Source organism: Pelobates fuscus, chromosome 5 (genome assembly GCF_036172605.1).
Source record: "Pelobates fuscus isolate aPelFus1 chromosome 5, aPelFus1.pri, whole genome shotgun sequence".
NCBI lineage: Eukaryota > Metazoa > Chordata > Amphibia > Anura > Pelobatidae > Pelobates > Pelobates fuscus.
The window spans coordinates 228,861,391-228,979,263 of NC_086321.1; the positions used below are offsets into that span (position 1 = coordinate 228,861,391).

At 39.9% G+C, this 117,873-nt stretch overlaps 1 protein-coding gene across 2 annotated transcripts; it reads left to right on the forward strand.

Annotated features, from left to right (window-relative positions):
• Window positions 1-3,152: 3,152 nt before the first annotated feature.
• Window positions 3,153-79,118, forward strand: SLC1A1 (solute carrier family 1 member 1). 2 transcript variants are annotated; one of them, XM_063455090.1, is made up of 13 exons: window positions 3,153-3,245; window positions 3,514-3,695; window positions 47,206-47,346; window positions 51,584-51,676; window positions 52,946-53,060; window positions 62,551-62,593; window positions 63,356-63,457; window positions 66,343-66,527; window positions 67,678-67,785; window positions 70,115-70,237; window positions 71,229-71,423; window positions 73,078-73,212; window positions 77,525-79,118. In XM_063455090.1, exons 2-13 carry the CDS (start codon window positions 3,605-3,607, stop codon window positions 77,766-77,768), a joined length of 1,575 nt encoding a protein of 524 aa, XP_063311160.1. In that variant the 5' UTR covers window positions 3,153-3,245; window positions 3,514-3,604; the 3' UTR covers window positions 77,769-79,118. The 2 variants fall into 2 exon arrangements, with proteins under 2 accessions (XP_063311160.1, XP_063311161.1); XM_063455091.1 differs by having other exon boundaries at window positions 3,156-3,241; window positions 3,506-3,695.
• Window positions 79,119-117,873: the final 38,755 nt, after the last annotated feature.

Here is a 117,873-nt window from a genome sequence, read left to right on the forward strand (position 1 = left end):
AAAAATCCTTGCACCGGCTCTGATCCTGGGCAGGTGCACCAGTCTACTGGTGACCCACAGGAGGGGAGTGCACTGATTGCACTGCACTCTCCTCCTGCCCAGACCTGTCTTGACCGCAGTGCAAGTGCCCTCTGCCCCTAATTTACAGTGGCTCACACTCACAACAAGCAGTGCCTGGAGCCCTTTGCAGAGACGGAAACAAAGAGGTTCTGCAGCAGCTGGCCGTCCTGCAAGCATTACATTAAACAGCTGTTCCCCATGCAGCCACAGGTGGCGTTGTGCTGGGAGACTGTGATTACTCTTCACTTCCTCCCAGCCTACAGAGCAGCGCATGGGGGAGAGAGGAGGAGGCATGATTTAATCTTGAATAAATCCTCTAAGCAAACCTTTATAAATTTGGGGGGGATCAGCTCTGTTTCCACAGTTTATTGGTGTTTACTCTCATCTCTGTATTAATATTGAGGGATGTCTAAGTAGTAACATCAGTGTGTGTCAGCAGGGCCAGCCGTTGGGGTGGGCAAGCTGTGCGGTCACGCAGGGTGCCATGACAACAGAGGCGCCCTGCGGCCAACACAGCTCACAAGTTGGGTACACCAGCATATTTAATTTAAACGATTCGCTGGTGGTCCACTGGTGCGCACCAGCAGTAGGTGCAGTCAGATCATATCCTCTCCCTCGTGGTTCCGGCGCTCAGTTAGTGAGTCAGAGCACAGGCTCAGAGATTCTCAGCCTGTGCTCTGACAACATTGAAAGTCAGAGCCGTGAAGGAGCGGGTATGGCAAAGAGCTACTGATTAGCATAACATCAATATCCGTTATAAAACCAGAAAAAGGTGGGCATGGATGGTGAACTGATTTGGTGGCGCAATGGGCCACTTGACTGGTTTTGCCCCCCAGGCCTAAGGCTGCCAGCCCTCCCCTGCATGGAGAGAACAATGGATGGCGGCCATTTAACTCACAGACACTGTTTGGACTTTTCTACACAGTGCCATCTCGCCGGTATTTGGTGCACAAAGACATTGTGCAGTAGTTTTATGGGGGTATTGCATGTTTTGGGTTCCCTGTGATATGTTTTATAATACTGTATTTCTCTGCCTGTGATAATTATATTAACCATTGTGTTCAGTAATCATATCACAGGCAGAGGGGAGGATTTTGTGTGGGAGTGTCTGTGTGTATTGTACAGATTGATTGGTTGTATTTCAAAACCCTGTGGGCAGTACTATGTTTGTGGATTGTGAATAAAAGAGGCTGTATGTGCCAGTACAGTCAGTTCTGCTTTGACCTCAAAACGAAGTGTCATCTCGTTATTGGGGTAATTGGATTGCATGCTGATTGCCAGGAGTGTAAGCTGATTGAATGCTTTTCCTGTTCAGCTGTTTACAGCATTCATATGCTTGAGAGAATTCGTATGCGTCTCCGGTTCGGTGGTTGTGGTGTCTGCTGCAGTGCTTGGAGTCCTCAGGAAGCGCTAGGAGCATCCTTCAATGGAGGTACCCAGTCGGGGTGCCCGTCGATCCGTTACACTATCTATTTAAAATAGACATTAACTTCCCTTTAGATGTGGACTTACTACAGGTATGCAGTACCTTGTTGCGGCAGGGAAGTGTGGTCATTTGGCTTTAATATCAATATGTCTGTGAGGAATAAAGGTAACCGAACTGAACTGAAGAAACTGAACGGAATACAAAAAATTACGGTTACATTAAATTGTCAAATAAAATACAGGAGTGCTACGGCGGTTCCCATTAGTATACATGTTGCGGCCCCTGAGCCCCACCAGGGGATCAGGTGGTAGTGGTGAGGAATGAGTCCGATGTAGACTGTTGTGGTAAAAACGGGGTGATCCTTGCTAGGTCCCAAGCATGTGATGGTTTAAGTGCCTTATTTGGCCCACTCTGGGTAAGAGAATCCCGTTGGAGACCCAATTCCTGCAGAAGTGCAGCCGAACCTTAAAGGTCTTGAATTAGGTGCTTAGTGTTTCTATGAAAGACCATGGGCCCAAGATGGATGCACTATTTGGAGACACGCCAAAGAGTGTGGCCATCTTGTGCCCACTTTGGCCATGTGCCTATCTCCACAGGTCACCTGTATTCATCCCAAAGTTGCGTTTGCTTATTTATTTATTTTTTTATATTTTGCCCCATGTTGTCTTGGTCCCCCAAGTCTAGCCAGTGAGATTAAGAGCTCTACAAATGGGTATTTCTGCTGCATAAAGCCTGGAGCTCCAGAATTGTGTGACCGTATGCTTTGGCATTCATGCTCCGCACCTTGAGTGAGCTTTTTTTAATATAATTCTATAGCATTGTTTCACTTTAGCACACAAAAATAATTTTGTAAACATTTTCATTGATATTTACTAAACTGCAAATTGTCAGCAATTCAATGTGTATTTACCTTTTTTGGGCCAAATTAAAAATTGAATTACTGACAAACTGCTTTGTTTGTTGTTGAATAACCCTGAGTATGTAACAATTTTGATTTTATTTGATATAAATGAATCACATCAGTGCAATACTGGTTAAATGTGTTTGGCAATATGGCATCCCACCAGTATTATAGTTGTCGCCGTCCCCCCCTTCGTCCCCCCGCCCATCAGTTAGTTATTCCCTTAGCTAATTACAGAGATTTTAGAAAAGTTTCTGACAAAACAAAAAACATTCAGACAGGTAGATCTTTGTTAGACTGGATCTCACATAATTACAATAATATATTTCATATAATTACTGATATATTATGTATCATAAGGGGGAGGGATACCTCCCACATGAACATTTTATGGAGCTAGCAACGCCAGGGAGCACTATTTAACTCCCATGACTCTAAGCCAGGCATATTCCTGTCTGATAATGATGCTTAATTTTTGGATAGTTCTCTGATTCAATAAAAGGAATGTTTGGCTCTAATATATATGATCACAGTGACCAACAAACTCATTCAGGCTAACCTGATTTGTAAAAAAAAAATAAAAAAAATGGGGACTGGATTAAATAGTGACAGATCCTCTGTAAATGAGATACCAGAATGAGGAACCTAAATGAGAGATGAGTGAGATAATGAATGCCAGGGTGAGTCCCAGCACTGTCAGAGTAAACAGTGAGGCGGGACAGGGCATAGTCCCTTGTTATCAGGAGTATGAATGATGGGGAGGGCTGGCACAGCAGCCAGGGAGGCGGCAGAGAGGCAGGAGACAGGCTGACAGCAGTGCCTTACAGGGAAAGCAAGGGATACCAGCAGCAGAGGTGAGTCAGGTACATACCGGCCATGGCAGGGGGATTGTAATGGGGTAACATCGCCAGCAACCAGTGAGAAGGGAGGAGGCAGTCACCATCCATCCCTACACACTGCATCACAGACAGACAGATCAGTGCTGGCTGCCGCATTGGAAGAGACAGGCAGACACACTGACAGGGAATGCATTAGACTGCCCACTGTCTCCTGTCTGCAGCCGGGCACACGTTGCTCCCACCGCCCTCACTCCAGCATTGTCTTCCTATTGTCTCCAGTAACACAGGGCCAGCCGCCTGCCAGATCTGCCTCTCCGGGAGCCATCCTCAGCCACCCGCCCACACCGCAGCCACAGCCCGCACCGTCAGCCCTGCAATATGGGGAAGAAAATGAAGAAAGGATGCGACTGCAAACGGGTATTAAAAGAAAACTGGCTGCTGATCGCCACCGTGGTGTCTGTGGTTCTAGGTTAGTGTTTCTTCCATTCACTGGCCGAGGGTTTAATGATGGGTGTGAATGTAAATATGTGTATGGGGAAATGTGTACAGCCAGGGTTCTGCTAGTGTGATCATCAATCTACATCCCCTGCTAGGAGCTCCATAGAATCATTGGGAGTTATGGAATCTTGCTGTCTGTGCTAACATTCTATTATATCAACATACAGCAAATTATCTGCAGCATGCACCAAGAGCATGGAAGCCACAGCTCTCTAACAAGAATTACAAAATATATATATATTAATTTTAACCTTTTAAATTCAAGCAATGGTTGTTATATATGTGTGTGTGTGTTCTATTACATCATTACACCCATATATAAATATATGTATATTTGTTAAGAGGCAAGTGATATTAATAAAGGTGCCATTGTACAATACACACGTGCAACAAATTATTTGGTTATATGTAAGAGTGTTCTCAGTATAGTCATCCCATGAAATCAATGTATAAATAAATATATAAAGAAACCGATCATTGAAATGCAAGGCACATATTTTTTTTTTTTTAAATCTCCCACCTTCCAGCCTGAGAAATTTGCCAGGTAACTAGATCAAGCAGGTACCTCTCCTGTTTGAATAGATAACTCAGACAGCTAGTTATGTGGTTTAATGCTAACATCCTGGTGAGTCCTAACCTTTCGTATTAGGGTTAATCATTAAGGTGTTAATTATATGGACTTCAAAGTGAATTTGAATTGATTTTCACATTTTAGGCCAATATAGCAAAATTGAAACAAAATCTCAAAGTCAGCTATTTAAATTGGAAATTCACTTTGAAATCCCGTCAACTTACCCATTGGTGTATAACCATGATAGGTCTAAGGTCTTCCTTAAAAGTCAAAATGGCAAAACCCATATTGAGAAGACAACTAATGGAACAGATTGCAGAAACGTACATAATCCTGTATTGGGTTACTTGTTGATAAAGCCCGTGCTAGAATATTTGCAGCTTTATGTTGACTTACGTAACTGTTCATTTTGCTTTTTTTTCTTTTTCTTATCTTTTTTTTGGCCCCTTTTCTTCATCAAGCAAAGCATTTTAATAGATTTGAATAATAGTGATTGCTGTCTTGCAGTTCCCACTAGCCAACTATTACCTCCAATTCACATCAGCCTTTTTAATTCTCCATATGTTTTCCATTAATAGATTTCTCCATACCAACTTTCAGGTTTTATTTTTTCCATGCTAAATACTTTTTTGAAAATATAAGGTCAATTTCACATTTTAAAACATTCCAGCCCATCTATTTTGGCCTAAAATTTTTAATTTATTTTGAATTCTCAATGCTGAGAATCCTCACTTGAGAAGAAAAAACAGGAACTCTGAATAAATACAAAAGTCAGAATAACAGATAAACAAGCCTAGATCAGGGTAGGAGAATGCAACAGCATTAGAACACTGTACCAGCAGCAGGCAGGAACGAATTTCCGATTTTGAAAAATATTCCAAATCAGCTTTAGTTACAAACAGTAAATTGTAAATAGAAATAATAAAAAATAAATGCACACAAGCAAAGTTTTTTCACTAAATTCTAAATATTCAGGTGATATCTGGACACGCTAAATCCTTGAATTGTTCTATTTTGTTTGAAAAACAATAAAATATGATACATACATTTTTTTTTTTTTTATTTTTTTTAAACAGCCAAGCTATAGCCGAGTTTGATAATTTCTCCAAATCAGCTCTGACTGTTCCCTGTTCAGATTTCAGTTTGCTATTATCCATTCTGGTGAATAATCCTGATGATGTTATCCCAATAATTGATATATATTGATTTTCTTCATGTTTTTTCTCTTACATAATTATCATCATATTGTTTTATATTCACTCTGAGGATTTCTTTGGTTTGTTGAACACAAGAAGAAGGATGAGTTGTGCATATTGTTATACATTTATTCGTGCATATATCCAGGGTCATTTCGGGATTAAGTGGCTTCTTAGTGGCAATGATTTACCTGGCGTGTATCTGTAGGTCTGGTTATTAATATATAGCACTAGGTCTGTTCACTGTGGTTCAGCTGTAGGTCTCTCTAAGATCTCTCATTAAGATGGGCCAGTGGACCTGTTAAGTAGTAGGTCTTTTTTAGTTTGTATAAAGATGCTTATCTACAATGTTTGCTACTAATGCCCTGGATCTGCAGAAGTTGAAAAATTGCTTGTTTTTATCAAGGTCACTTCAGCTCATTGAAGTGGTCTGAGTGCATATTCCCAGGTCCCTTAACCCTGCAATAGTAATTATTGTAGTTATTGAGAAACTGCAATAATTACTATCCGAGGTAAACTAAACCTCTAGTGGCTGTCTACCAGAAAGCCACTAGAGGGACTTCCGGGTCGTTATGCTGGACATTCTCTTGCTATGCATCACCTGAAACCCTATAAGAAAGCATTGTATAATGCTTTCCTATGGGGCTGTTCTAATGTGAACTCAGCCATTGGCGTGCATGCGCATTAGTTCTCCACGCCAGCTGATGTTGGTGAGAAAGGAGCAGAGGCTGAGTCCGAGCCAGCGGCGAGGGACATTGATGCTGTGCTCAGGTAAGTGACAGAGAGGGATTTTAACCCATTCTGCACCACGGTGGGGGAGGGGATATAGGAAGCTATAGTGCCAGGAAAACAACTTTGTTTTCCGGGCACTGTAGTTTCCCTTTAAGTGTTAGGAAAACAAAGATGTATCCGTTGCAACAATCCCCCCCTCCCCCCTGCCCTTCCCCCCCAGAAGAAAGTAAATAGTTAAATATTCCTTTTTCATTTACATGATTTCAGCACCAATGTCTCTTAACATTAGTTTGACTCCTACTTCATCAAAGTCCGCCTATGGGGAGTACTTAATGTGCATGCACGGCAAGCGCTGCACACACATTAGGCCTTCCCCATAGGAAAGCATTGACTCAATGCTTTCCTGTGGAGTTTAAAAGACACTGGACGTCATCATGCAAAGCGTGAGAACGTCCAGCGTCATTTTACTTATTCAAACTCCGTGAAAGGCCAGGAAGCACCTCTAGGTCTATTCAATAATATTCAGCTCTAGATTTGTTTATTAAGGTTTATCTCTAGGGGGTTATTCACTAAATTTTAAATTGCTGAGACTTGATACAAGAATGACCTATTTTAGGCCAAAGCTGTTTAGTTAGAATCGGAGCAGAGTTGAAGTTTATTTTGCAGTTCCTTTGTTAATTCTGCTTTGTTTTCTCTGTATTCTAAAAGAAGCACCAAGCCGTCTAGATCAGCACGTCCTACCCAGTGAGTCAGGATGCAGAATTGGTCCCTATGCAAAATAGGTCCTTATGCTGTTTTAGTTTGTCCACAATAGTTTACATTGTCACAAATAGGTTGCATTGGTTACTGTAGTCAGTTTGTTTTACCTATTGAATTGTAATTTACTATTAAAGAATAAATTGCCAAGCTAGGCCTTGTAAGTGTTTTGTGTCCCTGTTAAATAAAGGTTTGAAACCTCTGCTCTACATCTGACTGTCCTGTTATCCAGTGTTATGAAGAATTAAATCCATAGTTTGCTGCACCTGCACATTGGCTAATTGTCCCTGGTAATTTCTAATTATAATAGGATGCACACGCTTGTAATATTGTCACATGCCAGACAGAAATCTGGAGCACAGAATGGTCACTATACAAACTAGTGGATGAGGAGGCAGTTTAAATATTGGGAGATTTGTTCAATAACCTGGGTTGTTCGGACGTAAAGGGAATAGAACATTTAGGCTGAAAAATAGACTTGGCAAATAGTTTTCCTTAAATTTTCATTTCCTTACATTAATTCCAGGCTGACAAATACATATTAAATACATAAAGGAAATTCTAGGAAACATCTTGCTTCAGGATGAATGAAGAATACGGCAGATTTTGGAAAGTGAAGTGTTCACTCTTACTCTGGGAACACGTGTTGAATATCCAGTTTAATTATGGGAGCTCGCACGGGGAGCTAGCAAGTTTATTTTGGTGACAGGAAAAGAAAGAAATGTTACCAAGGAGGGAAGAACAATTAAATTAAAAACAATCAGATTAGACAAGCTGAATAATGAATAAAAGTTGGATATTACGTAAACAAACTAAATGGTGTTAAACAAGTGTTTTGTTTACTTGTTTTATATTCCTTCTAATGAGTCACTGCTGCTAAAAAATAGTGTGTTGTATTAAAGTGCAAGACCCTGAAGGTATGGATTTCGTAACTTTATTTTGCACTCTTATATTCCATTAAGAGTGCGCATGTTTGTTAAGAGAATTCCACATGCTTTAAAAGTGGTCCTTAACTCAAGATATCTCCATGGCACTTAACACTCAAGCATGTTGCTGTTATTCGTGTGCTGTAGACACTTTTATATGTGTTTTTATATTTGTTTTAAGAGACTCCTGTATTTACCCTTATCATTAGCAATATTATTAACAGACATGGGGGAAAACACAGGGCTGCTTGTCATGGGAACAATGTGTACAACACCAATAATTACTTATAAGTGAAAGGAAACTAAAAGGAGTGATGTTGGGGATAAGCTTTGTCAGCATGGTAAAGGGACATTTGGGGCTAATAAATAAGTTTTCAGCTGCAAAGTCAGTAAATGTTAGTCATTGTTGATAATGTTTCTGTGCACAGTGACTGAGATGGCAGATAAGATGTGGTAAAGCCCTTTACAGGTGCAGAAGCAGACCCAAGAGAATACCAATTTGGAAAGAGAAATTTCGAGAGACCTTCAGTGGAATAGTCAGTACAGATGAGGGAAGATTGCACACTGATATGAAATAGGGTGGGGCGGATGCTTTTCTACTCATGTGGCAGAGAGATGTCATAAGAGACAATGTGGAATTAGGAACTGATATAGTGAGGGACAAGGGGAAGGATGTGGGAGGAATAAAGGGGACAGTGAAAATGGAACTGATATAGAGGATAGATGTGAAAAAGGCAAAGGGTAGGTGAAACTAAAAATAGAGAAGGAAAATTCGTATATAACGGTAGTTATGATATGGGGGAGTAGAGGTGAGAAAAGAGCTGTATATGGAGATGTCCACTCGCTGACAGGAGACTGGTATGCTGGAAGGAAAGAAGGGTGAAATATCTCAAGAGAAGGTTGGAATAAAAAAATAGAAGTGTGGACAATACAGTTATAAAAAAGAAGAAAGTGATGTAATATGATAAAAAGGGACTTGATCTTCACCAAATTGTCATATGGCCTCAGCATTGTTCACCGTCTCGGTAGTAGATCGTCATGGAAAAAAAAAAAAAAATCTTAATCTTGGTGACATCACCACTCTGATGTATGACCATGGCAGTTATAAACAACATTTTCTCTCTCGGTAGTATCCCTTTAAGACAACTTAGGCTCCTTGCGGTATTGAAAGCTTGCTTTCTAAATCTATTTTATTAACCATTACAGGTACCATCATTACTCTCCTTATCTTATGGAACCAATACCATTGTAGCATCCCGTAGTGGTTATAGTACTTAGAGTGCACCTTTCAAATATGCAAATGCACTTGTGTTTCTGTTGTGTTTGATGTCACATTTTACAGCTTGTGCTATATTTTTAAAAAATAACAGTATGAATGAATTATTCTCTTTGAAACTTTTATTTTAGTACATCAAATTTATAACACCAATTGCAATGAATGTCATTTACTTTATTTTCTGCTGTGACACTGCAATTTATTGGTCTTATTTTAAACATAAAGCACAGAGAGTGTCACAGCTCCTTCATATTTTTCAGGCACTTATGTAAGCTAGCATACCACTGCAAACAAAACAACTTATAAATATATATATATATAATGATCAGCCACAATATTAAATAGGAGAAGTAAATAACATTGATTATAAAATTACAATGGCACCTGTCAAGGGGTAGGATATATTAGGCAGTAAGTGAACAGTCAGTTCTTGAATTTAATGTGCTCAAAACATAAAAGCTGGGCAAGAGAAAATATCTGAGTGACAAGGGCCAAATAGTGATGGCTACACAACTGGGTCAGAGCATTTTCAAAACAGGAAGTCTTGGGGCGTGTTGCCAGTATGCAAGGATTAGTATGATTAGTACCTACTAAAAGTGATGCAAGGAAGGACAACCAGTGAACCAACGTAAGAGTCATGGGCCGCTAAAGCTCATTGACATATGTGGGCAGCAAAGGCAAGCATATCAGATCACACAGAAGAGCTACTGTAGCTCAAATTGCTGAAAATCTTAATGCTTTTCATGATAGAAAGGTGTCAGAACACACAGTGCATTACAGTTGGCTGTGAGCCACAGACATGTGAGAGTTCCCATGATGACCCCTGTTCACTGCCGAAAGCGCCTTAAATGGGGGACGTGAGCATCAGAACAAGACCACAAAGCAATTGAAGTAGGTTTCCTAGTCAGATGAATCTTGTTTTCTTTTAGATCAGTTAAATGGCCAGGTGCATGTGTGCCACTTTCCTGGGGAGGAGATGGCAGCAGAATGCACTATCGATAGAAAGCAGACCAGTGTTACCCTCTGGGCAATGTTCTTTTAGGTTACTTTTACACCAACTTAGAGATTGTTGCAGCCCATGTACACCCCTGAGGGCAATGGCCTCTTTCAGTAGGATAATGCACCCTGCCAACCTGCAAAAACTGTTCAGGAATGGTTTGAGGAACATGATAAGAGTTCAAGGTGTTGCCTTGGACTCCAAATTCTCCAGATCTCAATCCAATAGAGTATCTGTTGGATGTTCTGGAACAAAATATCTAAATGATAGAGGTCACACCTCACAACTTGTAGAACTCAAAGTATCTGCTGCTAATGTTTTGGTGCCTGATACCACAGAACATGTTCAGAGTTCTTGTGGAGTCCATGTCTTGACGCATCAGAGCTGTTTTGGCAGCACAAAGGGGACTTAAACAATGTTAGGCAGGTCGTTTTCATGTTCTGGCTGATACGTGTGTGGATAATATATATTATTTTTAAACTTATTGAGAATTACATCCAATTGTAACATTCAAATATTGTCAAATATTGTTATCTTTCTATGGTATGAGTTTTGAGAATTATTGTACTGTGAAATAAACAGTGCTATGACAACAATTAAGCTGATATGTGACTTTCTGTTTGGTACATATTGTCTATAGATTAAAAAGGAGTCAATGAGTTTTGTTTAAGCACTAAATGTGTATTCATGGAGTCTTGGAAACTAAGGCGAGGTTATGATACAATGTAACAAGTTATTTACAAATTGCAACATGATGCTTTCAGTGAAACAGACTGTACAGTTTTTGTGCAATGTACCAAGAATATAATATTTCACAATTTATTGGGATGCCATTTACTAAAGCTTCTAAATTGCTCCTGATCTGGTAAGTGCTGAGATACATAATAAGATCTCCAGCGGTTATCAACTCTGGTATTGACTAAATGCAGAAAAGAAGATGACTTTTAAATACACAAATAGGACTTTGCAAATAGTCTGCTTTATAACTAGACCTTTGTAGATGTTTGGGGTGAACTGAAAATCAATTTTTCAAATAATTTTAAAAATAAAAATGATTTAAAAAGCCACTGAATCTGCATTGGACAGAAGATTGTAGACCTCCATATCCTTTGTTTAACTGCCCCTATCTTACAACTCTGGAGTTGGGGATGCAATCCATCGCTGCCCAAGCCCCATCAGCTAACCTGCATGCATGTGAGGTAGTACCATTCAATAGAATAGGGCCCAGGGATAGGCAACCTTTGGCACTCCAGATGTTGTGAACTACATCCCCCATAATGCTCTTACACCCATAATGCTGGCAAAGCATCATGGGAGGTGTAGTCCAAAACATCTGGAGTGACGAAGGTTGCCTATGCCTGGAATAGGCCTCTTATTAATAAGAGGTCCAGTGGGATCTCCACATTTAATACTATCCCACATGTAAAGGGTCATTGATGGGTTAGCTGCCTCTAGATTATTACAGTATGGGTGGGATGTATTAAGTGGGCCTTTTAATTTTTACATTTATTTTTTTTCAGCTTTTACACCACTGTCTGTGGGGCAAGAGTTTTGCAGTAGTTTCCAAGTTCAGTTTTCAAAGTAATCTATTTATGTACAAATATATGCTTGTGGCTGCTAGCTTGCAATTGAATGATGTTCAGGTCTGGCCATCAGGAGATTTTAACCTGGTATCCAAAACTTGGTCAGCCAGATAGGCTCAGTTGAACATATAAGGAAGTCACCAGTTTATTAATTTTCTTTGGCAATTGGTGACTTTGCAACTAAATTTCCTGTAGTAAATAGGTAATTTGGAGAATTTGTTGAAGATGGCTATTTCACCTAGCATTGTGTAAATTAACTGCAAAGGTTGTGCAACTCAACATTTAGTGGATGGACCCCCATGAGAGATCTGATGTATTATAACCTAGTCAATTACATTTAGTGTTTCATAGTTTTATGAAACTAGCCAACATTTTCTTAATTGAGGCCGATGAAAGAAATGGTTTTAGAGGTAGTTGATTCACTTAGAAGCAATTTCAATATTCTAAAACCAACTGCTCTACCTTAGTGTAGGGTAAAATTCTGTACTGATTAAGCTTAACTGTTACACATGGAGTGTGTCAGCTTCTCTGTAAATGGTGAAGTCTGTATTCACTACCTACTCAGTGATGTGGAACTCTGAATGTCAAGGGGTATTGGACAACATAAATATCCCAAAACGTCTCCCATCATTTACATAGACATTAACAGGGCTTATAAATATGGAAACTGCATTCATAGTGCATATACAATTCATTTAATCAACTGCATCTTGTCAGTCTTGCTTGTTGGTTTGTCATTCACACAGACTCCTTACACATTTCACCAACTTACATTGTCAGCATTTGTACAAAAATGTTTTTGCATGGATCATGAAAAAAAAAACACTAATTTGGAAATAAAATAAAGTCTTAGGGGGAATCTACAATGAAAAAGTCAAATAGACATTGCTTTTTTTATTTGAACATGAAATAACCAACTAGAATGTGCCATAAAATATATAATCCTTATGGCCTATCCCATGCTGTTTATATAGAACTAGAATAATCTATACTCTAGACTCAAAGGAAAATGCTTCATTTACTACTAAGTCAAATAATATGTGGATTATCAAATATTTCAAGGGAGATCAAATAAGAGTTGAATGGACACATTGCAAACTATGTCTGTTTCCCAAGAGTGTGTAAGTATTGGGCAAATAATCTCTGTATTTGTTTTAATGTCTGATTAAATCTGATCTTAGGGGAAATTGCAAACTATTGAATACATACATACACCAGATGTGACAGATAAAGCACCTTCATTGCTGTGCTTGTATAATACCTTGCCTGCATAAGCAAATAAAAGGTTGGACAATTCATTGTTTATGGTTCTGACCGAGAGTTTGAGTCTAAATTGAGTACTTAGCAAAATAAATGACTAGAGCTGATTTACCGTGTTACACTTTAAATGGACATTCTGTAATTAGGCTCCAATACATCACATTTTCTGGTATGGAAAGTGGTTACAAAAGACTAATATGATAATTAGCCGGGTTTGTATTTATAAAATTGTATTTATTAAATCCACTTCCGTATTTTATTTATTATGATTATATTTTATTTTATTGTTCTTGTTAACTTATTGACAGCCAATGGACTTTCAAGATATCATTTTATAATCCACCATATTGACATAAATATTGCATATACTTTTGTACTATGCACCAAATATTCAGTAAAAGAAGTTATATCCAAATTATGTATTTTAGTCCGTAATATACCGCTATTGGCAGAAATAACAAGAGTATTCTATTGAGCATAAATTGTATCCTCGACACATCTGCAAATTGAATAATATCTAGAGATTTGTGGACAGTCATACATCTCTCATACTCAGGGGCTGTCCAGAACCACCATGTTTTCTGGAACACACATCATGTATACATATGATGGGCAGCACATGAAAAGGTGTATTAGATAAAGCAACTAAGCAATGAAGTATCCTGCAGAATATGCATTATACATACTGCGGGCAACTGTTTTCATGTGTTTTCATAATTATGACAAACATATATTTTGTCCATGGAATCATGGTGGATCTGGTCACCCTGCTCATACTATTAAAGTTGGATTTGTGCCATCCTTACCAAACTCTTATCAGATAGTATTGGGGTTTTATTTATTATGTCACAAATACAACACATACATAATAAAATATCTGATGATACCAAGCTGAGATAAAAGGGAGGGTGACTGTGCCAAGTATGCCTGTACTATATGCTTTTTAATAGAACACTTTGTGATCTCTCCAATTTATTAAAACCTACAGGTTTCCACTTTATTTGTACTTTTTGCAGTTATAGAGTAATAAAATTATAGACACACATTACAGACTTTCTTTAAAGTGACACTATAGTGTTAGGAATGCAAATCTGTATTCATAACAGTATTGTCTTTATCTTCCTAGTAAGTTTTTTTCCACCTCCTTGCAACGCCGCCATAAAAAAATTTGTGACCCCTAACTCAGCTCATGGTCAGGGCCCCCAGGGGCCCGCCTCCAAGCCCGCCCATGGGGACCGCCTCCATATCCCACCCACAGGAATACACACACAGACACAAACACACGCACTGATACAAAAGGACACAGATACACACACAAAGATACACATACATACTAACAGACACATACTGAAACAGACATAAACACATATAGGCATACATACTGACACACACCTACTGAGATATACACACTTATACAGACACACAGACATACATAGTGACACACAGACACATACTAACATACATACAGACACACACACACACACACAGATAAGGACATACATACATACAGACACAGACATACACACACAGACATACACTCATAAAGACAGACAGACATACACACACATTGACATACACATTGACATACATGAATACTGACAAATATACTGAGAAACATACACACTGACACACACCGCTCACATTTCAGCCACCCTCCTGGAGTGAGGAGTGAGCTGGGATGAAGTGACCGGCCATCACTTCCTCCCAGCAGCACTTGCATTGCAGATGCAATTTTTTTAAAGGGGTCCGGTCGCATTATTATACAGTCACAGCGCTGACCGGGCCTCTGAAGATATAGGGCCCATCGGCGTGAGGGCCCCAGGGCAGCTGCACTGGTGGCAGTTCCGCCACTACATGTGGGGGCCATCATGGTTGTCACCCCCTGATGGTGGCCCTGCCCCCTTGTGTGCACTGTAAATAAAAAATAAAATAAAAATTTAAAAGTACTTTTCTCCAGGGCTGAGTCTCCTTCTGCTCTTCCTCGCAAGATGCCTCCAGGATGACTGACCACTCCAACTGACCACTCCAATGTTCCTCATTGAGAAGCACTGGGGACTGTAGGCGCATGCACAGTGATATGAGAGCTGGGAATTAACTGTACAGGGAAGTAACTATTCATAGGTCAGGGAGCGTGGCTTGAAACCATCCTCCCATTCCTTCTTATTAGTAAAATAAAAAATTTGGGGGGATAATTCAAGGGGGAACTACTGTAGGCACTATAACAACTTTAGTAAGATGAATGTGTTATAGTGAGTACAGTGTTCATTTAATGCCATAAACCTTTCTTAAATAGATATTTGTCTTTGCTGTTAGAATTACCTTATTAGGTGACACCTCCCGTAGGGCAGGTGTGCACATCATGACTTTTGGCATTAGTTCAAATAGGACTTTGTTGTGCTTAGGTGACTTAAGCCTCAATCAGGATTTTCCACTTACTCGATGAATTTAGTTTCTGGCATTACACATGCAATGTGTCATGTGATTAATTTCTCACGCGATTACAACAGATTACTTTTATTATATGTCAGAACTGGTCTTATAAAAGAAAACCAACAAGTTAATGTATTATCTTTCTCAATGTTACACACCAATGATGTCTCCATATAAACTTTTGCAACTGTTGAGAAACAAAATATAATTAGTTTGAACTTACTGTAAAACTCACCACTGCGGCTGTCACCATAAGAGCTGCCATCTTGTTTCCATGATCCCATCAGCTTTGAGTCACCAGTTGTCTAATGTATAATTTTGCATGGAAAATCATGCATAATGTGTAGATGTAAATGGAACCTTTTGGAATGCACAGGTGAATGTGTTTGTGATCTGTAACTGCTTAACTGACTTGGTATGAATTTCCTTGCTTTCATGCATGCCACAACTTTGGCACACCTTAAATTCAATGCACATTATGTTCTGTTAGTGCCAGTAGGTCTACATTTCTGATCTCAATGGGGGAGAGCAGGGCGACTGGTATTAGAGCTCAATAACAACAGTCTATTGAAATTTTTGCAGATAAATAATTTGGAACGTTTTTCTAACAGTATTTAATCATTTGGCAATCTTATTAAACTGCTGTTAATATAAAATCCTAGACAGATGAGGTATTTGGAAAATCATGACTATAGTGAAATCTATTTTGTGGGTGGGATTTAAAAAAAATTTTTTTTCAAAAGTAATTGTATAAAAATCATAGTGAAAAGGGTACCGGTAATAGCTGAAATTTGTTTCACCATTTTTACAATATTCATAATATGTGATGAGTTATATACATCTAAAGCATAAAAAGTTCCACCTGTCCTTTAAAAACATTTTGTGTGGATGCATGTAAGTGTAAGAGGGAGTGTAAAGTCCAGTACATTTGTGGAAGAAAGCCAAAATTGCTCTGGTTCTTAACACACAGCAAGACTAAAAGATCCTGGCAGTTAAGTTTACTATACGTTTTACTTTCACATGTGAGCTGGAGCTGTCTGAGTAGGTGAAGAGTTTATTTTATTAAAGGGTTAATCTAAGTACCATAACCCAGTGGCATTGTTATGGTACTTTTTAGCAGTAAACCAAAATGTTTAAATGTCTATCTGTTCCTGTCCAAATCAATAAAATAAATTGCGTATATACGCTGAAGTAATTAAGTCTGACACACAAGGTTCAGGTTAAAATAACTTCGAGAAAATTTATTGGCAAGTGATTAAAAAGCGGACACGCAGGTCCTTTTAAGAGACATTTTACGTCATCATTGCTTATTAGAATATCAGTAAATAAACATCATTAATTGGATTAATTGTCAAGTGTCTGGATTAGTGTCCACCTATCAATATTATTAATTGGCTCAAAAGACTAAGTGGTTAATCCCGTGTCCACCCACCAAGAGGTGGGATTGTTCTGGACACGGGTGGGGGACAAGGGGTCTTGAGCGTCATTTTACACGGTCGGTGATCTCAGGCCTCGTGGCCAGGTGCAAGGTCTCTTATGAATAGAACATTTCATTACTACTGTGTTCGCATGGCCTTCAAATTATACTTTGTTGCAAATCTAAGGAAAAGTCAGCAATTCCTGTGTTAATCATATCTTTATAGAAAATACAGTCTTTGTTCTATTGTATTAGATGTGCTGGGAAATTCTGTCATGTAAGGTGATTTTAAAATGAACAAGTTAGGTTATGAGGACAAAATGGAGGATTGAAGAAGTCAGGTTAGGGGGACAAAATGGAGGATTGTCACAGTATAAACTCCAAATGGAGTTAGTGCAATAATTGAATACAAATACAATAAGGTTTTTTAAATAATCCCACATCAGTCCCCCCTATGAAATGTTAGATTCTAAGAGATAAAACTTTATTAAGTTAGTACCAGGAAGACGTGTTAACCCAAAGGCACAGAAACCCCGTGGCCGCTAGCTAGGTGTTAATGCAAAGTGCAAGGCTGTCCCTAGATCTGACCCTAATAGGCTAACTCATCCGTCAGTATGGCTCTCGAACACTTCACACCCAAGGGTATCCCATGGCAGCTAACCCACCACTTCTCCACATGGGGCCTTTACCATTCACTGACAGATGCTGTCCCTGAGCTAGTCCCTTCCTAGAATTCCTGCACTTTATCAACAAAAGGGATTGTTTGCAGCGGCAGACAGGGTGAGTTGATGTCTTGGAAATCTTGGTCATCAACTTCAAGATGGGCGAAAGTGGGTGCCGCTTGGTCAACAGTCTTCAGGAGGGATTTTCTCAGACATGGGAGAATACAACAAAAGAGAAGAGCAAAGAGAAAAAGAAAAATTAGTATAGCCATACCAATATGCATTAAAGCCTTTTGCCATCCCGTCATCCAGCCAAACCATCTTTCCCAGGGATCTTGTATCCCAGAATTCCTTTTCAACTCTATAGACAGGTCATTTAATTTCTCTATGGCTAATGTAACTTTACCATTAGGGCCTGTGTTTTCTGGGATATAGGTACAACATGTCAAGGTGTCGGGCAAAATTTTACAAACTCCTCCTTTTTCGGCTAAGATCATATCTAGGGCCATTCTATTCTGGAAAGCCATTTGGGATGTGGCCTGCAATTGTTCGGCCAATCCCTGGAGGGCGTCTCTGGTATAATTAACAAAACGCTGTTGATTATAATAAATGTAATTTATCCAATTTAAATTCTTGTTTGTGGCAACTATGGCAAAAAGTGATTCAAATCCTGCAGCAACTTCATCTCTTGCTTTAAATTCATTGGGCACCCCCCTAGGCACCCCAATGGCATCAATATAGACATGAGGATCAAAACTTCCTTTTACTGGGGCATCACGCTTAACCTTAGTGTGTCTGGACTCATGGGTGTTGAGGTGTGTGTCAGAGATGATATGTATAGGCATAATAGCTTTAGCCAAAGTACACTCCCCCCACCACTCCTTGTCCATTCTGGATCTTAACTGTAAATCCCCACACAACCAGTAGATATCCCCTAATGACCTGGTGTGAAACTGCAACAAGTTCATAGAGACACTCCTGTAGGTAGCACAATACCCCTTAGAGAAGTTACCCAAGAATTTACCAATTCCATCATAATTAGCATAACAAGTGTAATTACCTTTATACACGGTAATACCATCTGGGGGTTTGACATCCTTGGTTAGGAGAGGATACTCCTTTGTCCATGCACTACATATGGACCTGTTAAAATCATAGTGATAGGCAAAAAGGCTTAAAACACATTCCTCTATATCTACTGGCAGGATTAGAGGTACGGTACCCAGGTGAGGCCGGGCACCACCACACACATAACATGCAGTCTTATTATGCTTATTAGCATTATATTTCATCCATTCTAACCATAAATTTACATCATTAAAACCTGTTTCAGCGGCCATGGTATCTTCAAAGGTGGGGTTAGCAATGGCCATCATGTCTTGAAAGGTCTGGATATGAGGTTTTAATGGGTTAGGGACCATATGGGTGGCCCCTTGCCACTCGGAAGAGTTGCACATATCTTTTAGGAAGAAATGCCCTAATTTACGGTAGGAACCCTTTTTCCAATACATTCCCATCACATACTGGTCGGCATCCGTTGGGCTTGGATGCTCAATGTTAAGGATTAATTTCATTGGTGTACCTCCCCCAGGCTTTCTCAAAGTCATTCTCTGGAGAAGGGATCTACCTTGTTCATCTACTTTAGATAAGGCACTTTTTGGTTTGTAACCCCAGGCAGGCCCGGCATTCCATCCCGCTGCCCCCCAATGATTACAATTGTGCCCCCATTGTTTGTCAACTACACAAACATATGGGTCTTTTGAATGTGGGATATCTCTGTAAATACTCTGGATTTGTGATGTGGGGAACGGGCATTCTACAATATCACAATAGTCAAAGGTGTAAGTAGCCACATGGGTGCATGATGAATTGTACCAGAAGGTATACCCACTAATATCTTTGGTGATGGCTACTTGTTGGGCCTTTATGAGGCTGATTAAGGAGAAGATGTGCCAGAGGTACATGCTTGTGCGGTATCTGCTTCCTCTGGGGCAGGAGATTTCTTGCAGTGGGAAGCGTGGATCCAATTTGGCCTACCGGCCAGTTTGACGGAAGTTGCGGTAATCAGGAGAACTTGGAATGGACCGTCAAATCTTGGTTCCAGGGTATTTTTCCGCACAAACTTCTTGACCAGAACCCAATCTCCGGGGAGCAGGTTATGGGCACCTGTATCCAATTCGGGATCTGGAATTGAAGAGAAAACTTGGGCATGTATTTTGTTCAAGGCACTTGCAAGTTCAGTTACATAATCTACTAAAACATCTGATTGGAGCTGTAACTGCTGCGGATAATAACAACCTAGTCTGGGTGCTGTCCCAAATAGAATTTCATATGGGGACAGTGAATGCTTCCCTCTAGGTGTGTGCCTAACACTAAATAAAGCTATTGACAGGCTTTCTGGCCAGGGCATCTTTGTTTCTTGCGACATTTTTAACATTCTGGCTTTTAGAGTGCCATTCATGCGCTCTACTTTACCACTACTTTGTGGGTGGTAAGGGGTGTGGAAGGCTAGGGTCACCCCTAGAGCAGTCCAAATTTCTTTAGTCACTGTTGCTGTGAAGGCTGGGCCTTGATCACTTTCAATGACTTCTGGGAGTCCAAACCTACATACTATCTCTGTAAGTAGGCGTCTTGCGGTTGTTTTCGCAGTGATATTGGCCACTGGGTAGGCCTCTGGCCATCCTGAGAACATGTCTACTATGACTAGTGCATATTCATGGGGCCCACTCTTGGGCATTTGGATGTGGTCAATTTGAATTCGTTGGAAGGGGTACATGGGCTTTGCCAGGTGTTTTGCAGGCACCTTGATTGGTCTTCCTGGATTGCATTTTGCACAAATAACACAGGCCTTACAGAAGCTGCTGATCAATGTTGTGATTCCGGGTGCTTCATAATACTTCTGTATGAGGGCGGCCATCAATTCCTTTGACAGGTGTGCAGGCCCATGTGCCCATTGGACAACTGCTGGATATAAATTTTTTGGAAGGCAAAATTTGAAGTTGTTGTAATATACTCCGTCCTTTTGGACAGCTCCTTTATTTTTCCATTTTTGGGTTTCTTCAGGAGTGACTGCAGCTTGCTGTTCCCGCAAAATTCGCAAATCAGTAGGAAGAGTTTGCAGAGCAAAAATAGGGACTTCTTCTTCTTCTTCTTCTTGTCCGGACACTTCTTCATCCACTTCCTGCAGATCCCTGGCTGCTAGCTTAGCAGCCTGATCAGCCAAATGGTTGCCCTTTGCTTCATTTGTATCCAGTTTCCCATGGGCCTTTACCTTCAAAACGGCCACTTCTTCAGGGAGTAGGAGGGCGTCCATTAGCTCCTTAATTGCAGTACTATGTTTGACTGGTGTACCGGCGGTGGTAAGAAATCCTCTTGTCTTCCAAATTAGGCCGAAGTCATGTGCCACACCCAGAGCATATCTTGAATCTGTATAGATGTTGGCACGTTTTCCTTCGGAAATTTTGCATGCTGAAGTCAGAGCCTGTAATTCAGCTTCTTGCGCAGACATTGCTGGCGGTAAGGATGATGATTTGATAACTTCGTCTGTTGTGGTTACGGCATATCCTGTATGATATCTTCCTTCTTCATCAGCATATCTTGAGCCGTCCACAAACAGGGTAAAATCTGGATCTTGTAATGGATTCTCATGCACAGTTGGTAGGTGTACTGTCTCCATTTTCATCTGTTCAAAACAGTCATGAGGTGTTTCGGGGTCATAATCATTCACTATGACCAGATCTTGGAATTCCTTTTCTAGGAAGTGGCGCGGCCATGCTTTCAGAAGGTCAGTTGTTGGGTATTTGACAATACCATTTTCCTGTAGCTGTTCTTCATCCATGGTGGCCCATAGCTTTGCCATGGGCCCAAGGTCATTCCATGACCTTGTCTTCAATTTGGTAACAGGAATATGTGGGATAGCAGTATCCCAATGGCGGTAGAGGTAGTTAAGTTGTTGAGGTAGTTGGATTAAGACCATGCTATTGCCTTCAGAGTCACAATAGAAATCTTGAGCAGTGAGCTTAACATCAGTCCAATGGTAGAGCTCATCTTCATAGCAAGGCTCGGGAGTAATGTCTGGTTTGTACCACATGGTACAGAAGGCGTGATCTGGGCCTTCACAGAGAGGCTTTTCACCTTCATAAAATGTCAAATGTGGATGCATGACTTTCTTGATACATCCACAAAGCAGGTAAATGTAGGTTTCATCTGTGATAAATCCATAATAGATACCCCCCTCAGGGAGTGGAAGAAGAGTGGATGGGTTAAGAACTTGACATCTTTGGATGGAAATGTTGTCAGGTAGAAGAAGATGGCACTGGAGGCGTAGGTGTCTGGCTGGAGACACGTGCTTGAGCTGGACTTGGTTGATGATGGCAGAAATGTCATGAGGGGCCAAAACAACCAGGGGGTGGCCTAGGACCAGGTCTGAGGTTCTTTCTATGAGCTCTCTTGCAGCAAAAACAGCCCTGAGACAGGAAGGAGTCCCTCTGGCCACAATGTCCAGTTGACATGAGAAATATCCAATAGGCCTCTGGCGGCCTCTTAAGTCATTAGTTTGGGTGAGAACTCCTGTTGCGTGGCCTTGTCTTTCAGAGACAAATAATTTGAAAGGTTTGGAGTAATCAGGTAGGCCCAAGGCAGGAGCAGAAGCAATGGCACGTTTGAGAGCATTGAAATTGTCCAGAGCTTCATTAGTTAAACAGAAAGGGTCAGACTTAAGTGCGTCATAGAGGGGTTGCATGAGCAGGGAGGCTTCAGGGATCCATGCTCTGCAGTAGGAAATGAGGCCTAGGAAGGCATGGAGAGATTTTGAAGTCCTTGGAGTTGGAATATCCAGTACGGCTCTTACCCGGTCCCGAGTAAGATGTCTGGTACCCTGGGACAGGCAATGTCCAAGGAAAATTACTGAAGGTTGGCAGAACTGTAGCTTGATGAGTGAAGCTTTGCATCCTTGTTCTGCCAAATAACAAAGCAGACTAATTGAGCAATTTTCAGTAGTGGGTATATCATCTCCACAGAGCAGCAAATCATCCACATACTGAAGCAGAACAACTTCTGGGTGCTCGGCTTGCCATGGGTCAAGGATGGTGGCCATGGCCTTTGCAAACTGACTTGGTGAATTTTGTGCCCCTTGGGGCATGACAGTCCAGGTATACTGTTGCATCTCATGGGTGAAAGCAAACAGGTATTGGCAGGATGGGTCCAGTGGAACACTGAAAAAGGCATTTGCTAGGTCAATGACTGTGAAAAATTTTGCAGATGGTGGGACTCCAGAGAGCAGAGTATGGGGATTTGGTACAAGAGGGGTGTCCAGGACGGTAGCTTCATTAACAGCACGGAGATCCTGAACCATCCTGTACTTCTCTGGCTCACCTTTTGGAGTTTTCTTTTTCACAGGGAATAATGGGGTGTTGCATTCAGATTTGCATTTCACTAGGGCACCCTTCTCCAAGAGTGCCTTGATGTGGGTAGAAATGGCAGCAGCCTGTGCTGGTTTTAATGGATATTGTGGTTTTCTTGGTAATTTAGCCCCTGGAATAAGCTTTACCACCACAGGGGGAACATTTAGGTGACCTATGTCCTCTGGGCCTGAGGACCATAACTTGGCGGGCACCTGTGTTTTTAATGCCTCTGGGAAATTGGACCTTAATTCTGCTGCTTTCTCACGGGGCTTTTCTAAATGCAGCATTAGAGGCAAGGAGCACAAGGCTGAGGTGTCTGATTCAGATAGAGGTGTGGACATTTCTACCTGCCCATCCGGGGTAAAGGTGATGGATGCTTGCAGGCGTGAAAGAACATCAGCACCTAATAGGTTAATTGGGCATGTGGAGGATACCACAAAGCGAGCAAGCAGGCTAGAGCCAACTCGTAATGGAGTTGTTAGAGGGCTATGTCTTGGCTGGCCATCCACTCCAACACAAGAGACGTCAATATTTGACAGAAAGGATGGGTCTGGCAGGTCTTGTTCTCGCAGAACACTACGGGCTGCACCTGTGTCAACTAGAAATGTGGTAGGGTGGCCTTCAATGGGCAAAGTCACTGTGGCAAGTGGCCCCCCCTTATCCCCTGTAGACACTGCCATAACAGGGGTTGCAGACACAGGCTTGCCATTTTCCTAATCATCTGGTTCCTCAATTATCGGAACCTGTTTGGTGGCTTTGGGAGCTGGGGCAGGTTTGGAGGGCTTTCTGGGCTCCCTTGGCTCCTTTTTAGGTTCTGGGCAGTCACTTCTAAAGTGCCCCTTGGCTCCACAATTAAAACAATGTCCCCCCTCCTCCGGTCTAGTACCTTTTGGGACTGGGGTGGAGCGGGATACCATGAGAGGCGCTGAAGTGGATCTTCTTGGGGTCTGAGCGGATTCCAAACCTCTAGCAACTAAAAGTAGGGTGTCCAGGGGAACAACCTTATATTCAGGGCGTGCAGCAATGATTCCCTTGCGTATAGAGTCCTTAACACCTTGGACAAACGCACCTGACAACATTTGTGAATGAATCTTGTCAGTAAGATCAAACCCCAAATCTGTAAACATTTGATACAGTCTTGCATGAAACCTTTCCACTGATTCTCCTTTATCTTGAATAACATCAGTAAGGCCAGCAGCCTGATCTGCAAGTTTGTCCTTAGCCCATTCTTTTAATTGGGTGCAAAAAGTTACTCCAGAGGGGTAATCAACATCACTGTTGAGCTGATCTGTACTGAGGTGTCGGGCCATACTTGGCCAATACGCATCCCCTGCTTTAATAGCACAAATGCTCAATAAATCACGCCATGCGGCTGAATAAGTCTTTTGAATTTGAACTATCCCTCGATAGAAGGGCATAGGCTGCTTTTCTGGGTCCGGGAGTGATTTCATCAGAGCACTAGCTTGAGTGGGGTTAAAAGCTACATATTTAGGAGGGGCCTGTTCTCCCCGACCCTTGTGGCCGAAGGGATCATCGATAGAACGATGAGATGGGGCTCCCGCAGCAAGTTCCGATGAGACATGGGACACCCTGTCCATCTCGTCATCATCGAATTCTATGATATTGACTCTTCTACGCGGTGCAGGTCCCGCGTGAGGTGAAAGGGTCGGTGGCTGGGAATGAGCCCCAGATGCAGGGGTGGCTAGCGAGTCGTAACCTGGGGACAGGTAGTCGCCGGGAATTACTGGCATCAGGGCTGAACTGGGAGCCGCCGTATTGGAGGCGGGGAAAGGAGTTGCTTCAGGATTAAGGGAAGAAGCGGCGGCCATATTTGATATGGGCACTTCCGGGGCAGATTGGGCCGGACTGGGCATGACCGGAACCTGGGGAGCGGCTTGGGGAAAGGGAGGGTAACCGGGGTAGGGCAGGGCCATGGGATATGGGAAGGGGTAGGGCCAGGCAGGGGAGGGCAAAAGAGTAGGGTGGGTAGGTACGGTTAAGGAGGTAGGATATTGGACTGGGGCGGAGCTGGTTATCGGAGGAGACAGGACAGGATTAGTAGGGATGGATGCAGAAAGAGGAGTCGTAGCATGGGAGGGAGGGGTAGTTAGCTGGATGGGTGCTGATGGAAGGGGATTAACCATAGAGAGGGATTGCAGGGAGGAGGCGGCAGATGAGATGTTAGGATTAGGCATGGAAGGAAGCGTGGGGATGGCTGAGGATGATGGGACCGTTAGAGAAAGGGAAGGGGTAAAGAAAGATCCATCAGAATTCAGGACCGGGCAGACAGGGGAGGTGATGGGATGGGATTCGGGAGGATCGGGAGTGGGGAACATAGTCAGCTGGCTATCACCTATGGCTGACTGAACCTTGGGGACGGACATCCCCTGGGCGCCATTTTGGGGCGCTGGCTGAGGGTAAACCCCAGCAACACAATTTTTATGATACACAAACAATTTTACACCTTTGTGATTTACTTCTTCCTCAACCCAACCTTCTAACTGAATAGCCTTCGCTACTCTGTACCATGCTTCAGCAGTCTTTAATAAACCATTATCTGTAAGCTTGCCTTTCATTTCTGCTAGTAACTTGCGCCAACTTTCTGGTTGCAATCTCCCACATGTCGGTACAGCAATTTTACATACTTTTGCAATCTTTTCAACACCTTTAACCATCTCTTCACCCTCTCTGTTCTCTACCAAATCACATGCTAACCAGCCCTTGCTGGGCTTATCTAAATCCTGTCCCATAATCCCTTTACCCCTATACCAGCGTCCTAGATATAGAGGGAGAGAAGGAAAATTGAACAAGAACGTCTACAATGCTCGACTGCCACCCGAGAATCGTGGGACTTTCTCAGGTGCGTCTTCCCAAAACGTAGACTAGTCACTGAATCCGCCTACCCGGGGTGGTAGACACGGATTGGAGCGAGGTGAGAAGTGTGTGACCAATCACTTCTCTTTTAAGAGGAATGGGAGTGGATAGTATAATAATATAGAAAGTGTAGAAAAGATGAAAGGCAAGGAAAAATCCTTAGAGACAGACACAGGAGTACATGAGACTCCTCATTAAACAAACAAGACAACAATACAGTTGAAATACAGTGTATGCATCACAGTTCAAATGAAATCAACAGTAATTCCTTTCCTTTACTCATGTGCTTATCCCAAAGTCACCTCCCTCAACCCCTGTAGTGCCCCTATAAAACCCACTTATAAGTCTCACTACCACAAATAAACAGAAAAACTGGAATTCCACCAGCCCCCAGCGCTCAGGGCGGCGGTTACCAAGAGAAAACTGGAATCCCCCCAGCCGAAGCTGAGGTTTACCAAAACTGGAATCCCCCCAGCCTCGGTACTCGGGACAGTGGTTACCAAAATTGGAATTCCACTAGCCCCAGTACTCGAAACTGTGGGTTACCACGTGCACAATGAGGCTAGCTAAGCTCTCAGAGTGTCACGAGAAGGATCACAGGAAATTATGAGTCTACACAAAATCCACAGTTCCAACAATCCCCTTTTTCCTTACAGCCACAGCCACGAGGCTCCTAAAAGAGGTAAACAGGCAAAGAAGACCCCCAGGAACGCATCCACAGGTCAACCCCCCTTTTTCCCTACAACCACGGCACCGTGGTTCCTAAAAGGAGTAAAACAGGCAACAGAAGACCCAGGCAAATCCCCTCGGGTCCACCCCCCTTTATCCCAAAAGGGGCAAAATACAAACAGATAAACAGACAAAACAGAAGACCCAGGCAAATCCCCTCAGGTCCACCCCCCTTTATCCCAAAAAGGGGAAAACAAGCAAGACAGAACCCCAGGCAAATCCCCTGCAGGTCCACCCCCCCTTTATCTCAAAATGGGGAAACAGGCAAACAATTCAAACACAATTCAAACACACCCAGGCAACAGATAGACTAAAATGCAGGTAAACAAATGAGTAACGAGACACCGGGCAAGATATTACCTGTCTTTGATGTCCTCCCGGGAAGCAGTCACAGACACGTGGACGGGTCAATCAAAGGGGCCGGAACGTACCGGTGGCTCTGCAGAAGTCTCTACCGTGTATCTGGAGGTGATCAATCTCCCTTCCTTCCCCCTGGATTCCTCCGTCCACCCTTGTCTTCCTTAGGACGGCTCACCGGCCGGACATAGCCCGATGCCCCACGTACTAGGATTGGTGTAATCCAGTGTGGTAACTCATGGTGTCACCCCAACACCCCTAGTAATATGTTTTGTTATGTTCACTGATGTGGAGAGTACATGCATGTATTACAGACTTCCACTGTGTTTTTAGTGTAATATAAGATGTGTGTGCTTGGCTGGGTGTGTGGGGTTTGATGAGTGTGATGTGTGTGGAGTGTACGTGTGGTTGGCTGAGTGTAAGTGTGGGTGTGGGTGTGGGTGTTTGTGATGATATTTATCATTTAGTCTATATTACCTGCGATGATATTTTAACCCCCCCCCCCCCTCCCCCACACACAATTTTCCCAATCTGGAACGCTTACATTGTAATGTGATCAAAATACAGGCAAGATACAGTGCCACTGTGATGGTTTTACCGCTATGTTGAATCGTATAGGTAAGTCTGAATGCAGGAGCCAGCATTAGCAGTCCGGAGTTCCACTTAAATCTCTGTGGTGCCTGAGTCTCTATATATTGCTCTGTGCTCCAACTAATTTTGTCCACTTTAACCAGGATTTCTTAAGATAGGCCCCGGCGGGATTAATCAACATATTTATCGTATCTTATATAATAGGAACAGCATCTTATAAGTCTTCTATTACCCAACAATATAGGGAATCGGTTCCTTCAAAGCTATTGCATATTCAATTAAAGACATGATCATCACAACAATGTTCTGATTGAAATATTCCATGTTGATCATGCACAGATATACAATTATTAAGAAAACATGCATGACATTAAAAATAATGAATAAAGAGATCAGTGTAAGTCAGGGTCGGTGCAAGGATTTTTGCCGCCCTTGTGTGCGCGTAGTGTGAAAGAGCTCCCTGTCCTGCCCCCTCTCCTATAGAGCTCTCCCTTCAGTCCCTTAAAGCTCGCTCCTGCCCCTTAGCGGTCTCTCCTTTTCTACCTGATTTTCCATTAGTGGTCTCTCGTCACCCCCTTAGTGGTCTCTGCTCTCCTCTATCCCCCTTTCCATTATTGGTCTCTCCTCCCTCCCCCTCACCCTTAGTGGTCTCTCCTCTCCCCCCACCCTCCCCTAGTGGTCTCCTCTCATCCCCCCATTCCATTAGTGGTCTCTCCTCCCTCCCCCCACCCTTAGTTGTCTCTCCTCTCCCCCCACCCTCCCCTTGGAGCTTCTGTTTCCTGTACCCGGCAGGACTGACAAAAAGTGCACACTGAGTGAGGGGGTGAGGAGAAAGGGGGGAGAGAGGCAGTGCTACAGCCACCTGAGGCTCTCTATGAGGGCGCAGTGCGCCCCCTCTTATGTGGCGCCCTAGGCGGCTGCGTAGGACACCTTATAGGAAGTGCCGGCCCTGGTGTAAGTGATAGTGTAGGCAAAAAAATTACAGATCAAATACAATAAGGATGTGTGTAAAAATTGTAAATTAAGAAAAATATAAAGAGTTTATTAATATAAAACAAAATAGAGTTTAAAATATATATATATATATATATATATGCATTTATTATAATATGTTAAATCAAATAATCTAGAATTCTGAATGGAGATACATGTACAAATATCAATTTAACCATAAATGTTGCAGAACCAGTGTTTTTAAATTATGAATCCGAAACATTTCTTGATAATAAGTTTTTATAGCTAATTCTCCCCCACTCCACTGCATACTAAATTATAGTTTTTTTTGTTTTGTTTTTTTAAATAGCTGGATTTCCTCCATAAAGTTCTGTAAAATGATTAGAGCATGTTTATTAAAATATATTTGAAGTCATTGGTCATCCAAACAGCATTAGCCAAACTGTTACTGAACTTCTCAATATATTAGTAGACTAGGGAGGTGGGAAGTTTAACTGAGTAGCTGTCCAATTAGGAAAATACATAATCAGCTATTATACATGTGATATTTTGTTCCCTCATATTAAAGAAAGATATGGGGAATAGTGAATACTAGTTTATATACCCATGATGTTTGTAACTTATGCCTTACAGCTGTAGCTGACAAAACTTTCTCTATTATTTAAAAGGTGTGATTAGGACATTGCCTTTAAGATTATTCTGTGGTCCAAGGTTAACACATTAAGATCAATATATTAACATGGATATTTGCATCTAAATATAATCTAGCACATGTATGGCAAACATTAACAACAATATTGTATTTTTTCACAACCGCTGAGATAAATTTTAACATGGCTAAAACTAGGTTGTTTATTTTCAAAAGCCTTTCCAGTTTACAAATAACAGCACATGTGCAACAGTTTTATTAATCATGAACTTAACTGAGGTTTGGGTAACATTAAGGCAAGCTAATCTCATCTTTAATTATTCAACCCCCATTGAAAATCTGTGTAGATCCTCTGGCACTGGAAACCTGCAGCATGTGAAAGGCAAGGTGGATTCATTTAAGTGTCAGGAAATGCTAGGAGCAAACGTCATGCCATCTGTGAGGAAGCTGAAATTTGGGAGTCATTGGAGCTTACAACAAGACAATGATCCCAAGCGTACCTCAACTTCCACCAAGGCTTGATTGCAGAAGAAGTCCTGGGAAATTCTATAGTAACTATCACAGTCACTTAACTTTAACCCCATAAAATATCTCTGGTGGGATTTGAAGAAGCAGCACGCAAACCCAAGAACATTACTGAACTCATGAGTGATGGGCTAAGATTCCTCGGGAACACCACAACCAGAAGCTTGTGTCTGGCTATGCATCTTGTTTGCAGCAGGTCATAACAGCAAAAAAGTGCTCTACTAATTCCAAAAATGGGTGCCGTGAAGGGGTTGAATAATTTTGACACTGGAAAAGTCATTATACGTTGCATTTTCAGTTGAGTTTGTGGAAACCACATGAAGCATTTGTGGTGTTGAGCTGAAAGTCTATACGTTTTGGAAATAAACCTGGTTTTTAATAGGGGTTGAATAATTTTCATTACAACTGTATTTAATATCATTTACATCTACAATTTCTCTGCAAAAGCTGTATAAAACACTTGGAACAAAATGATATGTACAAAATCCCAGTAGTGTAGCACACTCTAACACCTGTGTGGTATTCTAAACTCACACCAAATAATAAAACAAAAATGACATACAGTAGGTTGGAGCGTGCAAGTTCAATATAATGTAAACGTTTTGATGCACTGGACCAAGACCAACGTATCCGTCACTGAAATACAAAAGTAACCATATCCTAGCGCAATACAGTAGTTTTAAGTGTGAAATAATAAGTAGATCTTCTATCAATGTACTCACAAGTAAAGAGACAATAAGATTATGTTCTATTTGCAGGCGTGTTGGGATATTGACAGGGATCCCATCCCCTTCTCTGTATGTTGGTGGTTTTTCCTTCACCTCCCTGTATAGATCCACCGGATGCCAGTTATGGTTATATAAAACACCACTGCTGAATTATTGGTCTTATACTCTCCGTAGTATATGATTCCAGAGTGTTGCTAGGATCAAATAATCTAGGGCTACAGCCTACAGGAGAAATAAACAGAACTGTAATGACATCCGCCTGTGTGTGCTAACACTATAAAATATATAAAATTGCCTGCCCATAAAATTCCATCCCTGGCAGTACAGACTCTCCATAAAGCCATCTTTCACCATTAGCTGTCCAGAATGTAACCTGCTCGTGCTATGAAGGTCAGCCTCGTTCGTTTGCAGGAGCTGTGCTTTTATTGTGCCCGGAGCATGGCAAATATATTAAAGACAACAACATACATACATGACTACATGCTGCTGGATAACCTCTATAGGGTCACGGGATGTACCTTATAGCTAACTGTGCACAAGTGGTCTTTCTTCACTGATGTACAGTGCTCTGAGCCTTGTTCCATACTCCCACTTTTTTAAATAGATTTTAAGAGTGCAAAAGTGATGATACAGAACAATATAATACATTTGATCAGCTTTAAAATATATGGTTTGCGAATTTCATTTATTTGTGGTTTCTTATTAGATTTGAGGAGGTTTAGGCCACATTGTGTTTCATTAGGCCATGTGAGTTGTGAGCATTAGATCATGGGATCTCCAGACATGTGGGCTTTATGGATGATGCTGTGTTGGGTGCCATCTGTAGATAAGGGATTCCAATAAACTAAGGAGGATGATAACTGGAAGAATTGTATGATAAGACATGTTGCAACCATATTGATGCGTTGCTTTTGTTTACAGAAACCCCAGTATGAATGAGATCACTGGGATGACTTTGTTCTGTTTACTTTTGTGATTTTATTTGTAGAGCATTGACACTGTAAAGGTTTGCTTATTCATTTTTTTTCTGCCTAGTGTATCGTTATACAATCCATTGGATTTTATCTATAATTGAATAAAAAGCAAATCACATAAGACAAATAATGTGGAAATTAATTTTATATAAACACTTAGGGAAACCAATTTTATTTCTATATATTGTACATAGTTTTTAAGTTGACATAGCTTTTTGTTCCAAAATGGCCCCATATATATTTTAATACTCAATAAAGACCATTGCAAAGCTTATTAACTCTGCATTAGTTAGGAGTGGGGGAATGTTGCACCAAGGGACAAACATGTCTGATTTTTGTTTTTGTTTTTTTAAGTATTATATGGTTTAATTGTGCATTATGATGAATTTACACCTAACTATGCTAAACTGGTTAACAAAGCCAAGTAGGAATTGTACTCTTTCAATTCTTTAAGATCCTTTATTTAGTAAATTAGGGACCAATGATGGAATTATTTCATCGTGGCAGTTCATGCCAAGAGAACCCATGACAGAATAATCCCATTATATACTAGGATTAACTCCAGATCGACACGATTGCATAACAGAGACACTTATTAATAGGGAACACGTGGGGTAGGTGGCAGCACTGTAACATGGCTGTGTAATACAAATGCAAACATACAAAATGAAGCCCTGCGCTATCCCTATCCCAAATCCCTATGTATATATATATATAGAGAGAGAGAGAGGAAGAGAGAGGGAGAGAGAGGGAGAGGGAGAGGGAGAGAGAGGGAGAGAGAGAGAGAGAGGGGGAGGGAGAGGGAGAGGGGGACAGAGGGAGAGGGGGACAGAGGGAGAGGGAGAGAGAGAGAGGGGGACAGAGGGAGAGAGGGAGAGAGAGAGGGAGAGAGATATTTTTTAGGATCACTCCAATGACTATATAAAGGAATACTATACAGTCAGGAACACAAACATGCATTCCTGACCCTATAGTGTTAAAACCACCATTTAGGTGGCTTGCCCCCCTTAGAATGGGTTAAAACGTATTTCCAGCGCCGCGGGGGTCTGCCAGCACTAGCCCCACCCTGATACGCCTCCTTAGTGACATTTTTAACCAATCCAAGCTTGGCTGAAATTGGCAAGGAGGCGAGATGGAGCGGTGCCAAGAATCAATGTATCTCTACGAGGAAAATTCAGTGATTCAGTGTCTCTGTGCAACGTGTGGAGACGCTAAACAGCAGTGCTGCACACCGTACAACACTGCCCCAGGAAACAGCTCAAGTGCCCATCTGAGGTGTGGCCCCTGGATGGGGTATTGCTGTACTCAAAAGACATTAAAAAAAAATGGGACCCATGATAAGCATCACATTTTGCCATTTAAGATTCCCTGAGGTGTCTTCTTTAAGTGATGTTAGGCTTTTGTGAAGTAATTTGAACTATCTAGAATTCTACAAAATGGGACATATAGTAATGTGAAAAAAAAGTACACCCTCATTGAATTCCATGGTTTTACATATCAGAACATAATAACAATCATCTCTTCCTTAGATAATCTTAAAATTAGGTAAATACAGCCTCATGAACATATGACATATGTATTTAACCAAAATAAAGCCAAAACGGAGAAGCCATGTATGAAAAACTAAGTACACTTTATGATTTAATAGCTTGTAGAACCACCTTTAGCAGCAGTAACTTGAAGTAATCGTTTTCTAGGACTTTGTCAGTCGCTCATACACAAATGGTGTGGTGTTTGATTTTGTGACCTGTAAATATCAAGTGAAATCCTTGACATATTATGTACTTACTGTGTATCAGGACTAATACCTTATTTTATCTGAATTACTGTTAGTAAGCTGCACTAATTATGCACACATTATTATTGCAAAACCCGGGAAAATAATGATTGCATTTTGCAGTTCCCGTTTCTACTAGCACCTGTCTGGCAGACTTTTGACACAAATAGACTCAGTTTTTGAATCTATTGGACTGTAGCGTCATTATGTAAAGTATGCTGACGCAGGACATTGTGTACATTTAGTGCTTCTCTACAAGACGTATTGGATTAGTGGATAGCGGTAATTGCCACACATGTGCTGTGCTTCCTGAATGCATCTAATTGGACAAAAGTCATCAGAATCAATAACTTGAAGTCATTTTCCAGCTGTATGGAGTTTGCCTTGGCACTGGATTACATATAGGTTTAAAGGGACACTTAAGTCATCCTGACCACTTAATCTCAATGAAGTGGTCTTGGTGCAGTGGCCCAGTCATTTTAACACTGCAATGTAAAAGGAAAGGGGGGGGGGGGGAGGATTGCATTTTACTAGGGACAGGGGCACTATAACATTAGGAACATTAACATTAATAATACAGGTTTGTATTGTTAACGCAATAGTGTTCCTTTAAGCGCTTTCTAAATCATATTTTAGATAACCAAGAGGAACACAGTAATCTAAAATAAAGAAAGGAACACATCTAATTTTTTTTTTTAATATTTTTTTCTATTTAATTAAGCTGTTTCTTTGGCATTGTAATAATAACTTTGTTGCACTTACACTATATTTATTTAAGGACTATTCTAAAAATGAAGTTATACCTTAATACTCTCTCTGTCGACCTCAACACTAGTTGCAAATCAAGTTAAAGAATCGTCAGACAATCAGGAAGAAGATATTTGCATAATGTACAAATGGGACTTATGCTTTCTCCAACAGTAAATGGTTTAAGCATTTATTATGATAGTTTGAGATATTTTGCGTTCAATTGGCTTCATACTTGAGTGGTTATAGGGCTTTGTATTCCATCAACAATGCCATAAAACTTTGGAGGATTTAGTAAATGAAATCTGTTGCTAAGGCAGTGACTTCCATTCTGTAAAAACAGGATTAAAGTTTAAGCCATGACCTCATCAATCTCATTGTGTAATGAAAATAGGCATACATAATACGTGGATTTACATTTTAATTTAAAATATTAATTATTGTGAATATAGATTCGTAGTTTGTGAATTCTTATCTTCTAGCAAGTAGTACATTACATTATGCCACTTAGGATGTGATAATGACTAGCAACCAGTGAGTGTTTTTGGAATCTGTTTCGATCCAAACATTATCTCCTATCACAAGGAATAGACAACCATACTTTAGAGAAGTAAACAGACTCATTATTTGCTATCAGATTTCACGTGATACATTAATCACATTTACAATCAACACATTCTTTAAACGGACTCTTATAGACACCCACCCACACCAACGTATATGTCAAAAAAACACATTAAAAGCACTAATAACAACTAAAATTGATTGTTATTATTATTATGCAGCAAGTGAACAGTCAGCTCTTTAATTTCATGTGTTGGAAGCAGGAACTATGAGATAACAAAAAGATCTGAAAGACTTTGACAAGGGCTAAATAGTTCTGTGTGGGCGACTGCTCAGAGGATCAACAAAACTGCAAATCATGTGGGGTGTCCCCAGTATCAAGTCGTTTTAACCTACCAAACATGGTGCAAAGGAAGGACAACCGTTGATCTGGCATCAGGGTCATGGGCACCCAATGCTCATAGATGCACATGGGAAGCAAAGGCTAGCCCATCTGGTCCCATCACACAGAAGAGCTACTGTAGCTCAAATTGCTGAAAACCCGAATGTTGGCCATGGTAGAAAGGTGTAACAACACATAGTGCATCACAGTTTGCTGCGTAGCCGCAAACCGAGCAGAGTGCCCATGATGACCCCTGTCCACTGTCAAAAGCATTATGTATACATATAGGGTGTCAAAAATATATATACTACTCTTTAAAAAAATTATATATAATATGTATGGATGCACTAAAACAAAAAAGTGAGAAATTGTGGTGGAATCAAGGTATTTAAAAAATGCCAAAAAGGCCTTGGTCACAAAGGCGTTGCATCTAAAAAAAAACAAAAAAGCATTGGTCCTTCAGGGGTTAAAATATCAAAAACATATAGTACATAAAGCAATATATCAATGTTTTGAAAATATCACAATGTTACAACATTTAAATATTTTAAAGATCATTTTATAAGTTTATCCAAAAATATTAAATCGTTTGAAATCAGCCTTTGTCAGGTAAAAAACAATCCTTACCAAATTTAAAGAGGACCCACAACTTCTTGAAATTAAACCTTTCAATAAAATGAAACCTTTGAGGTGTGCAAATCACCTTTAACCACTTGAGGACGCTAAACGGTTCAGGACCGTCATCGGCATTTTTCCCTTGCCGACCGACGACGGTCCTGAACCGTCCTAAATTTAAAATGTACTTCGTTCCCCCGGCGGCGATCGGCGGTGCTCCCGTTGTGGGGAGACTGCCTGCAGCCCAGACAGTCTCCCCATGGCGGTTTAGGACCCCTGGGGCCATGTGATCGCCCAACAGGGCGACCACATGGTCACAATAGGTGTCCTAGTCTCTGCCTGCAGGGGGACTGTCTGTGCTGACAGGCAGTCTCCCTGCAACTGTAAAATCAAAGAAAAATTTTAAGTAAAAGTTAATATAAAAAAAATATATTATTATATATGTGTATATATATGATATATAGACATATATTATACCTATATAATATATGTCTATATATCATATATATAATGTCATGCTAAGTGTATTTTTATATTAATATGTACATATATTAATATAAAAACACACTTATAATTAATTTACACACGTATATATATAATATATATAATAACTATATATATTGTATATATATTATTATAAAATATGAATAATAAATAATTTAAATTAAATTAAAAAAATTAAAAATAATAATAAAAATTAAAAAAAATTATATATCTATACGAAATTTTATTCTAACTGTATTTTGATATTAATATATATATATATTTATATCAAAATACACTTAGAATGAAATTGTATATATATATCTATGTATATATAAATAAATAAAAAGAATGCGAACTATTCATATGTCCATATACAAAATTACATAAATAATTATATAAATATACACGTAGACTTCAAATATATAAATATGCATATATATTTAAATTCTACGTGCGTATTTATGTAATATTTTTACATAATTAAGTTATTTTATTGATTGCAATTTAAGGGACCTGCCTGCCAACCCAGGCCGAAAGTCCAGAGAATTTAATTTGCTATCACTGTATTTTACCCTGTAACGTTCTACGACACCCTAAAACCTGTACATGGGGGGTACTGTTTTACTCGGGAGACTTCGCTGAACACAAATATTAGTGATTCAAAACAGTAAAACATATCACAGCGATGATATTGTCAGTGAAAGTGACTTTTTTTGCATTTTTCACACACAAACAGCACTTTTACTGATGATATAATTGTTGTGATACATTTTCCAGTTTTGAAACACTAATATTTGTGTTCAGCAAAGTCTCCTGAGTAGAACAGGACCCCCCATGTACAGGTTTTATAGTGTTTTTGAAAGTTACAGGGTCAAATATATGGGTCAAATATTTTTACATTGAAAATGGCCAGGTTGGTTACGTTGCCTTTGAGAGCGTATGGTAGCCCAAGAATGAGAATTACCCCCATGATGGCATACCATTTGCAAAAGAAGACACCCCATTTGCAATACCTTGGGTTATGTCCAGTCTTTTTTAGTAACCACTTAGTCACAAACACTGGTCAAAATTAGCGTTCAATTTAGTTTTTTACTTTTTTCACACACAAACAAATATGAACGCTAACTTTGGCCAGTGTTTGCGACTAAGTGGCTACTAAAAAAGTCTGGACATACCCCATATTGAATACCCTGGGTTGTCTACTTTTAAAAAAAATATGTACATGTGGGGTGTTATTTAGCAATTTATGACAGATAATAGTGTTACAATGTCACTATTGATACATTTTAAAAATGTATGTTTTGAAACCGCAATATCCTACTTGTACTTATAGCCCGATAACATGCAAAAAAATAGCAAAAAGCATGTAAACACTGGGTATTTTTGAACTCAGGACAACATTTTGAATCTATTTAGCAGTTTTTTTCATTCGCTTTTGTAGATGAGTAAAAGATTTTTCACATAAAATTCAAAAAAAGTTGTATTTTTTTCAATTTTTCATCATATTTTTTCATTTTTTTTTAAATTAAATTACATGAGATTATATAAATAATGGTATGTAAAGAAAGCCCCTTTTGTCCTGAAAAAAAACAATATATAATTTGTATGGGAACAGTAAATGAGAGAGCGGAAAATTACAGCTAAACACAAACACCACAAAAGTGTCAAAAAGATGCCTGGTCGCAAATGTACAACATCGCAAAAAAAGTCCGGTCCTTAAGGGGTTAACTTGTATTAAGATTTTACATGTAATGCTGCTTTTTGTTTACAATGTATAACAAAGATTTAGCAAATTACATCACAGTCAAAGTTCAGTTGTTATACAGCCAGGAAACACATGAAATCAGTGAGGAGAAACAGAAACTAGGGGGGAGAATTAGCAAAGTACGGTATTCTGTTCTAAATACAGAAACAAGTTCTGTATAGTTAAAGGGACTCTCCAGGCAGCCGAATTTACTTACCTGGTTCCAGCCCCAGGAGCCTCGTGAAGCCTCGCCCCCTATCTCGTCAAAATGACGAAATAGGCGGGCGCGAGCAGGGAGCAATCAGATGCTTCCATTTGGAAGCGTCATTGCTCCCTTGTGTGCATGCGTGGCTTCGCCGCACATGCGCACATACTTCAGAGGGCGGCATTCACGCCGCCCTCTGAAGTGCTGAGCGCACTACCGCGCCTGACAGCTCAGCTCGCGGTCTTTGCCCGCCCCCTCTCCTCTCTGACAGGCCACTGGAGGTATTCCTATCAATCAATGTAAACACTGTATTTTCTCTGAATATACAGTGTTTACATTAAATTGCCTGCAGGGAGCTATAGATCTCACCTGAACAAATACATTAAACTGTAGTTGTTCAGGTGACTATAGTGTCCCTTTAAAAAATAAACACAGTGTAGTGCGCCACTTTCACAAATGTGTGATTACAATTACCACTCAGATGGTAGAGGATAACATGAAAAGAGATAAAATAAGATAACATAGTGTAGCATTTAATGATAACAAGGTTAAAAAGAAAAACAATTAAAAATACGCTCACAAAATAAGTGACAGAATAAGAAATATTCCTTAATGTGTAAATAAGCATTTCAGCCACAAAAGGGCTTAGCCCCCATGAAGTGTACAGCTGCCAATTGTACCTCAGGATACCAGTAGTTCTGAGCAATCTATGAAGAGAATGATAGATACTGGATATAGTCTGGTAACAATCCTGTGCCCTCAGTCGCTTTGGTTGTCTACAAGCTAAGGGACAATTACCTCATGGATAAGCTAACAACATAGGTCTGAAACACCAGCACCGCCTTTCAAAAGGTATGGGACCTTTGGGAGCAAAAAGACACATGGACCCTCCCCCCCCCCCCCCCCCAGAGGGATGGGGCAGCCCTTGGGAGCCTCCAATCCAGTGGATGGGGGCGGGCCCTCTCTCCCCGGTATTGGAGGGAAAACTCCATTCTCTTTCTTTTGTCTTATGTTCCTGTGGTTACACTGCTTTTTGGTGCTAAAATACCACTCCAAACATATAATTAATGTTTCTGTAAGATTAAAAACAAAAAATAAATAAAAAGTAGACCAGTGAAACCTGGTAAACAACAATGGTACGGGAACAATGACCCAACCACTAAGCCTTATGAATCTGAAAACCATCCTCAGACGTCACATATATATCACATTGTAATAAATGCAAACAAACACGAAACGATTATCCTATCAATACCTGTACTCTGATGACTGCACAATGTCTATTATGCTAAGTTTTAAGGTTATTTCCTATTTTACTGATTGTTTGTATAAAAACGTAAAAACCTTGACAGATGAATCAATGCATCTCTATGAGGAAAGTTAAGTGTCTCCATGCAGTGTGCAGCACTACCCCCTGAAGCACCTCTAGTAGCCATCTGATGAGTGGCCAGTGGCGTTATCACTAGGCTGTAATGTAAACAATGCATTTTCTTTGAAAACACAGTGTTTACAGCAAAAAGCCTGAAGGGAATGATTCTACTCATATATATATATAATCATTACACTCACCAGAGAAAATACAATATATAGGGTCCCTTTAATTCAAGCGGTTAAACAAAAATATCATATGAAACGTTTAGGAATTGTAACCATTTTCATACACAGTCCCCTTATTTCAGGGGCTCAAATGTAACTGGACAAATTAACACAATCATAAATAAAATGTTAATTTTTATACTTTGTGGAGAATCCTTTGCAGGCAATGACTGCTTGAAGTCTGGAACACATTGACATTACCAAACGCTAGGTTTTCTCCTTCAGCTGTCTTCTGTTGTTTGTTTGTGGGTCTTTTTACCTTTTGTTTTGTCTTCAGCAAGTAAAATACCTGCTTGATAGGCTTGTGGTCAAGTGATTGACTCGGCCATTACAGAATATTCAACTTCGTTGCCTTAAAAAACTCATGGCTTGCTTTCGCAGTATGTTATTGGTCATTATCCATCTGTAAACTGAAGCTCTGTCCAATCAAATTTGCTGAATTTGGTTAAATCTGAGCAGACAATATATTCCTATACACTTCAGAATTTATCTGGCTGCTTCTGTATTCTGTCACATTAGTAATAAACACTAAACACTATTGACCCAGTGCTGTTGGAAGCCATGCATGGCCTGTTTCCCTTACATTGAGAGCTCATTTGACCACATGTTGTGGGTTCACAGCAACAGCTTCCAAATCTGAATGCTACACCTGGATTTAACTCCAGACGTTTAACCTGATTAATTGATGAAAAGATAATGAAGAAAAAGCCCACACCCATTCATGAAACAACGTTTGAGTCAATTGTAAAATTACTTCTGGTCCCATGAAAAGGAGGGGTCTACATATTAAAGCCGTAATCCCTAAACCCTTCCTCCAATTTGGATGCAAATACCCTAAAATTGAAGCTGAGAGACTGCACTTTAAAGGACCACTCTAGGCACCCAGACCACTTCAGCTTAATGAAGTGGTATGGGTGCCAGGTCCAGCTAGGGTTAACTAATTTTTTTATAAACATAGCAGTTTCAGAGAAACTGCTATGTTTATCAATTAGTTAAGCCTTCCCCTTTTTCCTCTAGTGGCTGTCTCACTGACAGCCGCTAGAGGCGCTTGCGTGATTCTCACTGTGAAAATCACAGTGAGAGCACGCAAGCGTCCATAGGAAAGCATTATGAATGCTTTCCTATGCGACCGGCTGAATGCGCGCGCAGCTCTTGCCGCGCGTGCGCATTTAGCCGACGGGGAGGAACGGAGGCGGAGAGGAGGAGGAGAGCTCCCCGCCCAGCGCTGGAAAAAGGTAAGTTTTAACCCTTTTCCCCTTTCCAGAGCCGGGCGGGAGGGGGTCCCTGAGGGTGGGGGCACCCTCAGGGCACTCTAGTGCCAGGAAAACGAGTATGCTTTCCTGGCACTAGAGTGGTCCTTTAAGCCCATCTTCATTATTTACCTGTAATTTTAATTTATTTTGGTAAACAGACAAAATCACAAAACTTGTGTCAATGCCCAGATATTTCTGGACCTAACTGTATATTTGACTCTGCTTAAAGCAACATGGTGCAAGATTAGCAGCACAGAGTTGATAGGTTATTTCATTTAGATTTTTGGGTACTGCAATAACCCTTCCTCTATCTCTATGTGATCTGTTCTAAAGGTGGTCTAAAATACTAAGCCAGTGGAACCAGTAGGCACATTCCATTGGTGACACCTCCCGTTTTACATTTTTACACCACGTTTCAGAACAGAACACTGATAATTCTTTAAAAAAAAATTCTGTTTCTTCACTCCATGTAATCTGATCAGTTACAGAAAAGGGCAAAGCTCGTAACAATGATTGATAGAGAGCCATGATGAATGCATTGAATTGCAGAATAATACCAGGAGCTAATACAGCAGTGTAGTTCTACATTTCATTTTGGTTCTCAGATCTCACAAGCTTTTATTTATTTATTAAATGTAAAGGATAATCAAATATAATATTAAAATCATGGAAAGTTCCTCTTTGTCTAGCTTGATAGATATTACATAGTTTAGGGTTCTCTTGCACAGTATTTACAATCTAAGCCAGCCCAGTCATTCATAGCCCTCTACAGATATCCTTGATATACCACCCATGGCAGGCAGGAGTATATATCCCAGAATTACCAAGCGTCTTGATCATATTTCTAATATAATTATTACATTGGGGACCAGCTTACTTTGTATATATATATTTTAGATGACTTACTAATAACAATTTATGCAACTAAAATGAAATTTAAAACAAGAATATCTTGTTATCTTGTAGTCTAAAGACACATTATTGGGAGTATTATTATTGTGGAGCTGTGGCATACACTACAACACACCAACGTGTGGAGCTCCTAGAAAATAGGGACATTGGGATAGGAAAGAGGTAGAGGCGCTAACTGAATTTTCACAGAATTTAACAATGTTGGACGTCCACACATTATGAGAGGACGTCCAACATCTTCAAAATCCCCATAGGAAAGCATTGATCAACGTGGCTGGAGGAGGAGATGGAGCCAGCGCAGTGAAAGTTGGTAAGTGAAAGAAAGGGCTTTAAACCCTTTCAACACAAGGGGGATGATATGGAGGCAGAGGGACACCATAGTGTTAGGGATACAAACAACAAAGGACAACCATACTGTGTATACTATTTGTTTGATGCCATGGTGCATATATATAATGTTTTTTTTTTAATTTGTTACTATACTGTTGTACTATCTAATCCATCCATGTTACTGAATTGATGTCTAAACCCATTATATTGTATTATTTCACTCAAAAAAATTAATAAAAAATCAACAAGAAAGAAAACCAAAATTGACACAACCATGTGATATCTAACAAATATCCATCTCTAAAATAAATCAGTACATCAGATCATCAGTTTCTGCCATTGAGTGTGTCTCGTGAAGATCAATGGCTTTAACAATCTGCATTAGAGCTACTGCTGTCCATGATAGTCTTTTAGAAATTAACACATTTAGCGTTATAAATAGATAAATTAATTCATTAACAGATTGTTTGCAAAATATTGTATAAAACTGAAAGCAATGGTGACTACTCATTACTTTGCACAAATCATTACGACTAGCATAACCTTGCAAGGAATACAGCTAAAACAGATTAATAATGCTCATAATAGGATTATAAAATGTCATGTTTTTCATTAAAGCAACACCGGCTTAAAAAGGTTTCTTTACAAACGGAAAAGCTTCATCTCTTCCACCCATAATTAATAGATGGTTTACTAACTATATCCCAAAGGTTTGAGGGTCACAGTTTAATTCCATAGAATAAATAATAAATGATTCTACAGAGGACTGGGGTTTATTGCAGGCAATATATGTTGAGGTTTTAGAACTCCGAGTTTTGTCTCCCTTGTTTTCAGTCATGCATATTCATTCTTTGTGTATTTTGCACATTCTTTAGCTTTATCCATCCTCCCTCAGCTACTGCTTACAGCAGCAGCGGTCATACTGTGATAGAAGCATGCATGTCAAAATGATCACCTTATTTTTTTTAAATGTATAGATTGCTGATGTAGGATGTTATTATATGTAAATTGTACAGATTAGGGAACTGCGCACACAGAATTTTTTGTATTAATTTTATAAGGCTTCTTAAAATCTCTGCAAACCAATATGAAGATTCAGTTCCACCATATAGTCATATTGTTCTAAGCCCACAAATACGTCACAGTACTCCAATATCGGTGGGTCCTACACTAATTCCAACATTGGAGACAAATTAAATAATGCTAAATAATGCTAAAGCGTGTTTTCATAATTTGTTTTAAAGGCATTGTAAATATATATTATGTAAAATTAATGTGGTAAAAAATGCAATACAAAAGAATGCAGTATCAAAACTAAAAATGACATTTATTTAATGCATATACTCCCATTACATATCATAAATCTGATCTAATTCAAGTGACATTACTATCCACAACCTCCTCAAATGTATACTTTCCTGTGAACACCTCTAAAGAGGCATCTAAAGCTGGAGGCGGGATGAGGTGCTCAACCCAAAAGGAGTCTGATCTGGACTCCAAACTCACATAGTAAAGACAGAAAGGGAATTAAGGGCACACCCGGAACATGCATTTCTCAGGAATGGTGCAGCTGTAGAGCCCAAAATAAATACAAAAATATAGATTAAAGAACAGCGCACACACAAAAATACAGGCTATGAATTTTGGTCTCTATGGCAGCACCATTTCTGAGATATGCATGTTCCAGGTGTGCACCCAATTCCCTTTTTTTTCTATCACCCATATTTAGATCATTTACAATAAAATGGAAAACAGGGACGGTAATATATAAAAAGTTTTCTTTGTGAATAATGTAATGTAATTGTGACACAATTAGTAAGCACATATATAGAAAAAAAATTCCATCAGAAATATATCAATGTACACCTGCTGCAGCTAAATAGAAAAAAAATATTATCTAAATCTTATCTAGTTATTTTGTTGCAAATTATGTATAAAAAGGCACAAATGCACTGTTTTAAAATCAGTTTACTGGGCCGGTCTACCGGTGACCATCAATTCCTTACAGCTGCAATGTTAGAAAGGTTGTGAATACGACAATGAAAAGTCATAACATTTTCTCTATTTTGTTATTGTGTAAAATATAAATGTCCAACACATACCGGGCTATTTACTTAAGTGAGAATTGCTGGGAATTCAAATTAACTTTCACATTTAAGGCCAGAATAGACAAACTGGCATTTCTAATGCAGCTATTTTGGTCTAAATTTTGAAACTCACTTGGATTTCACTTTGAATTTATTTGAATCCTCTCCTTTGTAAATAGCCTGGTAAGGTCATGTTTAGTGTTAGACATTGTCCTCGCAAGAACAAATTCTGCAAAGACGATAATGGTGGTGATACACAAATAGAGAGATTACAGTGAAATCAGAGGTAATGTAAATATAAATGGACAGAAATATTCAAGGATAACACAAGAGTTAGAGGTATGGTTAAAGTAAAGTGAAGTTAGACATTTTTACTATACATTGGATATATGACTTGTTACTGAGTAATGCAGCTTATCACTCTTGCCATTGCATACCTCCCAAGTGCCCCTAATTAGGAGGGACAGTCACTATTTTGGGCACCAATTCCTCTGCCCTCTTTTTCTATCCTAAGGTCCTTATTTAGTAGCTCCATATTGTTAGTGTGTCTGAGTGTATAACAGAGCTCCACAGCAATAATACTCACAGTAGTGTGTCTTTAAACTACCATAAATGTGTTTCGAAATTACTCTATGTAAATAAGATACATTGTTTTTGTTGTAAATTAAATTTTAGTTGCGTAAGTTATTAGTAAGTCACCCACAATTTCTCAGAACGGTCCCACCCCTAGACACCCCGCCACCTCCCCCCCCCCCCCCCCCAACTCCTAAAATTAAACTGTCTCACTTTGTCCCTGGGAAAAACTGAAAGGTGTGGGACTGCTGGGTCTATTTTCAGCATCCATTTGCTGCATTTATTAATATATAAACTCTAGAACAGTTGATAAATCTTGGCTCACGATGACAAAACAAAGATTACCATGGCCATGGTTTTGCAATACGTAGACTGAGCAATAATCATTTGCACTTCTATCTTTATCTACTAACTGATGTTGTTATAGAGATAAGTAAATCTCTTGTATTTTTATGGTTCTCATAAGCTTATCATGATTCAGCCATATTAAATGCGCAGGTTGCTTTTGCAACCTACTAAGTTGTTAATTTCCATGCATATGTAGTCTTAATGGTAATTACTTAGCGTGGCGTTTGATACGTTTTAGCAGTCCATCACAGCTGGGTGTGTTCTCTTACACGGTTTTGGTGATTTGGTATTTTCTAAATTTTGCACACCTCAAGGTCATTGCCATTGAATAATTGTCAATATTAATTATGTTTATTACAATAGTGTGTGTCATGGGTGGCTACAAATAAAATGTTCTTTATACCAGGTACTTTGGTGAAGACAGTAGTTACAGTAACTTTACAACAGGCCTGCAGGCAGATGGAAAGGGCTGAGAATGCTTTGTTATATAACTACACACCTACCAAGTGTCCCTATATAGGAACGACAGTCAAGCATCTCTGTTCCTTTTTTACATCCATTGTCCCTTTTTCTAGGAGCTCCATATTGTTAATGTGTCTGAGTGTATAACAGTGATGCCCTAGAACAAATTTAAAGAGCAACACAAAGGAGTATAGCAGCACAATGGATCTTCCTTTGTGTGCAGCAAGGTCAGGGTTAATAGACCAAAATGGGCTTATGGCTGGGCTAACAGAAAGCATTATTAGATTTAATCTTTCTGCTCATCCAGTAAATAAACATCTTAGTATGGAAAATTTTAATGGAGCCTAAAATAGAGACATAATAATATTATTCTCATATTATTCAGCATGATTTACTAAACAAATAGGACGTTCTATCATTTTGGTTTGAGAAATTCCAATCTTCTATTTAGATGAATACATTTTCTTTTCTTTGATATAATGTATCCTGTTAAAAAATGATGTCAAATGATATTGCATATATTTTATCACAATTTATCGGTAAATCACTTGAAGAATGTTATCTGAACCGCATGATCAACTGGACAAAATAAGCGAGCTGTAAACACTGTTGCGTTCCAAAGGGCACAGAGATATATGTTTATGAACATATGTCTGCTGTAAAATGCTGTTCTCTGAATAGGAGTTCATTGAGTGTATTTATTATAGCACACATTTGCAGTTGCCATTTTGGCCAGTATTTATAAAATTTTCTATAAACTAAAGCAAGCTGGAACTCCAGTTAAATTGAATTAGCACAGAACTGAAAGTGGCTCTGTCACCCCAAACTTACCTTCCTCCAAGTGTTTCCTCTTCTCTTGTTCTTTCAGAATCGGTTCTTTTTCTCTGATCTATTTCTCTTTAAAAAATTGACTACTTTGTCTAATGTATGTGTCCTACTCTTGACAAATCTTGCTAGCAGGGTGGTGCTTAAGGAAGCTCTACTTCTTTTGTCAAGAATAATTTCCCCACAATGCTCACCTTTATAATTAGACAATTATCTTTCGTTTTGCGAGCTTCCCTCTCTTTATTCCCATGATGTACGTCACTGCCAGTAACTTAGAGATAGCAGCACCTTTAGAAGGGATCGGGTGCTGCAAACAATCATTAAGATAAAGAAGAATTAGGTTGACAATCTTATTAATAAACATATTGGGGGGGACATTATAGGCAGGTAGAGTGAGGGAAGACTTAAAGACATGTGGTCATGCCATGACAGAGCCTATGAAGTCTCTAAATTAATTAAAATATTAGTCCGGAAGTGGATCCAGATGAACTGAATTAGTAAACATTGTAGACAATGGGCGATATATAACTTATTTACGTGACGAAGTACTCTGGACTTTTTTCTCAGTGCAGCGTGAGCGCATTAAAACATGCGATTACGCTACACTTTTCTCTGGTCTCCTCAACACCACATGAGCTAAAGCCCTGCTGGCACAGGGTCCCACAATTAGGACAACCACGAAATTGGGGATTGATAATAGTCATATCATATAAGATTAATGGTTCAAACTATATTCACCACAAATACACATGTTTATATATGAATAGAAATGTAAACCTGGTGATATGACGACATGACATCTCCCTCTTCTCTTCGCCATCTTTTAAATATTTTTACCCGAATGCTAGTTAGTATGAAATGAAGTTTTGGATGTCGGTATGTAAAGCAGAATCGCTTTCTTACATCACATAATGGTTGAGCATTTTTATATTTTAAAGATATACATTTTTGCATGGCTCCGATGACAAATTTTATTTTTGTTGCAGGTATCGGCCTTGGACTTCTGGTTAGGGAATATGCCAAGCTTTCTAACCTGGATAAGACATATTTTGCCTTCCCTGGAGACATTCTAATGAGAATGCTGAAACTCATAATTTTGCCATTAATTGTGTCAAGCATGATCACAGGTAAGAGGGAGCATCTAACTATTATCTGTGTTTTCCATTAATTGTGCTCAAATGTTACAGAATTACATTGCCAAGTGATGCTTTGGTATCTCTTTAAACTCTTTGCAAAATTAATATAGGATAAATGTTTAGTAAAAGGTAAATTCACTAAACTGAGAATTGACCGGGGAAATAAAAATGTATCCCAAAATGTATTTTAAGGCTTTTAATTGTACATAAATTACGCAGCAACGTAAAAAGGAGGGAAAATAAATTGACTAAAATGACTAAGCCATTTGCAGTCAAATCTGCTTTGGGCCAATCAGAATAAAGCTACGATTCAAACCGTGATCAATTACCAGATATGCAGCAGATTAAAATAAAATATATGACAGCTCGAAGTTTGCTGCACATTGCAGAGTTCCTTGCATATGTGCTAACTTTTACATGTGTTTTGAATGTTGAGTGACAACCCATCAATAAACAAAGTTCAGAAAACAAATACAAGTGGGGAAACACTCTTGAAAGGGGGTAATCAGGACAATTAGAACGTACAAAGAATTCTAGGCGCAAGGAACAAAAATAATAAAATATGTAGTTTGCTGGGAGAGAAGATGAACAAACACCCACTTAAAAATAGAAGGCATTGATTATTGTAACATTTCAGTCGGCATTATGTGTATATTCCTTTAAAGGGGGATTATAATAGTACCTGGAAAACAATAACATATTCGTTTTCCTGGCACTATAGAATCCTACAGTCTCCACTTCCCTCGCACCCCCTCTCCAGCGGCGCTGATGGGATTCAAACCCCTTCCGTCACTTACCTGAATCCAGCGCCGATGTCCCTCGGCACTGGGTCAGGCTCCGCCCATGCTCCTAATGCGCAAGCGTGGCAATGGGCGTGCTAGCATTTGGATTTCCCCATAGAGAGCATTAATCAATGTGTTCTATAGGCATTCCGGTGATGCTGGAAGTCCTCATGTAGAGTGTGAGGACATCCAACGTCATTTAGAGGACCAAAAGTTGTCTAAGCACCCGGAAGGAGTTAACCCTGAGAGGTAATTATTGCAGTTTCTCAGAAACTGCAATAATTAGTAGAGATGTCCCGAACAGTTCGCCGGGAACTATTTGCTGGCGAACATAGCTTGTTCACGGTCGCCATGGCGGGCGAACATATGCGATGTTCGGTCCACCCCCTATTCGTCATCATTGAGTAAACTTTGACCCTGTACCTCACAGTCAGCAGGCACATTCCAGCCAATCAGCAGCAGACCCTCCCACCTCCATGACGAATAGGGGGCGGACCGAACATCGCATATGATAGATATTTTGTAACTGATCACTCTATGCTTTTACAAATTGTCACATGGTGCTATAAAATTGTAAGTAAATAATAAAGTAAATTATAAAATACCCACACAATAGAATAAATACAGACAGTGATTTTTAAAGAACCTGTTAATAAGAATTGTGAAGGATGGAATGTGGGCTTGTTTTCTATCATGACACTCATTAGTGCTGGATTAGGTTAGTAAAATGTAAGACTGCTGTTATTAAATCTGAGTGACAGGACAGGATGTGTCAGTAAGTCACATATATATATGGTGGGTGCATGTAGGTTTCTGGATTTTGAGACTGTCAATTAAGTACAGATATTGGAGTTCAGATTCAGAACAGGTACTAGTAGAAGAAGATATTTTTAAAATTAGATATAGATATTAAATCACTTTACCATGCATTATGGATTCAATCCAGCGGTGGGTTCATGGGGGAGGCACCAGAGCAACTGTCCCTCTGAGATAGCCCCAGCGGGTATGCAGACAGTATGTAAATGTATTTATATTCCCACCCCCCCCCCTTCTCCTTCTCTTTATTAGCGTCCTGAGAGTGATCATGGTGTCTCAGTATGCTTCACAGAAGCACTGGCAGCAGTGTGAAGGGGCAGAATATGATATCATATCATGGGTCCTAAATCCGCCCCGATTGAACCCTCCTTTTGTTGTTCCAAATCCCGTGTTTGCATCTCTTACCTCCTTTTGGGGTCTTTGGCCCTTTCATTTGTCTTTTAAACCCCTTTTGAATGTCTGACCCTGCTTTAGTGCAACTTGCCACTCCTTATCAGGACTATTTACTAAAGTGGAAATTTACTTTATTTAAAGTGAGTGAAAGAAACAGCTGAACTAAAAGCATAGCTGTTTTTTTACAGTTTGGCTATTTTGACCTTTCCCTTTTGCCACTCTTGTGGCTCTCCACCCCTTTTGTGTTTTCTACTCCCTTCTGCACATGCTGCTCCCCCCTTTTACATCGCTTCCTCATCACCCCTTTTATGTCTCTTGATTTTCACCTCATTTTATATCTCTTGCTCTCCTTTCTCTTTCCTCTTTCCCCTTCTCCTTTTGTGACACTTACCCTCTTGTGTAGCATGGCCTTTCTGACCACGGTAGTGGATCTCTTTTATCCTCTACACAATCTGACAGAGCTGAATCCTACGCTTTCCCTGCACTGCAAGTAGATTACTGCCAAGCTGTGATCTGCAATCACATTACAACAAGGGTGACTACTGGAAGAGGAGTGTTTGAACACGGCGTGTGCCTTCTTGTCATAGCACTGGCCCTTTTTCCATGTACCATTTGCCTCTGATTAATAATAACATTCTGTATTTTCTCCACTACATATGTCCAAAAATATTTATTATAAGGACATTATTGGCACCATGAGCACTTCTGCTCATGCTGTGCATTTGGGACAAAAAGTGTTTGGGTCAAATTCAAATGGGTGTAAAATTTTTTAAAAATTGTTTTACGGTTTGTGAACTTTGTTATTGGCTATCCACCTGTGGTTGGCAATGATAGACTTAGAAGGCTAGCCCAATCTCAGCCTATCTTTGCTATATAAAGTTTGTCAGGCTAATGCCAAAGTCTACCTCTGCCAGGTTGAGATGACAGGATGAAATATTATTGACCCTTCCCAGATATACAAGTCCTACAGATAGTGCCGAGATTTAACTTTAACTAATGAACTATGTCATTAACCTGTATTACAATATGGCACAGATAATATCCACGAAAAACCACATTGTGTGGATCGAATGTTCCATAAAACCTCAAACGCCTCCTTTTTATAATACATTTATAGATCAGTGACTTGGCAAAATATGAGACCATATTTACTTTTCGTTTAGAAATACAGAATCCATGAATTGAACACAGGCCACCTATCACGTACATATGTTGTGGTACTTTAGAATATTTGAACTTTGGTCAAACGAGTCTTCCGATTCAGGTTGAGAGACAGCCTCTTCTTTCACTAGTCAACAGTCTCTAGCCTGAATCAAACTAGTAGAAGCTTATTTTTATGAATTAACAAACACTTGCGAAGATGCCGTCTTACAATTTCAATAGTGAGCCATAATAGTTATACTATAAAATATTATCCTTTTATCATTTTTATACTATCATTTTCAGGTGCTCATATGAAATCTAGTTTGATCATGGGGTCTCAATAAAAGCCCGTACATTTATTTATTTTTTCTTATTTTTTTTTTTTTTACATTTTCAGTTCCACCAAAGAGAGCAACACACTCTGGTGTTCATATCTAGTCAGGCTACTTTAGATGTTAGATGTTTAATGTTAGATAACAATTAAATTAATTATGGGATACATTAGAAAGTGATGGGTAAATCATGTTGCTTGTGTAAAATCTTGTTTAATGTCGATCTAACCACATTCATGCAAATAGAATATTAGACAAATGGGCATTTCCAGTAATACTGACTCTTGATTTACCATTTTTCTAATAATAGCAATATTTAACTTTTTTATTTTTAAATTACATTTTCCCAACACCCAAAATCAAATATCATTGTCATTTTGCATTTCCAAAGATTGTACTTCATACATGGCCTGCCTGAGATTACTAGGGGTAACTATATGCAGCTGCTATCATTAATTCAGTGCATTTTCGGTCTCACCAGCTCCTTTCCAGATATCTCATTATCAGGAGTGGGATTCTGTAAATCACACCTTCACACGATGTTTCCAGAATATTACAAGTTTCCTACTTCTAGCCCTAATTTCAAAAATATTGTGTCATATATGTGGTTCTGGAGACATTTATAAACCGTTTGACCTTTGACTTGTGTATTTTTTCTTCTGTCTGATATGCTATGTTTCAATTATCCTATATTGTCATTTCTTTATATGACATGAAACTATGATTTGAAAATAAATCCTATTTATTTTTTTCTCTTTTTAGGTGTTGCAGCATTAGACTCTAGTGTATCGGGAAAAATCGGTCTACGGGCTGTTGTGTATTACTTCTGTACAACTGTCATAGCTGTTATTTTAGGTAACTGAATTGCTTACTATTATTATTATTAGTATCATGTTTGGCATGTTTTGTATCTTATTCATCGTGTTAAATCGCTTGATTATCAAGTGAAAATGCTTTATATGGGTATGGGTAATGCATTAAAATAATGCCAAAAAAAGAAACTAAAAATGTAAAATACGATAAATTGAATACACTATTCAGAGGATCTCTTGCAGGCAGGCCTCTTCCATTACAGTTAGACATGTTCCAAACAGGATCGTCTCATTCTGATCTTCAGTCAGGATTGTCTCGTGCTAATCTTAAATCAGGAATGTCTCATTCTGATCAATCAGGAATGTCTCCTCCTGATCAGTCAGGAATGTCTCCTTCTGATCAACCAGGAATGTCTCCTCCTGATCAGTCAGGAATGTCTCCTTCTGATCAATCAGGAATGTCTCATCCTGTTCTTCTATCAGGGACTCATCTTATCTCATTATTATTATTATTGGTATTTATATAGCGCCAACTTATTCCGCAGCACTTTAAAGAGGTAAATTTAACAATAAATGAGACAATTGCAAAATGTTACAGGAACAATAGGTTGATGAGGACCCTGCTCAAACTAGCTTACAGTCTATAGGAGGTGGGGTAAGAAAACACAATAGGAAGGACAGCAGTGTTTTATGGGATGAGTTATTTACCACCCACAATGTAATCATTTTATAGGATGATTAGAACTACATTATAATCTGATAGCTCCTGGAAATGTGGTGAGTGAGCCTATAACCATGCTGTATCGCTCTGAAACTCTCTCTCCACCAATAATATTAGTTTTGCCATATTTAAACAAAGACCTGCCTGTTCACTTAGACCATTGTCTCTAACCTCAAAATCCCTGATGCAAACATAACATGTATGACGAGCTTAAGCCTATTCCGGAGAAAGGTGCCATTTAGGCTGTTGTTTATTTCTTTAGCATTTAGAAGTGTTTTTCTAAGCTAATTTTACAGTTGCCTAACAGATCATAAAGCTTCTGCCATGTACGCAATTCTGATTTCAGTCCAAAAAATGTAAGAATTACTGGATTACATTGAGAGTATTTCTGCGGCCTTCTTATAATATCCTATAAGTAAACAATGTACCCAGTAATGGGACTTTTTTAAGCGGGCGATTGCGTCATCAATAATACCTGTAATAAAAGTATATAGATTTTGAAGCTGAAAACTAAAGATTCTCTTACAGTAGTTTTCCTTTGCAGTAACAGTTCAATCTTTCCACCAATCCTCTGTTTAAAAAAAAAAATAGGTATTGTACTGGTGGTGAGCATCAGACCCGGTGTGTCTCAAAACGCTGACGACATTGACAGAACAGGTTCCACCCCTGAAGTTACTACAGTAGATGCCCTGCTCGACCTGCTAAGGTGAGGCATAATAGACTGAATGAAAATGTTCTTGCATCTAATGTTAAAGGAACCCCAAACATTTTTATAAGATTTACAAGTGCTCTGTATTTGCGAACTAAAGGGTTCACAATTTTTCAACAAAAGCTCTCCCTGTTCACAGAATGTTTCTTTAGACAAGCTGTTTTTTTAATGCAGAGTGTCAGTGTTTAATAGTTAATGGCTGTAAACTCTTTAGGATTTGAGATTTTGTTTTTTGGGCAAGTCAAGTTTGTCACGTTTGTGATATATAATTTCAAGGTTTTCATTCCAATATTTTTGAAATGTCATATAAGAGAACACATAAATGTTGTTTTCTGCTTGTGTTAAGCCATGGTTATTCATCTTCAACTGGCTTTGGCTCATGAATAGTATGCTTTATTATATCAATTCCAATCCCATGTTCCCTGTCCCCATATACTGTACATAATGACATGTAAGTTTCATAAGAACATACATGATTCCTGACTGTGGATGCAGTGCTAAGATTAGGGTTGCCATCTTTCTTGAAAAAAAAAATTGCCGGCCTGCTAATTTGCATAATTAATTATATATGTGACATCACATGATATGACATCACAGGATATAAATCAGCAAAAAATTACATAAGAAAAAAAATACATTTCAAAAGGGGAAAATTCTGTAAATCGCAAATTCTAGGCTGAACTGAAGAATTTTATCAAATCAATAATTTTTGTCTATAATTTCCAATTAATATCTCAATGCACTACATTTAACGGTTTACTGAATAAACCTCTGTAGGTTTTTTGTTTTGTTTTTCCTAAACTAAATAATTTAGTAGAGAATTGAAAACCAAACTACAAACTTAAGGACAAAGTTGTGGATCTGGAAAAAAGTTCTGCTGCAGTCCCAGTGTGGCTATTTATGACTTGAATTTTGGGAATGCATGTGTATTTTTAATTTAGGGGTGATTTTATAAGGCACATTCCAGTTCAGTAATGACCCCTTCAATGGGTGCCATAAAATAGTTTGTAAATATAAGCTATTCAACAGAATGTGTCAATCCCAATGTGTGATTCTATCTATACACTTACAAGCACAGAAATCATCATCCATCACTGTCAGACTGTAGGGAAATACTCAGAGGATAGTTGATTGGGCAGTTCATATCAGCGGACCTCAGAAAAATGTTTTAAATAATCCTATTATCTACCGTACAAGATCCACCGCACTCGCTCATTCACTAAACCGTAATTTCACGTGTTTAGTTACAATATATGATCATACATTGCATAAACCTACAGTGGCAGGCTTATGCAATGTATGATCATATACTGTAACTAAATCCCTATTAGTTTTGCCTAGGTGAGATGTTTTTACATAAAACTATTACATCCTGTGAGACTTGAAATTGCAGTTTAGTTAATGAGCGAGTGTGCTGGGTCTTGTATGCTGTATAAATTGGCCCCAGCAGCACCCTATAATGTATGCATGTTCAGGTGAGTGCAGCCTCTTGATTTGATATAAATATTCCTATTATGACTATCGCATGCTTATTGCTCTAACTGTTCTATCTATTAAACAAGAGATCTGTTGTGTACCTTCCATATAAATAACATAAAGTTATACTCATCACCTGAGACAAACTTTGAAAACAACATAACATATTAACAATGAGCTGCATTCAACTCAATACATTTTTAACTGCTGACATTTTATTTAACCCCTTAAGGACACATGACATGTCTGACACGTCATGATTCCCTTTTATTCCAGAAGTTTGGTCCTTAAGGGGTTAAAAAAAGCCAAATTATTATAAAGCTAAAAAACTTCTACAGCTCTAGAAAACCTAAATAAAGTATAAACGAAAATAAAAATAACTTAATTTGACAGAAACAAACCAGCACACTAAGTTTTGAGAGCTTTGTCTACATGCATACAAAGTACTGAGCCAGGATTTAATTTAAAAACATGCGACATTTCAATTTTTTATTTGAAAAAGTTTGGCCTCAATTTAATATTATTGGATGCGCTTTCAAAGTAAAGTAATAATTCTGGATAAACTCTTTAAATGATTTAATATTATTATTATTTTTTTAATTTTGCAACATTTTCATAATTTTTGATGTACTGATATATATTTATTATATATTATATATTTTTTATGTTTTAATATTTGGGGGGGGGGGGTGTTAGTTAATATTAAATCATTTGAAAAGCTTTTCCAAAAATATTAAATCAAGGCCTAAGTCTGGTATCTAATTCTTGCTGTTCATACAAAGCATGTACAGTTGATGTTAAGCACATATACAAACATCAGTGATGTCATCACAAGGCTCTGGGTACTTAGTACTTAGTTCCCTGGACATTTTTATTTTAGTATAGCTATTAGGGTTGTGAGATTATATATGTCTTTTATAAACTAAAGATTGAGTTATATGCTCTGAAGTCCACACTAATCATACAGTTCTCAAGTTGTACAGTTCTAATTAGAAAATGAAAAAAGGATGTTGTTCTTCAACTGAGCTCATAGAAGTTCAGAGGGCGCCTGGATATAATGTAAAAAGTTTATTTTTCTTTAATTTTGCCACCTTAACCCCTTAAGGACACATGACGTGTGTGACACGTCATGATTCCATTTTATTCCAGAAGTTTGGTCCTTAAGGGGTTAAAGAGGCACTGGTTTCACACTGTATGTATGGCTCATTCATAAGAATAAACCATTGTACCTTTTACAAGATCTAGTATCTTTATTAAAAGAAAAGAACGGAAACCTCTCACAGATCTTCTCAGACAGTCCTCTATCTGAACTACTAGCCAGGCCTGGGGTGAATTTCTACTTTTTTACTCCCCAATGGCTAGTGGAAATTTTGAGCCCTGCTTGGGGTCAAACTTTGTATTTAGTGAGGACAAGGAATGGCAGATATCATCGGACTGCATTGGTTATGCACAATTCATCAGGATAAAATATTGCCATGTTGAGCATTGTTTTCCCATTACTGCTATTTTGTCATATCATTTTATATCTTTTTAACCCCTTAAGGACCAAACTTCTGGAATAAAAGGGAATCAGGACATGTCAGACATGTCATGTGTCCTTAAGGGGTTAATATTTCCCCACAATCCGCAGGTTAGTAAATAAAGTTTTTGAGTGTTTGTTGTTTTAGGGTCTTGGAATAGATGATCTTATCACAATGGTATGGAATGTGAATGTCTAATAAAAGGTTGCTGAATGCCCTGAATATTCCTGGACTATTGCAAAGCCAAATAGAAATGACAATGTTTGTGTAATGCCAGTACTTGGCATTAGAGGCAGAGATTTTAGAACTTAGACCCATGCAATATTTTTGAAATATATTCTTGAAACAACGCTGACAGTTAAATTCATAATCTAAAAAGGCAATGTTCTCCTGAGACTCCAACTTAAATTACTTTTACTGGGAAAATATGGTACAGTGTGCCATAAGTTCACTGTATTCATTTACTATCATCAAAACAGGTTGGTTAATCTTTTATTTTTTTTCAGATTGTTATCTAAATTGTTGATGTACATATTGTTATCACCAGGTGTTGACAATTAGGGATTATTCTAGCCCTAGTGACTGAATAATCTAAATTGTTTTAACGACAGGAGGCGAATATTTGCTTATCTCTCTTTACTGAACCTCCCAGCAGCAAAGAAATAGTTAACAATAGTGTAAAAACAATTCAACCAATCAGAGTGCATAACAGTATTATATGATATCAAACTCCTCCCAAGTCCTCTTTCTTGCTGTAGCAGACGATATCCGAGTATCAACCATTTAAACTATAACTATGAACCGTGACTAATCCAAGGTCCTGATGTAGTCAACCATGTAAACTTTGAAAGGGATTGATGAATCCATAAATCACAAGCGTTGGGGTTCTTCACACTAAAGGGAAGTAGAGAAAAAAAACATGAGAGTATAGGTTCTCATACTAGTTAAATGCAAGTTTATGGCATGCATACTAGGGACAGCAATTTCAATAGATTTCATGTAAAATGATGTTGAGTATATCAAACTCCTGGTTAGAGTGTTGTGGTGTAAACCTATGACAGATGATGTGTGAATGTGTTTGAAACAGATCGACTAGAATTTTTTTTAGTACCTTACCTTAGGGCGGGTATAAATGATAATGAAAAACAAAGAAGGGAGGGAAAATATTCGCCTCCTGTCGTTAATAAAATTCAGATTATTCAGTCACTAGGGCTAGAATAATCCCTAATTTTATGGCAAGACAGGAGGCTTCATATTTGCTGTTTTAACGCTCTTATATGATAGAAGATGGAGCATGTGGCATAGGTTTGAAATAGAATGTACGAAAGGTAGACTCCCTGGTCCAATGCACAGACGACAAAATGTCTGAGAGGGAACTACCCGCACGAAAGGCTGAGGATGCGGCTGCTCCTCTGACTGAATGCGCTCCAAAAGAGGAGTCAATACCTGCTTGGGCTTGTATCCATCTGATCCACCACGCGACGGTGGGAGTGGACACCGGTTTGTGTGGTCTGACATAGGAAACGAGAAGGGGTCCACGCAAAGCGACTGTCTATTCGGCATGTGAGGGTAGAATACAGAGGAGGAATTAGTCTTAGTTCGCCTGATGATGTGAAATTTAATGCCCTCAGGCGAAAAATCGACAGCGTGGAAATCAAATGCTCGAATGTCGGAGACCCTACGGAAGGATACCAGACATAGGAGTAAGGTCAGTTTGGCAGAGAGTTGACATAACGTCAAATTCTCATTAGAGGGCCAGGAGTCTAAAAGGGAAAAAACCTTAGTGACATCCCAGAAATTCGAATATCTTGGAAGAGGGGGGGTCTGGCTAGGCTGATCCCTCATAAAAGTCTACAAACTGAAGGGTGTTTTCTTATTGATGCATTGTCAATAGGGATGTGGGCCGCGGAAATAGCGGATCTAAAAACATTAATTGATCTATAGGACTTGCCTCGATCAAAGAGAGTAGACAGAAAATTTAGGATGATCGTCAGAGATGCTGAAAAGGGATCGGTATACCTTTCCAAACACCAGCTGACCCATGTCCGCCATGCAGCGAGGTAAGCTCGTCTAGTGCCTGGGGCCCAGGAGTCCCATAGGAGGGCCTGAGCTGTCTCCAAAAGTCCTGAGACATTCCAGGATCCCCTGAATTTATCCAATCTACAAGCTGGAGCCGCCCTTGAAGGGCGAGTGGGTGACAGTGCCCTGCTGGATTCGTGAGGATGTCAGGGGATCGAGGTAGTAGAATTGGACAATTCACAGATAGTTCTAGCAGGGTTGGAAACCAAGTCTGGGCTCTCCATAGCGGGGTGACAATAACTATTGTAGGCTTTGACCCGGTAAAGGGTGCGCTGGATCATGGAGAAAGGCGGGAACGCATAAGCTCATGTCTCTGGCTAAGGGTGTAGAAAGGCATCAACTGCCCAGGACTAGGGATCTGGGAGCCAGCTGAAAAAATGCCTCCGTCTGGCGATTCAGCCGAGATGCGAACAGGTCTAGTGTGAGGGGCCCGCAAAGACAGTGAATTTGATAGAACAAGCGGGGATCCAATTGCCAGTCGCTTACGTGACGTGACGGAGAACCAATCTGCGACTAGGTTGTCCGTGCCCGGAAGATATTCCGCTCTGATGGATAAATTCCGCTCTAGGCAGAATTGGTAGAGTTCCTTGGTAAGGTCGGACAGTAATTTGGATCGGGAACCTCTTAACCGATTCACATAACGCACTGCAGAGACGTTGTCCATGCACAGTACTAGTGAACAATTGAAACAATCTTTTGCAAAACTGCGAATCGCAAAATATCCTGCGTTCAGTTTTAGTCAATTGATGTGCAGTGCTTGTTCAGAGGGGGACCATAGTCCCCTGGTGGACCTTTCGGCGCACGTAGCGCCCCACCACAAGAGACTGGCATCGGATTCCAGAATGAAGTCTGGTTGTGATCCCAAAATTGACTTTGCCATTCCAGGCTTCCATGTTGTGAAGCCACCAGTGAAGTTCTATACAGACTTCGTCTGTTAGGTAGATCAGTTGGTCATAGGGGGTGGACCGGTTTAGATAGTAAGTCTTGAGCCGTTGCATGGCTCTGTAATGTAGGGGTTCCGGATAAATGGTTTGGATAGAGGCAGACAGTAGGCCTATGGTATGAGCCAGATTGCCTAGGCGAATCTGGTGGTCTGATAGCAATTTGCGAATGTCTTTCTTTATAGCCTTGACCTTTGTAGAAGGTAGTTGTAAAATCGTCTGTATGGAGTCTATTAGGAATCCGAGAAACTGAACCTTCTGAGAAGGCCGTCGTCATGTTCGTGTGTTGACGTAAAAGGTCTGGATCTTGAGCCATTATCAGGATGTTGTCCAAATGTACAACAGAACGAATCCCCTGTGATCGGAGTAGCGACACACTATTCCCTTTCCAAGGGCGCTTACGTGTGACCTCCTGATCTGAGGGCTGAGAGTCCTCTGAGTCAGAGAGTAAATGTGCGGTGGGATTGACTTCGCCAGGAGTCTTTTCATGGAAGGCTGCTAACACCTTGGGGATGGATTTGGTAATGGTTGAAACCAGCCAAGCTTTAAGTTCCTGAGAGATTGCGGGCTCAGTATTGTCAGACATTTTAGTTAGGACTGTATTAGTGATTCTGACAAATAGTCGTAAGACAAGAATGTTAAATGGGGTTCACCCAATTGTGCTTAGTAAAATTTCTAAGTGGGGGGTCACCCAAATAAGCGTAGTTTGATATATAAGGGCGGCACACAATATATAGTGGGGTAGACCACTAAATTATATAAGTGGATTGTACCACTGTAACAATAAGAAGTACGGTTCACCACTCAGTAGTCAGACTTTTATGAGTATGTCTGTAAAATATTTTAAAGAGTGGGGGCACTTTAAATAATATATTGTATTATTTGCAAAGGTGAGGGTCACTCACCTTGTAGTAATGGTGTTGAGACACCTGTCATAAATTGATTAGAAAGTGAATAAAAGGTGGGGGTCACCCACAACAACATTCAATGAATCAAGTGACAAAGAAAAAGGTGGGGGTCACCCACAAGGCCCTCCTTTATTTAATAATGATAAGATACAGCAGGTATTTTCCTGTCAAGAAAAGCAAAAAGGTACAATGAATAATTTGGAAAAAGGTGGTAGCACTTTAAGGGTGCTATGAGCAACAAGTAAATAAGATACTTACCGGATCCGACGTGAGGTGAAGTGATCACGCATAAATAACAAGGTAAACTGCGGTTTAAAATGGCCGCCGCCAGCAAAAGGGCAGGAGGAAGCGTGTCAGGTAATTGCAGACGTGAGAAGGCGGGAACCGAGAAAGGGCGCGAAATTGAGCCGCGGACTCCTGGGAATTGGAGTCCCCAGCACTGATGTGAAAAACTGAAGGGTGCGCCACGGTCTCTCAGAATCGAGAGGAAACCGCGGCCACAAATGTAATAAAATCGCGGAGGCAAACCCTGACGAATGTTAAAGGGGAGCAATGGAGATAAAGTTTAAAAACTGTTCAGAGACATAAATAAACCAACATGTTAGGTATAATTATACGTAGTAAGGGTATTGTGTACTGATAATAAATTGTGTGAGAAACTGAGAATGAATGTTTGATAAACAAAACATTACCACAGAAAATTATTTTAAAATGATAATAGAGATGTGGGTGCTATAAAATTAACAAATTAATGAGAAAATTTGTTCAAATATTGCATTAAAGGCAAAAAACATAAGGCGATATAATTGGAGCAGACTCACCTGGGAGGCAAGCAGCAAAGAAAGAGGACTTGGGAGGAGTTTGATGACATCATATAATACTGTTATACAATCTGATTGGTTGAATTGTTTTTACACTATTGTTAACTATTTATTTGCTGCTGGGAGGTTCAGTAAAGAAAGATAAGCAAATATGAAGCCTCCTGTCTTGCCATAAAAGTAACTTGATTATTGTTACTTTTGAAGATAACTATTCATAAACTGAGAAAAACAGTGTTATGGAACCTAATAATTGTGCTGGAAATTTATGAAGCAGTATGTATTTTGAGCAGCTATACAACTGCTGGCTGTAGTTACAGAACCGCTTTTAGTGTATGTTCTTCCAATGTTGTATTATATCTGATAGTTAGCCAATTTGTCTCCTTTTGTGTGCAGTTTAATTTTGATTTTGAGCAGAAAATCAGAACAGGAAACTCAGTTCTAGACAGTAGTTATAGTTCCATTGTTACAATAAAAACGTAAATAAATAAGCCATCATTTGTGTATCTCATAGCTTCATACCTTACTCCAGATATAGTGAATTTATGGAATGCATATCTACCTTGGACGGAAACAACTCCAAGGCCCAAGTGAGTTTCTTGTGATTAAATACCCCACTGATCTGGGTAGGGGGTGAAGGCCAAGTCTTCTGACCCTGAAAAAGTACGGTAGATCTTCTTTGAGCATGAAGTGTGATCACTGATTATGGCTCAGTGAGATCTCAAAATGAAAGTAGGCTGCGGGGTAATAGGTCTAAAGGATATGAGTCAGCTGTCCGTCATTCTGCTCTAAAACACCTTAGAAAGTGCTTTGAGGATGTCCTCTTTACAAAGGTAGATTTTTCATAGTTTCAGTTGCTAACAATTCTTGATTGCAATTTATTACAGTTGAGTGTAAGAAAGATAAGTTTAAATGAGTTTAACCTTTGTTCAAAAAAATAACCCACTTCAATCCCTGAAGATGTCAACTGGGTTTAGGTTTATCAACAAGATATACACAGACATAAAGCAGGATTAGTTTTTTCCTCTTGCCTCCATAATCACTTGTAAAATGTTTTGGCAACAACAGTTATCATATCTTTAAACATAACTGTTCTTGATACTTTGGAAGTAGATAAACTAAAGCCAAGATTTCCACATGTATTAATACTTACCTCTGATAAATAGAAGTCATTAATATATAACTTTACACAACTCAAGATGGTTGTGCTATCTATATCCTGAGGTACCAAATATCATGAAGACATTCCGCTAATCCAAAGGGTTAAGCCTTCTGTCAGCTTTGCAGTTCATTTCTGGGCTCTATTAATTCTAAGTTTATATTTTGTTATCATGGTTTCGAATAACATATGCTCTTTATTTAACCCCTTAAGGACACATGACATGTGTGACATGTCATGATTCCCTTTTATTCCAGAAGTTTGGGCCTTAAGGGGTTAAAGATTCCCAACTCGTGAAATTTAATAAATGTACAGTCTTTCTTTTTAAACATTCATCTCTTTACATTTCTGATGATATTTTATGGGTTTTTGTAATTGCTCTCTGTCATTAATATCTCTTGTTTTAAATAAATAGATAATTTCATTTTTTTTTTATTGTTTATTTTATTGTATTAATTTTATTGTTTGTTGGTAATCAGCGATGAACTAAATAAATGTTTTGTTATAAATAATAATTTAATTTCATTATCTATTATATTGTCTAAAGAAACATAGACATTTTTTAAATATCTATTTTTGCCTCTAGAAATATGTTTCCAGAAAACATTGTCCAGGCTTGCTTCCAACAGGTAGGATATTTTTATTTATATGAACTGTATAGGCCTGATCTGGTGCAAATATCGTATATTCATTATAGTTATTTCAAACAATCTTGTTTCTTTTACTTTGATAATTTCCTTTTTACTTTCCACAAATTATATAGTTGCATAGTAGTCTATATTTAAAAAAGACTAAAGTCCACTTTGAAGGTCAATTTTGAAGCCCATTCTTTTAAGCTGTTTGTCCAAAAGAAGGCAAAAAATAAATAAATAAAAATAACAACATTACAGCCACATTATGAAACAAAAGGGAAAAATGTATTCTTGACAATTGCAACCATATTTCTCCTTGGATCAACAACCTCTTTACATACATATCAATTAAATCCTTGAATTGATCAAAAGCATCCAGGCTGTTAAAAAAATATTTATATATAATTCTGTTAAGACAAACTCTTGGTAGAGAATTACACATTTTTATTGTTCTTACTGTAAAAAAAAACATTTCCTCTGCTGTATGAAAAAACTCCTTTCTTCCAGTCTCAATGGGTGTCTGTTGTATATTTCTACTAGTGAGCAGGTTAGCACATTTTGCACTGACCCTTTAAATACTGCTCTGTAAGCTATAAATCACATACATTACATTTGAATAGTATTTTATATTGTTATTTTGAGATAGGAAGTCATAATCCAAATAGAAATAAAAATAAAAATGGCAGGCATGTGAATATATTGTTGTTTTATATTGATATGAATTTAAACACAATGGTCATGCAAATGTCTCCGTTGCAGTACAAAACCAAGCGTGAAGAACTGAAACCTACAGATCCTAATAAGAACAGCACAACAGATAAAAATTCTACTTTCGATTTAATTTTGACAGCTGAAGAAACGGTGAGTTGTTTTTCTTGGATTTGTTCCAATTTAGAACATCACATCTAAAACGTTATGTTCTTACAAACCTCACTGTTAGGCGTACAGAGAGCCAAACAACTGACCACATATGACTTTAGCTTCTCATACACTTATGACAGGATGAACTACTTCATTACCATTGCATTACCCCCTAATTAAATATTTTTCTGTAGGATCCATTACTTTATCTGGTCACATGTACATTTCTGTACTTATTGTCCTTCTACTCCTTTCTCATCCTTAGACAAAGAATATTTTCTACTTTATAAGACTCAGCTTTCTCACCATTATTTTTATAAGTTACACACAAATCTGTAATAAGGAACAAGTTAATTAGCATTGTTACCGTTTATAAAACTTAAATTAATTCTATTATGAACAAGCTTACGTTATAAACACATCATAGCCCCATCCTCATAGGCGTGTGCACGGGGTGTGCCGGGTGTGCCTGGACACACCCTAATCCCCGCGGCCCGCGCTATGTGCCTCCATGGGACGGTGAGGGAGTTCAAAGAGCTCCCTCACCGGCCCACAGGGAGGGAGGCAGGACAGGACCCGGGGAGCTCTAGCCAGCAGCTCCGCCAGGTTGCCCTCGTGAGGTCGAAGCGTTGCCGTGGCAATGCTCAGATCTTGCTAGAGTGAACTCTAGCCCCGCAGGCTTGAGTTCACTCACAACTGGACCACCAGGGAGGGGGGCTATTTCTAAACGGTCCCCCCCACCACCACAGTCCCAACAAAGAAATACACACAAACAGCATCCTCACACACACAGCGCCCTCACACACACAGCGCCCTCACACACACACACACACACCACCCTCACACACACACCACCCTTACACACACACAGCACCCTTACACACACACAGTGCTCTCACACACACATCGGTGTGTGTGTGTGTGTGTGTGTGTATATATATATATATATATACATATATTTATACATACACACGGCGTGTGTGTTTGTGCTTTAGGGTGCACACCCTTATGCAATAGGCTGCGCACGCCTATGCCCATCCTTTACTTTACCTCTCAACTAACTGATCTATGTTGAAGCTTTACTGAGCTTTTGCATTTTCTGTAATGCTCAAAGCATTCCAAAGTACACCAAAAACAAAGCTGACTCTCTCCAAAGACACTACCACAGGAAAAACTCACAAGCATTACCACATTAGAACTGATCTCCATCAGCTACAAAAAACTCTCTCTACATTCATAGATTTCCTAATCCTTCCATTAACTGACAATGCTAATAATGAGTCATTAGCAGTGGAAGTTACAGCTGAATAATCCTCTTTTAAAAAACGCTTCTTCCCCTTGTATGATGTCTTCTTCATATACATAGTAACACTTTCCAGGAACCAGGTAACTTTTGTATATCTTTGTTTAGGTGCCCAATACCACTTCTAAATCTAGATGTGTAAATGTCCTCAAAATACTTAGCACGTAGATTAATTCCTTTCCGGGAGCACCAGGGCACCTGAACCAGGTTGGCTCTGGCTCAAACAGTGGTATATGCAGAGACTTAAAGGACCACTATAGTGCCAGGAAAATAAAATGGTTTTCCTGGCACTATAGGGTCTTTAGGTTCCCCCCACCCTCAAGGTCCCACTCCAGCTGGGCTGAAGAGAGCTAAAGGGGTTAAACACTTACCTTCCTCCCTCTGCCGACGTCAGCGCCGAATGTGCATGAGCGTCAAGAGCGCGCATTCAAACAGTCCATAGGAAAGCATTTCTCAATGCTTTCCTATGGACGTCCAGCGTCTTCTCACTGTGATTTTCACAGTGAGAAGTGCGGAAGTGCCTCTAGCGGCTGTCAGTGAGACAGCCACTAGCGGCTGGATTAACCCTAATGTAAACATAGCAGTTTCTCTGAAACTGCTATGTTTACAGCTGCAGGGTTAACCCTAGATGGACCTGGCACCCAGACCACTTCATTGAGCTGATGTGATCTGGGTGCCTGTAGTGGTCCTTTAATCTCACTCACACAACACATACATATTCTATTTGTGTTGCTTTCTTTACTTGCTGAGAATGTATTTGATTTGGGAGTCATGGCTTTCCGGCACATACCTCTCATGTCTTAATGGTTATTCATAACATCCACATCTTCATCTGCCAAACACACATGCCCAGCTACATTCTAGATCTGCAGTGGCATATGCCACGGCTCTCCAGAAAGTTGCACAGAAGGGGTGGGTTGAGGGGGACATCTTAAATGTATATAAATATGTATTACAAGGAAAGTCTAAATGTTATATAATGTCCATATATTGGATTGAGTGTTATGTTTCAGCATATTTGTAAATCAGTGGATGTGGAAAAGAACCAGGTGAAGTTTATTATGTTCCAGGTTAATAGCAGGTCTAGTAGCCTCAATGCATCTGCCTTTTGAAGTCCAATAATTCTACCACACACAATTTAATTTTAACAACTAATGTTTACTGATCGCTATCTGTGAATGTAGGATCTAAACTGAGATTGGAACATGTGTAAATTCAAAGATTGAATATCGAACAAATTTTAGTTTACTGATGATAAAATCTGAACAAAGTGACCGATTAATTTTTACTGTTGAGTTAAAGATATACAGTATTGGAAATCTGTGAGATGTGCAAGCGAACATATAAATATATTGCTGAGATGTGATCTCACTAAGGCAGAAGAGCCTTTAGGATGGATTTCAGCGGACTCATGCCAAACGCATACCGTATATACATGTTTAATTGGCAGTTTCTGCATGAGCATGGTGTATACTATTCATTGTCGTTGTTGTTATTATATATATATATATATATATATATATTATTATATTGTGTATTACATATTTCTGACATTACTTTTATGATTTATTGAACTCTACAGAATCAAACTAAAGAGTATAAAATAGTCGGCCTTTACAGTGATGGAGTCAATGTTCTGGGCCTTATTGTGTTTTGCCTCGTCTTTGGAATTGTCATTGGGAAGATGGGAGAAAGGGGGAAAGTTCTGGTGGATTTTTTTAATGCCCTGAATGATGCGACAATGCAAATGATCCAGATCATTATGTGGTAAGTGGAGATGAACTAAACTGTCCTGATATTGAATGAAATTCGGGACAATTGCAGGATATTTGTCGTATAGCTTATTATAATGATCTTATCACCATTTCTGCTACAATTTGCAATAATTTAAAAAATATATATATATATATATATCAATTAAGCAGACAACAGATAAGAAAAGATCAGGAGCATACTGGTTCTGAGCACAAGCCAAATAATGTGTAAATTAATTACTAATTACTAAAATATCTTTTGTTGCCAGTGTAGAATAAATATATATATGTCTATGATTATGGTTAATGCACTAAACATAGTGGGAAGTGTCATTAAAGCACTACGCTAACATTAGTTAACCAAGCGTAATGCTAAGGGTTATTGATGTACTAAACGTGACTTTAACCCTAATACTACGTGTCATAAACGATCTAACCCTAACATAAAGCACCATTAATTGCACCTATCACTGAGCATCAAGTGCAAACCTAAACCCTATGCAATCTTAATCCCAACCTCTTAAGTGTGTCCATCTCTTGTGTTTTGTGTATACCCAGAGTCTCTAGATACCTTTCTTAAGACTGACCACTAATAATGTTTGGACATTTAATTTCAATCCAAATAGTACTCTAATTGCAAAAAGATTAATTGGCCTATGCCTGTCACAAGCAAATATATAAAAAAAAAAAAAATGATGGCGGTACATTGAAATACGTGTTTAGAAAAACAGCTTTTATCTTTCTTAGCAATATTGTTCCCAGTTTGTGTCAGCTTACTGTATAGAGATGTGGAATATCATATGTCTGGACTTTATTAATACATTGATAGCTAAAATAATCTAGTAAATATAGTCAACATGAGAAGAGATGCAATTACACAATGGATTGTGAATTTTCCATTTTAATATTATTATGATGCAGTACATATTCTTTACAAATAGCTTATACTTTGGACTCATGTAAACACTAAATTAAATGTATCCGATGCCATTGGGTTCTGCAGTGCAAATTGCCATCTTTTGTCAACAGAAAAATGTGTTCAACCTTCTAAATTGCATAATATAAAAACATTTACTGTCTTATCGTAATGTGGTTGGAACAGTGCATCGTTCTGCTTTATTTATACGTCTGTAGCTCATTTATGTTCTGCTTATGTCTTTTAGGTACATGCCCATTGGTATTTTATTTTTGATTGCAGGAAAGATAATTGAAGTTAATGACTGGGAAATCTTCCGCAAGCTCGGCCTTTATATGGCAACTGTGCTCAGTGGGTACGTCCATTTTTGCTGTTAGTTGTACATTGATGTCAAACCCGATTACAATGTTTCTACAGAGAACAATACTTGGTAACTGTTAGAATACACTGTATTTCAGTGTGTAAAGGCTATTCTATAAATTAAGGGGGACAAGTTATATTTTCTCAATGTGATGCAATTTGTCGTTCTAACAAAAGAAACTGCAGTGTACGTTAAAACTGTAGAAATAGTATATATAAAGAATACACTAATTACTAATACCGGCTCTCCATTTATATCGGCCCATCTGTCCGCCAATGCACACAAACCGAATTGCTCAGAATGTTCATATTTCATGACATAAAAAATGAATGTGACTGTGCTGTCGCAAAGTAAACAAGGAATTGTTTAATTCAGGAAAATCATGCCAAGTTATTGAGTGCTACTTGTTGTGCAGTGTGTATTTGAACCCTGCAATAGTGGGTTCTGCAATACAGAGAAGGGTTAATTTAATGTAATAGTATTAGACCAGAGACGGTGAACCTTTTTCACCCCAAGTTCCAGAACTGCAACACAAAACCAGCTTATTTATCTCAAAGTTCCAACAATGCAATTCAATCTGAAAAACACGTACCACAACTGTCTGAATTAATTAAGAGGCTACTCGAAGTATCATAAATACTACAGCCTCATGTACCTCCTCTGCTGTCAAGTCGGTTTCCGGTAATACTCAAGTCCTTTCCTTTCTACCTAGCAAAGAACCAAGAGGGGTTTTAACCTTGGGCACTGTCCACAACCTTGGAAGCCCAATATAAGGGACTTTCTTGGGACTTGAATCTGTACACCTTTCATAGAATGGAAAGTAGACATTGCGTGCTGTATATTTGTGTTATTGTGCCCAAAGAGTCACTCTGTACTTTTGTGAGACTCATGGGTTAATTTAGTCTTATGGCAAGCAACTACTATTTTTTTCTTTCTAAAACTAGTTATATATTTAAATGTCGAGTTATTATTATATACACTGGCACTGATGATTGTGATCTGGCTGCATTTTCATGTATACATGTATGTTTCTTGCTGAGAACACACAATATGTTGCGTAGGTACTAGTGTATTATATTCTGCTTATAATTGCAAATATTTATGCAACACAAATTAATCTTTAATTTATTTTCTCTCAATGCAAAAAGTAAAGATTGTCTAAAATATGCTCTTAGTTAAATAGGCTGGGAGATCTACTTCTTTCTGTCAATATATATTTTTGGGTAGCAGTTTTGGATTCTGTAACTACTATAAAAGTTGTAATCTCAGCATTGACATATTTTGCATAGTTTTTGTTTAAACCTGTAATTTACTCCTTGCAATATTGTTTTATAACTTTTAAACTTTTCAAATATAATTGAAATAATAATTGATAAAAGAGTCACTGAGTTCATTGTTCATTTGAAGAGTGAGTCATCACGCAATTGTACACAATGTGGGTCCCTTAAAAAATAAATGTTAAGAATCAATTCTCTAGCAAAGCTGTTTTCAACGTTTTGCTATGTCAACCTGATCGTTTTCAAAGCCGATTTAGTGATCAAATCAAATTCCATTATTTAGTGAATTAGTGATTAAATTCCATTATTGTGACATTATTATTTTGTTATGTTAATATGATGGATAATAGGAACCTGGGAAATCAGCTAACACTTTGTATCCATTAAGCATGATGCACTACTCTATCGAAATGGCAGTCCTTATAGACAGGCATCCCAACATGCACCTAGTGTCTCTTCCTACAAAGAGTGCTACTTGACAATGTGGAATCAAGGACTTGTTATTTTTCACTCCTGTTATATAGGTTATCTCTCCATCCCAGCAAATTAAGCATTTATATAAAATACACAAAAACAGGTTGTGCCAACGGATGGATATAGAGATAAAATGAGTGAAACAAATATATATGGAATAAATAATAAATAAACTTATAACGTCCAATATTGGACTTAATATGTTTATTTATTATTTATTCCATATATATTTCTTTACTAATTTTATCTTTATATCCATCCATTGGTGGAACCTGTTTTTGTGCATTTTATGTTGTTCATTTTTTAGGGTTTTGAGGGTATCCCCTATATCCAGAGTTTGCTGCCTATGTTTAGTATATGTTGTTTTTCTAGCGCTTATCCCTACCTGTGTTTTTTGTATTTATTTAAAATATGCCACTTTTCTTGGGCCTTGGCCATGTCTACAATTTGTGTTTGCGTTAAGTGCTTTAACTCCATATGCATGTAAGTCTGCTGATTTAATTTAATACATTGACAGAACAATTTTACTTTGTGGATATTCATATGGTAACTATGCGATTTCTCTTTTTCAGGCTTGCAATCCATTCCGTTTTAATCTTGCCGCTCATTTACTTTATAATCGTGAGGAAAAACCCTTTCCGCTTTGCTATGGGCATGGCTCAAGCCCTTCTAACAGCTCTCATGATATCCTCCAGGTAAACTGATCATTACTTATTTTATAAATTGTATGAAATGTATTGGCATGACAAGGTTATTCTGTGCAATGCCAATTGATTACTTCAACACAAAACTAACTAAGGAATTAGAACTCTAGAGTTCTAGAGAATTCCTTACCCTCTTTAAATACCATTAGAGGGATTGTTACCAGAACAACTACAGCTTAATGTATAGTGTATAGTAAGTCCCTGCAGGCATTTTCATGTTAACAAGGACTTTTCAGAGAAGGCAATGTTTACATTACAACCTAGGAACACCTCCAGTGGCAGTCACTCAGAAGGTGTTTCCTGGGTCAGTGATGCACAACGCTCTGCATGGAGGTGCTGAACCTTCCCAATAGAGATGCAATAATTCAATGCATCTCTATGAGGTGATGCTGATTGGCCAGGATAGGATTAAGCCTCCCGCCTGCCTCCTTGGCGGAGATAATCAGAATTGATGATCAGAGCTTTCAGCTGGGAAAGCATTAGATTGGCTGAGATTATCATTTCTGATCATGTCAGCCAAGGAGGCAGATAAGGGATGGGGCCAGTGCAGACCTGCATGGCACTGGAATAAACATAAGGTTTCTTGTTATTTAAGGGGAGCAAGCGGGGTGGTGGGGACTAAATAGTGTTTTTAACACTGTAGGGTCAGAAATACATGTTTGTATTACTGACCATGTTGTGTTCCTTTAACATAAAACACTATAAACCCCTTTCAGATTGAGAAACACATTATTCACTTCTCTAGACTTCTCAGCTTTTTTTAAAGTGAGGGAGGAGATAGGCTGGAGTCAGTTTAGCCTCCTATGAATGGTGGATGAAAATCATGTATAAGATGTGTTTAAGGATTGAGTTATTGCCTTGCATACATATTGGAATTTGTTGAATTTGGTCCTTAGGTCGTTAGATTTCTAGACATTGCAAACACACATTGTAGTAGCCTTTAATACGTGCATCTGCTAACACTGTGATTTATATTGCCCAGTTCGGCAACATTACCGGTAACATTCCGTTGTGCTGAAGAAAAAAATCATGTTGATAAGAGAATCACAAGGTTCGTCCTACCAGTGGGAGCCACAATCAATATGGATGGGACAGCACTGTATGAGGCTGTGGCAGCTGTTTTTATCGCACAGCTTAACAACATGAATCTAGATGTTGGACAAATTGTCACTATAAGGTATGGCTTTCCAGTCAATGTAACTAAAAAGCTTATAATTTTCAGCATGCTTCCAAACTTAAAATCACCTTCCCTCAACAGAAAAATATTGATATTGTTAATAGCGGTAAATGGGCGACTTTTTCTTAAAAGCTTGCTGTGAAAACCATTATGTGATCAACACACAGCAGGTTTTGCTTTATTAAGTGTGTTAATTAGTGTCAGTTTATCAGATTGTGTTGTAGAGTTTACAAGTAAATTTGTCTTGGAGCTTTTATCAGTATGAGTGATAATCTGCCAAATGACGTAATTCCTAATGACGTGCTTTGAAACTTCATTAGCATGGAATTATGTTTGGATAGACTTTCTGGGGGACTGTGAGTGTTAAGACATCTTAAAAAGTATAAAAGTGTCATTTCATGACTCTCAACACTAAAAGATATAAAATGAGGATTGGCCGACAGTATTCCTTGATCATCCATGTTTCTAGCACCTCCCAATCCCTCTCAGCCCAACTCATCTGACATCAGACCCTCCTACTATTATCACCAGAATACCGATCACCTTGAACTTTCTTTCTGAGTTGCTCACTTTATTTCCATATGATTCTAAGAGTCCAAATATCCACAGATGACAGTGCAATAATTAGTAATATGTAACGATTGTAAAAAGCTTGTAAGTGACTGTGTTGTTTATAGATATCACAGTGGTATTCCACCTAACTCGTATGTTATAATTCCTAATATTATGATATTATTACTAATCTATGTAACGTGATCTGGATAGGAGTGTTTCAGAGGGCATGGTAAAAAAATAAATAATCACAAAGGTATGACTGATGAAAAAATAGTCAGATATAAGCCAGGCATATGCTATTTGATTATGACATATATCCTTAATACATTATTCCCATTATGTGTCATGTATCCTTAATATATTGTTCCCATTATGAGTCATGTATCCGTTATATATTGTTCTCTGATTAATCGGTCCAGAGACATTGTGACGAGGTGCTGTTTCAGAGGAATTCTTCTACATAGGCCTTCAGCTGGGATGAACGACCTCTGAACAGGCTGATGTATGGAACACTGATACACATAAAAACTTTGAGAAATTATCACTCAGCAGTGGGAATTTGTATCACAAAAGTGTAGCAGCAACTTCTATGGTTCACAGGAGGAGTATCCTATTTTCTTTCTACCTCTCGGAAATTTCCTACATATTGGCCTTAATTTGTGGAGAAATTAACATGGATTACGGTTGGCTGAATAAGACATGTGTGCGATGTACCTGTTCACTTAAAATATTCCACGTGAAGAGCGAATCAGTCAGCTCTGCCTTCATGTTCCAAGACAAAACAAATGATTTGTATTATTCTTAAATAATTTTTAGCCAACCCTTCCACCAGCTTACTGAATTGTCCGTTTGTGTACATAGTGCATGTGCCATATTTGCCATAACATAGATATTTGGTGTGCTGTAAACACCTTGTGTAAGACCTCTTGCTGCAAATACAACATGCATATTGTAAAATAAAACTGTCAGAATGGGGGTCCAACTAGTCATGTGTCTGCCCATGGTTGGCCAGTGTCTAAAAGAGGCCCTGTGCGCCCCTACATATACACATTCCGGAGTCCTCACATGTATCATTTGCTTGTGTTTTTATTTATTGCAGTGTTACAGCAACAGCAGCCAGTATTGGAGCGGCCGGAGTACCACAGGCAGGTTTGGTTACCATGGTTATCGTTCTCAGTGCTGTGGGGCTTCCAGCTGATGACGTCACACTTATCATAGCTGTTGACTGGCTCCTGTAAGTATATATATATGATTACGTATGGCATAATATTTAATTAGTGATCGTTAAAGTTTTATACTGCATATAATTGTATTGGCACACTGTGCTAGATAAATGACTTAATGGCTAACGAATCTATAAAAAGCAGAGTGAGCAAAGTTATTAACTCAATGTTAAGCCCCAACGATAGTTCACATATGGTATGCCTGTTGTACATAACATTGAGGGGCATTTATTAAAATGTTCTAAAAATCGCATGAAAAAAAATGTAAGATGGATGGAGTCACTAATGGAATGTGACTGCTGGTTCCACTGGTTTCAATGGGGATTGCCCACTTTTTGTACTTTAGACCACTTTTTAGAACGAAATACTTTGATAAATCTCCCCTACAGACTTCTTTAAAACACATTTTAGTGCATTCATTTGATTGCTTGTATTGACTTACGGGTATGATTTTCTTGGAGGGGGAAGTAAAAAAATATCAGTAGAAAAAATATCAGTAGACCGAACTGTAAGGCTTGTCACAGGTTAGACGTATAGCAATACTATGTTAGGATACAGTCTTGTACCAGGGCCGGACTGGGACAAAAATTCAGCCCGGGCAATTAAAGGTAGAGCAGCCTACTATTAGGGGCAGGGCCAGAATGGGGGGTGTAATGTCATTATCATTGACACGCACCCCCCCAAACGAGAAGGCTAATGTGATGCTTCTCCAGAGGATCCAGTGCTCTTGGATGAAGTAAATGCCATGGTTTTTTTTGGGGGGGGGGGGAAGGGGGGGGTTTGTGCAATGTAAACATGCGCTGCTGTCCTCAATAATGGGATACCAGAGATCAAAACAGGATCAGGGCTGTAAAAGTGTGTTGTGCATGTGTGGGGATGTTCCCTGTGGTGTTGTGTATATTTTTGGAGGTTGCATGTATGTAGAGCAGACTATTTGTTTTGTATTGTGTGTGTAAAGGGGTCTGTTGCATGTGGCTAGGGGCTGTAGTGTGTGTGTTTCTGTGTTATAAAGTGTGTGTGTGTGTGTGTTTATATAGGGCCTGTGAGAGTGCAGGGAGTAGAGTGTAGTGTATGTTTACCGTGTGTATGTGAGTGCTGGGGTTATAGTGTGCATATACGGGGTATAGAGTGTGTGTAGTGTGTAAGTGCAGGAGGTGTAGTGTGGATATATAGGTATAGAGTGTGTGTTAATGCAGGGATTGTAGTGTGTATATAGGGGTATAGAGTGTGTGCAGTATGTTTGTGTGTTAGTACAGGGGGTGCTGTGTATGTAGTGTGTTTGTGTGTTAGAGCAGGGGAGCATTATGTTTTTGTGTTAGTGCAGGGGGTGTAGTGTATTTGTGTGTTAGAGCAGTGGAGCATTATGTTTGTGTGTTAGTGCAGGGGAGCATTATGTTTGGTGTTAGTGCAGGGGGTGCAGTGTGTGTAGTGTGTTAGTGCAAGGGAGCAGTATGTGTGTTAGTGAAGAGGGTGCAGTGTGTGTAGTGTGTTAGTACAGGGGGTGCTGTGTATGTAGTGTGTTTGTGTGTTAGAGCAGGGGAGCATTATGTTTTTGTGTTAGTGCAGGGGGTGTAGTGTGTTTGTGTGTTAGAGCAGGGGAGCATTATGTCTGTGTGTTAGTGCAGGGGAGCAGTATGTGTGTTAGTGCAGAGGGTATAGTGTGTTAGTGCAGGGGAGCAGTATGTGTGTTAGTGTAGGGGGTGCAGTGTGTGTAGTGTGTTAGTGCAGGGAAGCTGTGTGTTTGTGTGTTAGTGCAGGGGGTGCAGTGTGTTTGTGTGTATGTGAGGGTGTGTGTATATAGTAGATATGGCCTTAAATTATTAATGTAATAATTAAACAGCGGGGAGAGGGAGCATTCAGATACCTGGTGGTCCAGTGAGAGGGGCAACGCAATACACCAATCCCTGGTGGTCCAGCCGGCAAGGTACAGACCACGTCTCTCTCCCTCTTGCAAGTGCCGTTTTTTTCAGAGTGTTGCCATGGGTTACCATGGCAACGCTCTGATCATCTCGGAGCTCGCGAGAGGGAGAGAAGGAAGCTGCTCTGAAGGCACGGAGGGTGACCGGCTCACTGCCTGTCTCCCCTTCGGCCCATGATTGGACAGAACTCCATCTTGGGGCCGGTGCTTTGCTGCATGGGGCGGCAGGGGAGATCTCTTGATCTTCACTGCTGGCCGCGGCCCATGGCCATTGCGGCCCACCGGGCATTTGCCCGGTTTGCCCGATGGCCTGTCTTTTACTATTGTTGCATCCTTTTCCACAAATATTTTAATCTCTATTTTAATATTTTATCTGTTGTTTCCAATGCTTCTTAAGTTATTTTATTTAAATGAAAGAAAAAGCTAAAATTATTTAGCCCATCCATGGCTGGTATAGCATCAAGGGCTTACTATATTTAATTCCAGAACAAGATGGAGCTATTAGAAATCTAACACTGACACCAGCCACTTAAAGAACACTCCATACACCTAAAGCACTTTAGCTTGATGAAATGCTTTATGTGTGAAGTGTGTGTCCTCTTTTTTCCATTTTACAAAAACTGCAGATTTAAACAGAAGATAGCACTTTTAGAAATTAATCTATACAGCCACCCCTGGCTGTCAATCAGATAACTGTCTTGTTACTTCCTGGAAGTATAGCTCAGTGGAGCTAAATTCCAGTGTAAGTCAGTTGCTAAGAGCAAGACTTGTAATAGAGAATAGACAATTTGTCTGCCAAATTGTTCAACAAATTGTTTTCACTTTTTTTTCCAACTGGAGTGTTCCTTTAAGATAGTGTCATCTGTGGACACTAATCTTTAAAGGAAAAGTATTGCTAAATGTCACCGTTCAGATAACAGTCCAGATAAATGAATGATTTTTCTTGTACTTATATCTGTTGATAACAAGATCAATTGTCAATAATTAAAAATACAACAATATATTTTCTTCCTGTTGATAAAGAGGTTAGTGAACTTTCTGCATTAATTATTGCATTCAGCAATAAAATAAATGGTGTTTAACTGATAATTGTAAATTGATGCAATTGTTTATTGTGTCACCCGCAACTTTCCATTCACTGTGTTTATTTTACCAGTAAAGGTAATAACCACACTGTTCACACAATTGGAAAAATACATCAGAAATTACATAACCCTGAAGGATTATCCACTAAAGTGTGATTTGCTAGGAATTCAAAGTGAATTTTAAATTTCATTTAAGAATAGACACATTCAAAATAATTCTACAAATCAACAATTGTGTCATATGGCTATTCACTAAATACAAATGATAGCTAGTTAAAACTGAATGGCAAAATAGGGGCTATAATTTCTGATGTGGAGAAAAAAGATTCACGCATCTTTTGCCATAGTTTGAATTGTTTGGTCTGAATATTGCCAGTCGGATATAATTCATTAAAACTAGTGTTTAGTGAATAATCCTGTAACTTAAACAACTATGGAGTAAATTTTGAAATTCACTTTGAAATTTCAATTTTTCACACTTTTTCAGAATTACAAGCTCAGTACTTACTTCACACTGCCAGTGTTATTCAATAAAGTTTATTAAAACCAATGCATTGACATTGAATTCCGTGGGGCAGAACATATTTTTAGTATATATTGTGAATATGTAGGTTATAGGAGCTAATGTGAGCAAATTATTCGGGGCAGTCTGGGAATATTTTGAGACAGAACATTAATTTACCATTTTAGAAATTCAGCAAGCTTGTTTCAGAATATCTAAATTAGGCCCTGAGATAACAAACTAAAGGTAAATAGTGGGAATCCCTAATATCAAGGAGGGAACCTCCTCACTCTTTTTGACACCCCATATGTGGCAGGGTGTGGGCACAGTAATGGAGAAGACTCACCCATTCCTTCCCATTACCATATGTATCAAACCATTGAGATTGTCAAAGTCTCTCTGCCCATAATAGTGTCAGATTCATTACAAATAATTTTATTGCAGACCCACAAGAAAAAATTCTCCAGAAAACATAAAAAATAAGATATTTTGGCCCCATCAGGGGTGTACAGACACTGGTACATTAAAACATTCAACTGCCTAAATTAATGTAAACTGCCCCATAGGTTTCAATAGCAAGCTGTCTTACATAACAAAAAAGTTACCTTACAATACATACATGTATCTGGTATTATGATAATTGCTACTGTGATTAGTGATGTAACTCAGTGGTTAAAGATTAAACTTCAAGGTTTCACGTTTTATTTCCAGCAGTATCAACTTTAATTTATTAATGACCGTAATAAAAATCCTTCCAAGGTTCATAAACAACGTTCCATAATTTTCATTTAATATAATGTACTCCTCTTTTTCCTTAGGGACCGATTCAGAACCATGGTAAATGTACTTGGAGATGCCTTTGGTACAGGAATAGTGGAGAAACTATCCAAAAAAGAACTGGAGCAAATGGACATGTCATCCGATGTAAACATTGCAAATCCATTTGCCATTGAGCCCTTAGAGAACGAAGACGATGGTGAAATTAAAAAATCCTACGTGAATGGAGGTTTTGCTATAGATAAGTCAGATACCATATCCTTCACCCAGACATCCCAATTCTGAATGGATTAGGATGATCGGGCATACTGGAGACTCTAAAGAACATAGAATGTGAAAAAAATTGCACCACAACACAGCTATATGAAGATATATGGCATCTAACGCACCAATGCCAGATCTTTTCTTCAATCTTTGGATTCAAAGCTGTTGCTCCAATGCGAGCAAGATGAATTAAATTTACCGTTGTAAAATACGTAAGCTTTTTCCTAACGCTGTGGTATCTTGCCACCAATCAGAATGTCTATTCAGAATTCGCATGCTCTTTACCTGGAGTTAATATCAACGACCAGTTAACTGAATCCTTTGTATTCGTTTTTTCTCAAGCACAGAAGAGCATTTTACATTTTACATGTTTCTCCCTATTTTTCTCAATTCTGTTATTTAAAAAAAAAAAAAAAATCAACAAAAAAACAAACCAGACAGCTGTTTTGTATATCATGTTTTTTCAAATAGCAGCATTAAAGTGCTCTGTTTATATTGTGCCAAGCATTTCCTAGATTATGTTATTTAATGTTTGAGAGAATGAAAAGGCATTCAGTACAGCAGTATGTCTTCCAGGCTTTCTCTGTATAGGAATACAAGATAACAAGCTTTCCTATGTGCAGAGAATGTATAATAAGTTGCCATTTAATGTGAGAACATATTCTCATAGCACGTCTGCATTGAGATTCAAGTCATGCACTGCATGCCATTCTGGTCGTTAAACGGTAATGATGACTTATCACTGCTCATACTGTGTAAGCAAGGGATCATCTCAATAGTCTTGATCACTGTATCGTGCCAGTTACTATATCTCTGGGTAGTTAGTTAAACCGTTATTAAGGAACCAGACCTAAATCTTTAACAAGTTGCAGTGTTCCTCCGGCTTATCGCTATGGATGCCAGGGTTTCCCCCTAGTTTTTGGTTCAAAAGGGAATTGATTGGCTGACAATATACATGCATCTACACCGCATGTTAAGATATGTAATAAATAAAATGGTATAGCTTAGTTCAACAAATAAAATGTGATCTACAGCTGCTCGTCAGACTGTCTTCAAATGGTACATAATCACATAACATGCTACATATAAGGAATATAGTCATATATTATTTAATTTTAATTTGATGTTGTGACTACTTGAAATGAACATGGCTGACAGTGCAGAAGGAAATAGCTGGTCTATGTCTGTCCTTCAGTGCTTGGTTTTTTTTAATGAATAATGCACATTTCATGTATTCCCTTCCGATACTATGGAGTAGAGACTATTCCAGGCTTCTGGGTGTCAATTAATAAAAGAAAATAGAAGCAAAACCACTATTTCATATGCACATACCCTGTGTAAAAAAATGAAGAATAAAAAGTGTGTAAATATATATATTATATATATATATATATATATATATATATATATATATATATTCTTAACAGTATTTAACACAGTATCCAATGGTTAGGAATATAATAACATTCTAAAAGAGATAAATAAAAAAGTATCCAAAGCAATTTATTTGAAAAAAATATATAAAATCAGGACACAAACAAAAGCAGTGTGTAATAACAAGGATATACACTACCGCATGAAGTCCTTATAAAATACAGCATAAAATATACAGCAAACGCGTTTCAACATAGATGTCTTCCTAAGGAAGACTTCTATGTCGAAACGCGTTTGCTGTATATATACTGTATAATATACAGCAAAGACGTCTATGTCAAAACGCGTTTGTATATTTTATAAGGACTTCTTGCGGTAGTGTATATCCTTGTTATCACACCCTGCTATTGTTTGTGTCCTTATTTTATATATTTTTTTCAAATAAATTGCTTTGGACACTATATCTTACCTGCCTGCCTTACCTGTGGACACCTACCGAAGCCAGTACTGGCACCTTGAAGATGATAACATAGAGCCTGGCACGGCTCCATATTTGTGATTTTGACCATTATTTACTCACTTCATATTGCATTTTATCAGGTTACACTATGTACTTTTTTATTTATCTCTTGTAGAATTTTATTATATTCCTAACCATTGGATACTGTGTTAAATACTGTTAAGTGTATATATATATATATATACACTTTTTATTCTTCAATTTTTAACACAGGGTGTTGTGCATATGAAATAGATTAATAAAAGAAAATAGAAGCAAAATCACTATGTTTTGAGGTGAAAGGGATACCACCTTGTTTGCACATTCACCCACTACCTTATACTCAGAAACGCCTATACACCTACTGGTTTCCAGTATTAAAGGAACACTATAGTCACCTAAATTACTTTAGCTAAATAGAGCAGTTTTAGTGTATAGATCATTCCCCTGCAATTTCACTGCTCAATTCACTGCCATTTAGGAGTTAAATCACTTTGTTTCTGTTTATGCAGCCTTAGCCACACCTCCCCTGGCTATGATTGACAGAGCCTGCATGCAAAAAACAACTGGTTTCACTTTCAAACAGATGTAATTTACCTTAAATAATTGTATCTCAATCTCTAAATTGAACTTTAATCACATACAGGGGGCTCTTGCAGGGTCTAGAAAGCTATTAACATAGCAGGGGATAAGAAAATCTTAATTAAACAGAACTTGCAATAAAGAAAGCCTAAATAGGGCTCTCTTTACAGGAAGTGTTTATGGAAAGCTGTGCAAGTCATACGCAGGGAGGTGTGACTAGGGTTCATAAACAAAGGGATTTAACTCCTAAATGGCAGAGGATTGAGCAGTGAGGCTGCTGATATTAAATTATTCTGAACTTTTCTTGAGTCAAGAAACAACTTGTAAAACTGCCTACCTGCTTTATTAACCTATTTTTAAACATCTATTAATGACAACCAAGGGTTACATCCTCAGTACAATATGTTGTACAAACATATAAAAGAATAGTTTGCCAGCACAAAAAGTGAAATCCATAGCCGATTAAAAAAACAAACATATTTGTTATGAGTGCCCAGCAACTTACTGTTTAGTCTATAAACCCCCAAATAGTTACCTAGTGCACCATTATTTTAGCAGTGCAGATGGGGCAAATGAAAATGTCGAAATGCTTTCCTCAAAATGTAATCTAGTTCTGGCACTGCTTGAGGGTTACATGGAGAACTATGTTTAATATATGTGCAAACAAACAGTGGTTATTTTAAGTGTTTACTCACTAAACCGGTAGTTGTGGTGAATGTAAAATTACTTTTGCTAACTTTAGGCTTGAGTAACAGAATTGGAATAATTATCCTAGAAGAGGTGTACAGCCAATCAGGTTATGCCCGGAGCTCTGATAATAGAAGCCATCCCGGTATATCGGTCTATTGAGGGAGTCAGCTACTCCCTGTGGCCATACGAGGTACTGCAGTTTAAAAAAACAAAAACAGTGTCAGTTTCCTAACCTCAGTGCCCACCTAACCTTACACTTCATCTATAACTATGTTTAGTCTACGTATTGCCATGAAGTTCTAATGCCATAGACAGTATAGCTTATTTTTTCTTTATTTATATTTAGTATAATTTTAATGATTTAAATAATTTCAAAATGAGAGTCACACTATTTTGATACATGTCATCAGTGGCTGTTAAAGGGAAAAAAATATTGTTTTTTTTTGAGTATAAATAAACAATATCTGCAAACAGACTGTCATCCCAGTGTTCTTGGTCAATCTGATATGATATAAAGTAGCAATATGTATGTATGCAAATATATATGTGGGAAATTACAATTTTACTAATACCACTGAATTATTTAACCCTATTTATTTGAATTATTCTTGATATTCAGTGCTTAAAAGTGCACTTTAGGCACCATAACCACTTCAATTAGGCTTATTAAAGTGGTTATGGTGAAAATGCACAGTACTTGCAAGTTTTCATTTGATAAATTTGTCAGACTGACAAAATTGGGTTGAAAGTGGAGCTCATAACAGGAGCCAGGAACTACATATCTCCGCTCACATACAAACTCCCCATTCAAAGGAGCTAGCATGTCAGTTTGGATGTGGAGGGGAATAGCATGCCCTAAATCCCAAAAGCAAAAACATGCAAATCCAAGTCTGCTCCTGTCTTTGATGATTGGGGCTCCATGCAAACTTTGACCTTCCCATGCCGCAGCCTGCTCCTTTGACTTAAAGACGTGTCAATTTGACATAATAGGCACCATAACTGCTTTGATAAACTGAAGTGGTCCTGATGCGTAGAGTGCCTTTTTAATGGAAGATCATTAGGTGTTGAGTGGCTGTAATTTGATTTATCATTAAACTGACCTTTTTAGGCGCTTATTTGTGGCGCTGTCGCACTTAGAACCAAACTGAATTATGCAATGTTCTGGAAGTCGATTCCATGTGTATTTTTAATTCAATTATTTTACATTTCTAAACTGACAGGTCACTCTGAAAATATAATCTGAGGTTTTCCACCATATATTTTTTATCATGCATATTTCATCTCAGGCTGATATATAAATATATATTTTTTTTTATAATATGCATAAGTATGACTCTCCTAGTTAATCAAAACAATATCAAGCAAAATTGGAAATTGATTAAAATCTCAACACCTCAATTATTAAAAATACTCAGTGTTTTGATTTCATTTAGATTTTAATTCAGTTTGGTTTCAAAACTGTAAACCCTTAAATTGTGAGCCTTGCAATATTTTGCACATTTGGCAGTCTAGGCGATAAATACTGCAGATTAAAATAACTATTGTGCCAAAAACAGAGTAACTAAGGTTTCTCTTTTGCATAAATAAATCATATGTTTGATAAATGTACCATGTATTCAAACTGTATATGTGTAAAATAAAAAACACAAAGCAATGTAAATCTGCAGGCTTTTATGTACCTATATATTATACAAAAATAATAAAACATCGTCAAATTGGTTAAATCATTTATTTATTTGTGTAGTGAGATTTATGGAATGCACGGTCACAATTCACATTTTGGAACATATTTGTCTTATTGACATTTAACGTTTATGTAATTTATGTTTTACTGTGATACAGAAAATATACAGTGAGTTGTCATTTCCATGAAGGTAACAAAAAAGGTCAAAATAGGCTAGAGGGAAAGAGATGATTTATGTGGAGACAGGAGACAAGAAGCAAAAGAGAATTAAATTTGAAGGAAACTTAAATTCAGCATTGCTGCTATTAGTTTATCACTTTGAATTACAATAAATATAATGAACCAAAATATTACATACAAATAGATGAAAATAATAACAAAAAGAGGAGGAGGAGGGATGGGTAAAAATTTGAATACTGGAATCTCGTATCAACTAAAATACTGGTGGGGATTCGGCTAGTGCTGTCACCAGACGTACAAAATTGCTGTAAGGGAATTTATTGAGAGTGGGTGCTGTGGTATTCAGTATTAGATGCTTTTTATAATACTCATCAGATGCTGACAAACAGAAACGTACGATAAAGAAAAAAAATAAGTATTCAATGCTTAGGCTTGAGCTCCATTGCTCAACAGATAAAGAAACAAATAACATTAAAAAATGGTTACCAAAATTCTGTGGAAAAAAAAAGGTTTGCAAAATGTTGAATCAGAGTGGTGAAGTTCATATCTCATTTGTAAGCACTCAAATAAACTCCCTAAATAATACAATATCACCAAAGGACCATGAAGAGGAGACCTATTGATTCCTTAGCCAATATAGACCCTGTGAGTTTTTGAACTCACTTGCAATTTTATCAGATAGCAGAGCCAATGCAACCATAAGGCGGTGTGATGAAATGGCCCAGCGTCTCTAGCACTGAAGGTATACCAGTTCAGGCATGCTATTGTCTCTGGGTTTCTTTTACATAACCTGCACCACTAGATGCTAGGGCTTGGCTTTGGTAGCGTATCCACTGACAATGCATGATATACTGCACTGGTATCTGATTACTACAGGATATTTATAGATCTAGTCATCTGGCAAAATTCTTAATAGTAATTACTCTATAGAGGACAATGAATAGCAATATACCCGTGAGACCTAAAGAAAGAGACAAACAAGCTTCTTCTTGGCAACTCAAAAGAATTTTAAAAAGTTTACTGTAGAAACATACAGCTTACATAGATCACAGCATACAGTAAAAAAAAAACATTTAACAAACATTTACACCAATGGAAATACAGAACTGGGCTGGGCAAACAGAACACAAAGGAAAGCACTGGTTCCAAAGTCATTAATTAAACTAGTTCTCCCCACACTGTGCAAGTCAACCCTGACAATAAAAGTTATCTTGATATGTAGATCTGCAATTACAAGTGTACACTGGCTGGCTCCAACAGCAGATGGTCACTTACAGTACAGAATTAAACAAAATAACCTACAAAATGTACTTCCTTCTAGAAATGTAACATAGCTCCTGACTATACTTTATGCTTGCATCTCTTGACCCAGAGATGTAAACACAGACATACACACTGCTCTGTCTATAATACAGGTACACACACAATACAGAGATAACTATGTACATTGCAAACAGTATCTCATAGCATCCATTTTCGTAGCCTGACAAAACACCATGAGGTGGCACCAAAAAGTGCTGCAAGCTTGTGGCTTGCTCAAAACAAATCGGGGGATCAGGCCATCCATCACAGGTGGCACAAGCAGACCACGGTAGAAGACCTTCTATATCCTCTACTCCGTTTGAGAGGAAGCTGATCTCTGAGAGCATGAAGGAGGACTGCCCGGGACCTCACAGAAATGCCACAAGTAGCAAGTACCCGGTCGCGTTCCGTAACGTGAAACCGGAAGTACTATTGCCGCTCAGTTCCCGCCCGGGGAGCTATCGGGCACTCACCTCCCGGTCAGCAACCTGTGCTGACCGCACCAATTCTCCACCTGCACTGTGGGGAACCTGTCCGTCCCGTTGCCGGGACAAGAAGAACTGGTATGAGACTCTGGCTTGCAGATTATATGGAGGCAGCAGGCGGAGCACAGCAATTAAATTCTAAGAAGGGGGAGCTTCTTGTCCAGAACCATAAGGAACATCCCACTTGTAAGTACTGCCACTATATGAAGGGAAAAACTGCTCTACCGCCGTCCGCTTAGCAATGCTACAAGGAGATAAGTCGAAACTGCAGAAGTACAATGGGAGAAGAGATACACAAAGGGAGGGGGAAGATAAAGACTAGGGAAGAGAGAAAAGATACACATGGGGGGGAGACAAGATGTGGGAGGGAAGAGCCACACAGAATCGAAGGTGGGAAAGAGACTCATACAAAGTGCTGGGGAGGAAAAGAAAGACACACAGAAGGGCTTGTGGAGGGAGAATGAGACACACAGAGGGACTAGGGAGAAAGTCGCACACAGAAGGGCTTGGTGGAGAATGGGATACATGAGGTTCTAGGGAATGGGTGACAGAAATGCACAAAAGGGATTGGGGGGAGAAAGAGACTCACAAAGGGGTTGGGGGAAAGAGACACACTGAAAGGCTGGGGAAGTAGAAAAGAGATACACAGATGGGCTGGGGAGATGATACACAAAGGGGATGGGTGTAAGAAAGACACACAAAGGGCTGAGGAAAGGGAAAAGAGACACACAAAGGAGCAAGAGGAAAAAAACACACAAAGGGGCTGGGGGAGACACACAGAGCGGCTGCAGGAGAGAAAGAGACACACAGAGGACTGGGGGGAGAAAGAGACACACAAAGGGGCTGGAGGGAATTTAATAGACACAAAAAGGGGGTTAAATAAACGGGGTGTTAAACATGAGAGGGAACAATGGGGGATAAAATACACTAAAGGGGAGTGTAAGACACACAATTGGGATAATATAGACTAGGAAGGACAAGGCATTTAAAAGAGGGGATAAGAAACACAAAAAGGTTAAGCAATTCAAGTGGAAGGCTCAAACACACAGGTGAAGCTCTATTTTCGACTGTGTAGCCAAATATCTTTGCACCGGTTCTGCAGATATGCCAATCAGATTTTCATAAGCATGACCTCCAATGCCCCTCTCCTCAGTTAAATGAGGCACATATATCGTTTTACAGAGGCAGCAGGAGGTGGAGAAACTAAACTTACATAATGTAAGTTCAGTTGCTCCACTGCCCTCTGCAAAACAATATATTACTTGTTTAACTACGGGGGAGAAATGTATCCATGATGTTAGATGGTACTTAACCCCACAGTGTCTAGCAGTCATGCAGCGCTCCCCTCCAACCTATGCTGGAAACAATGTGGCGAGACAGGCACCTTTCTCCACTGCAGGAGGAGTTACCCTAAAGTCAAACCACTATGGATGGGTATAACAGCCTTCATTTCTAGGATCATTAGTAGGCCTTTTCCTTGGACCCATGGGCATAATTTCTTTCAAAACCCGTTAACCCATTTACAAGACATTAAAATAAACTCGCAGCTAGATTAGCTTTAGCCACGCGTAGAGCGATTGGCGATTTGAGGGGCACTCTAAAAATTCCCTCCATCCAAATGATAGGCAAAATACACTGAACAAAATTATAAACGCAACACTTTTATTTTTGCCCCCATTTTTCATGAGCTGAACTCAAAGATCAAAAACTTTGTCCATATACACAAAAGGCCTATTTCTCTCAAATATTGTTCACAAATCTGTCTAAATCTGTGTTAGTGAGCACTTCTCCTTTGCCAAGATAATCCATTCACATCACAGATGTAGCATATCAAGATGCTGATTATACAGCATGATTATTGCAAAGGTGTGCCTTAGGCAGGCTTCAATAATTGGCGACTCTAAAATGTGCAGTTTTACTGTATTGGGGGATCCAGGAGGATCCGAAAGCCAGTCAGTATCTGGTGTGACCACTAGAGATGTCCCGAACAGTTCGCCGGGAACTGTTCGCCGGCAAACATAGCTTGTTCGCGGTCGCCGCGGCGGGCGAACATATGCGATGTTCGGTCTGCCCCCTATTCGTCATGGAGGTGGGAGGGCCTGGGAGGGAGGGTCTGCTGCTGATTGGCTGGAATGTGTCTGCTGACTGTGAGGTACAGGGTCAATGTTTACTCAATGATGACGAATAGGGGGCGGACCAAACATCGCATATGTTCGCCAGCCGCGGCGACCGCGAACAAGCTATGTTCGCTGGCGAATAGTTCGGGACATCTCTAGTGACCACCATTTGCCTCACGCAGTGCAACTAATCTACCTCCAGGTTGCTGGCTGTCTCCACCACTCTGCGGCGGCGCGCTATGAGTTTTCTATAAACCACACCACGTGGGTTGCGGCGTGCAGGGGAAGGGACACAAACTCTGCCCCACCCACTGGTGTACCTCTCCTCCAGTGGACGAACCAAGTAACATGGGAGGGTTCTCCTTTCCTTTTTCCTATTTAAGCAAACACCACCCTAGGGTCTGTGCTCAGTTGTTTTGTTGTTCATCTGAATCAACTCTTGCCTGCCTGAATTCTGCCTTGAGTCTTGATTAACCCCTGTAGTGCTGTTTCAACCTTGGTTAACAACTGCAACGATGTTTTAACCTTGGTTAACCCTTGCAACGTTGTTTCAACCATGGTTAACACCTGCAAAGCTGTTTCAACCTTGATTAACCTCTGCAACGCTGTCCCAGATTTGATTTATCTCCTGCAATTCTTCTACAACTTCAGTCAAGCCTTTCTTCATTTGCCAAGTGCTGGAACTCTGGTAAAAGTGTTATTTTTCCTTAAAGACTTTTATTTCTTATGAAGGAATTGCTTTATTTACCGTTTATACTTGCATTTGGGCTTTTGCATTATATTTATTTGTTTTCAAAATAAAAACCTTTTAATTTAGTGTCTGTGTCTGTATAAAATCTCTGCATACCAAGCACATTCAAACCATTTTCCTGGCACTGGAGTGTCCCTTTAAGTCCAGCCATTCTAAGGTCCGGTTATACGTTATCCTTAGTCCTAGGTGTGACACAGTTCTGCGTGCTGGATCAACTTGTAATCCTGACATTACAACATGGCCATAGATCCTGCAGAATTGTGTCAGTACATAGCAGCTTGTGAGAGAAAGCTAGAGGAGAATGATCACCGTATGGATCATTTTAACCCAGGCTTTTAGCACGCTCCTTACTAGGACGGCTCATTTACAACCTGAGGCTCTTCCGATTATGTCACCGCTGCCTAATGTACCTCCACCTATACTATATAAGGCACCTACAATCTCCTTATCTCCTCCCCTGCATTTTTCTGATAATATACAGGAATTTAGGGGATTTCCCAATCATATTGAGTTCCACTTTAAGGCCTCACCTGGTTAATTTCCTTCAGATAGAGCTAAGATTGGGTATCTGATGAACCAACTTAAAGGTAAGGCCTTAACTTGGGCTAATCCATTATGGGAAAGTAATAGGAGTATCGCTCATTGTTACCAGGAATTCCTTGCAGAATTCAAACTAATGTTTGAACCATTAGGCAGGGAGGAAGATGCCTCCACGGTCTTTCTCAGATTATGCCATAGAATTTCGTACTTTGGCATCTGAGGTAGACTGGACTAATAACGGATTAATCGCTGCTTTTAAAAAAGGATTATCCGAGAATATTCTTGACGAAATTGCTGCCAAAGACCTACTTAGGGGTTAAATGACTTTATTACTTATGTGATGCAAATCGATAATAGACTCAGGACCAGGGAAGTTGCTAGAAACAGAACTAGACGTTTGACTATGTCACTAGCACCTCGATTCTCCAAACCAGTCATCTCTGGCCTTCCGACGCGGTCTGAACCCGAACTTATGCAGGTAGGGGTTACTGAACTGTCTGAGGCAGAAAAACAGTATAGGAGAAAAGAGGGTCTTTGCTTATATTGTGGCAAAGAAGGACACATGAGAGATGCTTGTCCTATACGTCTGGAAAACTTCCACACCTAAGAACCTTAAGGGGACAGGTCTTAGGTGTAATGGATACGTCCTCAAGCAATTCCTGAAGCAGATGTCTCCTTGACATTTCCGCCTTTTGGAATGAGAAGAACTTTTCATGCAAAGCCTCGTTGACTCAGGTGCGGCTAATAACTTTATTGATTTGTATTTTGTTAAGAAACACACTATACCAGTCAAGGAGAGATCATCACGTCTAGGGGTTGAGGCTATTGATGGGAGACCCCTATCTCAACCATTGATTACCCATGAGACCATGCCTTTTTGCATTACGATAGGAGCTTTGCATAAGGAAGACATTACCTTACAGATAATCACTTCCCCTTCTTGTCCCAACGTATTAGGTTTCCCTTGGTTTATCAAGCATAACCCTCATATTGACTGGACTAAAGGGGAAATAATGGAATGGGAAAGACTGTCAGGAAAATGTCAGTGGGAATTGTTGCTTTACCAGCTGCTACGTCTCTGACCCCCGAAATTCCTGTAAAGTATTGGCAGGTTAGGGAGGCATTTAGTAAAAGCCAGACTGATGTTCTTCCTCCACACAGGTCATACGATTGCTCCATTGATCTGTTGCCCGGGGCTAGGCCTCCTAAGGGGGCAGTATATGCCCTATCCCCACAAGAAAGTAAGATCATGGATGAGTACATCAAAGAATCATTAAGAAAAGGGCATATACGTAAATCATCCTCACCCGCTGGAGCAGAATTCTTTTTTGTAGCTAGAAAAGATGGAGAGTCACGTCCTTGCATCGACTACAGGGCATTAAACAAGATTACTATAAAGAATGCCTATCCCATTCCCCTTATATCCGAATTGTTTGATAGACTCCAGGGTGCTAAGATCTTTACCAAACTTGACCTTAGGAGTGCATACAATTTGGTTAGGATTAGGGAGGATCACAAATGGAAGACATCATTTAACACTATGAATACCTTATCATGTCCTTCACATTATGCAATGCTCCGGGCCGTGTTTCAAGATTTTATTAACAATGTACTCAGGGACTATATCTATTCATTTGTTCTAGTTTACCTGGATGATATCCTTAGTTTTTCCCCATACTTCCAGACTCATCATGAACTTTATTGTAAACTTAAGAAATGCATATTTGATTAGCATGAAGTTCAATTTTTGGGGTATAATATTTCTGCCTCTGGTTTCCAAATGGATCCTCGCAAACTAGAGGCCGTTCTACACTGCCCGTTACCCAATGGGTTAAAAGCCATCCAAAGGTTTATTGGTTTCCCTAACTATTATAGGAGATTCATTAAAGATTTCTCTTCGGTAATAGCCCCCATCACCAATATGACATGCAAGGGGGCTAATGGTACTATATGGCCTAAAGAAGCTAAATAGGCTTTTGAGCTACTTCAACAAATGTTCGCATCTGCTGACATATTAAGACATCCTGACACTAGTAAATCTTTCCTACTTCAGGTTGACGCCTCCGAGACAGGGGTCGGAGCTGTTCTTTCTCAGAGAGAGTCAGGATGCCCCTTTGCATCCTTGTGGTACTTCACCTGAAAATTGTCTCCTGCCGAGCGTAACTATGACATTGGTAATAGAGAACTGTTAGCCACCATACAAGCGCTTAAGGAATGGCGACATCTTTTGTAGGGTTCCAAGGATCCCATTCTGATTATTACTGATCACAAGAACCTGGCATATATTGGGGATGCCAAACGACTGTCTTCTAGATGGTCATTATTTTTGTCTCGCTTTAACTTAATTATCACCTACAGACCCAGTTCTAAGAACGTTAAAGCTGACACCCTGTCTAGGCAATTTGACGTTGAATCGGATCTAGAACAAGAGACATCCCCTATTATTTCTCCTGAGTGTATTATTGCCTCCACTGTCCTTTCTTTATCGTCCCCTTTGCCCCGTGCTATCAGCGGCTCAGCCCCAGGCACCTTGCAACAAACCAAAATAAATTGTTTATTCCATTGCCTGACAGGAAAGAATTGCTGAGGGTATTCAATGACAATGTGACCGCTGGGCATCCAGATATTAATAAAACTGTATCCGCCATTTCCAGGTCATTTTGGTGGGAGTCACTCAGGAGGGATAATAAAGATTATGTAGAAGCCTGCTCTGTCTGTGCAGTTTTGAAGGTTCCTCATAAACATCCGTGCGGATTGTTTGAGCCACTTCCTATACCGAGTATCCCATGGTCTCATTTATTGATGGATTTCATTGTTGAACTGTCTAGTTCCAATGGGTAAACAACCATCCTCATGGAAGTTGATCGTTTTTCCAAAATGGCACACTTAACTCCACTTAAAAAATTGCCATCGTCTCAGGACCTGGTGCCCATATTTATACGCGATATTGTCAGGCTACATGGTATTCCTCAAAATATTGTGTCGGACAGGGGTTCCCAGTTTGTGTCACGGTTCTGGAGGGCATTTACTAAACAGTTAGGCATTGAATTGTCATTTTCCTCTACTTACCTTCCCCAAACTAATGGTACGGCTGAAAGAGCTAACCAATCATTTGCACTGTTTTTACGATGCTTTGTGAATAGTACACAGTCTAACTGGGCTGAATTATTGCCCTGGGCCGAATTTGCCAGGAATAACGCTACCCATAACTCATCTGGGCATAGTCTGTTTTTAGTCAACACGGGTCGTCATACTGCTGTTCTCCATGCTGTGTTTTCTGATACGGCTATCCCTACTCTGGATGATCACCTTACCTCTATTCGTGATACCTGGACTAAGGTTCATGCTGCTCGCTTTAAGTTTCATGCGGATAAAAATGGCGGAGTACCAATCCAGTTTACCAGGTGGATGATCGGGTTTGGTTATCCTCACGCAACATCAGGTTGAAGGTTCCCAGCATGAAGTTTGCTCCGAGGTTCCTTGGTCCTTTTCGTGTGGTTAGGAGAATCAACCCTGTTTCTTATTCTCTGGCCTTTCCAGTGTCCTTACGTATACCTAATACTTTTCATGTGTCCTTGCTCAAACCGCTTGTTTGCAATCAGCACACAAGTCTGGTTGTTCCCCCTCCTCCTTTCGTTGTTTCTGGACAAGAGGAGTTCTTCCTTACAGCATTTGGTTTATTGGAGGGGGTATGGTCCTGCTGACCGTTCTTGGGTTTTGGCTTCTGATATCCATGCTGGCCATAAAATGTGTTCTTTTCATGCCTAGTTTCCTCTCAAACCTGGTCCGGTGGCCGGTCTTCAGGTGGTGGGTAATGTCACGTATTCATCTGTACATAAAAATGTGGATAATGGCATTTATCGTCCTGACAGGAAAAGTTGTGCCGAGCAGCATTACCGTCCTGACAGGAAAAGTTGTGCCGAGCAGCAATCATGCACATGGAAACCTAGTAATTGCTTTTGGGGGCAAAGGCCGGTCATGGCCAGACAGATCCACAGGAGGGTTTGTGCTGAGCAGCAATCATGCACATGGAAACCTGGTAATTGCTTTTGGGGTCAAAGGCCAGTTACAGCCAATCGGATCCACAGGAGGGGTATTTAAACCCAATTTTCCTTTTGCTCATTGCCCTGTCGTGGTTTCATAATAATGGTAATCTGAAAGTGCATTCCAGATCTTGATTTTTTGGGTATTTGACTTTGGCTTTGTTTTGACTTCCCAGAATTCTGGTATCCTTGACTTGTGGCTTTCCCTCATCATTGTGTCTGATCCTGTGTTTCTGACCTCGGCAAGTATTTTGACTATTCTTGGATAAGTTAAGTCCAGCCATTCTAAGGTCCAGTTATACGTTATCCTTAGTCCTAGGTGTGACAGTTCTGCGTGCTGGATCAACTTGTAATCTTGACACATTGCAATTGCCACAGTGATATAAGCCTTTTTGAAAACAACAAAAAGTTGTTCTTCTTAGCTGCACTGGGTTCATTGGTCCTTTATATTAGATTTTAGCGCCACTCTTTCCCTGTACATTGTTTTTGTATTATGATCTATACACTAAAATGGCTTCCTTAAGCTAAAGTTTTTTTGCTGCCTATAATGTCCTTTTCAAGATTGGTCTAATTTTGCTGGAACGTGACAATGATTGGCTGATAAAATACTCAATCAACATCACATAGTACTGCATTATGATTGGTCCCTGATTGTGGTCACAGGATTGGTCACAAAAAGCTCACAAGACATAGTTGCTGCTCTGTCATTGGCTGCAGCTTTGTGCGCACATTTAACAAATACAAGAATGGTGCCAAATTAAATTTGTCAACTCGTTCTTTTGGATGTTCGTTACATGGTGATTCTGTATCCGTTTTCCGACTAAATTAATAAATAACTACATTTTCTGTTATTTTGCCGATGGTCTGAAAACAGACATTTCTAATATGTGCATGGTGCGTGCGTCTACATATGTTACTACTCTTCATTTTAAAAAACTGTAAGACAATACACATTTATGTATATGCATTTTATATGGTTTTCCCCAACCTTAGGATCTCAAAATCAAAACAAGCAAAGTCTCTATATTAATTACCTTGTAAAATAGGATGGGAGAACAGAAAACAGGAATAAACACTTGTTTAAAGCTACTAGTTTATATGAAAATACTGCCTCACAGAACATCTCTTTGTTATCTACCTGTATTGCCAGTAACAAATGAATGAAGACTCACATTATGCAGCTATAACCTCACAGTGTACTGTGTGTTCTTGTTTAGCACAAACGTATTTACTGTACACAGTGTGTGCCATTTCACCATTATGAGCTTGTAGTGGTCAGTAGTGATATCAAACCATTTCCCTAGATTAGTTAATTAGCCTGAAATATTACCTACCCATCCCTGACTTAATAAATTGTTCGAAGCTAGCATTAGTCCTCTGACATTTATAGGGTTACTTCACCACTTTTTAAAATTGCAAAGTTTAGCCTCTCGGTAAACTATAGAGTGAATCACAGCGAAACAAACAGAGTTATTAACTAAAGTAAGAATTCAAAGTGGATTCAAGGTGAATTTCAAATTTAAGGTCAGAAAAGCCAAACTGGAACATTTCTCTAAATCAACTGTACTTTACGTTTGGCTACTCTGGACTTAAATTGGAAATTCACTTTGAATTCACTCTGAAAATATTTTGCACATCATATTTTATTTGTATTTTGGGATGTGGCTGGAAATGTGGTCAAGAGACCAGTTTGTTCAGTGACCTTTTAAGTGACTTGTGAACATATCTACAGCCAATAATGAAGAAAATGTCACCATACTTACCGTAATTTTCTTTTCCTGGATATAAAATAGCAGAGGAACTGTGGCAGAAACCAACCGTGAGGGAATAGGCCAGGTTAAACAGGAATAGTTTTAAGTCTGAGAACAACTACAGCATCAGGGAAGCTGCTAATTCTTCCACTTTCTCAAAAATCAGAGACTGTAACATAACCTCCTAAAAAAAAAAAAAATTAAATATAACATTCTCTCAAGCAGAGAGACACTGACTGGATGCTATAGGAAAACAGAAATACAGGAACAATTCAGTAATGTAGTATCGTAATAGGTAGAAGACTTTATAGTGACATCTGAGAACAGAAAATTCAATAAGAACGGAGTTAAATGAAATTGCGTGAGACATACCTTATTATGACGCTAAGTTCAAGGTATCAAAGCATTGCAAATATCAGGATACTCTTTATACTTGGATTGTTCCAAAAACCATTATGAATGGTAAGACAAGATACGGTTACCAGCAGGTATCAGGTAACCGGCAAACAGTGGTTGAAAAAACGCAATTGAAAAAGCTTAATCAAACATGATGAAAATAGGTAGATAAATAAAGATACACTAGCCTGTGTAATACAGACGATTTCCCCTTTCTAGATGAAAGATTTAGACACCAGATATTCTAATCCCTGTGTGACCAAGACATGATAGACAGGAAAGAAAAATTAGGAAGAAGTAACAGCATACAACCTCCGAGGAGAGAAGAAAGTGCACATATACATAAGAAACCCATAATAGAATACTATAAACAGAGAGATCTCCTACATTTAGAAAATATTCTCTCAATGTAAAAGGCTAAATGCACCAATCCTAAAAAGTGCATAGAAATAAATCATGAATATCAATACACACATATAGACAAAGCAAAGAGTGACATTAACTACATATGTGCAGAACATTTTAACAAAACAATGCCCTCCTTTAACACTGAGGTAGGATACACAGGGGCGTTTTAGCCGCAAGGCAAACAAGGCATTTGCCTTGGGCGGCATTTTCCAGGGGGCGGCAAAAAACGCCGCCCCCAAATGCCCAGGGCAAGTGCCTTGTTAGCCTTGCGGCTAACAAGGGCTGCCGGTCGGGCTGATGGGCTGGGCGGGCGGCGGGCGGCTGGCGAGGGAGCTCTTCCTCTGAGCTGTCTGCTCAGCTCCCTCGCGCGCCGCAGAGTGAGGCTGGGAGCCGGAATATGACGTCATCTTCCGGCTCCCAGCCTCACTCTGCGGCGCGCGAGGGAGCTGAGCAGACAGCTCAGAGGAAGAGCTCCCTCGCCAGCCGCCCGCCCAGCCCATCAGCCCGACCAGCCCAGCAGCCCGACCGGCAGCCCCACTAGACCCCAGGGAGATAAAGAACCCCCCCCCCAGCATTCCCAAAGGTAAGGAGGCTGGGGGGTAGGTTACATTAATTATTTATTATTATATTATATATTATTAATATTATATATTATTATATTATATATATTAAATATATATAATATAATAATATATAATATATATAATATAATAATATATAATATATATAATATATAATATAATAATATATATAATATTATAATAATATATAAAATATATAATATAATAATATTATAATATAATAATATATAATATATATAATATAATAATATATATAATATTATAATATAATAATATATAATATAATAATATATATAATATTATAATATAATAATATATAATATATATAATATTATAATATAATAATATATAATATATATAATATATAATATAATAATATATATAATATAATAATATATAATATAATATATATAATATAATAATATATAATATATATAATATAATATATATTATATATTATTATATTATATATTATATAATATTATATTATATATATTATTATATTATATATTATATTATATTATATATTATATTATATATATTATTATTATATTATATATTATATTATATATATTATATAATATTATATTATATATATTATATTATATATTATAATATATTATATATCAGAGAGTGTGTGTGTCTGACAGAGAGTGTGTGTGTCTGACAGAGAGTGTGTGTGTCTGTTAGTGAGTGTGTGTGTCTGCTAGTGAGTGTGTGTGTCTGCTAGTGAGTGTGTGTCTGACTGTGTGTGTGTGTCTGTTAGCTAGTGTATGCGTATCTGTCAGTGAATTTGTGTGTGTGTGTGTGTGTGTGTGTGTATTTAGAAGGCGGGACGGGGGGGGGGGAAGGGTTGGGTGGGGGTGTCGCGAGGGTTGAGAGGGGCGCCTGAGTTTTGTCCTGCCTAGGGCAGCACAAAACTAGGATACACCACTGAGGATACACCACCTGAGTTTACCATTACATATCAAAATTTACTAGCATAATACAGAAAGGTACTGTACACCCAATATCTCAAGATGTGCAGCTGTATCCAGAATAAAGAAATACCAATATTCCACCTTAATGGGATTGAATCAGTTAATGACTACATACATACATACAGCTATACACACACACCCATATATACATACATACACATACTGCATTTTCAAATGACTTGAGGACACCATACAAGATAATAAATTCTCTGATGGAGCCTTACTTCAAGAAAATATTGGTACAAGTAAAAATACAAGTGAGTTTTTTAACCCCTTAAGGACCAAACTTCTGGAATAAAAGGGAATCATGACATGTCACACATGTCATGTGTCCTTGAATGATAACAGGAAAGCAAACCACCATATTAACCTCAAGACTCCTGTTTTTAGTGTCAGGACAATTCACAAGGCTCAGTAACACCTGCAATGCATCTGAAGTAATTAATTAGAACTGCAAGACTTTATTCTGTTACCGGGTGTGTCCTGCAATCTGCAATCCACATGCAAAAGGCTTTTCTGGTATGACAAATAGAATGCCTTATACTGCAAGTAAAGCCTCACACCAAATCTAGTTACTCGCCCTCACTTCAATAAAAACTGGGCTGTCAATTTACACCAGTTTATGCACAGAGGTTATAGTGGATAGACATACAGATAGTCTAATGGGAATCCCAAACAAAGGTCATATTCCATCCTTCACTTTAATAAGAACTGGGCTGACAATATTAAAAGACTGGACTGTCCATACACACCAGTTCATGCACTTATGAGAATCCCAAATAAGGTTATCTTCCATTCTAGGTAAAAATCCAGGGGCGGACTGAGAACCCTCAGGGCCCCCAGGCAAAATAAATCAAGGGCCCCCTTACAGGCCCCACCCATACTCTGCAGCAAGCGCCACTCTTGTCCCGCCTCCATGCACCGCCTCCAGCCACACCCTTAGACACAAGGAGCAAAAGTGCAATAATCCCTACAATTGAGGGCTAATGGGCCATGGAGGGGGGGTCTTTCTAGCAGATCTCAGTGTCCTTTAGAGAGTGTGTTAGAAAGAATTTCCTCCAGGTCCCATTAGAGACTACAATGGAGTCTAATGGGGCCTGGAGGGGGGTCTCTCCAACACTCTGGTTCCTATTCACAATATAGCAACACAACATAGCTCGCTGATACCTAGGCCAAGTTGGCTCCTCTTACCTTAATTACTGTTGCTGGCTGGCAGTCTGTGGGCTTGCTGGAAGGCTGTGGGCTTACTGGCTGCGGCTGGCAGGCTGTGGGCTTGCTGGCAGGCTGTGGGCTTGCTGGCTACTGCCGGCAGGCTGTGGGCTTGCTGGCTGCGGCTGGCAGGCTGTGGGCTTGCTGGCTGCGGCTTGCTGGCAGGCTGGCAGGCTGTGGCTTGCTGGCTGGCAGGCTGTAGCTTGCTGGCTGCGGCTGGCAGGCTGTGGGCTTGCTGGCTGTAAGCCTGTGGCTTGCTGTAGGCCTGTGGGCTGGCTGGCTGGCTACTGGCCAGCCTGTGGGCTGGCTGGTCGGCCTGTGGGCTGGCTGGCCTGTGGGCTGGCTGGCTTGCTGGCTACTGGGGCACTTGTAGATTATTTAAAGAAATAATCCATGCACAATAACCACTACTTCTCTGTGTAGTGGTTATGGTGCCAGGAGGGCCGGCCCCCCCTCCCAGAGTAAGTAGTCAAACCGTTTAAGAACAGTTTGACAACTTACCTGGGGTCTGCTGGGATATGAGGCTGTAGTAGGGTATAGGAGCAGTGGTGCTGTGAGGGGTGCAGTGTGTGTGAAAGGTTCAGTGTGTGAATGTGTAGGGTGTGTGGGGCAATGTGTGTATGAGGGGGCTGTGTATGTGTGTGGCAATGTTAGTATGGGGGGCTGTGTGTGTATGGGTGGGCAGTGTATGTGTGTGTGTGTGTGAGGCAATGTGTGTAAATGTGTATGGTGTGTGTGGGGGCAGTGTGTGTGTATGGGGGCAGTGTGTGAATGTGTATGGTGTGTGGGGGCAGTGTGTGAATGTGTATGGTGTGTGTGTGGGGGGGCAGTGTGTTTATGGGGCTAGAGTTCACTCTCACCACTGCGACCACCAGGAATCCCTGCTGGTCACAGTGTTGAGAGTGAACTCTAGCCCGTAGCTCCAGGGCTAGAGTTTACTCTTGCAAGAGCCGTAACGTTGCCGTGGTAACCGCGGCAACGATCTGTGCTCGCGCAAGAAGGACCCAGAGGAGCTGCAGGCTGAGCTCCCGGGTCCTCTCTTCCTCTCTCCCCTGCCGGCTGCCCGCACGGTGCCTGCGGACAGGGGAGAGGAGGGGAGGGGAGGGGGGGCAATTGCCCTCGTCTTACTCCCCCTTCTTACCCCCCTTCTTACTCCCCCTCCCTCTCTTCTTACCCCCCCTTCTTACTCCCCCCTCCCCCTCTTCTTACTCCCCCCTCTTCTTACCCCTCTTCTTACCAGCCTCTTCTTATTCCCCTCCTCCCTCCTCTTTTCTTACCCCCATCCCCCTCTTCTTACCCCCTTCTTACTCCCCCCTCCCTCTCTTCTTACTCCCCCCTCCACCTCTTCTTACTCCCCCCTCTTCTTACTCCTCCCTCCCTCTCTTCTTACCCCCTTCTTACTCCCCCCTCTTCTTACTCCTCCCCCTCTTCTTACTCCCCCCTCTCCCTCTTCTTACTCCCACCTCCCCCTCTTCTTACTCCCACCTCCACCTCTTCTTACTCCCACCTCTTCTTACTCCTCCCTCTTCTTACTCCCCCCTCCCCCTCTTCTTCCTCCCCCCTCTTCTTACCCCCTTCTTACTTCCCCCTCCCTCTCTTCTTACTCCCCCTCCCTCTCTTCTTACCCCCCCTCCCTCTCTTCTTACCCCCTTCTTACTCCCCCTCCCCCTCTTCTTACTTCCCCTCCCTCTCTTCATACTCCCCCCTCCCTCTCTTCTTACTCCCCCTCTTCTTCTTACCCCCTCCCCTCTCTTCTTACTCCCCCTCCCCCTCTTCTTACTCCCCCCTCCACTGTAGCGTGGCCGAGCTGCTCTGCTGTCCGCGGTGCCCGGCCGGAGTGATAGGAAGGTGCACACTGAGTGTGCACTTCCTGTGAGTCCAGCCGGGTACAGGAAACAGAAACTCCGTGCGGAACAGGAGTTTCTGTTTCCTGTACCCGGCCGTACTCACAGGAAGTGCACACTCAGTGTGCACCTTCTTATCACTCCGGCCGGGCACCGCAGACAGCAGAGCAGCTCGGCCACGCTACAGGGAGGTGAGAAGCAACTGCAGCCGCCTGAGCGCTCTTAACAGAGCACTCAGGCGGCTGCAGCATTTAAAGGGCCCTGAACGCGGCCGGCTCCCTCAGAGTGTGCCGCCGGGCCCCCTGATGGCAAGCCCCCCTCCCGGCCGGGCCCTCGGGCCATGCCCGAAGTGCCCGACCGGTCAGTCCGTCCCTGGTAAAATCTGACAAAATTATAAAAAAAAAAAAATCACAGAATTTCATAGCCCCAAGTTTTACCCTCGACTTATCCACGAGGCATAGCATCTTTCACAATTGTTGGTCACAAAACTGCACTCGATTTATACACGAGTATATATGGTAGGTAATCTTAAGAGAACAAAATTTCTATTTAATTCTAAAAAAAAAAAAACTTTCACACTCCTTTAACCCCTTAAGGACACATGACATGTCTGACACGTCATGATTCCATTTTATTCCAGAAGATTGGTCCTTAAGGGGTTAAACCTGCTTGCCTACATGCTGAGTGTCACAACAACCAGTAATATAATGCCTTATAAGATAATTCTCTTAATGGGCCTGAATTAGTTGTGACCACCACAAGTGAGAATAAATCAATCCACATAATGAATAAAAACCGAGGCAGCAGTGGACTTTGCATTGGATAGAAGTGCCAAAAATAAAGAATATTTTCCATTCTCTGAGGTAAGGCAGGCTGGAAATCACTGCAACATGTCTTGTTGTAAACCAGGTCCAGTGTAGACAAAAAGGCACGAGTTGATATTCTCTGAATTAAGGACTGCCGGAAATTACTCCCACAATCTTGTAATAACAAGGGCACTTAAAGACATTCTCTGAGTTAAGTCCTGCTGGACACCATACCTACACATCTTGAAAAAACAAGGAGCAAGGTGGATTTTCTCTATCCTGGAAAACACAGTCACCTTTCTTGTTACAGACAAGGCCAGGAGTGGACTCTCTTGGAATTAACACAAGGCCCAGTGTGGATAGGCTCTGTAATTAAGCCTGATGGAATTCACTGCCACATATCCTGTTATTATTATTATTATTATTATTATTTTATTATTTATATAGCGCCAACAAATTCCATAGCGCTGTACAATGGGTGGACTAACAGACACATAATTGAGATAAGACCACTGGACGTACAGGAACAGAGGGGGTTGAGGGCCCTGCTCGATGAGCTTACATGCCCTGTTAAGCAGAATATGCAACAAAGCAAGTTTAAACATTAGTACTCTCTTCACAGGAAATGTCTAGGGAGACTATGTATGTCACATGCAGGAAGGTGTGACTAGGGCTGCATAAACCAAGTGAATTAATTCATAAATGGCAGAGATTTGAGCAGTGAGACTGCAGGGGCATGATCTATATACCAAAACTGCTTCATTAAGCTAAAGTTGTTTTGGTGACTCTATTGTCCCTTCACTAATCACAACTAGTAAGAGCTGGAAAAATGTAACGTTGGTGGAGCGTTGCCTCTTCTTATTTGCTGGGCTCTATCCACTTAACCCCATGAGATGGCATACCAGTTGTAGTGATGCTTATAGAATACCTTTAAGAGTTTATTTAATAAGCAATGAATTGTAGTGACTTGAAATGGCAAACATTAGACTGAAATAGCAAAACTGTAACCTCAGCTGAAAAGGAGTATTTTTCCAATTCAGTTACTTTTCCCTAAATTTTGCAGTACTTGTCAGTTCACTATGATTTACTGAATAGTAAATAAACCACTTAATATTGAAAGGTATTTAACTGGGGAAGGGAAGAGGAATTCACAAAGTGGTGAGGGAACAAACAAATATTGGGTCTTCTAAAACACAATAGTAACTATGAGTAGGAACTTGGCTCTAATGGCACTAAGGGAAAGGCAAAGTAACATGACCTTCAAGAACCTTAAATAGAAAATAAATAGTAACAATGGAAAAATTGTGAGCAGTTTCTCAACCCGCTGTCAGTATCATTATTGTATGTGAAGACTTTGTGTTGAGTCTGCGGAACTAGAAGTCTTACCTGATAAATGTCCGACATTAGTTCAATGACATTACTACTTTGGGATCACTAAACCATGACAGTGTATTATTAGCTAGCAGATCTAGAGAATGGTGTGGTTTTACGATTAAATGTTCCTCCAGGTTTCTATCTTGCACTTGGTACCAAAGTATTCATTAAGCTCATTTTCTTGTTCTAACCTTATAAATAGAAGCAAAGACTAAATTGTTGGTTTGTGCTTAATTACGTTCCTATCATTACTAACTTTGCCATGATCCTCCAGCAGCCCTGATGCCCGTCAACCACAAACTGGCAGAGAATCGTAAAAGATAAAGCTCACAGAATTGTTAATGACAGAGGCGTCTACCTATAATCATAGCTATATCCTATAGCAAAATCCTAGCATTCAGAAATTTTAATCATCATGGACATCATATTCCCATGTCAATTAATATTTAAGGTGATATATACATTCATTCAGTTTATCAATAGATAATACAAATTAAAACGGAAAAAATTTCAATGAATATTACCATACTTTCAAACAAACAATTAAGGGAATTCAGAACAAAAAAATGGAAACTAAATCCAAAATTGGTATGTTAATATATTGTAATACAAAAAAAGGAAACCATCATAAATATATATTTTTCTAAATCGTTTTCTTATATTTAGAGTTGTGTTGAGCTCCCCAATGACTTACAAATTTTGCCTAAAAAAAAAGCATAGTTGGAAAATAATTTTTATAATTCTTTATTTTTGTAGTGCAGGGTTAATTACATGTTTATATACACTATACATGCAATAAGATAACAAGATATAGGTATAAGTAGTCAAGGAATGCTGCACTGTTTTTTGTTTTTAAAGAATAAGACAAATTAGAAGGAATACAGGCTGCATAACAATCTGAGTCCCAGCTAGAATGGTATGCTTGCAATGGACTGAGATTATGTGATTTCAGGATAACTAACAATAATGTACAATCAACATGAATAAAAACATTTCAGGTAGGAAGAGTAGAGAAAGCTTAAGTACCACTGGGTATCTAGTATGTTAGAGGAATGTAGCACTAAGATCAAAACAATGCATTAACTAATAAAAGAACTAAGGAAAGCATAGCATTCCCCATGCATTTAACATTATGACATTAGTTAGGAATTCACCCAACATCGCAATTCGGCCATAATAGGGAGGCTGTCTCTTTGCCAGGTACCAAGAGATTGCGGATGGTGGTAACTGTGTGATAGTGAGCCTTGACAACTCCACAGCCCCAGGGCAGAAGAAAGGCAGGCATCATTGAACCACGGACTCGGAAGCAGGCGAAGTCCAAGTCCTTTCCCCATTGGGGATAAAAGAGGGTCGGTGCAGACTCTTGCCGCTGTTTGCACCGTATTTTCCGCTTACGTGGTCGATGCCTTGGGGGGATTATCCCTGGTTGCCTTCATCCTAGGAGGGTGAGTATTCAGAGGAACAGCCTCTTGTATTCAAGCTGTACCCTTAGTAGTTCCACCCTAACTCCGCACCCTGATCTTGCAATCTACGGATCGCGGACTCGGCCATGAAGTTGTAATTTGCACTTCAAGTGTCGCCCAGAAGCATGAAAAGAGGGCATTCAACCTCTGCAGACAGGTATCAACTGGGATGCTTTGACTTTGCAGTGTCTGTGTCATATAGTAAGCCCTTGATGGTGTACCTCTGCCATTTTGTTTGTAGAAGAGTTTTCTGAGGTGAGGTAAGAGCGGCAAATAGTGTGCCTGGATGTTGTAAGTCGGCACTGTCGGGACCGGAATGACCCCCACCGGTCCGGGGGGAGGGGATACGGGATCTGGCCGTGACTCAGCTCACGGGACTTCACTGAGGAGGTCGGCCGCCAATCCCAGCAGAGCCCGAACTATGCCGCAGTTACATGGGACCAAAGCTCTGCTGTTGCAGGTCATAAGAATGCTCTGATTAGTGCCCATGGTGTTCAGGGTTGATGTGTGTAAGTTCCAGAGTCTCTGGCACTTGAGGATCGGCAATATTATACAGATTATGGCAATTTAAGTGAGGAGACCCTTTCCCATGTGACTGCTGAGCATGGTGGTTAGGCCCCGTCCCTTAGTTGGAAAGTTTATAAGCCAAGCTTGTATTTGTTTTCAAACATCTTTTTTTGCTTGAATCTTATAATTTATTTGTCAGCTCACTACATTAATTCATAGTCTTAATTTGAACCAGCTCTGTAACATCCAGGGGTCTACAGGGGATGTAGAACCCAGAAGGTGACATCCCCACGCAGGGCCGCCATCAGGGTTGAAAACTATGACGGTTGTCAAGGGTCCGGGCCCAACGTGTAGCAGCAGCACTGCCGCCAGTGCAGCTGCACACTGCACACTTATAGGGCCCACCGGGTGGCCCAAGCATTTATAGTCACCGGATGAGCCCTATATCTTCAGGGGCCCTGTCAGCCCTGTGGTCGAGTAATAGCGCGATAGGGCCCCTTTAAAAAATTGCAGCCACAAGTACTGCTGGGAGGTAGAAACGGCTGGTCACTTCTTCCCAGCTCCCTCCAAACGGGAGGGGAGAGAGACAGGTCGCAAGGACGGGAGAGCCAGCTGACTCCCCTCAGCCCCAGCCACCCTAGAAAAATAAGCTATGTGTGTGTGTGTGTGTAGGTCAGTATATATGTGTATGTATATATGTATGTCGGTATGTGTATGTATATGTATGTCTGTCTATCTGTCTGTATGTCTCTGTCTGTGTGTGTATGTATGTCAGTATGTATGTCTGTATGTCAGAATGCATGTGTATGTATCTGTATGTATATGTACAGTATGTATGTATGTGTATGTGTATCTGTATGAATGTGTATGTATGATAGTATGTATGTGTATGTATATCTGTATGTATGTGTATGTATTTCAGTATGTATGTATTTTAGTATGTATATATGTGTATGTATGTATATGTATGTATGTACGTATATGTATGTATGTATTGTGACAGAGTGTTGGGGATGGTGGTCAGGGGTGTATATCTGGCATCCAGACTTTTGCGCAGCCACTATCCTGACATGTGGGTAAGCACATGCAGCCCCAGGGAAAGTTAAGTTTAAATTAAGTTTTTTTTTCTATGTTGTTATTTGGGTCCCTGGGGTGGAGTATTCGGAAGAACAGGGTGGGCCAATTCTCCACCCACTGTCAGAGTTGCTGTGCATGAGTCCATCCCAGGTTTTTTGAGGAGTTCTGTCTCACTGCCTAACGAGGTCATTAGTAGGCATGTGCATGGGGAGAATTTTCGGTTCGGTTCGGTTCGGCATTCCGAAATTCGGGATTTTCACTATTCGGGATTTCGGCAATTCGGCACTTCAAGACTTCGGCACTTCAGCACTTCGGCACTTCGACACTTCGGGACTTCGGCACCTCGGGATTTCTCTTGCAGCTGCTTGGTAGATAACTCCCTAATTCCCACGGTACTAGGGAGTTATCTACCAAAAGGCTGAAAGACCTAAATTGGTCTTTCAGCCAGATTTACTAATACTAAGTAAATATTACTTAGTATTAGTAAATTTTGCCCCTACTCGCTATACCGCGAGTAGGGGCATGTCTAGTAAACAGTGAGCAGCCTACGTATTGTCCTCCCCCTGGCCCCCACCCCTGAGCGGCGGGTGGGGGCCCTAAATCAGAAAAGGGGGGGGACCTAATGTCCTCCCCCCTGGCCCCCACCCCTGAGTGGTGGATGGGGGCCCTAAATACTAATAAGGGGGGGACCTAATGTCCTTCCCCCCAGCCCCCACCCCTGAGCGGTGGGTGGGGGCCCTACAGTAAAATAAGGGGGGGACCTTAGGTCCTCCCCCCTGGCCCCCACCCCTGAGAGGCGGGTGGGGGCCCTAAATATTAATAAGGGGGGGACCTAATGTCCTCCCCCTGGCCCCCACCCCTGAGCGGTGGGTGGGGGCCCTAAATTGTAATAACGGGGGGGACCTAGTGTCCTCCCCCCTGGCCCCCACCCCTGAGCGGCGGGTGGGGGCCCTAAAATAAATGTCCCCCCCAGGTGACTAGGGGTCCCCAAACCCCTAGTCACCCCCTCCCCCAATAAAAATTATCCCCCTACCTAACCCCTCACCTTAAAAACTAATGAGGGGGGCCTTTAACTAAGTACCTGTAAAAAAAAAAAAAAAAAACTTACCATTCTATGTTTTCTTTCTTCTAAAATCTTCTTTTTTCAGCCCCCAAAAAGGCCAAATAAAAAAACATAATAACCGACGCAATTATAAAAAAAAAAAAAAAAACAAGCGCAAAAAAAAAAATCCATCTTCACCCATGGAGGGCTCCACACAGACTGAGCTCTGCAGAGTGGGGTAAGGCTTATAAAGCCTTGCCCCGCCCTGCAATTAGGCTCAGAGCACTCTGATTGGTGTGTTTAAGCCATCCAATCAGAGTGCTCTGACAGGTAAATGAAGAGACTGACAGGTAAGTCTCTACATTTACCTGTCACAGCACTCTGGTTGGTTGGTTTTTAGGGCACCAGATACCATCTCATTGTGATTTTACAGAAGACCTCCCAGGGTGATAAGCTCCTTGAGGCTCGTTTAGTGTTCGCCATGGCTTCGTGCCATTGTGACAGTGAGATTGTGCACCTTAGCTCCCTCTCCCACTGGGTCATGTAGGACATCTTTTCTTGGGTCGGTCCCTGGAGAAGGGCATTGTAACATAAGGATAGAGGTTTTACTTGCGTGGACGACAATATATGTGGCGGATTTAGCGCCGCTAAAGGGAGTGGGTTCAGCGCTATGTTCATCTATCTGATAGGATTTTTTACCCTCAGGTACAAAAATAGATCCCTCAGTTGTAGGGAGTATTGCTGTTGGGGAACTGGGAATGTTTTAATCCTGTCCCACTCTAACAGGTCCTTCACTCTTTGCACTCCTTTTGCGACCCATGGTTTTATTGTTAAGTCAGGGGATAGAGCCACCAACAACTCCAGTGGTGCTAAGTGGAATAGAGTTTCTGGTTCTATAATGGTTTGACACCAGGATTTCCAGGACTGTACCAGAAACTTTGAGCATTGCAGCATGGATGTTCCCGCTGCCGGGGGGGACTGTATGAGTGAGGGAGAGGGGAGGGAGGCAAGGAGAGACCACCTGGGGGAGGGAGAGAGGGAAAGAGAGACCACTTGGGGAGAGAGGGGGGGGGGGAGAGAGAGGGAAGGAGAGATCACCTGGGAAGGGGGGGGGTGAGGGAAGGAGAGACCACCTGGTTAAGGGGTACTCACATATAAACACACAATGCATCCCTTACACAAAGAAACATACACTGCTTCTCTTACACACACTCAATTCACCCCTTAGAGACAATCAATGCACCCTTTACAGACACACACACTGCATCCCTTACATACACATAAACACACCTTGCATCCCTTAAACATACAAACACGGATTCACACAATGCATCCCTTACACACAAACACACACTGCTTTATATCCTTTACACAAAAGCACACTGCATCCACTACAAACACACACACACTCCATCACCTACACAAACTGGTATCCCTATACTCTACATTCCATAAGCACACACATTAGGTCCTCTATGGGTGAGCCTTATGGGCATACGCACCGTCAGGCCGTAGGGGCGCAGACCTTGAGCTGTGTAAGGTGCCCCCAAAAATGGAGCTGCTTCCCGTTCCCCCAGAACATTGACTTTTGTGACCACAGTTTCAAACAGCCTCCAGAGATCCTGTTCTACACCAGACCAGTGGACCAGTGGAGTCAGACTGCAGCCAGAGCCCATCATCATCCTCATCTGGTTGTAAGTAGGCAATCTAGTATATTATTAGTGACACTCATTTCTAATATACCTCACATTAAAGGAACACTATAGTCCCCAGAACAACTGCAGCTTAATGTAGTGGTTTTGGTGTCTATAGCCTTTCCCTGCAGGCTTTTTTTTTTATAATTTGTATTTTACTGAATTTCATGCAAAGTAGCAGATATTCATGTCAGGGTATTGTTTTTTCGAATTTACAAAGTAACAGCATTAGATAAGACATATTACGAATAATATAAGGTCAGACACATTGCATATTAGCCTAACCGGCATATGTGTAGACTCTAGGTATGTACACCATGTGTCACTTAGAAGTAGGTGTTAGTTCTGTGGGTAGCAGTTGTCGGGATCTGCCGTCCCTCAGGCTATGTCTGGGAGGTGTATGTCACACTGTGCGGCATCGGTGTGGTCTGGTGAGTAGGTGTGTGGGCATTTAACTGGGGTGGTGCTACAGTTCTGGGACCTGCAGGCTTTTTAATGTAAACACACATTATGCGCAGGACTGGCGTTGTGCCTATGGCAGATCATATGGGTGGGGTATTGTGATGTCACATGGTGGGCAGCGCGTATGGTGGGGGGGCGTCAAATAGGGAGTATTGCTGTTGGGGAACTGGGAATGTTTTAATCCTGTCCCACTCTAACAGGTCCTTCACTCTTTGCACTCCTTTTGCGACCCATGGTTTTATTGTTAAGTCAGGGGATAGAGCCACCAACAACTCCAGTGGTGCTAAGTGGAATAGAGTTTCTGGTTCTATAATGGTTTGACACCAGGATTTCCAGGACTGTACCAGAAACTTTGAGCATTGCAGCATGGATGTTCCCGCTGCCGGGGGGGACTGTATGAGTGAAGGAGAGGGGAGGGAGGCAAGGAGAGACCACCTGGGGGAGGGAGAGAGGGAAAGAGAGACCACTTGGGGAGAGAGGGGGGGGAGAGAGAGGGAAGGAGAGATCACCTGGGAAGGGGGGGGGGGTGAGGGAAGGAGAGACCACCTGGTTAAGGGGTACTCACATATAAACACACAATGCATCCCTTACACAAAGAAACATACACTGCTTCTCTTACACACACTCAATTCACCCCTTAGAGACAATCAATGCACCCTTTACAGACACACACACTGCATCCCTTACATACACATAAACACACCTTGCATCCCTTAAACATACAAACACGGATTCACACAATGCATCCCTTACACACAAACACACACTGCTTTATATCCTTTACACAAAAGCACACTGCATCCACTACAAACACACACACACTCCATCACCTACACAAACTGGTATCCCTATACTCTACATTCCATAAGCACACACATTAGGTCCTCTATGGGTGAGCCTTATGGGCATACGCACCGTCAGGCCGTAGGGGCGCAGACCTTGAGCTGTGTAAGGTGCCCCCAAAAATGGAGCTGCTTCCCGTTCCCCCAGAACATTGACTTTTGTGACCACAGTTTCAAACAGCCTCCAGAGATCCTGTTCTACACCAGACCAGTGGACCAGTGGAGTCAGACTGCAGCCAGAGCCCATCATCATCCTCATCTGGTTGTAAGTAGGCAATCTAGTATATTATTAGTGACACTCATTTCTAATATACCTCACATTAAAGGAACACTATAGTCCCCAGAACAACTGCAGCTTAATGTAGTGGTTTTGGTGTCTATAGCCTTTCCCTGCAGGCTTTTTTTTTTATAATTTGTATTTTACTGAATTTCATGCAAAGTAGCAGATATTCATGTCAGGGTATTGTTTTTTCGAATTTACAAAGTAACAGCATTAGATAAGACATATTACGAATAATATAAGGTCAGACACATTGCATATTAGCCTAACCGGCATATGTGTAGACTCTAGGTATGTACACCATGTGTCACTTAGAAGTAGGTGTTAGTTCTGTGGGTAGCAGTTGTCGGGATCTGCCGTCCCTCAGGCTATGTCTGGGAGGTGTATGTCACACTGTGTGGCATCGGTGTGATCTGGTGAGTAGGTGTGTGGGCATTTAACTGGGGTGGTGCTACGGTTCTGGGACCTGCAGGCTTTTTAATGTAAACACACACTATGCGCAGCACTGGCGTTGTGCCTATGGCAGATCATATGGGTGGGGTATTGTGATGTCACATGGTGGGCAGCGCGTATGGTGGGGGGGCGTCAAATCTTTGTTTTGCTTAGGGCTGCTAAAATCCTTGCACCAGCCCTGATTATTTATTGCAGTTATGCCCTCAAACTTAACCTACAACATAGAACACATGAATCACTTCACAACATTATTAGCAAGGAATAGAACTTCCTATCTTGCGTAAAAAGATACTCCTTCTAGAATAACATAACATAACATTACCCAATTTGAAAATAATAAAATAAGGTAAGAAAAAGAAAGTATTCTAAAATGGAAATAAGTCCAAATATCTATGTGTTTAATTATAAACTTCCGTTTTATGGCATTGAGTGTGACATGAAATCAAGAGGCACTACAAGAAATGCATATCTGTAAAACAAGTTGGTAAAAATCCTGAGCGTTTAAACAAAAGAAAAGATGAACACATGTTTAAATGAGTGTAACGGAAGGTGTACGGTTATTACAGGGTTAATGAGAACTCTTATCAGAAAACCTATCATTTCTAGGTCTGCAAATGTAACCAGTAATGCCGACGGTATACTTTTATTTTAAGCATTCTTGTCTAAAGATGCGGACAGACAATCTGGAGTGTTAAGAATATTTGAAAGTATGTTTTATTGATTTCAGAAACACGTCTGAATAACTCGTCAAGCTCCAAGGTTAATTAAAGTCTTATTTTAGAATTTCCTGACAGCCACAGTCCAGTGAATGTTCAGCGTAGTGCAATGAAGTGAAAATAAAGAGCCCTGTGATTGCAGAATCCTTGTTCTCAATAGATCATCCAAAATGAAGGCTGATTTCAGATAATCAATCATGTAACCATAATTTTCAAAGAAGATTGCTTCAATAGTTTTCCAGATACCTGAAAGAAATGCAGATAAATAGAAAGACGGATAGCGATAGATGGATGGATGGACAGACGTTCTTCACACCTCAATCCACCAGTACAGTTAGAAACAAAAGTGACCATAAATGAATATGTCTGGAACAAACGGGGGAGAGCACTACATCAATGCACTTGCACGTTTCATGCCCTAATGGCACTTCATCAGGCTGTGATCCAAATCTTAACATGTTGCCTGGATATTAGTGTACAAGGTCTCCTATGCCCCCTGCACAGTTCTCATCGTCTACAGTTTACCAGTTGCTTGAAAAAGTTTGCTTGAGTGCTTTATGTGTAAAATGGCTTTCCCCGTTGTCCTCTGTCTTCAAGAAAAAGCAGCGCTTGTCCTGTGTATGATGATATTGTATCAGCTTCTTAATATTTCAAACAAGATTTTGGAGATATGTTTCTGTATGCAATCTTACTTTTATCACCCTAAAACAAATCTGATGAACTAGCACTAAAATCAACTGTTGAGTTGATGGTAACTTGTTAAAAAAAAAGGTTTGCAGTTCTTTCACAAGGAAAAATATCATACAGGTTGTATTGCAGTATATTGACAAGTGGCATGCAACATTACCATAGTAAATCATTAAAAGAAAGCATTTTTTCAACTGCTAACAAAATGGCGCCTCATTAATAAGCGACTTTTCAACTGCTAACTGTGCTTTATAAAGAAGACGATACGGGGGAGGGGGTTCTAGTAGAGATCCATGTAAAGGATATCAAAACAAATAAAGATTAAAAAAAAAGAATCAAAGAACCTATTGTGCCCAGCTGAATAGATACAGTAAAAACTGAAAACAACATAAATTAGACTTATGTAACAGACGTAGAGGGCTGCTGGGTTTCGTTGGTCCTCCAGGAGGGTAAAATGGTTGAACATTGTCTGTTCCAGGTCATAGTAGTAGATTGGTTTTAGCAGTGGAAGTCATGAAGCAGAGACAAACGTAGCAGCTCCTAATACGGTAACTTGGAGTAGTTTGCCTTTATGTTTAACGCTGAGCCTGCGACACGGACTCCAATGGTAAGGAATAGTGTGGTCACACAAGAGCTGAGTGATGGGTCTCAGAGACTGTCAGCATGCTATGACTGAACAATAGAAATCTCCAAAGAAAGTGAGAACTTGGTCTTAAAACTTATTGGTGTTATGTTTCCTATGGATTTGGAGTGGAACTCAACTGCAGAAATATAGTTAGGAGAACCCTTAGGGTTTTTAGAATAGTAATTAAAATTTAGATGGAACAATTCCTCATTAAGGAGTTTTACGAGAAGGAGGATTGCAGAGAAAAGTTCTTGTAATTTGAAGGAATACAGTACGAAGATAATTTGATGATAACAGTTCATGAATCTTTACTGAACACAATATGAAGATAGTTGAAGATAACTTCATGTAACCTTAATGAATACAGGATGAAGGTAGATTGATGAGAAGAGTTCATGTCGCTTAAGGAATGCAATATGAAGATAGATTGATGAGATGAGTCCTGTAACCTTACTATGTAGATAGTTGTTTTTTTTTTTGGTGAATATAATTTTTATTATTGTATATTTTGCAGGAATCATTGCCATGGTATACAGCATTAAACATTAAACATTCGTACAGATGAGATACATTGGTCTCCCAAAAGGTGTTATGAACTGAGGCACGCAGGCCCCTTTTTCTGTCTAAGAAATACGTGTGGTAGACTCGCGGGTATCTCGTTCTTATGTCACATTAAGTCTCTACGGGACGTGCAGGTCCCTGCTTGACCTTGAAACAGTGAGTTTGTTAATATATATCAAATAGTCAGGTAATATCAATACAATAGGTCGCTTAGTAACCATAAACAAAATCGATGAACAGAATTAAACATTTTGGAGCGTAAGTTCGGGCAGGATTCGTAGTTCCATCTTTAGATTTTGTGTGTGGAGGCGCACAGGCCTCTGTCTTTCCTAATTGAGCATTATGAGAGACTCGCAGGTCTCAGGTGGTTTAGCGTGCATTGTGTCGTCTTGGGACATTTAAGTCCCGGTGTTCCGGTCTTAGGGTCATTTCCAAAGGCCAGTGTCCATTAGTCAGTTGGGTATCATTATGCCCGTGTTCGGTGTGAGTGACCGAGGTCGCGCCGAGGTTCGTGTGCGGCAAACACACGTAGATCATGCCTATCCTACCCTTCAGACTTTCTCCCCGCTACTGAAGAAGAGGTGGCTGCACTTCTCCTTTCTTCTCGCCCCACCACTTGCCCGCTTGATCCTGCCCCATCTCACCTTATCAGATCTCTTTCCCCTTGTCTTGCGCCTTCCTTAACACACATCTTCAACTGCTCTATCTTCTACACATGCCACTGTAGTACCTATCCTGAAAAAAACATCTCTTGACCTGTCCTCCTCCTCTAACTATCATCCTATATCCCTACTCCCTTTTTCCTCAAAGCTTCTGGAAAAACTTGTGTGTCTCACTTCCTCAATTCCAACTCTCTCCTTGACCCTCTTAAATCTGGATTACACCCTCTCCACTCTACTGAGACTGCGCTTATTAAAGTTACTAACTACCTAATCGCAGCTAAATCCAAAGGCCACTACTCCATACTAATTCTTCTTGAACTCTCTGCTGCCTTTGACACCGTTGATCATGCTCTCCTTCTTCAAACTCTTCAATCACTCAGTCTCTGTGACTCTGTTGTCTCGTGGATTTCCTTTTATCTCTCCCAATGCTCATTTAGTGTCTATTTTTCTAATAATACCTCCTCCCCTCGTCCTGTCTTAGTTGGAGTCCTGTCTTTCAGTTGAAATTGTACCTCTTCCTCTGTAAACTCACATGTAACAAATGACTAATTTGTAATTTTTCCTAACTAAGGCCCCTTTCCTTTATTTTAATCTGTAAATACTGAACAAAAATATTCATTGAGGCAGTCAGCTAGATCTTTGTCCTCTGTGGCGGAGTTAGAAATATTTTTTAAATAATCTTAACTCAAATAACAAAGTAGAGGTTTTTAAAGAACAAGCTCAGCTTTTAAAGGATAGGTTTAAAAAAAAAAAAAAAACCAATATCCAGAAAGTATAGTGAATGAAGTGTATGAAGAATCTTTGATATTAAACCAGGAGGTTCTTATTACTCCAAAGATTGAGATAACTAATAAGGATAAAATGGATAAGATCCCACTAGTATTTGACTATAATGAAGCACACAGGGAAATTAAAACCATAATTAATAAACATTGGCATACGTTAAAGAAAGATAATGAATTAGCCAAAGTAATTCCTCATAAACCCTTCATAACTTTCAGAGGAGCACCTAATTTTAACTTAATTTTAACCCACAACCCCCCCAAAAAGAGGAATAAAGACATTTTTTAAATGGCAAAAAGGTTTTTTATTCTTGTAACAAATGCACTGGTGAATGAATTTATAATGAATTTTATATTAATGATTTTATCACATGTTTTACAAGGAATGCTATTTATCTTTTAATATGTCCTTGTGGTCTGCAATATGTAGGATGTACTAGATGTCCTCTCCACAATAGGATAGGAGAACATGTAAATAATATTTTTTAAAGTTTTATGCAACACAGTGTGTTGGCCCATTTTAAAGAATTCCATAATATGTACCCTAGGGGCTTAAGGTTTTTAGGTATACATGAAGTTAAGAAACCACGTAGGGGTGGAAGTCATCTTCTAAAAATAGGTAGAGAAGAAATGAAATGGGTACATAAATTAAAACCATTAGTACCACAAGGTTTAAATATAGAGTTTGACCTCTACAATTTTTTATAATATTGTTTTTTATTTATTTTTATTTTTAATTCGTATCCATATATTCATCCAATTTTTTACACTATTGAATACATTTTTATCTGAAGTGGTTATACCCGCATTATATAATCATAACAATATTTTATGGAGTTCCTCTTTGTATTAATTATTTTTATTCTATTTTTTTAGATAGTAGGTGATCCTTCTTTTTTATTACACTTGCATATTATCACGGATTAGACCAGATACATGTTTTTATGAAAAGTGTATCTGGTGAAGTTCTCCTCTTTTACTTGAATATGTTGGTCATATTCTATATAGTTTACATATTCATCCAGTTTCTTAACTTTTATTGTTATTATGGTATTTATGGTGTCTCTCTTTCATTTACCATTTTTATTACATTGTTGCAATTTTTCTTGATAGTTGGTGTATAGTTCTATTATATTTCTATTATACTAACATATTATCATGGGTTAGACAGTTGGTCTAGATCTTTTTATGTATAATATATATTAAGCAGCTCTTTTTTTTTAATTCTTTTTTTTTGTTGTGCGAGCATTACATCTTGCTTGGATAGCCACGACAGCTATAACAAGCCCAACGGCAACATGATATAACATCAGCATGGCATATATAATAACTGCACATTTTTAAATGGTAAGAGTCAAGTATAAAATGAAACATCTGATTGTTAATTTATGAATAGAGCAGTTCCCGTACGAACAGTAGGGTTATCGGTGGCATAGGTACATTTGTGGTTTGCAGATAGAATAAGCATGCAGAAGAAGGTCTGATGTGCGTTAGTATAGCGCGGTTAGTGGTAGCTAGTGAGAGTCATGCTCCCTAAGGGATAAGGCCAGTATACCTGTGCTGTGGGAGTGCAGGGAAACAACAGTGAGTAGCCATGTGGAGGTCTGGGAGGCAATATAGGTAGTGGGGACCAATACATGGCCTAGTCTAACGTAGGCAACAAAAAAGAACAGAGGGTACCGATGTGATACCTAATGTAACATATAAACAACTCCTCGTCATGTGATGTGAAAAGTCTGTACACAATAATTGAACACAAAAAGGGATGTGAGACAATAAAATTTTATTTAAAAAAAATCAGAAGATATGGATGATCAGCAAATTGAATTTTTAACTAAAGCAATAGATTTTATATTAAAAAATATTTAATATCAGAAATTTGGACTATACCAGTTGTGGACTTTTATATTTAGTGGATATTTTCCTCTGTATCCACGATGCTCTGACTTTTTCCTAAGAGACTTTTACAATATAATGAAGTTCAGAGACATATCAAATAGTCTGGATTTTTATCTCTCACCATTTGTGGGTTTAAATGAAGATTTTGGACATTTGGCAGGCAGATCTGAGGAAGCCGAGTCATCGGCGAAATGCGTCATTACGTCTGCATACTGGTCATTAACCCCGCCTCCCGGAAATGCACTAAAGTGCACCGTACCCAGTCTCTGGAGTTCCGTAGAAGCTGGCAACGGACCCGCTTTCCCGGCATAGTGGACTAGCTAGAGGCAACAAGAGGTCTTACCTGCCAGCATGTTGTTTTAAAGAGAAGCTGAATAAAGACGACCATGGTCGTCTCTCTGGTCACATTGAGGAGCCTTTACAGTTAGAGCATGCTTTTGTGCTCTACAATTGTGAGTTTTATTATCTCCCCCTTTCCCCTATTTATATACTGTATTACCCTATGTGTCACGGCACAGCCCGAGCCCTGGCTGCCCCTTTAAGAGACCTGGCTGGGTTTGAACTCACAGCTCCAGCATCCCAGTCAGGTTCTCTGCCGTGCTGTCCACCAGGGGGCTTTAGTTTCTGTTTGCATTATTCTGTTTCCTGTTATCCTCAGGGATATTGCATTGCCTGAAAGATTCACTGGTCGAAGGGCTTCCTTCCGCTCCTTTATCACAGACTGTGAAATCCTGTTTGTACTTAAACCCCGTACCTATGCCACAGATTTTGTTAAAGTAAGAACTGTCATCACCCTGTTATCCGGGCAACCCAAGACCTGGGCTCATTAACAGCTGTATGCCAAAAGCCCTGTACTGGACACCTGGGAATCCTTTGCTACAGCCTTGACCTCCTTGTATGAGGACCCCTTCCGTACCTCCACAGCCAGGACTTCTCTCCGTTCCCTTAAACAAGGAAACCGTCCTGTGGAAAATTACATCACAGAGTTGCGTGGCTTGTCATCAGACACTAGACTCAATGAAACCACCCTAGTGGACCAATTCCGCCTTGGTTTAACTGAAACCTTTAAGGATGATCTGGCACAAGTGGGAGTTCCAACCTCCCTGGAAGAATTAATGGTGCTAGCCACTCAGCTGGATCGCCGGTTCAGAGAAAGAAGGCAGGAGCGATTTGAGACGAACCCTCTGCCCGATCAATGCTCCCAACCTGCTGGTGAGACCTATACCCCTATCCTCACCATGGATATAGAGGAACCCATGCAGGTTGGAGCACTGAATACCATGCTTACAGTAAATGAAAAGGCCAGAAGGAGAGTTGAAGGCCTTTGCTTCTATTGTGGCAAGGGAGGCCACTACATCAGCTACTGCCCGATACGTCCTCCTCGCCCTAAACATAGCCATGTGGGGGATCTGTATCACCATCCAGCAAGTCCTCCTTTATTGTTCAACTTTGCATGCTACTGGACCGAAAAAAACACCTAACCAACCAATGGCATCATCACAGCCCTGGCTAACCATGCTCCTGTTCTAGAGCCTCAAAAGGAAGCTGCTGTGACTACCTTCCAATCCCCAGCCTCTGTCTCCCCTAACATTTCCTGCACCAACAGAGAAGATCTGTCTCCAGGCTGTGTAATTGCCTCCAATGGAACCATGGTCCGCAGGGAAGATCTAAATGCCTTTGAACAGGCTCTTAAGGCCAGAGCTGCATCCTCTGCTTGCCTCTACTGCCTTCTCGAAGAATCACAACCTGCAAAATGTTCCAACACTCTCGGATCCTGAAGATTCGGATGCCTATACAGACCTGGATTCCCTGTCTGAGCCTGAACTGGATCCTGTAGTTGAAGGCATTGCTGCCCCTCTGAGAGACCTGGCTGGGTTTGAACTCACAGCTCCAGCATCTCAGTCAGGTTCTCTGCTGTACTGTCCACCAGGGGGCTTTAGTTTCTGTTTGCATTATTCTGCTTCCTGACCCCTTGCCTAGATTAAGCACTGCTGATCCACCTGTAGCCCTTTTCCAATTAGGGTCAGCTGTATCTAATTTGCAGGCTGTAAAAGCTAGCCCTGCCTGAAACCTAGCATCTGGTCATTTTTTTTTTTTTTTTGCCTGTTTGGTGTTTCCTGTTGGATCTTTTTTCACTACTGACTGATTTCCTGGACTCTGACCTCTGCCTGCTTTACCGACTACGTTACTCCACTGGAACAAGGAATACTGGACTGACTTCTGCTATGGAACAAGGAGAAGAAATAATCTGAAACAATTTGTTCTGAGTGCAAAACTCCTACATTCATGGATAATGGTTTAGTTTTATGATAATCTGGGGTGTTAATAGTGGTCTACCATCTATGGCCTTAATGGCCAAGAGTGTTGCCTTTTCAATGAAAGAAACTGACAAAAGTAGTATCGATTATATTTTCTGCTGCTCCTGAATCAGTCAAGGCTTTTACTGAGATGTTTTATTCTCTGACATAAAGGGCTGGTCCCCTACTCCAATCAGCCTTCCTTAAATAATCTTCCTTAAATAATCTTTTTGCCCACAATATAGGCATAAACTCTCTCCTCCTGAAGGCCTTTTCTGCTTCTGTCAGCTCGGTTAATCCTAGCTGCATAGGCTCAGGAGGAGGAAGGGCAAGTACCTCTGAGGAAGGGTGTTTCAGAGCATGACAAAGGAACATGTGTCTTTGTCTATCTCTGTGTGAATGCTTCTCTTGGATACAATAATCAATCAAATTGTTTAGGTCGCTAGGTAAGTCTTTAGTGGCTATCTCATCTAAAATGTGA

What these genes read in the sequence shown, in the direction of transcription:
- SLC1A1 (XM_063455090.1), top strand. Translation starts at nt 3,605, where the DNA reads ATGGGGAAGAAAATGAAGAAAGGATGCGACTGCAAACGGGTATTAAAA. An exon ending in TTTTGACAGCTGAAGAAACG is followed by an intron (nt 63,458 to 66,342) that starts GTGAGTTGTTTT and finishes TGAACTCTACAG; the next exon opens with AATCAAACTAAAGAGTATAA. An exon ending in GGACAAATTGTCACTATAAG is followed by an intron (nt 71,424 to 73,077) that starts GTATGGCTTTCC and finishes TATTTATTGCAG; the next exon opens with TGTTACAGCAACAGCAGCCA.